The sequence below is a fragment of the Jaculus jaculus genome, chromosome 21, assembly GCF_020740685.1.
Source record: "Jaculus jaculus isolate mJacJac1 chromosome 21, mJacJac1.mat.Y.cur, whole genome shotgun sequence".
NCBI lineage: Eukaryota > Metazoa > Chordata > Mammalia > Rodentia > Dipodidae > Jaculus > Jaculus jaculus.
The window spans coordinates 11380578-11516293 of NC_059122.1; the positions used below are offsets into that span (position 1 = coordinate 11380578).

At 52.3% G+C, this 135716-nt stretch overlaps 5 protein-coding genes and 1 long non-coding RNA gene across 19 annotated transcripts in view; 5 read left to right on the plus strand and 1 right to left on the minus strand.

Moving 5' to 3' along the window:
• Nucleotides 1–667, plus strand: part of Pglyrp2 (peptidoglycan recognition protein 2) — a 10954-nt gene extending 10287 nt beyond the window's left edge. The window contains 1 exon segment of the mRNA XM_045139362.1: nt 508–667. Coding sequence (XP_044995297.1) covers nt 508–519 — 12 coding nt within the window. The 3' untranslated portion in view covers nt 520–667.
• Nucleotides 668–6065: 5398 nt separating this feature from the next.
• Nucleotides 6066–19983, plus strand: Rasal3 (RAS protein activator like 3). The gene is made up of 18 exons (XM_045139289.1): nt 6066–6108; nt 6218–6543; nt 8029–8171; nt 8303–8381; nt 8515–8576; nt 9722–9792; nt 12064–12190; nt 12287–12385; nt 12721–13263; nt 13889–14033; nt 14233–14377; nt 15534–15770; nt 15883–16084; nt 16191–16309; nt 18301–18673; nt 18844–19004; nt 19553–19601; nt 19706–19983. Exons 2-18 carry the CDS (start codon nt 6228–6230, stop codon nt 19847–19849), a joined length of 3015 nt encoding a protein of 1004 aa, XP_044995224.1. The 5' UTR covers nt 6066–6108; nt 6218–6227; the 3' UTR covers nt 19850–19983.
• Nucleotides 19984–22669: 2686 nt separating this feature from the next.
• Nucleotides 22670–57213, plus strand: Wiz (WIZ zinc finger). 8 transcript variants are annotated; one of them, XM_045139365.1, is made up of 13 exons: nt 22670–22807; nt 24525–24787; nt 31418–31490; nt 34860–36949; nt 38165–38488; nt 44172–44342; nt 45176–45679; nt 46692–47081; nt 47611–48159; nt 49540–50067; nt 50277–50696; nt 50937–51132; nt 56090–57213. In XM_045139365.1, the coding sequence occupies exons 2-13, from the start codon at nt 24583–24585 to the stop codon at nt 56247–56249; spliced, it is 5610 nt and encodes a 1869-aa protein (XP_044995300.1). In that variant the 5' UTR covers nt 22670–22807; nt 24525–24582; the 3' UTR covers nt 56250–57213. The 8 variants fall into 8 exon arrangements, with proteins under 8 accessions (XP_044995300.1, XP_044995299.1, XP_044995303.1 ...); XM_045139364.1 differs by lacking the exon at nt 22670–22807 and adding an exon at nt 23113–23583; XM_045139368.1 differs by lacking the exons at nt 22670–22807; nt 46692–47081 and adding an exon at nt 23113–23583.
• Nucleotides 37292–43823, minus strand: LOC123456374. 3 transcript variants are annotated; one of them, XR_006634493.1, is made up of 4 exons: nt 43574–43823; nt 42940–43018; nt 37876–37978; nt 37292–37533 (listed from the first exon to the last, which is right to left on the minus strand). It is a non-coding gene; the product is annotated as an uncharacterized LOC123456374 (long non-coding RNA). The 3 variants fall into 3 exon arrangements; XR_006634494.1 differs by lacking the exon at nt 43574–43823 and adding an exon at nt 43182–43288; XR_006634492.1 differs by lacking the exon at nt 43574–43823 and having other exon boundaries at nt 42940–43051.
• Nucleotides 57214–61878: 4665 nt separating the features above from the next.
• On the plus strand, nt 61879–100378 carry Akap8l (A-kinase anchoring protein 8 like). 3 transcript variants are annotated; one of them, XM_045139194.1, is made up of 15 exons: nt 61879–62012; nt 74541–74615; nt 80065–80097; nt 80356–80413; nt 80516–80596; nt 82381–82834; nt 82915–83011; nt 83098–83168; nt 83414–83477; nt 84301–84409; nt 85804–85945; nt 86043–86148; nt 86382–86512; nt 99824–99919; nt 100006–100378. In XM_045139194.1, the coding sequence occupies exons 1-15, from the start codon at nt 62000–62002 to the stop codon at nt 100303–100305; spliced, it is 1830 nt and encodes a 609-aa protein (XP_044995129.1). In that variant the 5' UTR covers nt 61879–61999; the 3' UTR covers nt 100306–100378. The 3 variants fall into 3 exon arrangements, with proteins under 3 accessions (XP_044995129.1, XP_004672806.1, XP_044995130.1); XM_004672749.2 differs by having other exon boundaries at nt 80356–80596; XM_045139195.1 differs by lacking the exons at nt 99824–99919; nt 100006–100378 and adding an exon at nt 84894–85033 and having other exon boundaries at nt 80356–80596.
• A 178-nt stretch (nt 100379–100556) lies between these two features.
• Akap8 (A-kinase anchoring protein 8) lies at nt 100557–118973 on the plus strand. Of its 3 annotated transcripts, none has more exons than XM_045139156.1 (14): nt 100557–100645; nt 102652–102690; nt 104449–104481; nt 105072–105348; nt 105672–106167; nt 106605–106734; nt 106926–106972; nt 107557–107590; nt 110552–110639; nt 114321–114462; nt 114725–114818; nt 115250–115380; nt 117277–117372; nt 118344–118973. In XM_045139156.1, the coding sequence occupies exons 1-14, from the start codon at nt 100627–100629 to the stop codon at nt 118761–118763; spliced, it is 2046 nt and encodes a 681-aa protein (XP_044995091.1). In that variant the 5' UTR covers nt 100557–100626; the 3' UTR covers nt 118764–118973. The 3 variants fall into 3 exon arrangements, with proteins under 3 accessions (XP_044995091.1, XP_044995093.1, XP_044995092.1); XM_045139158.1 differs by lacking the exon at nt 100557–100645 and adding an exon at nt 101202–101386; XM_045139157.1 differs by lacking the exon at nt 100557–100645 and adding an exon at nt 101768–101789.
• Nucleotides 118974–135716: the final 16743 nt, after the last annotated feature.

Genomic DNA, 135716 nt, shown 5'->3' on the forward strand with positions numbered 1-135716 from the left:
GCTTAAGCCATGTTTACCACCCTGGCCTGTAGTCAGCTTCGAAGGGTCTTGTTGTTTGAAATGGAATCTTGGGCTGGAGAGATGGCTTAGCGGTTAAGCGCTTGCCTGTGAAGCCTAAGGACCCCGGTTCAAGGCTCGGTTCCCCAGGACCCACGTTAGCCAGATGCATAAGGGGGCGCACGCGTCTGGAGTTCGTCTGCAGTGGCTGGAAGCCCTGGCGTGCCCATTCTCAATCTCTGTCTCTGTCTCTGTCTCTTTCTCTCTCTCTATCACTCTCAAATAAATTAATAAAAAATGAACAAAAAAATTAAAAAAAAAAAAAAGAAATGGAATCTTACCATGTGGCCTCAGCCAGCCAGCCCAGTGCTGGGGTTGTAGGTGTCGGCTGCCCTCAGGCTGTGCCCGCTCTTCACTCTGGGTCCCTTTCCTGTCCCCTACCCAAGATCCCACAGCGACAAAGACAGATCCAGTCGCCTTCCCTGCCAAGTAATCTCTTATTTCTTCCAGACCGGAAACTGACAACCTCCAGAAGACCTCTACTCCCAGGATCCAGGATCCAGGAGGATACCACCCCTTAGCCCCTGTGAGCACCCACAGACCTCCAATAAAGGGAAGGAGAGTATGTTCAAGAAGGTGCCAGGGGCTGGAGAGATGGCTTAGCGGTTAAGCGCTTGCCTGTGAAGCCTAAGGACCCCGGTTCGAGGCTCGGTTCCCCAGGTCCCACGTTAGCCAGATGCACAAGGGGGTGCACGCGTCTGGAGTTCGTTTGCAGAGGCTGGAAGCCCTGGTGCGCCCATTCCCTCTCTCTCCCTCTATCTGTCTTTCTCTCTGTGTCTGTCGCTCTCAAATAAATAAATAAATAAATAATGAAGAAGGTGCCAGGGCTCTTTTTGCACACAACGTAGCAGTTTGGCTTTTCCCAGAAGCTGACTCGAGATCATAATGGCAACATGTGTGAAAGGGGCGGAGCTCCGTGGTAGAGCACAAGGCCAAAGGAAGGCGGAGGAGAGGATTGAGGGGATGAGAGAAGAATGGAGGGGGAGAGGAGGGAAAGGGGGCAGGGGAGAGGAGAGGAGGGGAGGGGAGGAGAGAAGGGGAGGAAACGAGAGGAGGTGAGGGAATGAGAGGAGGGAAAAGGAGAAGAGGTGACGTGAGAGGAAGAGGGGATGAGAGGAGAGGAGAGGAGAGGAGAGGAGAGGAGAGGAGAGGAGAGGAGAGGAGGGGAGGGGAGGAGAGAAGGGGAGGAAATGAGAGGAGGTGAGGGAATGAGAGGAGGGAAAAGGAGAAGAGGGGACATGAGAGGAAGAGGGGATGAGAGGAGATTAGAGAAGAGGAGAGGAGAGGAGGGGAGGGGAGGGGAGGGGAGAAGGGAAGGAAAGGAGAGGAGAGGAGATTAGAGGAGAGGAGGGGAGAGGAGAGGAGAGGAGAGGAGAGGAGAGGAGAGGAGAGGAGAGGAGGGGAGGGGAGGGGAGGAGAGAAGGGAAGGAAAGGAGAGGAGGGGAGGGAATGAGAGTAGGGGAGGGGAGAAGAGGGGACAGGAGAAGTAGAGGGGAGGAAAAGAGAGGAGGGGAGCAGGGAAGAGGAGAGGAGAGGAGGGGAAGAGAGAAGGGGAGGAAAGGAGAGGAGCGGAGGAGAGAAGAGGGGATGGGAGAGGAAGAGGGGTGGAGAGGAGAGAAGGGGAGGACTGGAATGGAGGGGGAGAGCAGGGGAGAGGGAAGGAGGGAAGGAGAGGAGGGGAGGGGGAACGAAGAGGAAGGGAGGGGAGGGAAAGGGAGAAATGGAGGGGAGGAGGAGAGGGGAGAGGAAGAGGAGAGGAGAGGGCGGAGAGGGGAGGGGAGAGGGAAAGAGAGGGGGGAGGGGAGGGGAGAGGGAAAGGAAGAAAGCAAGCGGGGTGTGGTGGCGGCGGCACTTGGGTGACGGGGGTAGGAGGGTTGAGGATGGGTTTGGTGGGGGGTGGTCAGGTTGGGAGGGCACTACGGGGCCTTTGTGTTCCTCTTCCCAGTGTGGCCACACTGAAAACATTACTTCTTTAATAGAGAGTAGGAGGGCCGGAGAGATGGCTTCGTGGTTAAGGTGCTTGCCTGCAAAACCTAAGGACTCATGTTCGACTCTCCAGATCCCACTTAAGCCAGCCTCACACAGTGATGCAATAATTGGCTAGAGAGATGGCTCAGCAGTTAAGGCACTTGCCTCCAAAGCCTAAAGAGTAGAGTTCGATTCCCAGGACCCACATACTGCCAGTGCATGCATCTGGAGTTCATTTGTAGTGGCTAGAGGCTCCAGTGTGCCCCTTTCTTCTCTCTCTCTCTTTCTTTTTAAATTTTTAATTTTTCAAGGTAGAGTCTTACTGTCGCTCAGGCTGACCTGGAATTCACTATGTAATCTCGGGGTGGCCTTGGACTCATGGTGATCCGTCTACCTCTGCCTCCCAAGTGCTGTGATTAAAGGTGTGCACCACCACATCCAGTTACCCATTCCCTCTCTATCTGTCTCTTGCTCTCTCTATCTCTCTTTCTACCTCTCTCAAATAAATAAAATATTTTTTAAAAACAAATAAAATGATTTAAAAAGTAAATGAGCCAGTCATGTGAGTTCAAGGCCAGCCCGAGACTACATACATAGTGAATTCCAAGTCAGCCTGGGCTAGACTGAGACCCTACCTCAGGAGGGGGAGGGGGAAGAACATGGGCTGGAGAGATGTCTTAGCAGTTAAGACGCATGCCTGTGAAGCCTAAGGACCCCGGTTTGATTCTCCAGGTCCCACGTAAGCCAGATGCACATGGTGGCACATGCATCTGGAGTTCATTTGCAGTGACTAGAGGACCTGGTATGCCCGTTCTCTCTGTGTGTGTCTCTTTTTCTCTCTCTCTGTCTGAAATAAATAAATAAATGAAAGAAAGAAGAACAAACATCTGGGGAGATGGCTCAGTGGCGGAAGGTGCTTGCCTACAAAGGACAGGTCCTTTGGAGCCTGGCTGCTCGGTGACTACTCAGGGCCACGTGCTGAGTAAACAGCCCTGTCCTCGTCACTCTGAGGGCTCTGTTGGACAGGGTTTCACTGTGCAGCCCAGGCTGGCATCAAGCTCGTGATGATCTTCCTGACTGAAGCCACCTGTATGCCAGGATGACGGCGTGCATCACGTTACCCCTCCTGTGGGCGCTTGGGTTCCTTGCCTTTGCATCACTGTTCCTTCCCCAGGGACCCATCCTCTGCCTCGGAGAAGCCCTCCCTGATTTTTCCAGCGCAACGCGTGGCACATCTGCTCTGCCCATTATGTTTCTTCCCCCGTGCCTACTTCCTCTCAAGTTCCCCTCACTAATTCGCTGAAGTTCAATAGCTTTCCCTGAAAACCAGAGGGGAACTGAAGAGTTCATAACCATTCCTAAGACCAGCAGGCAATACAGAAACCTCAGAGGTTGGGCTGGAGAGATGGCGTAGCGGTTAAGCGCTTGCCTGTGAAGCCTAAGGACCCTGGTTCGAGGCTCGGTTCCCCAGGTCCCACGTTAGCCAGATGCACAAGGGGGTGCACGCATCTGGAGTTCGTTTGCAGAGGCTGGAAGCCCTGGTGCGCCCATTCTCTCTCTCTCCCTCTACCTGTCTTTCTCTCTGTGTCTGTCGCTCTCAAATAAATAAATAAAATTAAAAAAAAAAAAAAAAGAAACCTCAGAGGCATGCGGCCTTGACAGGCCAGCCTACTCTGATTGATAAACTCCCCTTAGCTCAGGAAACCATGGGGAAACAGAAACCGTCGGCTGGGTTATCATCCTCCCCGGACAAGTTTGCTAAAAAAGCTTATTCTGAGTAAAGACACAAATAACTACAGTTCCTTATCTTCCTCCTCGCACCTGTCCAGTCTGTTTTTCTTAGGATCCTCCTTGTAAGCTCACAGCCCAGCCCGGCCCGGTGCTCCGGCCTTCGTCCCGCGGGAGGGCTGCTGCCCCTCGCTGTTTCCATAAACTGTAGAGGTCAAGTCTGGTATTCTCTTTTGCTTTTAACTCACACTTTCCTTCCACTCATACTGTCCCACATTTGCATTCAGGACTTGAGTGTAAACGCCAGAGGGACAGGAATCAGGTGTAATTAGTTACCAGTGACTTTCAACAGCACCCAGTACATAGTAGGCACTTGGGAAATATCTGCAGAATAAACAAAGGCCCCCACTATGAGCTTTTTAAAACTAACATCATCTCGTACATATAGGAAAACTTGAGCCGGGCATGGTGGCGCACGCCTTTAATCCCAGCACTCGGCAGGCAGAGGTAGGAGGATCACCCTGAGTTCGAGGCCATCTTGAGACTACATACTAAATTCTAGGTCAGTCTGGGCTAGAGCGAAACCTTACCTCAAAAAATTAAAAAAAGAAAAAAAAAAAAGAAAGAAAGAAAAGAAAACCAGGAGGCTAGAGGGATGCCTTAGCAGTTAAAGCGCTTACCTACAAAGCCTAAGGAGCCAGGTTCAACTCCCCAGGACCCACATAAGTCAGTTACAGAAGGTGGTGCATGCGTCTGGAGTTCATTTGCAATAGCTGGAGGCCCTAGTGTGCCCATTCTCTATGTGTTTGTCTCTCTCTGTGTCTCAAATAAATAAAACACTGAAAGAGTGAAATTGTAAAAAGTAAAAAAGGGGTTGGGGGATTATAGCTAAGTAGTGGGCAAGACCATAGGGCCTTGGGTTCCATGCCCAATACTGTTACAAAATAAAATCTCGGGCTGACAAGATGGCTTGGTGGTTGAGGGCACTTGCTTCCAAAGCCTGAGAGCCCACGCTCAATTACCCAGTACTTGCAGAAAGTGGCATGTGCATCTGGAGTTCATTTGCAGTGGCAGGAGGCCCTGGTGCACCCATTCTCATTCTCTCTTCCTCTCTCTGTCTCTTGTTTGGTTTGGTTTCTTTTTTAAGCTTTTATTTTTTGTTTTTTCAAGGTAGGGTCTCACTCTAGCTCAGGCCGACCTGGAATTCACTATGCAATCTCAGGGTGGCCTCAAGCTCACAGCGATTCTCCTCCCTCTGCCTCCCTAGTGCTGAGATTAAAGGTGTGCACCACCATGCGCAAGGCTTCTCTCATTTTTTTTTGAGCAGGCTCTCTCTTGCTTATAGCCCAGGTTGACCTGGAATTCACTATGTAGTCTCAGACTGGCCTTGAAGTCACAGCAATCCTCCTACCTTGGTCTCCCAAATGCTGGGTTGAAAGACTTGCACCATCACACCCAGGAAGCAGGGGAGGAGAGACTGTGCCCCCCAGGGCCTCTAGCTGCTGCAAACTCCAGACACATGCACCACTTTGTGCATCTAGCTTTACGTGGGCACTGGGGAATCGAACTCTGGTCGTTAGGCTTTTCAGGCAAACGCCTTAACCACTGAGCCATCTCACTAGCCTCCCCCCCCAAAAAATAAGTATTTTCAGAAAACAAAACGGAGTCTCCTTTATGAATGATTATTGCCATGGATTAGGGCGGTGGCTCAGTGGATAAACCACCTACTAAGCAAGCATGAGTTCCTAAGTTCGGGTCCCCGGAGGAGCTCCTGTAAAAGCCAGAAGCTGCTGTGGGTCCTTTAGTCCCAGCACAGTGATGGTGAGATGGGAGAATTTTCTGGAAGCTCAAGAGACCTTACTGCAAACCAGGTGGAAAGCTGGAACCAACAGGTGAAAGTTATCCTCTCACCTCCATCCGTGCGCCTTGAGGCGCGCACACACCAACACTCAGGCGCGCGCACACACACACACAGTAAGTTGCACGCCAAACAGTTTTTTCCAACTCAGGGCAATCCTACGCTCTGGCCGGCAGGGGACAAAACTTTCAGGTATGCTGTGTCCTTGCCAGCGTTCATTCAGCAGGTCCCCATGTCCCAGAGAAAAGCAAATGGGGCTCAAACAGAGGGATACGTGCGGCCTCCGGATCCTTCTCGCCACAAGTGGGCACTGCCACCTCCCTCACCCCCACCACCACCCCACAACCACTGCATCCTGCCCCCATCACGCCTTCCCGGCCTGTCCGCGGGGTGGGGTGGGGTGGGACAGACAGGGTCACGTGGAACTGTGTTCCGTGGGAGGAAGAGAGGCACAGAGCAGGCGGCGGCTGAGTCTGGGGCTGGCCAGGAAACCAAAGGTATGTGTGTGCCCTCCGCTCCCTCCGCAGTGGGTTCCCTAAAGCCAGGGCTGAGAAGGATGGTGGGTGGAGGAAGATGCTCGTGTAACCCTCTCCGTGCCCTCAGCAGAGCCTCTGCCATGGAGCCATCGTTGCCAAGGGAGGCCTCCCATGCCCAGCCGGTGGCGACCTCTCCGCTGAAAGCATACCAGTGGCACTCTGGACGCGGGGAGAAGGGGCCTGGGGGCTTCCGCTGGGGCCGCTTTGCAAGCTGGGGGAGGGCCCTGAGCCACCAGGAGCCCATGGTGAGCAGCCAGCCAGCCCCTCCTCCTCCTCGCTCGCTGTTCCGAAGGGTGCTCTCGGCACCCCCCAAAGAATCCAGGCCCAGCGGCCTCCGGCTGTCCAAGACCCTGTGGTCGAGACAAAAGACGGAACCTCTGGAGCCCAAGGCCCCAGGTATGAGCTCCCCCCCACCACCACCCTGACGCTTGGGTCCTGCTGGGTGGCCGGATGCTTGGGGTTCTGTCTGCCATCTGAACATCAGCCTTCTAGACACAGGAAGCTGTGGGGAGTGTGAAAAACCTAGCAGGAAGTGACTGGGGGGCCCCCAGCAAACCTCTTCCCTCTTTCAACCTAAACAAGGAGTGAGGAAGGGTTGCAGGGGCCCACATTGCTCCGGGCCTCAGCCAGAGGAAGGGGTACAGAGTACACCCCACCCACAGTTAGTCCATGCAAGTGGCAGATGGCTCTGGGACCTGACGGACACGCCTTGTACCCAAGGGCGAAGCTCATCCTCTTCTGCCCGGGATCCATCTCAGCTCCCACATAGCCTGCGTGTGGCTTTCTTTGCTTTCTTGAGCCTGAACGGTTCACATCTGTACCTTAAAGAGGGTGTTCATTCATTCACTGGGGCACACAGCTGTGAGCAGAACAGGTGATATATTCCTAGCACCCATGGAGCTCACAGCATAGCGGGGGGAGAGTTGCAGACAGAAGGATAAAAACACATCCTTGGGCTGGAGAGATGGTTTAGCGGTTAAGGCGCTTGCCTGCGAAGCCTAAGGATCCCCAGTTCAAGGCTCGATTCCCCAGGACCCACGTTAGCCAGATGCACAAGGGGGCGCATGCATCTGAAGTTCGTTCGCAGAGGCTGGAGGCCCTGGCGCGCCCATTCTCTCCTCTCTCTCTCTCTCTCTCTCTCTCTCTCTCTCTGCCTGTTTCTCTCTCTCTCTCTCTCTCTGTCACTCTCAAAAAAAAAAAAAAAAAAAAAAAAAAAACTCAGAGTGGTCAGAATTTGCCCGAGGATGTACAGCCTGACACATGGTTGATGTTGGCTGTACCTTTGGTGTATGAAGTGGTGGATGGGCTGGAGAGACAGCTTAGGAGTTAAGGTCCTTAAAGACAGATGTTCAACTCTCCAGATCCCACATAAGCCAGACACAAAGGTTGCACATCCCCACTAGGTGGCACAAGCATCTGGAGCTCAACTGCAATGGCTGAGACCCTAGTGCCCCAATTCTCTCTCTCTCTTAAAAAAAAAAAAAAAAGCTGGGCATGGTGGCGTATGCCTTTAATCCCAGCACTCGGGAGGCAGAGGTAAGAGGATCGCAGTGAGTTCAAGGTCACCCTGAGACTACATAGTGAATTCCAGGTCAGCCCGGGCTAGAGTGAGACCCTACCTTGAAAAAAAATAATAAATTAAAAAAAAAAATAGAGGTAAAAGATGGGTGTGGTGGTGCACTCCTTTAATCCCAGCACTTGGAAGGCAGAGATAGGAGGATGTCCGTGAGTTCGAAGCCACCCTGAAACTACATAGTGAATGTCAGGTCAGCATAAGGTAGAGTGAGACCCTACCTTGAAAAAAAAAAAAAAAAACAAAGTGGCTGGGTGGAAAACCAAGGACTCAAAGATAGATGCCTCGGTCCTCTTTCCTTTTCCCAGAGCTGAAGCAGGAGCTAGAACCAGAGCCAGGGTCGCCTGCCCCACAGATCCCCGAGGCGCCCACCCCCGACGCGCCTGTCTGGGACATAGGCAGCTTTGCCCTGCTTGATGGAAGGCTGGTGCTGCTCGGGAGTGAGGAGGAGGTAAGATGGGGGGCAAGGAGAGGGGGTAGGACTCCGTGCAGATGACGGGAATGCGCTTGCCCCCTCCCCACGCCACGCCCTGCCTGCCTGCCTCCCTCCCCTTTCTGATTGTCACGCCTGTGGGAGCACAGGGTCCCCGCAGGTCCCGAGTGGGGAGCACCAGTTCCGAGGGCAGCATGCAAACAGCCATAGGGAACGTGAAGGGCCCCGGTAAGTTGAAGAGGTGGGGGAGGCTTTGTAGTTTGGGAGACACCCGTATTATATACCTAGAAGGGTACAGAATACATGATGACTTCAATTCTCAGCCGCCTCGCTCTGACTACCTCCCCCCCCTCCCCCCCAGATGGGAACCGTGGAAGAACTGAGCCAGAAGCTGCTAGCTCCAGCCAGGTCCACAATGTTCGGGTAAGGCAGGCAGTGGGGGAAGGGGTCTCACACCTAAGAGACAAGTTCTCTACCACTGAGATATATCCTCCAGCCGTTAATTTTTACCCTATTTTTTCCTTGTTTTGTGGGTTGTTTTTTTTTTTTTTTTTTTTGTTTTGTTATATTGCCTCCCGTACTTCACTAAAATAATTTTAGGACATGGGTGCACACCGGGCGTGGTGGTGCACACCTTTAATCCCAGCACTCGGGAGGCAGAGGTAGGAGGATCACCGTGAGTTCAAGGCCACCCTGAAATGACAGAGTTAATTCCAGGTCAGCCTGGATCAGAGTGAGACCCTACCTCGAAAAACCAAAAAATAAAATAAAATAAAATAAAAATACAAAATTTTTTTTTTTAAAAAAAAGTATTTTTAGGCTGGGGAGATAATGAGAACGTTTTCTTCTCCACTTTTTATTTTCTTATTTTCGAATGCTGTTTGGGTGTTTTTATTTCGAGACAGGATCTTTCTGTGGCTCAGATTAGCCACCTTGTAGACCAGGCTGGCCACCAACTCCCACCAATCTCCCTGCGTCAGCCTCCCAAATGTAGGGGTTACGGGAGCGAGCCACCGTGCGCAGCTCATGGGAAGCGCAGGGTTGGTTGGGTTCCTTAGAAATGAATACTGCGGGCTGGAGAGATGGCTTAGCGGTTAAGCGCTTGCCTGTGAAGCCTAAGGACCCTGGTTCGAGGCTCGGTTCCCCAGGTCCCACGTTAGCCAGATGCACAAGGGGCCACACGCGTCTGGAGTTTGTTTGCGGATGCTGGAACCCATTCTCTCTCTCTCCCTCTATCTGTCTTTCTCTGTGTCTGTCACTCTCAAATAAATAAATAAATAAATAAAATTTAGAAAAAAAAAAAAAAAAGAAATGAATACTGCTGGGCAGGGGAACAGTGCCACTGGCAGAGCCTGTGCCCGGCAGAGCCTGTGCCCATCTTGAGGCCCTGCGTTCAGCCCCGAGCACTGCAAACGATGAAAATGAATGGCGAGCTACTGGGTTAAAGTTACTGCCAAGTGTGACCTGTCCTGGGGTCCACTAAGGACTGCAGACCCTCCAGATACCCTGGAGGGAAGGAGCTGAGGAGAAAACACAGGTTTGTACCTGGCTGATGTCCTTTCCACCAGGGCTTGCTCAAGAGACTGAAGGAGAAGAAAAAGGCCAAGCTGGAGATGGGAGCTCACACCCCTCGGGATGGGTAAGAGTTTCTGGGGCACTGAAGGGGCTTGCCACTCTCCTCGCTCTTGCTGCCTTATTGTCTTTACCTTATTCCACCCCCCCCCCATGATCAGCTCTGCATCAGGTGACATCTGGGCCACAATGCCCCAGCACACACAGAAAGGTAGGAGTGAGTTCTAATACAACACAAGGCAAACCAGGCATGGTGGCACATGTCTTTAATCCCAGCTGAGGTAGGAGAATCGCCCGGAATTCAAGGCCAGCCTGGGGTTACAGAGTGAGCTTCAGGTCAGCCTAGGCTTGAGTGAGAAACTCCCTTGGGCGGGGGGTGAGGCTAAGGCTGGGCATGGTGGCTCACTCCTTTAATCCAATCTTTTGGGAGGTGGAGGTAGGAAGATCATTGTGAGTTCGAGGACAACCTGAGACTACATATTTCTGGTCAGCCTGAGCTGGAATGAGACCCTACCTCGGGGGAAAAAAAAAATATATATATATATGTATATATATAATAAATTTAGAAAGGGCTGGAGAGATGGCTTAGCAGTTAAGGCGCATGCCTATGAAGCCTAAGGACCCAGGTTCAATCCTCCAGGTCCCACGTGAGCCAGATGTACATGGTGGCACATGCATCTAGAGTTCGTTTGCAGTGGTTAGAGGCCTTGCCATGCCCATTCTCACTCTCTCTCTCTGTCTCTAATAAATAAATAAAAATAAATCTTTTTTAAAAAGGAAAGTAAAAAAATATATATAGGCTGGAGAGATATCTAAGTGGTTAAAGGCACTTGCTTGCAAAGCCTACTGGCCTGAAGTTCAGTTCCCCAGTACCCACATTAAACCAGATGCAGGGGCTGGAGAGATGGCTTAGCTTCTAAGCGCTTGCCTGTGTAGCCTAAGGACCCCGGTTTGGGGCTTGATTCCCCAGGACCCACACAAGCCAGATGCACAAGGTAGCACATACATCTGGAGTTTGTTTGCAGTGCCTGGAGGCCCTGGTGCACCCATTCTCTCCCTCTCTCCCTCCCTCCCTCTCTCTCTCTCTCTCTCTCTGTCACTCTCATATAAATACAAAGAAACAAAAAATTAAAAATAAACAGAGGCACAAAATGGCTCATGTGTCTAGAGTTCATTTTCAGTGGCCAGAGGCCCTGGCATGATATACTCTGTGTGTGTGTGTGTGTATATACATATATATATGTGTGTGTGTGTGTGTATATATATATATATATGTGTGTATTATATATATTATATATATGTATGTGATATATATATATAACATATAAAAATGTATGTGTGTATGTATGTATGTATCAACATAGAAGCTAAGTGGACACCCTGAATCTGGGAGGGTCAGGGAAGGGACCCTTAAACTGAGGGGTCCAATGGATGGACGGATAGAAATTTGCCAAGAGAGGCTGGGGAAAGTGTTCCAGGCAGAGGGAACCGCAGGTGCAAAGGCAGAACGGGACATTAGCTAGGGGGAATGGAGATCAGAAAGGAAGCCATTATGTGGGGGAGATGAAGTCAAACGTGACAAGGAGGAGAAAGAGCTCGTGCGGGCCAGTATTGAGGAATTGTGCTTATCTTAAAGGTGATGGGAGAGATGGCTTAGCAGTTAAGGCATTTGCCTGCAAAGCCAAAGGACCCAGGTTCAATTCCCCAGGACTCACAGTAAGCCAGATATGCATGCATGTAGAGTTTTTTTCTTACAGTGGCTGAAGGCCCTGGCACACCCATTCTTTATCTATATCTATATCTATATCTATATCTATATATCTATATCTATATCTATCTATCTATCTATCTATCTATCATCTGTCCATCATCCATCTATCTATCTCCCTCTTTCTATCTCTCAAATAAATAAAATGTAATTTTTAAAAGATTAAAAATCAGGTATTTTTAAAAGGGGCAGGAGAAATGGCTTAGTGGTTAAGGCTCTTGCCTAGAAAGCCAAAGGACCCAGGTTCCATTACCCAGGAACCACATCAGGGACATGCACAAGGGGGCGCGCATACGTCTGGAGTTCGTTCGCAGTAGCTGGAGGCCCTGGCACGCCCATTCTTCTTTCTCTCTCTCCCCCTGCCTATTTCTCTCTATCTCAACTGAGTAAGAATTTTTTTAAAAGATTAAAAATCAATAATAATAATAAGGCGATAAGACACTGTAGGAAGGATGTTTAGAGATAGGCCTGGGCAAGATCTAGTTCAGGTTTGTCTCTAGTCTTCCCTTGCCCTTCAGGCCGTGGGTGAGGAAGGAGGAATGACCAGTTGCTCCCCCACCCGCTCCACAGGTCCCCCAGTGCTCTGGGCTCCAGGGAATCGCTGGCCACGTTCTCCGGGTTGGATTTGGGCGCTGAGCGGGATGTGCGCATCTGGCCGTTGCATTCGAGCCTCCTCGGGGAGCCCTACTGCTTCCAGGTAAATGCAGGCAAACCCCCACCCTGCATCCCATCCCCGAGCCTTCGGCTCCGCCCTGAGCTTCATCTAGATCTTTGGGATTCCGCGCACCGACAGGTAACTTGGGCAGGCGGGAGCCACTGCTTCTCGTGTCGCTCCGGCGCGGAGAGAGACCGCTGGATCGAGGACCTTCGCCGCCAGTTCCAGCCGTGCCAGGTCACTGAGAGGCGGGACGTGGGTACCCGGAAAGCCCGCCCACAGCCCATGCCACACCCCTTCTCCCAAACTCACCGCCCCGCCCACACATTTGCAAAACCTCACCTCCCTGCTGGGCAGTCCCCAAACTTGGCATCCGAAGCCCATCTTGGAACTCCGACGTGTGTCTAGAAGATCCTACACAGGAAGCCTTCTGCTTGCCACCTCTAGATGTTGGCAGCTCCCCGCTCCCAGGGACCCAGCGATGTCCCCAAGCCCCCGCCCCCCCGCAAGCCTGAGCGCGCGGTTCGCCCCGCGCATCTCCAAACCGGCTTCCCCTCCCGTACCGCCTCCAGGACAGCGTGGAGCGGGAGGAGACGTGGCTGAGCGTGTGGGTGCACGAAGCGAAGGGGCTGCCCAGGACCGCGAGCACTGCGCCCGGCGTGCGCACCGAGCTGTGGCTGGACGGCGCGCTCTTGGCGCGCACTGCGGCGCGGTCAGGCCCCGGGCAGCTCTTCTGGGCCGAGCGCTTCCACTTTGAGGCTCTACCGGCAGCCCGACGCCTATCGTTACGGCTTCGTGGAGCTGACCCCGAGGGTCCGGTGGTGGGTCGGGTGACGCTGGCCCTGGAGGAGGTGAGCGTCCCCCGGGCGCCTCCCGCGGGCTTGGAGCGTTGGTTCCCGCTGCTCGGGGCGCAGGCCCGGGGCGCGCTGCGGGCGCGGATCAGGGCACGGCGTCTGCGCGTGCTGCCGTCCGAGCGCTACAAGGAGCTGGCCGAGTTCCTGACCTTCCACTACACTCGCCTCTGCGGGGCCCTGGAGCCCGCGCTGCCCGCGATGGCCAAGGAGGAGCTAGCCACAGCCATGGTGCGGGTACTGAGGGCCACTGGCCGGGCGCAGGTGAGGAGCCGATGCAGCGCCCTAAGGGGAGCGGGGAGGAGACACCAGTCCCGGAGGGGGACGCCTGGAGTGGGGCACGGACTCCAGAAGGGTCCGTCAGATGGAAGACTGGGCATGAGCTGAACCTCTGCACGCCGCGAGGCTCGCTTCTGAGTGACGGGTGGTTTGTGGCTTCACTTAAAAGCCCAGGCGTGGTGGCGCACGCCTTTAATCCCAGCACTCGGGAGGCAGAGGTAGGAGGATCACCGTGAGTTCGAGGCCAGCCTGAGACTACAGAGTGAATTCCAAGTCAACCTGGGCTAGAGGGAGACCCTACCTCGAAAAACAAACAAAAAAAAAAAAAAAAAAGGAGGAGGAAAGAAAAGGAGAAAGAAAGAAAGAGAGAGAGAAAAAAGAAAAACTGTACCTAGGCGTGGTGGCGCACACCTTTATTCCCAGCACTCAGGAGGCAGAGGTAGGAGGATCGCCGTGAGTTCGAGGCCACCCTGAGACTACATAGTGACTTCCAGGTCAGCCTGAGCTAGAGTGAGACCCTACCTCGGAAAACCGTTCTCAGGGCAGCCGCACCTGGATATCACAAAGATTCCCCGCGGTTATTATGCACAGTGTCACGTCTGCCCTCCAGGCGTTGGTGACAGACCTGGCTACAGCGGAGCTGGCGCGCTGTGGAGGTCGTGAAGCTCTGCTGTTCCGAGAAAACACCCTGGCCACCAAGGCCATTGACGAATACATGAAACTGGTGGCGCAGGATTACCTCCAGGAGACCTTGGGTGAGCTGCGGTTGGGACTGCGTTAAGAGGCCTGCTGGGTGGGTTGCCCTGGGTGACCTGCGCACTGGTAGTGAGTGGTGCCTTGGGCATGCCAAGATTCTAGGCGGGAGTGGAGAATTGGAACAGGTGCATCCACGGGAAACTGGAAATGGTGCCGGAGGTGGGTTTTGGATTTCACGGCCTTGGGGGCGGGGCGTAGGGCAGGTTGTGCGGCGCGTCTGTGCCTCCGCCGACAGCTGTGAAGTGGACCCCAGCAAGTGCCCAGCCACAGAGCTGCCGGAACACCAGGCCAGACTTCGAAACAGCTGCAAGGAAGTCTTTGAAGCCATCGTCCGCTCCTATGAGTAAGAGTGTGGGGCCTCTGAGCCCAGCCCCGTTTCTCAGCCTCTCTGCTGCCCTGGCTCCTCAGTTAGGGTGCCCAGCTAGAGTCAGGACATTCAATTACATTCAGCACAGTATTTGGTGCACACTTACACTTTAAAATTTTATATATATATTATATATATATATATATATATATATAATATATATATGTATGTATATGTATATGTATATTGAGGGTTTTTTTTTCAGGTTCTAGCGGGGGAGCGGTCCTCCTTTATTCAGAAAAGGTCCTCTTTGACCCCGAGTGCAGCTTTGGGAGGGGTGCATGGGGAGCGGTGTAGCAATGGGATGACAGATGTCACATCCAGATCACCCTCACATCTTATTTATTTACTTGAGAGAGAGAGGGAGGGAGAGAACGGGTGCGCCAGGGCCTCCAGCCACTGCAAAGGAACTCCAGATGCATGTGCCCCCTTGTGCATCTGGCTTACGTGGATCCTGGGGAATCGAACCTCGGTCCTTTGGTGTTGCAGGCAAGCGCCTTAACCGCTAATCCACCTATCCAGCCGTCACGCTTATACTTTTAAAGGTATTCACTGTAGACAGGTGTGTTGGCGCACACCTTTCATCCCAGCACTCGGGAGGCAGAGGTAAGAGGATTGCTGTGAGTTTGAGGCCACCCTGAGACCTTGAATTTGGGGCATGGGATCATTTAAGATCAGGGGACATAGCACGTGAATCAGAGGTCATAGAATCAAGATTCTATGCTGACTTGAGTCAAGTGGTATGGAACTCTGATATATGAAAATAGGAATCCTGTGTAGTTAGAAGCTAAGGAACTAAGTCCTAAACTACTCTGGGGTCAGATGGCAAAGGGGATAAGGTTGCCAGATAGAGCAAATAAAACTTTAGGACATCCAGCTAAAGTTTTCTTTGACATAAATTCCAAATACCTTTTTGTTCTGTTTTGTTTTGTTTTGTTTTGTTTTGAGGTAGGGTCTCACTGTAGCCCAGGCTAACCTAGAATTTACTATGTAGTCTCAGGCTGGCCTCGATCTCATGGCAATCCTCCTACCTCTGCCTCCCGAGTGCTGGGATGAAAGGCGTGCGCCTCCACGCCCAGCCACCCATGATCTTTATAGCATCATCCACTGACCAATGCCTCTTCTGCCCTAGCTGGTTCCCAGCAGAGCTGGGCGCTGTGTTTTCAGGCTGGCGAGAAGTATGCAAGGCACGTGGCTCTGAGGCCCTGGGCCCTCGGCTGGTGTGTGCCTCCCTCTTTCTGCGATTTTTATGCCCTGCCATCCTGGCACCCAGCCTCTTTGGCCTGGCACCGGATCACCCGGCCCCTGGACCAGCCCGTACCCTGACTCTGATTGCCAAGGTCATCCAGAACCTTGCCAATCGTGCCCCGTAAGTGCTTGGAGGCTGGTGCGTGTGCGTGCGTGTGTGTGTGTGTGTAGGGTACAAAGCTAAAGGGTTGGCAGGTGACTTTCCTGACTCAGCCATCCTGGTACCAACTCAGGTTCGGTGAGAAGGAAGCCTATATGGGCTTCATGAATGCTTTCCTGGAGGAGCATGGGCCGGCCATGCAAGGCTTCCTGGACCAAGTGGCGGTGGTGGACACGGCTGCTTTGCCCAGTAGTTACCAAGGCAGCGGAGACCTGGCGCTCCAGTTGGCAGTTCTGCACGCTCAGCTCTGCACGATTTTTGCAGAACTTGACCAGGTGTGGTCTGAGTCCAAAGCCCCGGAGGCAAGAAGGTTGTGGAGTCTCTGCCCCCAGGGAACTCACCGGGCTTCCTCCTCCCCCCACCCCCCGAATGCATTGACAGACCACCCGAGATGGCTTAGAACCGCTACCCACCATCTTACAAGCCATTGAGGAGGGCCGGCCTGCCCCCGTGTGTGTGCCAATGCATCTTCCCCGGACTCCTATCCAAGTCCACTCCAGGTAGCCTCGAGTCTGCTCTGGGTTCTGGTGGGTGGGCTCAGACTGAGGGTGAAAGGGGTCCAAATCAGGGAGTGATGCGCGGTGCGGTCAAATGCAGACGGTCACAGAATCAGACTGAGTGCAAGGTAAGGGTCAAGTCATATCTGGGGTCAGAGAAGGTAGCTTTGGGGGAAGAGATGGTCAGTCAGAGGTTGTGAATGGGTCAAATCAATGATCAGGCTGGGGCCAGATGTTAGAATGTGGTCACCAAAGGATGGGGGGGGCGCTGGAGAGATGGCTTAGTGGTTAAGGCACTTGCCTGAAAAGCCAAAGGACCCAGGATCGAGTTCCCCAGGAGCCAGATGCACAAGGTGGTAAGTGCATCTGGAGTTGGCTTGCAGCGGCTGGAGGCCCTGGCAATTCTCTCTCTCTCTCTTTCTGTATCTCTCTCTCTTTCTCCCTCAAATAAATTTTTAAAAATAAAGTAAAAACTCCCTTTTTTTTTTTTTTTAAGGTCAGGGCAGAGGTTAGGCTTAGGTCAGAGAGGGATCAGACATTATAGACAGCAGCATATTTGCAGTCAAAAGTTAGGGGCCGGGCTGGAAAGATGGCTTAGCGGTTAAGCGCTTGCCTGTGAAGCCTAAGGAACCCGGTTGGAGGCTCGATTCCCCAGGACCCACGTTAGCCAGATGCACAAGGGGGCGCACGCGTCTGGAGTTCGTTTGCTGTGGCTGGAAGCCCTGGCACGCCCATTCTCTCTCTCTCTCTTTCTCTCTCTGCCTATATCTCTCAAATGAATAAATTAAAATAAACAAAAAAAAAAACAAAAAAAAAAGTTAGGGGCCATGTTCTGTCAAGGAGTAAGGAAAACAGAGTCAGCTTAAGGTTACAGGTTGGAGAGAATATGAGGTCACCTTGGGAAGGAAGAGAGTAGCCAGGCATAGCACACGCCTTTACGCCCCAGCTCTCGTGAGGCAGAGGTGAGAGGATCACTGTGAGTTCGAGGCCATCTTGGGCCTACAGACAGACATCCAGGTCAACCTGGGCTAGAGTGAGACCCTACCTCGAAAAAAAAAAACAAAACGAAAGGCTGGAGAGATGGCTCTCAGCAGTTAGAGCACTTGCCCGCATAAAGCCCAACGACCTGGGTTGGATCCCCCAGGACCCACGTGAGCCAGATACAAGAAGTGGTACATGCATCTGGAGTTCGTTTGCAGTGGCAAGAGGCCCTGATGCCCCATTATTATTCATTCATTCATTCTCTCTCTCTCTGCAAATAAAATTTTTAAAAATCAAAAAGAAAAAAAAAAAAAAAAGAAGGTATCTTTGTGAGCAGAGGTCAATCCCAAAGTAAGATTGGAATCAATTATGGAGAGTCAGGTCAGAGGTCAGGGTCAACGCTTTAGAAGGGGAAAGGTATTGAGGTCCTGTCCAGGTCTTAGAGAGTGTGTCCACCCTCCCAGTTCACAAGTGTGTGCCAATACACACACACACACACAAAATGTGGTGGTGGTAATGGACAAGGTCAAATTGATGTAAAAAGTGGGGTTATTCCTTTTTTTTTTTTTTCCTTTTGTTTGGTTTTTCAAGGTAGGGTCTCCCTCTAGCTCAGGCTGACCTAGAATTCACTATGTAGTCTCAGGGTGGCCTTGAACTCATGGCGATCCTCCTACCTCTGCCTCCCAAGTGCTGGGATTAAAGGCATGTGCCACATGCCCAGCTCTTTTGTTTGCTTTGAACTTAAATTTTTTTAAATTTTATTTATTTGAGAGTGAGAGAGAAGGTGTGTGCCGGGGGCCTCTAGCCACTGCAAAAGAGCTGCAGACGAATGCACCACCTTGTGCACCTGGCTAATGTGGGTTCTGGAGAAATCAAACCGAGGTCCTTTGGCTTTGCAGGCAAATGTCTGAATCACTAAGCCATGGGGTGATTTTTGACCAGAGGTTGGGATGGGGTCATCTTAAGGATACTGTCAAGTGCTGAGCTTCTATATCCCCTCATTCCCCCTCCAGCTTTTCCGCAGGGGAGAGGCCCGGTTTCCTGGCTCCCCGAGACCTCCCAAAGCACACCCCTCTCATCTCCAAGAGCCAGTCTCTGCGCAGTTTTCAGGGTGCTGGGAGCTGGGCCCGGAGGCGGCCGGATGAGCAGAAGCGCCCCCGGCCCCTTCGGCCAGTGCAGCGCACACAGAGCGTCCCTGTCCGCCGCTGTCCATCGGTGGGGGGCCGGCAGCGACCCAAGGGCTCCCAGCGTCCTGCGCCACGTGGCCGGGCCTTGATCGGGGATTCGGCCTCCCTGCCTCGGAGGCCATCAGTGCCCTGGCAACGCCAGCTGGACCTGCCCAGGGACCGAGAGCAGATGCTGGACACACGTCGACCGATGGGCAAGGTTATGCAGCGTCGCTTCGCGCCCGGAGGAGAGCGACCTTAGGAGTAGCCTTCCCCTCCCCGAGCGATGTTTCCCAACTTGGTAGAACTTGCAGATGAGGCAAAGCCCCTGGGACCGGGGTTCGGGTCTTTTGGGAGAGAGGAAAGATGACAGCTGCCGTCTCCCTACAGCTGTCAGAGCTACAGTGTGAGGTGGCCGCCCTGCGCAAGGAGCAGAGAGCGTTGTCCCGCCTGGTGGAGTCGCTGAATACCCACGTGCAGGCACTTGGAGGGCAGCCCGGGCAGCTCCGGAGGAGCCCGCAGCACGACCCGGACTCCAGGCTGGGAGCTGGGTGAGTCCCGATCCTCTCCATTAGCTCCCGCCCTTAGATGGGGTCGCACCAATAAAGTTTGTGCTTTGCATTCAAGTCGGCCCAAATCTCCGCCTTGGATGGCAGCCCCCTCCCCCCCCCCCCAAAAAAACGGCCTACTTCAAAGATCCAGGTTCTGCTCCAGCAGCTCCACTACAGACCCTGGACCTAGGCCCCATTTCTCAGCTAGCCCCTTAAAAAAAATTATTTCTTTATGAGAGAGAGAGAAAGAGGGAGGCAGAGAGAGAGAATGGGCGCGCCATGGACTCGAGCCACTGCAAACTGACTCCAGATGCATGTGCGCCCTCATGCATCTGGCTTTCGTGTGTCCTGGGTAATTGAACCAGAGTCCTTAGGTTTTGCAGGCAAATGCCTTAACCGCTAAGCCATTACCCCAGCCCAGCTTGCCCCCCTCTTAATCAGGCTGGGCCGCCATCTGGGCACATCCTCCAGCCCGTTCTAGTGAAGTTGTGCCTGCACCTTTTCCCCCTTACCCCCTCGCCCCTCCTTCTGCCCCTGACTTCCCACAGGACCTCAGAGTTGGATCCAAGCGCTGAAGACCATAGGCTGAAAAATCTGGTGAGATTACCGCTGGACAGGTCTGGTTGCCGGAGGGGGCAAGGGTTGGGGAGCAGCCCTCCGAGGGCTGCAAACCCATCTCCATGATTCCCCCCACCCCCCAGGAGAACCGCCTGAGCGAGCTGGAGCGCGCTCAGGGCCAGCTGAGGGAGGCCATCCAGAGCCTGCAGCTTCTCACAAGGACACCAGGATCTGGGAGTCAGCCCCTAGCTCTCAAAGCGCCCTTGGCCAACGGAGACACCACCTGAGCTGCCCATCTCATCCCATGGGATCTGGAAAGCCAGGAGAGCCATCCTGTGGGGTTCCTGACCCTGCTTCAGGCCCGCATGGTCTTCTGTGTGGGGTGGGGTGGAGGTACCCACCACTTCTGCGCTGTGACATTGTTTGGCAGAACCTCGATTTAAGTAAAATGGTGGTTCCTCCGCCCCGCTGTATCGCCAATCGAAAGCACACGGAGCGCACGCACGGGTCCCCATTCAGCTCACCCAAGTTCTTCCCTGACTTGAGGTCTTACGGAGAGGGAAATGTTGCCAGATTCTCAGCAGCTTAGGCCGTTTCTCGCAGGGCCTCTATTCTGTCGTCCGTTCAATGGACCGAAACTTACCCTACGCTATAGGAAAGGTGTTCAGTATGGGGACCCGTCGCTCCTCTAGGCAGCGCCCGCTTCTCAGTGAAGCGTAGATCTGCCACCTCACGTCCTACCAACTCCCCGGGCCCCGGATGACAGAATCTTTCTGGACCTCCAAGTTACAACACAAACCAGCTTCCCTTGTGATGGGGAAGGCATGGGATCATAGGCAGGTGAGAAGACAGTTGAGCTCTGCAGCTGAATGGCTGGATAAATGAGCAGACATTTGATTCATGGGTAAGGGGTAGGGTGCATGGAATGATAGGTAGACTAGACTAGATTGGCTTATTTTATTTAATATTTATTTTTATTATTATTATTTTATTATTTTATTTATTTTTCTTTTTTCTCAATTTTTATTAACATTTTCCATGATTTTAAAAAAGATCCCATGGTAATACCCTCCCCCCACACTTTCCCCTTTGAAATTCCATTCTCCATCATATACCCCCCCCCCCGCCATCTCAATCAGTCTCTTTTTTTATTTTGATGTCATGATCTTTTCCTCCTCTTATGTAGGTAGTGTCAGGCACTGTGAGGTCATGGATACCCAGGGTATTTTGTGTCTGGAGGAGCACGTTATAAGGAGTCCTACCCTTCCTTTGGCTCTTACATTCTTTCCGCCACCTCTTTCACATTAGACCTTGAGCCTTGGAAGGTGTGATCGAGATGTTAGTCAGTACTCCAGTCACTCACTTCTTTCCAGCACTATGATACCTTCGGAGTCATCCCAAGGTCACTGCCATCTGAAAAGAGAAGATTCTCTACCCAAAGTGAGAGTAACGTTAATATAAGGGTATAAATATTGAGAGAAGTGCTTGCTGGGCTCATGACTACCCCTGTTTTAAGTTTTCAGTATCAGGGATGTGTTCCTCCCCCACCCATGGAGCAGGCCTCCAGTCCAATTGGAGGGCAGTTGGTTTCCACCATGACAGATGTGACACTATTGCACCCTTTGTCTCGTTTGTCCTGGCTGGCCAATTATAAGGCTTGCAGTGTCCACTTTTGAGTATCTTCACTGGTGATATCTCTTTCTCCCATTGAACTACATGTAGAATGGTGTCTTCCAGCTTTCTGTCAGCTGGTCTATTTATTTATTTTTTTAGGTAGGATCTCGCTCTAGCCCCAGCCTGACCTGGAATTCACTGTGTAGTCTCGGGCTGGTCTCGAACTCCCAACAATCCTCCTCTCTCTAGGTTGACATCAGATGCATGTTTGACCTGGTAGATGTTGCTAACAGGTTGTTAACTAACCACAATGGATAGGTGTACCTAGCGAAGGCCTGACTCATGGGAGAGAATATTTGAACGGATTGAGTGATCGAACAGAACAGCTGTGATTATCTCTCTTGCTGAGGGCTTCTGGGACTCTGAGCTGAGCCATGGGAAAACAATAGACAGACATGGCCCCTTGTCTTCACCCGGAGAAGACAAGCATTCAGTGAATGCCCGGGACAGCTGTGTGGATGGTAGGGCGGAAGGACGCGCATAGAGATTATGGAGTCCTTGCTTGGCCATATGGATGCTTGCAAGGAGGAGCAACGGGCAGTAGATAAGAGTAGGGAGCCTGGGGAGATGAATCAGTGGTTCAAGGCGCTTGCTCGCAAAGCCTGCCAGCCCGGAGTTCAGTTCCTCCAGCACCCATGTAAAGCCAGATGCACAAAGTGGGGCGTGCATCTGGAGTTCCTTTGCAGTGGCAAGAAGACAAAAGCAGATGTGATTATAAGTGGATGCTTGAAGAGGTGAATGGATAGGCGATGTGTTGACGGGATGGGTAGTTAGGTGGTTGACCTATTGAACATGAGAATGGGTGGGTGGCGAGGCAAATGGGCGATGAAGGGGAAAAAGTACCAAGCTTGTGATGTGTGCGTGTGTGAGGGTCCTAGTGTGAAAGGAACGGACGCTGAGTTTTGGCAACGCGAAGTCACTCAGCAGGGGCTTGGAGATGCTGAAGTTCAGGACCAGCGAGCTGACGTTTGGAAGATAAGCTGATAGGGACAAGGGATTGAAAGCTCAGGGTGACCTCTGATGACCCATGGAGCGACTTGCTCGGCCATGGGAAGAGCCGCTGAGGTGATGGGAGCTACTGGGGGGGGTGGGGCAGGGGTGTGGTGGTGGGTGCTGCGTGGGGGGAGGGGAAGAAACAAAGAGTGTTGTCATGGTAACAGCCCCTCCCTAGATGCTCGCCTGGCGCGCGGGCCCTTTAAGGGTGACCTACTTGGCCACTCCCAACATGGCGGCGTGCCCGCTGGACCACCCATCCCCGCGGGGGGATGCTGCTCTAGACCTCCCCATCATGGCGGCGCGGCGGGGCTGTCGCGCTGAGGTCACGGCGGCGCGCCGGGGGGGCGGGGCGGCGGCAGGGGGGGAGCGATTTAAAGGGACAATGTCCCCGGAGCGGTGGTGGAGGAGGAGGAGGAGGCGGCGGCGGCGGCTGCTGCGGAGGCCGAGGCACCGGCACCGGCACCGGCAGAGGCAGTAACGGCAGCTACGGTCACACCGAGGAGGGGAGCCCCGAGGATCTTCCCCCAACGCACAGCCCACACCCCGGCATCCAGTCGGCGGTGCACGCCTCCTCGGTGAGATGCCGGGCCCGGCCTGGGAAGCCCACGGGCGGGGCGGAGCCGGAGCTGGGAGGAGGAGGAGGAGGAGGAGGAGGCCTGAGCTCGGGCCCGGCCGGGCAGGATGAACGAACAACCCCCTCTCCGCCGGGGCGGTGGGGGCGGGGCGGGGCCTGGACCGAGGGGCGGGGCCTGGGCGGTGGGCGGGGCCGCGCAGGTGGGGGAGGGGCCGGGGTCTCGGGGCAGGTGTCTCTCTCCCCCCCGACTTTGGATTGTCCCACGGGGTCTCCCGCCCCGTAGTGCACGGGCAGAGGACGCATCCCCAGGACCCTGGTCTTCCCCCCCCACCCCTCCGCCAAGGGTGCGCCCGCGCACTGCTATCTCCGTCCTCTGTGACCCCCCCCCCTGCCCGGGGAGGAGGGTGGGATATCTGGATGGGAACCCACTCCCCAATCCCAAGCTGCCAAAGTGCTCCGAAGTTGAGGTCCTGTCTGTCCCTCCCTCCCCACCCGCGGGCAGTGCCCACCCTCAGTGGGCAATCGGAGGTGCTTCTTCCAGGCCCCCGGGCAGAGACCCTCCTCCCCCATCACACCGAGATTGGCAGGCCGTGGACGGGGGTGGGGGGGGTGCCCTGGGAACATCCAGACCCCCCTCTCCCACACGCTCCCCAGGACAGAGCTTGCAGCCAGGCCTGGAGCCCCGGCCCCGCCCCGGTTGCCTGGGCCCAGCCTCCCCACCATCTCCCTGGGGAGGGCGCCTCATTCCTGTCCTTCACTTTCTGCGCTACCTTGAAGGTATTTATAGGTGGAAAGGACAGTTCTCCCCCCACCCCCACCCTTCCCTAGGGTCCTCCTTTCTGGACCAGGCGCCCCATCTGTCCCTCTTGCTGTCGGACCAGAGCAATCAGTATTGGTGGAGGGTGGTAGGTTAGAGGAATCCAGGCTCGGTATGCATGAGGGATAATGCTGGGGAGAAACGAACGGGTTAATGTTGGGGTCACTTGAGGCTATGGGGAGGTTAAGGGGTTAATTCTGAAGCACCCAAAGGTCCAGGTTTAGCGGGCAGGGTGGGAAGGGAAGGGAAAAAGTGATGTGGGAAACCTGAGGGGTATTGATGGGGAGGGGGAGACTTGAGATAGTAACTATATGGACTCAGAATGTGGAAATGGCTGGGGTTCTGGAAACTGGAGGCATAACTCTAGGCTCTGCCGGTGCCGAGAAGCCAGGGAGGAACTGGAGGGGACACTGCGGGACTGAAGGAGGGGATCTAGGAGAAGTGGATGGATTGACTAGGGAAGACAATGAGGCAACTGAATGTGTATGTTTAAAAGTGATAAACTACCAGGCGTGGTGGCGTACGCCTTTAATCCCAGCACTCGGGAAGCTGAGGTGGGAGGATCGCCGTGAATTCGAGGTCAGCCTGAGACTACGTAGTGAATTTCAGGTCAGCCTGGGCTAGAGCGAGACCCTACCTCGGAAAACAAACAAATAAAAGTGGGTAAACTGAGGCACTAAGGGTCTGTATAAAGAGATGAGTTATCCACGGGGTGAGGGTAGGTGTATTTGGGTTATAATAGATGTGGGTAGAGTCTCAGCCCCACTTATCCAGATCACTTGGTCTTCGAGGAAAACTGAGGCAGTGGGCTGCAAGGTTGAGGCCTGGGTTTGAGGAAGGGGAAACTGAGGCAGAATTCCTCTTTTACTTGTCCTAAGCACCTCCCTTTCTCTGTTCCCAGCTCCACAATGCCCCACTGAGCTTGAGCAGCACTTAGTGGAGACAAGGAGACAGCACCCATGGATGGGCCTCTGGTAGGTGGCCTGGCCACCCCGGATCATCCTCGAGGCCCAGAGAGACTGCCTGGCCCGGCCCCTAGGGAGGAGGATGAGAATGGGGCTGAGGCTGCTGAGGGGGAAGGTGACATCTTCCGGACTACCCGTTACCTGCCTGTCACCAAGGAAGGCCCCCGAGACATTCTGGATGGCAGAAGTGGCATTTCTGGTAAGAGGGCTCTGCGGCCCTAAGGAAGCATCTCACCCAGTCCCCGAGGCTCAGAGAGCCAGGTCACTGAGCCTGGCAGGAGCTGAGTTTGGGAGACTGAGTCTGCTTGAAGCCGAAAGCCCTTCTCTTGATGCTCTGCTTAGGTTTCCATGTCTCTCCCATTGTGAAAACAAGATGCTTTGGGAGTTTGTGGCTAGATGAAGGTCCCAGAGGGTGGCCAGGAGCTAGGACTCAAAACTGTGGGTGGTCTGGCTCCTTTCTATAAGCTAGACACCTGCTGGCTTCAGATGCCCGTATTAGCAACTGAGCTCCCCACCCCAAGCCCACCTGTTCCTCCATCCATCTATCTCACCTCCTTCTTGCTGTCTTGGTGAGCCTTGCTTCTAAGCATGGGACAAAACAGCTTGTGCCCTCTAGTGGTGAGAGAGAGAGAGACAGACAGACTGTGGCATGAGGAGTGCCTGCCCCCCCCTTTCTGCCACAATTTACCCTGCACAAGGGCATCTCACACTGGTCCCACCTTGCAGTTTGTTACTCACTCGTTAAATACTGAGCAGCAAGCGCCCGCCTTTAATCCCAGCACTCGGGAGGCAGAGGTAGGAGGATTGCTGTGAGTTCAAGGCCACCCTGAGACTACAGAGTGAATTCCAGGTCAGCCTGGGATACAGTGAGACCCTACCTCGTGGGGGGGGGGGGGGGGCGGGGCGGGGGGAACTGAGCAGCTACGATGTGCGAGGCTCAGTTCTAAGTGCTGGGAAAATAGCTGTAAGTGGAGGAGAGAATTCACTACCCAACAGGGGCTGGCATTCTAGCAGGGATGAACAATAATGCGGAGTACCTCAAGGGCAGGGGGGGTATCGGACGGAGTACCAGCTTGGGTAAAAGCCTCCCTGGGGGAGGTGGTGTTTGAGTAAAACACAACATGAACGGTGGGAAGGGTGCCCCGGGTGCCAGTGGGAAAGCTCTGTGGTGGGGCGGGGCCTGGCATGTGCAAGGACCAGGCAGGAACCTAGTGTAGCTGCCGAATGGTGAGATGCCACATCACACCTTTTCCCTCATCTCCTTCATCAGTCCCCAAAGGCTTTGACTTCCAAGAACTCCCAAGCACCTTGCCTGGGCTTCCTCCATGCCACAAGCTTTGCGTGATCAGTTTGTGTGGTTCTTAGGAAAGCCTTGTGTGGGGGGTACATTTGGTTATTACCATCCCGTGTTAGCTTTGGGCAGATCATGACCCTGCGGGTTGAAATATGTTGCCTGAGGTTACAGAGTCAGGCAGTAGTATGGCTTGACAGCCCGCATCTTTTTTTTTTTTTTTCTTATTTGTTCTCTTTTCTGCTGGGCAGTGCTAGGGACTGAAATCTGCAGAGGCTCAGCCACTGAGCTTCATCCTCAGCTGGTTTAATTTTTCAAACTTTATTATTTATTTATTTGAGAGAGAGAGAGAGAATGGACGCGCCAGGCCCTTCAGCCACTGCCAGCAAACTCCAGACGCATGCACCACCTTGTGCACCTGGCTTATGTGGGTACTAGGGAATCGAACATGGGTCCTTTGGCTTTGCAGACAAGTGCCTTAACCACTAAGCCATCCCTCCAACACTTTCATTTTTTTTTTTAAACTTTTCTTCTTATTTTGTTATCTTGCATTGCTTGCTTTTTAAAAAATATTTATTTATTGAGAGAGAGAATGAAAATGGGCGCACCAGGGCCTCCAGCCACTGCCAACGAACTCCAGATGCATATGCCACCTTGTGCACATGGCTTACGTGGGTTCTGGGGAGTCAAACCTGGGTCCTTAGGCTTCGCAGGCAAGTGCCTTAAGTGCTGAGCCATCTCTCCAGCCCACATTGCTGGGTATTGAACCCAGACCTTGCACATGCTAGGCAAGTGCTCTACTATTGAGCCATATCCCCAGCTCCCTCCATCCTTAGCCCCCTTCCCGGATTTTTGGGGTTCCTTGACCTGCCCCCACCCATAAGCACATCTCATGATGCGGAGATTTATGGACACACCTTCACAGAGAGTACACAGCATCCCTGCTATCATGGGCCTCATTAACTGGGGCAGGGGATATAAACATGCAACAAGAAGTAGGATATGCCTGGCGTGGTGGCGCACGCCTTTAATCCCAGCACTCGGGAGGCAGAGGTAGGAGGATCGCCGTGAGTTGGAGGCCACCCTGAGACTGCATGGTGAATTCCAGGTCAGCCTGGGCTAGAGTGAGACCCTACCTCAAAAAACCAGAGAAAGAAAGAAAGAAAGAAAGGGAGAGAGAGAGAGAGAGAGAGAGGAAGAAGAAGAAGAAGAAGGAAGGAAGGAAGGAAGGAAGGAAGGCAGGAAGGAAGAAAGGAAGGAAGGGAAGAAAGAGAAGTAGTGAGCCCAACCAAGAGGGCAGGAGGTGCCCAGCCAGGTAGCTGAATCGATGCAATAGCTAGCTGGTAGCTGACGGCTGGCACCTGCAGGTATGAGGCAACAAGGAGGGAAGTGACACTCCTGAGGGCAGAGGGTGAGCTCGGTGCCCAGAAAACCTTAGCACTCTCCTTCTCACAGCCTAGGGAGTAACTGGCTCCTATCCCAGCTCAAACGCTTGTGGGAATCCGACAGATACTTTATAGGTTCCTGTGGAGTGGGCATTTCCTCTCAGTGTGGCAAACAGCCCAGAGAAGGGACAGGTAGGCAGGTAGATGTGTCTTCGTCCTTGCTGAGAATCACCTGTTGTATAGCCAGGGGAGAGGAGGAAGATGTGGCCACCGGGTGGGTGGGTGTGGCGGGGAGACCAAGCCCACCCTTTATAGTTTCCCTGAGCAAATGGAGGCATGGGGTGTGGGTGGCAGCGTAGTGGCCTGGAGGTGAAAGGCCTAGGCTTTGACACTGGTGCCCTCTCAGCCTGCTCCCCATTTGCAGACTAGGCACTTTCCCTGGGAGTCTCGTGATAGCTATTCATAAGAACAGCTTCCATTCTGCCCCCCCTTCACCCCCATATAGTCCTTGGAGCCCCCAAGGATTCTCCGGGTGCGGCTGCAAGTAAGCTTCTCTGCCTGGAAAACAAAAACAAAAACAAAAACAAAAAACATGCCCCCAGCCCTGGTTTGACATGCCTCTAGTGTGGGCCTCGACCCCAAGGGAAGCCACGTCTTGGGGATGGGGGCCAGGGTGGGTTTAGATGTTCTGTACAGCAAATGAAAAATCTGGTACGTTCCTGGCCTTTTGAGGACAGAGACCCAGGAACAAATAAGTGAATCATTTATGCCCTTGTTGGGTGAGGCTGGGGAGGAACGTCAAAACACAGGGCAGACAAGTCCAAGGCTCTGAATCTGGTGTCTGCCTTCCACCTGGGACATCACCACGCCACCCCCAACCCTCCGTCCAAGGCTCTGAGTCCAGTGTCCATCTTCCACCTGAGACATTGCCACGCCACCCCAGCCCCCACCTGGAGCATCACCGTGCTACTCCACCGCCCCCCGCCACACCTGGGACACCGCCACGCCACCCCCAACCCCCAGTCTGAGGCTCTCAGTCCAGTGTCTGCCTTCCATCTGGGATTTCACCACGCTACCCCCAGCCCCCAGAATTCCCACCTTCACGTCTCCCTCCCATCGACGGTTCTTCAATGGAAGTTTCACTCACTGGTACCCATCACTGGCCCTTCAAACCTGGGTCAGTGGCTTCTCCTGTCGTACCGAGGAACAGAGGAGGAAACGGAGACTTTACAGCGGGACATGCCGACTCTTCAAGTCACGCTCCTGGACCTTGAACTTGGATCTGCCTGACTTCAAAGTCGAAATTCTTGGTTCCTCTGCCAAGCTTCCTGGCTTGGAGTTTGAAGTTGCTCATGGATACCTTTTCCTCTCATTCGCAAGCTGCTGCGGGAACCCCAGAGGGCAGGAGCCAGTGACGCCCCTGACATGACCACCGCCTGTAGGTTGCATCCCAGGCACCTCGTGTGACCCACAGGGATTTCTGGAGTCTTTGGGCAATGCCCCCGCCTCAAAGGTGTTTCAGATGCAGGGCCTGCGTGGTTGTCGTCCTTCCTCCGAAGTCACTACCACTAAAAACAGGAAGCTCACTGGAGCTCCTCAGACAGAGAGGCCAGTGTGACCTCCCGCTGGCTCGCAGAATTCTTAGACAACAGCCGTCGCACAGTTATCAAACCTGGGACACTCAGACCTCAGAAGCACCCAGGACCCTCAGACCCACACATCCATGCCATGCAGGGGCTGGTTACCCATGAATCGAATCTCCCAGCTCTCCTGAGAAGCTCACATCTGTGACTCAGAGAAGAGACCCTGTTTCCTGGGGTCTTGTTTTCCCAGCCTTCAATCCTACCCATATCCCATGATAACTCCAGCCTTTGCACCAAAGCACAGTTTGGTTCTTGGTCTGTCTAGCCCAATGATTCTCCAATAGAACAATTGAGCCCCCCACCCCCACCCTAAGGGATCTTTAGGAGTGTGGAGACACTTTTTCCATGGGATAAAGAGAGAATGGCATCATGGGCGGAGACCAGAGGTGCTGTTTGACACCTTCCCATACACAGGATGGCCTCACCTCACAGAGTGATCCTGCCCAAATACCAAAATTCAAAAAAAGAAAAAGAGAAAAAGAAAGAAAACTTGGTGCCGGGTGTGGTAGCACACACCTTTAATCCCAGCACTCGGGAGGCAGAGGTAGGAGAATTGCCGTGAGTTCGAGGCCACCCTGAGAACCCATAGTGAATTCCAGGTCAGCCTGGGCTAAAGTGAGACCCTACCTCGAAAAACCAAAAAAACAAAAACAAAAAACCTTTGCTGGAGACTATGCAAAATTCTGTACCCACCCACAACCCCCCCCCAAACACATACTCTCAGTGGTCATGCCATTATTACAGCCCCTTTTTTCAGACTGAGCAGACAGACCCCAGGCAGTGGCTACACCTTCCTGACCACCCACTCCCATTCCGTTCTTGGATCCGCAGTGGTCAGCTCTCAGTTCCTAGGGCAGGCTGGAGAAAGACCCAGCCGCAGCACTCACTCTCTTTCTGGGACAGTCCTCAAATTGAGGTCAATCCAGCAATTGCATCTGTCAGGCTTTGGCCAGGAAACAAGTTCTCCCAGTGTGTTAACCTTGGCCCAGGCAATTGGCTTGCGCCCCGCTTGGCACGCTCGCCCCGTGTCAGGCCAGCGCAGCCAGCAGAGAGGCTCAGGCCAGGATTCCTGTGGTCGCTCCAGGCATCGGCTCTACAGGCAGATAATGGAGAGTTGGCTCTGTCTGTGTTGCGGGTGGAGGGAATTCCTGGGAGGGGATTCCGTTCTAGAATATAGGGCCTGGAGAGGGACCCGGACGACATAGTTCAGGGCGGCGGGGTTCCGCGCTCATCATGTGGCGTGTGTTTGGTGGTCACCTGTGTGCCACACACTGGAATGCTGCCGCGAATGCCCCAGCTCGGGGGGTGGGGGTTAGATGCTGATAAGAGACCCAGACAGACATCCACAGAAGAAACTCAGCACTTTCTAAGAAAGCACTGAAACAGGTCCTGGGAGCAGGGAGTGATACGGGCTGGTGGGGTAGTCTCAGAACTCAGGAGTGGTGAGGGATACGGGCTGGTGGGGTAGTCTCAGATCTCAGGAGGCAGAGGTGGGTTTTTGTGAGTTCCTAGGCCAGCCCGGGGCTACGTAGTGAGACCCTGTCTCAATGCACGCCTTTAGTCCCAGCACTCAGGATGCAGAGGTAGGAGAATTGCTACGAGTTTGAGGCCACCCTGAGACTACGTAGTGAATTCCAGGTTAGCCTGGGCTAGAGCAAGACCCGACCTCAAAAAAAATTTTTTTTTTTTTTTTAATTAAAAAAGTGTAAAACCACTAAGGCTGCCAGGTGTGGTGGCACACGCCACTAGTCCCGGCCCTTTGGAAGTAAAGGCAGGAAGATCAGAGGTTCAAGGTCACCCTCAGCTACCTATCAGATTTGAAGGCAGCCTGAGCTACATGAGACCCTGTTACTCCCCCCCCCCCCGAAAAAAAAAAAACAAAGCAAAAGTAAACAAACAAGAAACTAAAACAAGATGAAGTCATTGGGACTCATTGAGTAGGCAGCCAGGTAATGAGCCAGCCCCTTAGCCGGGCGTGGTGGCGCACGCCTTTAATCCCAGCACTCGGGAGGCAGAGGTAGGAGGATCTCTAAGAGTTCGAGGCCACCCTGGGACTCCACAGTGAATTCCAGGTCAGCCTGAGCTAGAGTGAGACCCTACATTGAAGAAAAAAAGAAAGAAAAAAAAAGAGCCAGCCCCTTCAGTATATCACTTTTGTGACAGTTGGTGGCAGTCTGGCTTTTCTGTAGCTAGAATGAGAAGCCACGTCCGTTTTTCCCAGTGGATGATTAAAAACAAAAACAAAAACAAAAACACACCCACCCTGGCTGCTGGATGGAGGGATGAGGAAGGCAGCAAGCCCGTGAGGTGCCCCTCAAGAGACCTAAGGACCCTCCTTCAGAGAACCCATTTAAGGTACAGGAATGCAGAGGCCAAGGGCCTTTGAGGAAGAGGGGATGGGAGCCCACAGGGCTCTTCTGAGGTGTCCCACAAGGCTCCTGGGAGCTGGGGTATGGAGGACCCCGGTCAGGGGGACCCCAGCCCCTCAGGGTCTCCCCTCTCTGTTGCAGACGGGCAGCCCCATCCTGGCCTCAGCGAAGCCCTCCCCCGTGCTTCCTCCACCACCCATCGGATCAGCAGCTGGTGAGTGCCGCGCTGGCCTGGACGTCAGGGAGGGCAGGGGGCAAGCAGGAGTGCCCAGGCCCCAGGCCAGCCTCGCAGAGAGTAAGAAGGGACAGGAGGGAATCAGAAGACCAGGCCAGGAGGAGGTGGTTCCCGGTAGGCAAGCCCTTGGGTGTGTGCTGGGAGAGAACACAGACAGTCAACTCTCGTTATCCTTGCCAGGAGCAGGGCCAAAGGGGCACGGGCCTGCAGGCTGCTCCTCTGGGGGCCAGGCTTTCTGCCAGGCGACCCTTAGAACAACGATAGGCCTCTCTGAGCCTCAGTTTCCTCATCTTCAAAATGGAAACTTAACCTGTCATAAGATGCATATGTCATAAAGTTGCCTTGGAGACCCAAAGAGTACTGGGATCCATCAGGAGTCAACCTCACTGCTGGTGCCACTGTTCTGAGAGGGAAGGAGGGGGGCAGAGAGAGAGAGAGAGAGAGAGAGAGAGAGAGAGAGAGAGAGAGATATGCCGGTGACTGAACTCAGAGTCTTACAGATGCTAGGCAAGCATTCCACCACTGAAATACATCCCAAGCCCGGCTACTCTTTTAGCTTGGTGGATGCTAACATACCATAGTTACCTGGTTTATTTATTTATTTTTTCAAGGTAGGGTCTGTCTCTCTTATTCAGGCTGACCTGGAAGTCACTATGTAGACTCTGGGTGGTCTCGACATAGTTACCTGGTTTATTTATTTATTTATTTTTTCAAGGTAGGGTCTCACTCTTATTCAGGCTGACCTGGAACTCACTATGTAGTCTCTGGGTGGTCTCGAACTCACAGCCATCCTGCTACCTCTGCCTCCCAACTACTGGGGTTAAACGTGTGCGCCACCACACCCAGCTACCATAGCCATCTTATTCTTAACCTTAGTATTGTCAGGATCAGTAATAGCTCTGGGAACAAATAATAAGTGCTATGTCCTGGGTTATCAGCATGTGTTTATCCCACCAACTCCTTGACACAGCTTTGAGAGGATGGTTATATTGACATTGTATTTGCCAGTGAGGTTTAAGCAGGTGACACTCTGGCCATTTGTTTCCTTAACTTCTCCATGGGTGGGGTCCCTCTCCCCTCCCAAAGGCAGGATCTTAAATATGAAAGGAGCTGGGTGTGTGGAGGCACACATCTGTCATCACGCACTTTAGGAGGTAGAGGCCAGAAGTCCAGGGCCATCTGAAGCTACATAGAGAAACGGAGGTCAGTTTGGGAGAGCTGAGACCCTGTCTCAAAAAAAAAAGAAAAAAAAGAGGAGATAATAGGCATGATGCCATACATCTGTAATCCCAGGAAATAGGGAGGATCTTGAGTTCAAGACCAGCCTAGACTATATAATAAGACCCTGTCTCAAAATAATGAACTAACACATGAGAAGGCCAGTCCTGGTGGCATAGGCCGGTGATCAACAACTATTCTGGAGGCTGAGGCAGAAGGATTTCAAGTTCAAGGTCTGCTTGGCATACAGAGTGAGTTCAAAGCCAGCCTGAGATACTTACGGAGAACCTGTAATTAACAAAATAAAAGTTGGGGGGGGGTGGGCAGGCAAACTGGTGCATTCCTTTAATCCCAGCACTTGAGAGGCAGAGGTAGGAGAGTCGCTGTGAGTTCAAGACCACCCTGAGACTACATAGTGCATTCCAGATCAGCCTGGGCTAGAGCGAGACCCTACCTCAAAAAAAAAAAAAAAAAAAAAGCAGGTCTGGAGATGTAGCTCAGTTGTAGAGTACCCATCTAGTATGCTCAAAATGCTCAAAGCCCTGGGTTTAAATCCCAGCACCACATAACCTGGGAATAGAGGTTTATGTCTATAGTCCCAGTACTTGGGAGATAGAGACAGGAGGATGAGAAGCTCAAGATCATCTTTGGCTACATATCAAACTCAAGGCCAGCCTGGGCTACAGGAGACCCTATCTCAAAAAAAAAAAAAAAAAAAAAGCCGCTGGGCATGGTGGCACACACCTTTAATCCTGGCACTCGGGAGGCAGAGGTAGGAGGATCACTGCAAGTTCGAAGCCACCCTGAGACTACATAGTGAATTCCAGGTCAGCCTGGGCTACAGTGAAACCCTACCTCAAAAAAAAAAAAAAAAACAAAGGAAATCAAAAACAAACAAACAAAAGCCTGGGGCTGTAGCTCTGGGTTTGATCCTCAGCACTGAGGGGGGGATAAATAAGAGGATTGGTCAGGAATACTACAAAGTTGTAAGTCATAGATTTACTACGCATCAGGTGAAGTGAAATGTTTTCTGAGCCCTGAGCCAGGCCCACCTTTACCTTACATGTAGCGGGTGACAGTCTTGAAAGGCTGTGGTTTCAAGAATTGAAATAGGGCTGGAGGGATGGCCTAGTAGTTAAGGCGCTTGCCTGAAAAGCCAAAGGACCTAGGTTAGATTCCCCCAGGACCCATGTAAGCCAAATACACAGGGTGGCAAATGCGTCTGGAATTCATTAAAAAAAAAAAAAAAGCCGTGCTTGGTGGTGCACATCTTTAATCCTAGCACTCACTCGGGAGGCAGAGGTAGGAGGATCGCCATGAGTTCAAGGCCACCCTGAGACTACAGAGTGAATTTCAGGTCAGCCTGAGCTAGAGTGAGACCCTACATCAGAAAACCAAAAAACCAAAAAAAAAAAAAAGGAACTTAAACAAACACCTGCCATGCTTGGTAGTTTTCACTGGTGGCAGCTGTCAAAAAGCATCTCACATCGTAATCAGGGCGACAAGATTCCTGACTCTCGGAAATCATTTCCATTTTTAGGGTTGGAAAACTGAGGTCCAGAGAAATTGCCTCATCTACCTTGAACCCGGCTCCACCCATCTCCTCCTACCCAGGAAGGCCAGGGTCACTGGAGCCACCAGTCACTCTGACTCTGTCCTTTCAGGAGGAGCACGGAGGCTTGTCCTTTGAGCTGCTGTGCTGGGAAGATAACTTTCACCAGATTTTAGGGAGAGGTAGAGCTGAATTAACGAAACCACCCCAGTTTGGCAAGGAAGAAGTGGCCTGCAACACAGGCCAAAGTCTGGGCTCCTCCCTGGAGAAAGGCAGGCCTTGTGTGAGATTCCACCCCCACCCCCCACCTGTAGTCCATGAGCTAAGCTTTGTGGATAAGTGCACCCAGGGAACTGAGCCTGGCTCTTGACCGGAAGCTCTGCCACACACACACAAAAAAAAAAGCCACTTGGACTCCTCTCCCCATTCCCACCGTCCCTGCCTCCCCTAAGGACACCCTCAGGCCGGATCTTCCAGGCCTGCCCCAGATGGCCTAAGATGATTCCCCACCATTATCTATCCTAGGGAGGGAAACTGAGGCCCTCAGCTAACCTGTCCCCATTGGTACTTCCTTGCAGCTGCTGGGATGGAGACAGCCTGGACTTCCGGTCAGGCTCCCCACCACCCCATTTCCTGGGCCCCTTCCCTGGGCACCTTGATGTCCGGGGGCCCTGGGAGCACCCCCTGGTCCAGGAGGCCAGGGAGGGCATCCCATCTGACCAGAGATTTGACACTGTGAGAACCATGAAACCCCATGCTGAGCTTGAGGGCTCTAGAAAGTTCCTGCACCACCAGGGTGAGCTGGAGCTCTTGGACAGATACCCCCTGGGCCACCACAGATTTGATTGGTTCCAAGATACAGATGAGCAGGGATCCCCAAGAGACGCAGGGCTCCACCTGGACCTGCATCCCCAGCCACGACCCCTAGCCTCCTTCAGGAGGGTCATTGTGCCAGTGGATGACGCTCCCAAGTCGCTGGACATGGAGATCGTGGGGACCAGGGAGCACCTGGAGGGGCTGGTGCGCCCCTCCGAGTGGGTCCTCCACACGTCGGCCTCGGAAGTGGCCACACAGACCTGGACGGTGAACTCGGAGGCCTCCGTGGAACGGCTGCAGCCGTTGCTGCCCCCGGTCCAGACGGGGCCATACCTGTGTGAGCTGCTGCAGGAGGTGGCCGACGGCCTAGCCGGCCGGGGGGACGACAGCGAGGAGGAGGAGGAGGACGAGGAGCCAGCCGTGTTCCCCTGCATCGAGTGCAGCATCTACTTTAAGCACAAAGAGCACCTTCTGGAGCACATGAGCCAGCACCGGCGGGCCCCGGGCCAGGAACCTCCTGCCCACTTGGCGCCCCTGGCCTGCGGGGAATGCGGCTGGGCCTTCGCGGAGCCCGCGGCCCTGGAGCAGCACCGGCAGCTGCACCAGGCCTCCAGGGAGAAGATCATTGGGGAGATCCAGAAGCTGAAGCGGTTTCCGGGCGACGAGGGTGGCAGTGCCCGGCTGCGGTGCCCTGAATGCGCCTTCGGCACCAATTCCTCCAGAGCCTTCGTGCGGCACGCGAAGCTGCACGTGCCGGAGCCGCTGTCCGGGCAGCCAGCCGCGGGGCCGTTCAGGGGTGGCATCAGGGCCTGCAGCCCAGTCCCTGGGGCTGGCACCCTCTCCTGCTCCCCCTACGGAGCCTCCCCGGGCCTCAGCGCCGCCGCCCGGGGCTTTTCGGCAGCGTCCAGCGAGGGTCTGCTCGGGGGGCACGTGAGGGTTGTGCATGCCCATCCCCACTGGGAGGAGGATGGCCAAGCCTTTGAGGAAGACTCTGCCAGCCAACCGGGCACTAGCCAGGAGGCAAGCGACCACTTCGCTGCCACGGTCACCACGGACTGCTTTGGTGAAGCTCAGCCGTTCCTGGCCCCGGTGTGGCGGGAAAACCCCGATGGATACGACCCTGCCTTGGCCTTTGGCCCAGACGACGGGCATCTGGGCATGAGGGATCTGGCCTTTCCCTCCCCGCTGCCGCCTGCTTGCTACTCGGTGCAGCTCAGCAGCAGCAGCAGCAGGAGCGCTGGCCGCCTCCGGGCATCGGAGGGGCAGAGGCACTACTGGAGCGAAGAGGAAGAGGAAGACGTGGCTCTGACTTCCCAAGTAGACTTTGCCCCAGAACATGGGGTCTGCGCACCCTCAGACACCCCTGCCCTCATCCCTCGGCCGGCTTTAGAGCTGAAGCGGACTTTCCAAGACGCCTTGAAGGCCACTGACGCTTCGCGGGCCCAGCGGCAGCAGCTCGGAGGGATGGTGCCCATTGTTCTGATGCCAAAGCTCAGGCCGCAGGTCACGGCTGCGGCAAGCGGGTCGCCCCCGAGGCTGCGGCCTGAGGGGGAGCTAGGGCCAGGGGTCTCTCACCCCCTGGACTTCCTGCTCCTAGACACGCCCCTGCATGGCCCACTGGGCCTAGACAGACTCCTGGACGGGGACGGGGACCCAGCCGTGGCTCTGAAGCAGGAGGAACGGAAGTGTCCCTACTGCCCGGATCGCTTCCACAATGGTATCGGGCTGGCCAACCACGTGCGGGGCCACCTGAACCGCGTGGGGGTCAGCTACAACGTCCGGCACTTCATCTCCGCAGAGGAGGTGAAGGCCATTGAGCGCAGGTTTTCCTTCCAGAAGAAGAAGAAAAAAGGTAGGGCAGCCTCACTTCGGAACCCACCTCCCTCCCTCCTGGGTCTGCGAGCCACACAAGCCTGAGTTCTAAACCTGCCCGTCCTCATCCTAGATCCTACCGTAGCATCTTGCAGGGTGAAATCGGGGCCTCCCCTCCTCAGAGACCTGGGAGCCATAGCCAGAGAATGGGTGGATATGTGGGAACACCCCCAGAGTCCTGGCCATGACATAGCTGGAGGAAGGAGTTTGGGCCTTGTAACTCTTTCCCCAGGCAGAGAATTCCACTTAATTTCTGCAGGCAACAAAAATGTTTACTAACCCAGGTCCCCTCTTTTCCGGACACTAAGAGACCCCCCCCCTCCCCCCGCAGTGAGTGAAACAGAAATTGATGCTCTCGTGGAAATCATGGCCCAAGCCATGGGACCCTTGGTGGACTTCAGAATATGGGTTTGCCTGCAGATCCCCACTTCAGAATATGGGTTTGCCTGCAGATCCCCAGACAATTAGGTTCCCATTGCAGAGGTCGGTCTCCAGTGGGAGCATGCGGGAGAGTTCCGAGCTGGTAGTCACAGCAGTCCTCTTGGTGAGGTGCTGGGATGGTGTCTGAGAGAGAGAGAGAGAGAGAGAGGGAGGGAGAGAGGGAGAGAGGGAAGGGAGAGAATACACATCTACACACCAAATACATGCACGTGCACCGTACCTACAGTACAGTGGGGGAACGAGGCGGATGGCTGGGAAATCAGACAGTTATGACTTCAAGCGATCAGGGTGGGAAATGCAAGAGAAGAAAACCCCCAGCTCCACCCGAGGGGTTTTATAGAAGCTCCCAGAGGTGGGCGTTACATCCTCTACCTGTCCCATTTCCTCACACGACCCATATTTGACTAAACAGCCCAGGGGCAGCTGGGAGCAGAAGGAGAAACGAAAAGGGTATCTAATGCTCACCTAGATGACAGATCCTCTGGAGAAGCCTTTTCTGAGGGGGATGTCCAGTGCCGCCCAATGTCCAGTGGGAACCTGGCAGGTCAGGCTTCCTGGAGCGTCTGGTCTGTGGGAGATACTCTGCTGAGGGTGTGGTTCAGGGAGGATATCAGCAGAATGGAAGGAAGGCACCCCAGGGTAAAATCTGTTAGCACAAGGAGTCCCCCAGGAACCAGGTGAGACTGGGGCTGGAAAGTGACCACGCCCCGTCCCTCACCCCGTCCCAGGAAGCCTGTGTCCTCTCTCTCTGCAGTGGCCAACTTTGACCCAGGCACCTTTAGCCTGATGCGATGTGACTTCTGTGGGGCTGGCTTCGACACCCGGGCCGGCCTCTCCAGCCACGCCCGTGCCCACCTGCGCGACTTTGGCATCACCAATTGGGAGCTCACTGTCTCGCCCATCAACATCCTGCAGGAGTTGCTGGCCACCTCGGCTGCTGAGCTGCCCCCCAGCCCCTTGGGCCACGAGCCCGGTGGCCCTGCCGGCGGCTTCCTGACCTCCCGCCGACCACGCTTACCTCTCACCATGCCCTTCCCACCCACCTGGGCTGAGGACCCTGGGCCGGTCTACGGAGATGGTAAGGGGAGGGGGCAGGCCAAGTTGGAGCCCTGACGCTTCACAGAGGTTCAGAGGGATGGAAGGGTGAGGTGGGGTTGGCCACTTTGCACTCCTGGTAGTGTTTATGACTCTGTGCACAGAGGCACAGACCCGTGATTCCAGAACTTGGGAAGCTGAGGCAGGAAGATTGTGAGTTCAGATTAGACTGGACTACATAGCAAGTTCTAGGCCAGCCTGAGCTAAACTACACAGTAAAAGTTTTTTAAAAAAATATTAATGATTCTTTTCATCAGCATACTGCAGTTAGGGAATATTTCTGTGTTTTATTCAAGGGCTGGCCCTTTCTGGACCCAGTCTCTTATTGAATTATTAAATTTTTTTTTTGAGGTAAGGTTTCACTCTAGCCCAGGCTGACCTGGAATTCACTGTGTAGTCCTAGGGTGGCCTCGAACTCACAGCGTTCCTCCTACCTCTGCCTCCCAAGTGCTGGGATTAAAGGCGTATGCCACCACGCCTGGCTTCTTACTGAATTCTTATCAGGAGCCAGACATGCTGTGCACTTGACAGTCACAGCAATTGAGATCCTTACAACAACCCTCTCAAGGCAGGTGTTTTTTTTTTTATCATCCTCATTTCACAGAAGGAACTGAGGCTCAGAGAGCTGAATTCACCTGCCCATGGCCACACAGCTGGAAAGAGCTGGGTTTGGAGACTGGGGCAGTTAGGCTGCAGGTCCTTTGTTTTATTTTTTAAAAATACTTTTTATTTATTTATTTGACAGAGAAAGAGGGAAAAGGAGAGACAGAATGGGTATGCCAGGGCCTCCAGCCACTGCAGATGACTCTAGATGTGTGCGTCCCCTTGTGCATCTGGCTCACGTGGGTCCTGGGGAATCAAACCTGGGACCTTTGGCTTTGCAGGCAAACGCCTTAACCGCTGAGCCATCCTTCCAGCCCTGTTTTGGTTTATTTTGATTGATGTGAAGCAGAGAGAGGTGTGGGGAGGAATGAGACTATGAACGGGTGAGCCAGGGCCTGTTGTCATGGCAAACAAACTCCATGTGGATTGCCACTTCGTGCGTTTGGCTTGATGTGGATAGTGGGGAACTGAACCCTGGGCCAGCAGGCTTTGCAAGCGGGCGCCTTTAACAGCTAATCCCAGATCGTTTGTTCTCGACGTCTCTTCTTCGTTGCACACTGCTGCACAATCCAACTCTGTGAGATGATAGAAAATTATCCACCTGTGTTATCCTGGAGGGCCACAACTAGTTACGTGTGGCTGGTAAGCACTTGAACTGTGGCCGGTAGTGGTGATCCACTGGACAGAACAGATCTAGAATCCCGATTCTACTTCCCTAACAAGTGGCAGCTTCAAGCAGCCACAGTGACAAACCCCGCCCATATTCAAGCAGTTGGTATGGAGTACGGTTTCAACCTGTATTATCTCAGCCATGCCTAAAACCAAGTCAGTAGGGCCAAGGATTGTTTTGTTTTGATGTGCTAAGCATGAGACCCCTGGTCCACTGCATGCCAAGCAAGCGTTCTTGCCGCCCCAACTTCTAGGATCGTTTCACACCCATTTCACAGATAGGAAACTGTGCATCGTATGCTTCACCTCAGATGCACAGAGGCAGAGATGGACTTCTGAGCTTCCCGTTCGGTGATGTCTTTGGAGGAGATGGCACTCTGGAAATCCAGAATCAATATTTGGTGCTGAATCTCAGGGCTGGCCCCCACAGAATTAGTGGGAAAGCAGAGGTCCCAGTTTTGCAAAAGCTTGTCTTTGTGGGAGCTTCTGAAATACACAGAAGTTGGCTGCGAGGAGCAGTTGGGCTTTGAAGAATGAAATGTGTCTGATCAGGGAGAAGTGACCTTGGCGTAGGGATTCCTTCTCGAGTTGCTGCACCTCCAGTTTCCAGCCTTCTGTCTGGATCTGTATTCCGGCCGTGGCGGGGTCCATCCCATCTGAAAACCCACTGAAAGTTCTAGAGTTTTTAGGAGGGTGGTGTCAAAGCTCCGTTCCTCCTTGGACAAGGTGTGGGGGGGGGGTCAACATTTCAGGGAGAGGCACTGTAAAAGTGTAACATGGGGTTTCCTGCCTTTGCTATAAGGTTACCCACCATTCACCTCTCTCACCCGATTGGTTCAGAGGGTCTCAGGCGGCTGGGAAGTAAGGCCAGCTCTTAAATTGGCTAGTCTGCACGAGGCATCCTGTGAGCTCCAACCCTGCTCCTTTTCTTCTGTGCCATCCCAGAAGGGGGCCTGGGTGTCAGGCTCACACTCCTGTGGCACGTGCCCTAGGCAGCCCAAGGATGAGACCCAGTCCCCGGCAGCCAGGGTTTTTCCATCAAAAGAGTCAGGTGTCAGCTCCCCAGAAGGAGCTGGCCCCAACCCTGCGTGTCAGGAGTCAGTCCATGGATGGGAAGAGGTTCAACTCTGCCCTGGCTTTGTCCGGAAGAAGAGGGACAGCTATGACTTGCTCTGGGAACATGTTGTGCGTGGAGGGCCGGGAGGGGGGTAGTAACTGGGAAGATTCTAGAAGTTCTGCCTTAAGTAAGGGTGTCCGGAGTTAGGGCCAGGTTGGGGAACTAACCTTGCGGGGCAGTTCATTCGGAAGTTTCCTACCCCCTTCCCGGCTTGAGCAAGATGGGGAGGGTGCCGTGTTGGGGGCGGGGCAACAGTCAGTTTCTGGCCCCACCCAGCTGTCAACAGCGGTTTGGAAGTTAGGGAGTGGACAGCGCCCAGGTGCTTGAATGCTCGGAACCTAGGTGTGAAGGAGCGAGATCCCCAGACTGCAGGACGGCATCTCAGACACCAGGACAGCAAGGGCCTTTGTGGCTGATGACCAGGCGTCTTCCAGGATTGTCTCAAGTTTGTGTTGAGCGAAGATGCCCATGATGGGGACCAAGTTTATGGACCAGGAGAGGGAGATTTCCAGGAAAGAGAATGGAGCCAGGTCTTGAGGCAGGTTCTGGTTTAGCGGGAAGTTCTAATCTGCAGCTCAATATTTTATTCATTTATTGGGGGGGGGGGAGGGGAGAGGAGGGAGGGAGAAATAGAGAATGGGAGCCTCCAGCCGCTGCAAACAAACTCCAGACGCGTGCGCCCCCTTGTGCATCTGGCTTTCTTGGGTCCTGGGGAGTTTTACCCTGGTCCTCAGGCTTCACAGGCAAGCGCCTTAATGGCTGGGCCATCTCCATTGGAGTTGTAATCTCAATGCTAATATGCAGGTGGCCATGGGGATGTCAGGATCCCCGGCTAGGGCCAGAGGTGGAGGCTGCTGGACGTGTGGCATAACTGCATGGGTTAGCCCCAGTTTGTGGACAGCTCCAACCACCACGGGTCCTTAAGTGGTCCCTCAAGAGAAACATTTTTCGATTTCTTTTTTCCTTCCCTTCCCTTCTTTTTTAAGGTAGGGTCTCACTCTAGCCCAGGCTGTCCTGGAATTCACTCTGTAGTCTCAGGCTGGCCTCGAACTCACGGCGATCCTCCTCTACCTATGCCTCCCGAGTGCTGGGATTAAAGGTGTTGCGGGCCACCACCGCCGGCTCTTAGACAGACATTTTCGATTTCTTTTTGCCTTTTTATCTTGTTTTCCGAGGTAGGGTCTCGCTCCAGCCCAGGCTGACCTGCAGTTCCCCCCGGTAGTCTCAGGCTGGCCTCGAACTCACGGCGATCCTCAGCCTCCCGACTGCTGGGGAAATAAAAGGCTTGTGCGCCGGCCACAACGCCCCGTGGGAGGCGGGGAGGGGAGGTCTCGAGAGCAGCTTTTTTTTTTTTTTTAATTAGCCCCCCCCCCCCCGCGGAACTTCCCCGCTCGTGGCGCTCGGCGCTCGGCAGGCCGCCCTGGGCGCGCCCCGCAGGGCGGGGCGGGGCGGAGCGCGCGCTCGGCGCCCGCGGCGCTCGGCGCTCGTCTGCTCTCGCCTGGGGACGGCCGCCCCGCGTGCGCCGGAGCCAAGATGGCCGCCTCCACCGCCCAGTGCCGAGTGACAAAAGCCGAGAGCAAGGCGGCGGCGGCGGCGGCGGCGGCGACGACGGCGACGACGACGACGACGACGACGGCGGCGGCGGCGGCGGCGGGGCCGCGCGCGGGGGCCGCCCGCGAGCGCGCACCCACGGGGGCGCCCCCGTCCGCACCCCCGAGCCCGGGTCCCGTGACCCTCCCCGTACCGCCGCCGCCGCTGCCCCCTCCCCCTCCCCCGCCGCCGCCGCCGCCGCCGCCGCCGCCGCCTCCGCCGCGGGACGGGCCCAAAGCCGAGCCGGAGCCCGCGCCGGGTAAGAGCCGCCCGGCCCGGCCCGGCAGGGGGGGGGAGGAGTGCCGGGAGGGGAGCCGCCGCCGTCCGGTCGCCGGGACGCCCCCATCCTCCGTCCCCGCCCGGCGGGCGGGACCGCGGGCTTCCCCGGCTCCCGGGAACGCCGCCCCCCCACCCACACCGTCCATGCACCCCCCATCCACCCGCCCGCCTCTTACCTCAGTCCCGGGACTCCAAACCCCCGGGGGTGACGGATGTCTTCCTGGACTGTCGTCGGCAGCGTCCGTTGTCAGGTTCCTGTCCTCGGTGTCGTGGGGGGGGGGGGGAGGAAAAAAAAAAACCCCACATAAAAGCACTTTTTTTTTTTTCCTTCCTCCTCCCCGACCCTGTCCGAGACTTTGACAGACGCGCGCGCCCACCCCCCCCCCACGCACCCCCGACCCCGACCGATCGGCCCCACTTTTGGAGACTTGGACGCAAAGTGGTCCCGGCCGTCCCGCGCACCGGGGCGGCGGGTGGGGGGGGCAGGAGGCCGCCTCCCGGGGCGCACACGGTTCTGTGTTTGCCTCCAGGAGAGAGAGTGTGTGTGCGGAGGGGGAAAATCTTGCAAGCAACCCGCCCCCCACGTTCCCACCCCACCCCTCCTCTGACACATGGTTTCTTTATCCTCTTGCCGTGTTCTGATCTCGGCCTCGGCTGGCTCAACAGGCCTCCCCAGGCCCCTTTCCTGTAAAAATTGCACTACAGAAATCCACTCGCGATTCTTTCCTTCTTCCCCACAACCTCCTCCCCCCCCCCCGGCCCCCTTACCGCGCGTCTCATGCAGGGGAAGCTTCATAAGAAACTTTTTACCTAAAAGTTCTGTCATTCTCACTCTTCCTGTCCCCATCAAGTCACACTGTTGGTCCAGTGTGCAGGTACTGCTTTAGTGATGGGCACCCCTCCTTCCTCATTGTCTCTGGAGCTCCCAGATCTCTCGTCCCGGGCGGATCTCTTGTCCCCGGAAGATCGCCCGTCCCGTGCGGATCTCTTGCCCTCTTAGATCTCTCCTCCGCATGTCCTTCGCTCCCTTCCTCCACAGCGTCTTGTGTGCCCTCCGGACGCTGGTTTCGGCTTGTTTGCTCCTCCTGGCAGTCCCTACCCTCCAGCCTCTTATTAGTTCAGCGCGGAGAAGAAGATTCCCCCAGGAGGGGGTCTCCACCCAGACTTGTGTACCTCTGATTGGCCAGAAACCTCCGCTTTCTCTCTTATGTCTTTGGGCAGACTCAGTGGCCCTCCATGGCGCTGGTGCTGGGGTTTTTGGGTGCACCTCAGTTCTCCTGGAATGAATGACTTCCCAGAGTGAGAGCAGATGCCAGGCATCAGGAAGAAACGCCATCCTGTCAGTCCTTCTGGGGAAGGACAGCCTGACCCTCTTGACTGGGCTGAGCCTGTCTCCTCCACCCCACAGGGCTGGGTTCTGAGGAAAACACAATGGTGGCCATGGACTTGGGGTCTTCCTCACTCCCTAAGAAGAGCCAGCCTGTTTCTGGGGCCCTGGAGCAGGTGGCCAGCCGACTGAGCAGCAAGGTGGCCGCCGAGGTTCCTCACGGCAGTAAACAGGAGCTGCCAGACCTCAAGGGTGAGTGGCCCAGGTGACAAGGCAGGATTGGCAGCCAGGATGGTCATATGGACAGGGAATGAATGTGGGGTCTCTCCAGTACCGGAAGGCGTCAAGGAGACACCCAGCTGTCTTAGAGCGTCGGAAGCCCTGGCCAGGCGGGGCCCTCAGCTGCAACTTCACTGGATGCACGAGGGGCATCCAGAGAAGCGGTGGGCATGATGGTCAAGAGCTCAAAACTCAAACCCTGGTCATTTGCCAACTCTGACCAACCCAGCCATCTGTAGACTACGTGGTGGTTGAGAGTCATGACAGGCATTGGGCAGAATGGACCTGGCCTTGCAGTTGGGTAGGGAGGCAGAGAAGCAGATGGACAGAGGTCTAGGCCCTGTTTGGAGATGGGCAGGGTCACGCAGGGACCTCAGACCCTGCGTTTGGGGTGTGAGTAGGCTAGGTCTCAGCTCTGTGCAGCATGTGCCTAGCAGGTCAGTGCTTGCTTGGACTCGTTAGGGTGCTAGGGTGTGCTTGTGTGTCAGACGCATGAAAGGCATTTTGGATGGCTGGACCACAGAAAGGTGCTGGCTCCTGCTGTGTGTCCTTGGGCACAATTGTTTCCCTCTCTGAGCCTCAGTGTTTTTTGTTTTTTTTTTTTGTTGTTGTTGTTTGTTTTGTTTTTGTTTTTGTTTTTGTTTTTACTTGGAAACCAGACAGGTTAGTCTCTGCCAAATCAGAATTGTTGTCAGGATCAAACGGGACTGACAAGAGCAAAGCACTTACACTGAGCCTGGGTGAGGGAGAGGGAGCTGTGCTGGGAGGCCCACAGCCTGCTTTCCTGGCCTTCGTCTCGCCTCCAGCCCAAAGCCTGACCACCTGCGAAGTCTGCGGTGCCTGCTTTGAGACGCGCAAGGGCCTGTCCAGCCACGCTCGCTCCCACCTGCGGCAGCTGGGGGTGGCAGAGTCTGAGAGCAGCGGCGCACCCATCGACCTGCTCTACGAGCTGGTGAAGCAGAAGGGCCTGCCCGACGCCCCCCTCGGCCTGCCCCCGGGCCTGGCCAAGAAGTCGAACTCGCCGAAGGAACTGATGACCGGAGCGGCCAGACCTGGCCTGCTCACCCTGGCCAGACCCCTGGACGCCCCCGCCGCCAACAGAGCCATCAAGTCGCCTCCTGGCTTCTCGGCCAAGGGCCTTGCTCACGCGTGCAGCGCCTCACTCCTCAAGAAGTCGCCGCTGGCTCTGGCTGGATCCTCTGCCCCCGAGAATCCTGAGGACAAGAGCCCCCAGCTGTCCCTGAGCCCCCGGCCAGCCTCCCCAAAGGCACAGTGGTCCCAGTCGGAAGATGAGGGCCCCCTGAACCTCAGTGAGTGTGGGCACAGGGAGCCAGGGAGGCCTGGGGCTGGGCGGGGCCACAAAATGACCTGGTCCTCAGTTGGGAGCTCTCAGTGTAGGGGCAGTGGGGACTTCGGCTCCCAGTCCTGGGTCATCCAAATCACTGTTGGTCACTCACTGTCTCCCCTGTTGGGCCATCCTGCATATGACCGTCTTTCTCCCGCGTCTTGCTCACCATCCCCGAGGTCTGGCTACAGAGCTAAGCTGCCACGGTCCTCCTCAGCACTCAGTGGAGCTCGGGTCCTGCTCTGGGCTGAGGGTGGGGCGGTGAGCGCACCCAGAGGGCTCCTGTAGACCTTGCTTCTCCCGCATCTTAAGTCCTGCAGGTAGACAGGTGGTCTGTCTGAGCAGGAGATTCCTGTACTGGTCCCTTCATGTTTCCTTGCCATCCTGAGCAAAGGCCTGTCTTCGCATTCCTCCCCACCCCTCCTCTCTCCTAGGCCCTCCACCTGGTACAGTTTAGAAAGAAACTCCAAGAGCAGTGAGCATGTTTCCTAAGGTGCCCCTCAGGCTTTCCCAGACGTCTGCACGCATTAGACCTGGGGGTGACCCTACATTCTGGCCCCCTGCCCAGTGGAATGTCTCAGCACACTGTGTTACCTGAAGCTATGTCCACTGAACCTGCTGTGTTTTTAGGGCCAGGCTTTCACAGCTGTGCCCTGGGCTACATGATGTTTGGCAGTCTGACAGAGCCCCTGCCCTAAATGGCCACCTTCCCTAGCAGAAGTCCCGGGGGAGAGGGCCTGGGAGCACCAGAACCTGCCACAGACCTGCATCCTTAAGTTCTTCACTCTTCGCTTGATGCCGGTGGGCTGGGTAGAGAACAGGTCGTCCTGCGGCCTGAGCCCTCCGAATCTGTCTGCGGCCTGAGACTTGGACTCCAAACTGCCTGGGCAGCTGAGAATAATACCAGACCCTCCTGCCTGCACCCCCGGGCCGGCCAGGGGGGCGGCCGTGAACGCCCCTGTGTTTTGTCTCCGCAGCTTTAGATAGTGACGGGGGCAGAGAGCTGGACTGCCAGCTGTGCGGTGCCTGGTTTGAGACCCGAAAGGGCCTGTCCAGCCACGCTCGTGCCCACCTGCGCCACCTGGGCGTCAGCGACCCGGATGCCAAGGGATCCCCCATAGACGTGCTCCACGGGCTCATCAGGAGGGACGGCGTCCAGATCCGCCTCCCACCCGGGCACGGAGTCCTGGCCCAGCTGGGGCGGCCTCCTTCCGCCTCTACGGCCCTCTCCTTGCTCCCCCCCCCAACGCCGGCCAAGAAGGCCAAGCTGAAGGCCGCCAGTATGGCCAGCCCCTGGGGGAAGCAGGACCTCTCGGCCGCCGGCATTTTCTGGGCCTCTGATGTGGAGCCGTCTCCTCTCAACCTCTGTAGGTTCTCGCTTCAGCTGCCCCTCCTCCCTGTGGGCCCTGGAGCCCCTCCCTGGGGGGTCCTGCCTCCCTACTCCCTCCCTCTTGGGGCAGGGAGTAGACAGAGGCCCTTGGCAGTGGGTCGGCTCCACCCAGAGATCTTGTTGGCAGCGGGCTGCTGGGCCCTCTCTCTCGGCCTTGGTCTCCGTCATCCTCCCTGAGAGTGAGGGCCTAGGGAGGGTCCTGCCTTTTGATATGGAAGGTGCCCATATAGTGCCCGAGATCTTGATGTCACGTGGTGTGTAGGCTGCCACTTCCTGCCCTGTCCTTGTCGGGACCCTCACGGAGTCCCGGTTTCTCTGGAGCTCCCCTTGCTCCTTCCCATTCTCTGGCCCCCTGGCCCATTCCTCAGCTCCCTCACTTACACCTGCCCTGCACTACCACCCTGACCTGTGGGCATGCTGCTGCCCATGCCCAGCTGGCCAGGACACTCCTGCAGGTGACCATCCTTACCTTGCCCAGTTTTAACTTCCCCTTTCTCCTGCTGCAGCCTCTGGGCCAGAGCCAGCACGAGACATCCGCTGCGAGTTCTGCGGGGAGTTCTTCGAGAACCGCAAGGGCCTGTCCAGCCACGCGCGCTCCCACCTGCGGCAGATGGGTGTGACTGAGTGGTATGTGAACGGCTCGCCCATCGACACGCTGCGGGAGATCCTGAAGAGACGGACCCAGGCCAGGCCAGGAGGACACCTTCATGCTCCAGGGCCCGGCCCCAGAGCCCTGGCGAAGGTGGTGGGCAGCGCAGGTCCTGGCAGCTCACTAGAAGCTCGCGGCCCCTCAGACATTCACATCTCACCGCTTGCCAAGAAGTTGCCGCCGCCGCCAGGCAGCCTCCTGGGCCACTCGCCGACCACCTCTCCTCCCACGGCCCGGAAGATGTTCCCAGGCCTTGGCACATCCTCCCTGCCCAAGAAGCTGAAGCCTGAACACATGCGGGTGGAGATCAAGCGGGAGATGCTTCCAGGGGCCCTTCATGGGGAACTGCACCCATCCGAGGGTCCCTGGGGGGCACCACGGGAAGAATTGACACCCTTGAACCTGTGTAAGTGGGACTCTGTAGCAGAGCAGGGAGTGACTGGCAAGGCTCCTCCCTACCTCCTGTGTCTGGATCCCAGGGTGAAATGGAAGGGAGGACATGGCATACTGGTGCAGAGGACACAGCTGGCGGTGCCCTCCTGCTGGAGCGACTTCTGTAGCTGAGCCGCCACGCACAGGGAGGCAGAACTGGGGCATTCAGCAGTAGCTAGCAAAAAGATGTCATCATGGCCAGCTGATTGCTAGTGGCTGCTAAGCAGATTCCTAGTGAAAACCGTACAGAGATAGCAATACTGTGATCTATTATTTATTTGAGAGAGAGGCAGATAGGTGATGGCCAAGCCAGCACCTGCAGTCACTGCAGATGAGCTCCAGATGCATGCACCACCTTGCGCATCTGGCTTGCCTGGGTCCTGGGGTGTCAAACCTGGGCCCTTTGGCTTTTCCAGGCCAGCGCTTGAACTGCTAAATCATCTCTCCAGTCCTCAGCAGTGATATCTAGCCAAGCGTGGTAGCGCATGCCTTTAATCTTAGCACTCGGGAGGCAGAGGTAGGAGGATCACCATGAGTTCAAGGCCACCCTGAGACTACATAGTAAATTCCAGGTCAGCCTGGACTAGAGTGAGAAGACCCTACCTTGAAAAACCAATAAATAAATAAGTAAATAAATAAAAAATAAAATAGCGATGCCTGCCACAGGCCTGAGTAGAGGGACTGGCATTGGCTGTTTGAACTACATCTTTTTGACATTTCTGCTAATTGAGTGCTTGGCATTTGGAGGCAAGTTTGATTCAGGATTTGCGTTCAACCTCAATGTAGTAGTAAGTGACCGTGGGCCAGTTTCTTTATTTGGAAGATGGAGATGACCATAGCCCACATCTTTCTGCCTCATGTCAGGAAGTTCTCTGAGGTAGCAGAAGTTGCCATGTCGCCGTCACTTGCTTCCCCGTCACTGTGCATTCCGCTTGGGTTGATTGCCTGCCGTCTACCCAGCAGATAAGGGTGGCCCAGCTCTGCCGTAGAGCTCACACGCGTATTCTGTGCCATGTACTCCAAACCCTTCTCATTTTAGACCCTCCTAGTAACATTGGAATGTGAGGACTTTCATCTCCATCTTGCAGAAAGGAGACAGGTTCAGAGGGGAAGTGGCTTGCCCAGCATCATTCAAACACCTTGTGAAGCCAACTAGAATTTGAGGTGACCTAGCAAGCAGGTGTGCATAGGGCTCCTCGAGGTCCAGATGAGGGGCAGGCTGCTGGAGTCTGGCAGAAGAGGGGGTGTGGCTGGGGCACCCAGGCAGCTGGCACTGAAAGCGGGCCTCAAGCTTGAAGGCTTCCTGCCTATGGCCGTTGTGTCCTTCTCCCCCCTCAACCCTGAACCCCTGCAGCGTCCCGGGCAGAGCCAGCACGAGACATCCGCTGCGAGTTCTGCGGGGAGTTCTTCGAGAACCGCAAGGGCCTGTCCAGCCACGCGCGCTCCCACCTGCGGCAGATGGGTGTGACTGAGTGGTCCGTGAACGGCTCGCCCATCGACACGCTACGGGAGATCCTCAAGAAGAAGTCCAAGCTGTGCCTCATCAAGAAGGAGCCCCCAGCCGGAGACTTGGCTCCTGCCCTGGCTGAGGACGGGCCTCCCGCAGCAGCCCCTGGGGCCGTGCATTCCCCACTGCTGCTGTCGCCCCTCGCTGGCCGGCCAGGTAAACCCGGAGCTGGGCAAGCCCAGGTTCCCCGTGAGCTCAGCCTGACACCGGTCACCGGAACCAAACCCGCAACCACCAGCTACCTGGGCCCAGTGGCAGCCAAGCGGCCTCTGCAAGAGGACCGCCTCTTCCCAGCAGAGGTCAAGGCCAAGACCTACATCCAGACTGAACTGCCCTTCAAGGCAAAGACCCTCCATGAGAAGACCTCCCACTCCTGTAAGCAGTGGGTGGCAGGGTCCCAGGAGGGCATCTGTCAGGACCCACAAGGCCAGGCAGTGCCACAGACACCCACACTGACCCCAAGCCGGGCCCCCAAGGCAAGGTCTCTGCGGGAGGTGGTCCTGGTTCCTGGTCTTGCTCAGGCTGTCTGGGTAGATTCCTGCACCTTCGGGCCCATGGCTCACCAGCGCCCTTTCTGTCTGCAGCGACTGAGGCCTGCTGTGAGCTCTGTGGCCTGTACTTTGAGAATCGCAAAGCCTTGGCCAGCCACGCGCGCGCGCACTTGCGGCAGTTTGGTGTGACAGAGTGGTGTGTCAACGGCTCTCCCATTGAGACACTGAGCGAGTGGATCAAGCACCGGCCCCAGAAGGTGGGCGCGTACCGCAGCTACATCCAGGGCGGCCGTCCCTTCACCAAGAAGTTCCGCAGTGCTGGCCACGGCCGTGACAACGACAGGCGGCAGCCCCTGGGGCTGGCACCTGGGGGCCTGTCTTTGGTCGCCCGAAGTGCTGGGGGGGACCCGGGGCCTGAGGCCGGCCGGGCAGCTGACGGTGGTGAGCGGCCTCTGGCAGCCAGCCCCCCTGGGACCGTGAAGTCTGAGGAACACCAGCGGCAGAATATCAACAGTGAGTGCCAGTTGAGGAGGGTCCAGAGCGGCATTCACCTGCCAAGACTCACCAGCCCTACTTCCCAGTACTCACCCCCACTCATGGTCCGTCACCTCACTTGTCCATGCGTGGTTGCCCATCTCCAGCTGTCCTTGCTCATGAGTACTTACAGCTTCTGCTGCTAATTTAAGGAAGACAGTGGTGTCCCAGGAACCCTGGCACCCTGGTTAATCTCCCATCCCTCTTTCCACTTTATAGAATTTGAGCGCCGACAAGCTCGCCCCCAAGATGTCCCTTCAGGTCGGGGTGGGGAAGAGACCAATGACCTGCAGCAGAAGCTAGAAGATGTGCGGCATCCTCCACCCCGGGTCCGGCCAGTGCCCTCCCTGGTCCCTCGGCCACCACAGACGTCACTTGTGAAGTTTGTTGGCAACATCTACACTCTGAAGTGCAGGTATGGTCACCCTGAGAGGGGAGAACACAGTGCCGTCCACTCACACTAAGGGAGGCAACACTCGGTGCGGTCCACTCACACTAAGGGAGGTAACACTCGGTGCCGTCCACTCACACTAAGGGAGGCAACACTCGGTGCGGTCCACTCACACTAAGGGAGGCAACACTCGGTGCGGTCCACTCACACTAAGGGAGGCAACACTCGGTGCGGTCCACTCACACTAAGGGAGGCAACACTCGGTGCGGTCCACTCACACTAAGGGAGGCAACACTCGGTGCGGTCCACTCACACTATGGGAGGCAACACTCGGTGCGGTCCACTCACACTAAGGGAGGTAACACTCGGTGCGGTCCACTCACACTAAGGGAGGCAACACTCGGTGCGGTCCACTCACACTAAGGGAGGTAACACTCGGTGCGGTCCACTCACACTAAGGGAGGCAACACTCGGTGCCGTCCACTCACACTAAGGGAGGCAACACTCAGTGCCGTCCACTCACACTAAGGGAGGCAACACTCGGTGCGGTCCACTCACACTAAGGGAGGTAACACTCGGTGCGGTCCACTCACACTAAGGGAGGCAACACTCGGTGCCGGTCCACTCACACTAAGGGAGGCAACACTCGGTGCGGTCCACTCACACTAAGGGAGGCAACACTCGGTGCGGTCCACTCACACTAAGGGAGGCAACACTCGGTGCGGTCCACTCACACGAAGGGAGGCAACACTCGGTGCGGTCCACTCACACGAAGGGAGGTAACACTCGGTGCGCTCCACTCACACTATGGGAGGCAACACTCGGTGCCGTCCACTCACACTAAGGGAGGCAACACTCGGTGCGGTCCACTCACACTAAGGGAGGCAACACTCGGTGCGGTCCACTCACACTAAGGGAGGCAACACTCGGTGCGGTCCACTCACACTAAGGGAGGCAACACTCGGTGCCGTCCACTCACACTAAGGGAGGCAACACTCGGTGCGGTCCACTCACACTAAGGGAGGCAACACTCGGTGCGGTCCACTCACACTAAGGGAGGCAACACTCGGTGCGGTCCACTCACACTAAGGGAGGCAACACTCGGTGCGGTCCACTCACACTAAGGGAGGCAACACTCGGTGCGGTCCACTCACACTAAGGGAGGCAACACTCGGTGCGGTCCACTCACACTAAGGGAGGCAACACTCGGTGCGGTCCACTCACACTAAGGGAGGCAACACTCGGTGCGGTCCACTCACACTAAGGGAGGTAACACTCGGTGCCGTCCACTCACACTAAGGGAGGCAACACTCGGTGCGGTCCACTCACACTAAGGGAGGCAACACTCGGTGCGGTCCACTCACACTAAGGGAGGCAACACTCGGTGCGGTCCACTCACACTAAGGGAGGCAACACTCGGTGCGGTCCACTCACACTAAGGGAGGCAACACTCGGTGCGGTCCACTCACACTAAGGGAGGCAACACTCGGTGCCGTCCACTCACACTAAGGGAGGCAACACTCGGTGCCGTCCACTCACACTAAGGGAGGCAACACTCGGTGCGGTCCACTCACACTAAGGGAGGCAACACTCGGTGCGGTCCACTCACACTAAGGGAGGCAACACTCGGTGCGGTCCACTCACACTAAGGGAGGCAACACTCGGTGCGGTCCACTCACACTAAGGGAGGCAACACTCGGTGCGGTCCACTCACACTAAGGGAGGCAACACTCGGTGCGGTCCACTCACACTAAGGGAGGCAACACTCGGTGCGGTCCACTCACACTAAGGGAGGCAACACTCGGTGCGGTCCACTCACACTAAGGGAGGCAACACTCGGTGCGGTCCACTCACACTAAGGGAGGCAACACTCGGTGCGGTCCACTCACACTAAGGGAGGCAACACTCGGTGCGGTCCACTCACACTAAGGGAGGTAACACTCGGTGCGGTCCACTCACACTAAGGGAGGTAACACTCGGTGCCGGTCCACTCACACTAAGGGAGGCAACACTCGGTGCGGTCCACTCACACTAAGGGAGGCAACACTCGGTGCGGTCCACTCACACTAAGGGAGGCAACACTCGGTGCGGTCCACTCACACTAAGGGAGGCAACACTCGGTGCGGTCCACTCACACTAAGGGAGGCAACACTCGGTGCGGTCCACTCACACTAAGGGAGGCAACACTCGGTGCGGTCCACTCACACTAAGGGAGGCAACACTCGGTGCGGTCCACTCACACTAAGGGAGGTAACACTCGGTGCGGTCCACTCACACTAAGGGAGGTAACACTCGGTGCCGTCCACTCACACTAAGGGAGGCAACACTCGGTGCGGTCCACTCACACTAAGGGAGGCAACACTCGGTGCGGTCCACTCACACTAAGGGAGGCAACACTCGGTGCGGTCCACTCACACTATGGGAGGCAACACTCGGTGCGGTCCACTCACACTAAGGGAGGCAACACTCGGTGCGGTCCACTCACACTAAGGGAGGCAACACTCGGTGCCGTCCACTCACACTAAGGGAGGCAACACTCGGTGCGGTCCACTCACACTAAGGGAGGTAACACTCGGTGCGGTCCACTCACACTAAGGGAGGCAACACTCGGTGCCGTCCACTCACACTAAGGGAGGCAACACTCGGTGCGGTCCACTCACACTAAGGGAGGCAACACTCGGTGCGGTCCACTCACACTAAGGGAGGCAACACTCGGTGCGGTCCACTCACACTAAGGGAGGCAACACTCGGTGCGGTCCACTCACACTAAGGGAGGCAACACTCGGTGCGGTCCACTCACACTAAGGGAGGCAACACTCGGTGCGGTCCACTCACACTAAGGGAGGCAACACTCGGTGCGGTCCACTCACACTAAGGGAGGTAACACTCGGTGCCGGTCCACTCACACTAAGGGAGGCAACACTCGGTGCGGTCCACTCACACTAAGGGAGGCAACACTCGGTGCCGTCCACTCACACTAAGGGAGGTAACACTCGGTGCGGTCCACTCACACTAAGGGAGGCAACACTCGGTGCCGTCCACTCACACTAAGGGAGGTAACACTCGGTGCGGTCCACTCACACTAAGGGAGGTAACACTCGGTGCGGTCCACTCACACTAAGGGAGGCAACACTCGGTGCCGTCCACTCACACTAAGGGAGGTAACACTCGGTGCGGTCCACTCACACTAAGGGAGGCAACACTCGGTGCGGTCCACTCACACTAAGGGAGGTAACACTCGGTGCGGTCCACTCACACTAAGGGAGGCAACACTCGGTGCGGTCCACTCACACTAAGGGAGGTAACACTCGGTGCGGTCCACTCACACTAAGGGAGGTAACACTCGGTGCGGTCCACTCACACTAAGGGAGGCAACACTCGGTGCGGTCCACTCACACTAAGGGAGGCAACACTCGGTGCGGTCCACTCACACTAAGGGAGGCAACACTCGGTGCGGTCCACTCACACTAAGGGAGGTAACACTCGGTGCGGTCCACTCACACTAAGGGAGGCAACACTCGGTGCGGTCCACTCACACTAAGGGAGGTAACACTCGGTGCGGTCCACTCACACTACGGGAGAGACACTCGGTGCGGTCCATTCACACTATGGGAGAGACACTCAGTGCGGTCCACTCGCACTATTGGAGGGAACAATTAGCTCGCCTTTGGCCACCAGGAGCCTGATAGCAGCCGACTGTGTGTGTTGCAAAGATGTGCCTTGTTGCCATCCTATAACCTGGCTGGTTCCGGCAAAGGGCTCTTCACACACAGTGATTACTCAGCATCAGGCTGACGCGCTGAGCTCTGTGGCCAGCTAGATCTGGTTTCAGTCCTCGTTCTGAGAGTTGCTTATGTATGGCTTCAGGTAGGATTTTCCCTTTTGTCAGTCTCAGTTTCCCCACCCTGCTGACAGGATCAGTTAGAGCCCTCCCTGAGGCAGCTGTGTAAGGACCGCGGTTAGCAGTAGGAAAGCGATGAGGACCCTCCTTGGCATGGTGAGGACTCAGCCAGTCTTTCCTGTGGATGAAAAAGCAAGGCCTCAGTTCCTGACCAGAGTGTTGAGTGTGTGAGGTACCAGGAAATGGGCTGCTGACTCACCTCCGAAGGTAGTACAGGCCAGGTCAGATGTGGCCCACACCTGTGTCCTAGCACTTAGGAGGCCGAGGCAGAAGGCTTACAATGACTTTGAGGCCACTGTACTACATCGGTTCCAAGGCTGAAGGGCTACAGAGTGAGTCCCTGCCTCAGAAGACCCAAAGGGGGAAAAACGTGTTCACCAGGCATGATGGCACACACCTGTAATTCCAGCACTTGGGAGGCAGAGGTAGGCGGATTGCTGTAAGTTCCAGGCCACCCTGAAACTACAGAGTGAATTCCAGGTCAGCCTGAGCTGCAGCGACACCCTACCTCGAACCCCCCTTCCAAAAACACAGCTGTAGTCAACCCCACATACCTAGAGCCACAGCACTCAAGCTCTTGACCTTTTCAGTGACGCCGGGCTTGGTGCTACTTTCAGGGCAAAGGGAAGGAAAGTTGTTGGGACATAGATCGCTGCTCTGTGCTTGCTGCCATGTCAAATTGTACATGTTGCCGGACATGGTGGCACACACCTTTAATCCCAGCAGCATAGGAAGATCACCATGAGTTCAAGACCACCCTGAGACTACAGTTTGAATTCCATGGCATCCTGTGTCTGAGTGAGATCCTACCTCAAAAAAACACAAAAGATAAAAGAATGGTACATGTCAGGCTGAGATAATTGGGGGTCCTGAGTAGGCAGCACCAGAAATTTCTTTTCCAGGGGATTCTGCCATTACCCCATGATAGCTAGAGGTGGATGGGGAGACATCTGGCTTTGGGGTGCCTCCTCCCTGGATCCCTAAAACGTGCCATGTTTATGCTCAGTAATGGCGGGTGTGCCCAACCACATGCCTCTGCCTCCTCAGGGCATTGACTGCTCCCTCTGTTCTCTGACACAGGTTCTGTGAAGTGGAGTTCCAGGGCCCCCTTTCCATCCAGGAGGAATGGGTGCGGCATTTACAGCGGCACATCCTGGAGATGAATTTCTCTAAAGTGGACCCTCCGCCTGAGGAGCCCCAGACTCCGCAGGCACAGACAGCAGTTGCAGAGGCGCCCTGACACGAAAGCATTCCAGATGCCTCTTGTGCCACCACGGTCTCCTCCTGTTTCTGCTCTGTGGCCTCTCCCACTCTTTCCTCTCTTGTTTTTCTGTTTCCAAAGGAGCAAGCCAAAACCTCCAACCGGCGCCCCTTAGGAGCCGGGCACACTACAACTTGGGCCTTGGGAGCCAGCTAGCCACCCTTCCCCAGCCCAAGGACTCTGGCCACAGGGTGTCTTCCTTCAGTATATACCCACCTGGTTGGCCCAGTAGGGGCAGGAGCCAGGTCCCTGGTGGTGGCCAGTGTGGCTGCAGGAGGGGGACAGTTCCCCCTGTGTCTAGCTACCAGGCAGGGCTTGTATCTGCCACCCGTGGCCATTAACAAAGACCCCAAAGACCCTGTTCCAGTTCCCTCTTGCCCTTGACTATCTTCTCACATGCACATGCGCGCACCTCATGAGACCTGGGATCTGCCCTGGCCCCCCAGTTCCCAAGTCCCAACACCACGTCACGCCACGGTGCTTGCTCAGGGGAAGTCATGCTCCCTCTGCAGACCTGCTAGGGCCTGGGAGCCCCGCTGAGCCTAAATGCCACGGAAGTGCTTGTTGGCTGCCCACCCTGCAAAGGGGTCTTGGTAGCTTGGACGAGCTCAGAGCTGACAGCTGCCTCCTGCCATGTCATGGCCTCCGAGAGCCTTGAGGGGCTCCAGGGCTGGGAGGGTAGAGCGAGAGGTGGGACTCTCCTCCCCACCTCTGCCACCCTCCCTCTTCTCACTGTTGCTTTCTATGTATAGCTCCCTAGATCTTTGACTTTTTTAAAAACGCATTTTGTGTAGAGAATAAGGAACGTGGATCTTATTTTGCAATCCTGGGCCAGCTAGAGACCGGGAGCTGATTGGCCTTTTAACTGTTCTCAGTGACCACCATTTGGTTATTGATGTACCTAGAACTATGTAAATTAGATTAAATTTCTCTTCTGGAAACATCTTGGGGCAGGTGGCCAGTGTGTGTCTGTCGAGTGGCAAGGCTGACATTGGCTGGGACTGGGGTCAGAGTGGCCACCACTGACGCCCTTCAGAGGCCCTAGGTTTCTGGGTCTCAGATGCAGCTGAGCCTGTGCCCAGCTTCCAGCTCCTGGCCCTTGGCTCATACCATGGCTCATGATGCCTGGCCTTGGCCACCTGGGAAAGCAGTGCCCCTCTGAGCAGTCACTCTGGGAAGGGAGCCAAGATGGAGAAGCACTGAGGCTAGGGACAGAGAGTTTAGTAACAGTAATAACAAGCTTGGGTGATATTTCCCCACCAAAAGTGGGAACTGTCCCGAGGGTGAAGGTGACCCATGGGGTGTGTATGTGTGAAGAAGCACAGGCTGCTGGAAAATGTGAGGGAAGAGTAGGCGTGTAGTGAATGGGGACCCGCCTACCTTGAAAGTGGTGACTTAGAAAAGTGTTTATTTTCAAGGAGAGAGGGGCAGAGAGAATGGGTGCACCAGGGCCTCTTGCTGCTGCAAATGAACATGTCCCACCTTGTGCATCTGGCTTTACATGGGTACTGGGGACTCAAACCCAGGGTGTCAGGCTTTGCAGGCAAACGCCTTAACCACTGAGCCATCTTTCCAGCCCTGCTTATTTTTTACTGCAGTGCTGGGATCTTATCTGGGGCCTTGTTCATGCTAGGCAAGCTCTTGGCCATCAAGCTACATCTCTAGCCCAAGAGAGAGACCACTCTGCACCCAACATAACAGAACTGGAAAAAGCAGATCCACTGGAGTTTTTCCACGATGCTTTTTACTTTGTGAATGCTTATTGAACACTTATGTGTTTTTTAACAGACTGTCGGCTGCTCCTGCTTGCTTATTACATGTGGTTTTTCAGTTCACTATTTTCACTATCCGGCCAAGTGCCGGAGAATGGGAATGATCTCGTGAGATATGGCCAGCAGGAGCCTCTTACCCTCTTCCCCAATCCTGTTTTACCTCTGACCCCCTTACTGTGCTTCTTGCCTGGCCAGGAGAACTTTCTTGGCTGGCCCGCAGCAATAACAGGCCTGCAGGGGTGGTCCTGACCTGGCCAGAGTGCTCCTCTCACCTGGGGACACTGTGAGTGCATAGAGTCAACACAGGAAACGGGGGGAGCATTCTTTGAGCCAAAAGGCGACCCAAAAGTGCTTTTTCCTTATTTTTTTTTTGAAAAACAAAATCTATGGCTGGAGAGATGGCTTAGCAGTTAAGGTGCTTGCCTGCAAAGCCAAAAGGATCCAGGTTCGATTCCCTAGGACCCACGTAAAGTCAGCTACACAAGGTGGCACTTGTGTCTTGGAGTTCGTTTTGCAGTGGCTAGAGGCCCTAGTGGGCCCATTCTCTCTCTCTACCTCTTTCTCTGAAATAAATACATATAACAAAAAAAAAAAAATCATTCTTAAAATATGAAAGAAAGTGGATGTGGTGGCTCATGCTTTTAATCTCAGCACGTGGGAGGCTGAGGTAGGAGGACTGCCCAGTGTTTGAGACCAGCCTGTGCCAGTGTGAGACCTGGCCTCAAGAACAGAACAGAATGTAAAGGTTACCTAGGGTAGGTTTCACATAATACAAGAAGTCGTAACATGGGAAGGCACTCACCACTGCACGCACGTTAATGGCTGCGCATCCTTGCAGCACTTAGCTGCAGTTCTTCCAAAGAGATCTTCCTACAGGCCACATGCACGGCCCCTCTTACCATGTTCAGGTAAAAGCAGTCGAATAGCTTGACCGTGAGCCTGTGATGTTAGGTGAGAACCTTCATGTCGGTAAAATGATGGCCGTGGCGAGTGCCAGGAAGGAAGATGTCAGATCCGAGAGGTGTCTCAGTGTGGAAGCCGGGCAGGCTCGGAGCCAGGCTGCAAGGAAGCAGAGCTTCCCTTCATAGGCTGGGCGCATGCACTTACAGCGCGCCCCCGGCTCCATGGGGCAGCAAGCTCTGCACCAGCCTGTTTCACAGGGAGTATCATCAGACTTGTAGTGGAGAACTCCAGTTATGTGAAAGTAGGGAGGTCTGGAGAGACAGCCGTTAAGGTGCTTTCCCACAAGGCCAAAGAACTCCCCAGGACCCACGTAAGCCAGATACACAAGGTGGCACATGCCTCTGGAATTAATTTGCAGTGGCTCTGACAGGCAATTCTCTCTTAAACAACAATATTAAAAATAGGGAATGTTAAGTGAACCCTCAGTCACACCAATGTATGACCTAATATTGTGTAAGCCCCTCTACTTTCTCCTCTCCCCATCTAAATTATTGGCCATTCTGTCATATCTGTATTTCTTTGAAAAGTATAGACATTTCAGAATGCCACTGTTACTCCTAAAGACACTTGTCATAAAGCTGGGCAAGCCCACCCTAAGACTACATAGTTCCATGTCAGCCTGGGCTAGAATGAGACCCTACCTCAAAAAACAAAGACACTGTCATAAAGCAAAAGCACACCTTAAATCTTCAAAAATACAAAAGTTTCAAGTATCACAAATGGACAGCTTAGTGAGGCTTCTCAAACATTTTATGGGCCATGTACAGTGTATGGCCTGGAAGTTTTGAGATACCCCTGATGGTTCCACACAACAGAGTGCTTATAGTTGCTGGCACTGGGCTGCACTGTTTTTTTTTTTTTTTTTTTTTTTTGATGTTGAGCATTGAGCTCTAGTCATCTTGGAACATTTGTAATAAATACAATTTATTACATTAAATTATTTTTAGTTTATTTATTTGAGAGCAACAGAAAGAGAGAGAGAGGGTGTGCCAGGGCCTCTCGCCACTGCAAACTCCAGCCATGTGCGCCCCCTTGTGCATCTGGCTTACATGGGTCCTGGGGAATTGATCATAGGTCCTTAGGCTTCACAGGCAAGCGCTTAACCACTAAGCCATCTCTCCAGCCCAATTTATTACATTTTTTCCTTTATTTATTATTTATTTGTTTTCTCGAGGTAGGGTCTCACTCTAGCTCAGGCTGACCTGGAATTCACTGTGTAGTCTCAAGTGGCCTCAAACTCATAGCAATCCTCCTACCTCTGCCTCCCAAGTGCTGGGATTAAAGGCGTGCGCCACCACACCTGGCTATTTTTTATTTATTTGAGAGAGAGAGAGAGAGGCGAGAGGCATAACAAAAGAGATTGGCATGCCGGACTCCAGCCATTGCAAATGAACTCCAGATGCATGTGCCACCTTGTGTATCTGGCTTACATGGGTCCTGGGGAATCCAACCGAGGTCCTTTGGCTTTGCAGGCAAGTGCCTTAACCACCAAGCCATCTCTTCAGGACCCCCAATTTATTACACTTTAAAAAGCCTTTAATCCCAGCACTTGGGAGGCAGAGGTAGGAGGATCGCTATGAGTTTGAGGCCACCCTGAGACTACACAGTGAATTCCTCGAAACCACCCCCCAAAAAAATTAACTTGAGGAAGACACAGAAAGAATGAGTATGAGGGCATCAAGGGCCTTCTGCCCCTGCAAATGAATTCCAGATGCATGCACCACTTCATGCATCGGGCTTTACATGGGTACCCAGGTCATCAGGCTTAGCAAGCAAGCACTTTTAACCACTGAGCCCTCTCTCCAGGCCCTTGGTCGGGTGTTCGGTTTTTTTTTGGTTGTCTCCCCTGAGGGAGGGTGTCACTCTAGCCCAGGCTGACTTTTTGTTTTCTTTTGAAATACTTTATTTATCTGAGAGGAAGAGGTAGAGAGAGAATGGACACACCAGGCTTGTAGCCATTGCAAATGAACTCCAGATGCATGTGCCATCTTGTGCATCTGGCTTTACGTAGGTACTAGGGAATCAAACTCTGGTCCTTAGGTTTTGCAGGCAAATGCTGTAACTGCTTAATTATCTCTCCAGAACCCTGTTTTTTTCTTTTCCCAACATAGGGTCTCACTCTAGCCTAGGCTGCCCTGGAATTCTCTGTAGTCACAGGCTGGCCTCGAATTCACAGCCATCTTCCTATATCTGCTTCCCAAGTGCTAGGACTAAAGGCGTGGGGCTGGTTTTGAACTCCTACTTCACGTGCTGGGACCAAAGGCATGAGCCACCATGCCTAGCTTCGGACTTTTTTTTTTTTTTTTTTACGTTTTTCGAGGTAGGGTCTCACTCTATCTTAGGCTGACCTGGAATTCATCTGGTAGTACGGGAATGGCCTCGAACTCGCGGCGCTCCTCCTACCTCTGCCTCCCGGTTGCTGGGATTAAATGCCAGGCCCATTTTAGTTTTATCATCCTCGTAATGGTGCTGAAGGCCCAAGAAATAAGAGAAACAATTTAGATTTTCTTAGAACTTGAAGCGCCAGAGCAGAGATTCTTGAGGTTCCCAGCGCCCGGTGTCTCGGCTCCCTCTGGCGAGTCCTTCGGAGTTGGCACTCCACCCGCCACCATACCGAGCTTGGGCCTCCGGCCTTCCGTAGCGCACCCTTCCCACTGCCACAGAACTCCCCATCCGTCCGTCTACTCTTTTCCGCCAATCAACGGAGGTCTCTGAGGCAGGAGGCGGGCACTAGCGGGGAGAGGCGGGGCCAGTAACCAGCCACTGACACAAAGAGATGCCTAGCTAGACAGCGAGACCGACCAATAGGCGCGAAGTCCGTGGCTCACAGCGACCAATGAGGTTGGAGAGGCGGGCCCTGGTTCGGTGTGGAGGCGGTGTGCGTGTGGGGGGCGAGTACCCTGGGGATTGTTGCCGCTGTCTGTGCGTCAGAAACGCCGAGCAGCTGGTGGCGTCCTCGGCTCCGTCGCCGCCGCCGCCGCCGCCGCCGCCGCCATGAGCTACACAGGTGAGAGGCCGGGCCCGGGTGGGTGTCGCGCTCGGGATGGAGGACGGGCCCGTCGGAGCTCGCGCACGCCTCCCCCGCCATCGCTGTCACTTGCCCTGGTGTGTACGGTCACAAAATGGCGCCGCGGGCCCGCAGCCTGGTCGGGGTCGCGTCCTCTCGGCGTCCCTGCCCTCCCCTCCCCCCGTCCTGACAACAGCCGGGGGGTCGTCCCCTGAGGTTCCGGCTCCCGGCCGCCGCTGCACGCCGCGCCTTCCGCCTCTGTCTCCCCTCCGCGATGCCGGCCTTTCTCTTCCCCGCTGTCCGCGGTGCTCTCCACGGTGGCGTGATGTCGCGCACCGTCCACCGCCGCCGCCGCCGCCGCCGCCTCCTGATCTCACCCCGGAGCTGGGAGAGGAGGAGGAGGATGTCAGGAGACGTTTGAAGGTGTGCTGGCTGCGTGTAGCGAGCCTCGGGCTCCTAGGGACGGAGCTCGAAGCTGGGCTCCTTTCCACATTGATTCAGTCATCATCCGTTTGTGTGTGTGTGTCTCTGTGTGTATATAAAATATATTTGAGGCAGGGTCTGTATGTATGTCTATATATTTGAGGCAGGGTCTATATATATATGTCTACTTATCTGTCTATATATTTGAAGCAGGGTCTATATATGTATATATATCTATGTATATCTCTAATCTATATATCTCTATATATCTAAATCACATACATGTTCTATATATCTCTATTGTACACACACACACACACACACATATGTGAGGCAGGGTCTCACTGTAGCCCACGCTGACCTGGAACTCACTTCTGTAGTCTCAGGGTGGCCTCGAACTCACAGTGATCCTCTCACCTCAGCCTCCCAAGTGTTGGGATTAAAAGCGTGCGCCATTGCGCCCAACATCTGTCAAATTGAAGGCATTGGGAAATGCTGCCAAGTATTCCTTAAGCAGCTTATGGGCAGGGGCAGTGGAAGTAAAATGAGTGCCCGTTGTTCGCCAAGACTGCGAGTATCCTGAAGGTGTCTGAGCCGTTCATGGTTAAAAGGAGGTCTTGCATGGAGAGGCGAGGTTAAAGCGTAGGCCTGTGTGGAGTGGGAGAGAGAAAGATTGCACGCCTGGGCGGCTGCTACTGGAAAGGCCTTGGAGCTCGAGCTGCCTTCCTTGTTAGAACTGCCAGGGAGGTTCGTTCCTTGGCACTTGAGTAATGAGAGGGGAGAAGGGGTGGCATCTGCTGAGGTGATTGTAGATCATGCCTGAGTGGGTTTGCCTTAGCTGTGACCAATAAGACATCTCAGCCTGTGCCATAGATAGTGCCGCCCCCTTTTGCAGGAGGCATTTCAGGCTGGAACATATGCGGTTGCTGGGTAATCCGCATTCTGCTCAGAACATTTGAGAATGGAACCTGAGCCCTAGGCCTCTTTATGAGCCAGTCCTCCCAAGCCTCCAGGTCAGGAGCTTGGCAACAACCTTAGTTTTTCTAACAACCATCCCCTAGTCTGGTGCTTCTCAACCAGGGGGCAATTCTGCCTGCCTCCCACCCCCTACCCCAGGAGACGATTGTCAGTGTCTGGAGGCATGTTGTCTCCTCCTGGAGTTGGGGGGGGGGGTCGCTGCTGACATCTAGTGGATAAAGGTTAATGCTGCTGCTCCCTCAGCATCCCACAAGGCCCCCAAATTTTGAAGTTAGACAGCTTTGTTCTGTAGCATCCTTGGTTCAAGAGGAAAGACGGGTAGGACTGTGGCTAATATCTCTATAATTACAACGTAATTCTCATCATGAAGTCTCATCAAGAACTGAATATAGGGCTGGAGAGATGGCTTAGCGGTTAAGCGCTTGCCTGTGAAGCCTAAGGACCCTGGTTCCAGGCTCGGTTCCCCAGGTCCCATGTTAGCCAGATGCACAAGGGGGCGCACGCATCTGGAGTTCGTTTGCAGAGGCTGGAAGCCCTGGCACACCCATTCTCTCTTTCCCTCTATCTGTCTTTCTCTCTGTGTCTGTCGCTCTCAAATAAATAAATAATTAAAAAAAAAAACAATATAGGGTGCTGGGAAGATGGGTTAGCAGTTGAAGGCATTTGCTTGCAAAACCTGTTCAGGCTAGGTTCAATTCCTCAGTACCTATGTAAAACCCAGATGCGCAAAATGGTCTATGGTCTGTGTGTCTACAGTTCGTTTGCAATGGCAAAAGGCCCTAACATACCCATTCTTTCACACTCTCTAAAAAAAAAATATATATATATATATATATATATATATATATATATATATATATATATATACATATATAGGGTTTCAGTCTAGTCCAGGCTGACCTGGGATTCACTGTAATTTCAGGGTGGCCTCAAACTCATGACGATCCTCCTACCTCTGCCTCCTGAGTGCTGGGGTAAGATGTGTGCCACCACACCCTTAAAAAAAATTGAATGTAGGTATTTAGGGACAGGACTGTTGAAGAACACAAAGATGACTGGTTGCTATGGCATAGTTTAATAATGGAACTTTTTCTTTTAAAAAAAAAAGATTTTTATTTATTTATTTGAGATGGGGGGGGAGAATGGGCATGCCAGGGCTCTAGCCACTGCAGATGAACTCCAGATGCATGTGCCACCATGTGCATCTGGCTCACGTGGGACCTGGAGAATTGAACCTGGTTCCTTTGCAGGCATGTGCCTTAACCACTAAGCCATCTCTCCAGCCCTAATAATGGAGCTTTTAAAAAATTTTTTATTTGAGCCAGGTGTAGTGGCGCATGCCTTTAATCCCAGTACTGGGAGGCAGAGGTAGGAGGATTGCCACAAGTTCTAGGCCACCCTGAGGCTACATAGTGAATTTCAGGTCAGCCTGAGCTAGAGTGAAACCCTACCTCGAAAAACCAAAAGAAAAAATAAATTTATATATATATATATATATATATATATATATATATATATATATATATATATTTATATATTTATTTATTTATTTATTTTAGTTTTTTTATTTTTTTTGAGAGTAACAGACAGAGAGAAAGAGGCAGAGAGAGAAAGAGAGAGAGAGAGAGAATGGGTACACCAGGGCCTCCAGCCACTGCAAATGAACTCCAGACACATGCACCCCCTTGTGCATCTGGTTTATGTGGGTACTGAGGAATTGAATGTGGGTCCTTAGGCTTTGTAGGCAAGTGTCTTAATCGCTAAGCCAACTGTCCAGCCCTGTTTTTTTTTTTATTTTTATTCAAGTTAGGGTTTCACTCTAGCCCAGGCTGACCTGGAATTCACTATGTAGTTTCAGGGTGGCCTCGAACTCACAGTGATCTTCCTACCTCTGTCTCCCAAGTGCTAGGACTAAAGGTGTGCACCACCACACCCAGCGAGATTTTTTTTTATTAATGGAGGGTTTCACTGTCCTCCAGGCTGGCCTGGAGCTCACTGTAGCCCAAGCTGTCCTCAAAATTAACAGTGACCCTCCTAGACTCAGCCTCCCAAGTGCTGGGATTATAGACAGGAGCCACCATGCCTGGCTTCCCATTGTGTTTTTGTAGGCAAGGAAATGAAGATCACTAGCGGCAAGCTCAGTTTCAATCCAGGTCTTGTAGGCTGTAATTCTTGGTTTGTTGGTCACTGAAGTAGCCAAGCTAATGAGGTCAGGGTTAATTTTCCCTTGATCACATTCACCTAAAAAAGCACAGTAACTTTATAAATGTTAGTTTTTGGCTTTTAAGATGCTGGGCCTGGTGATGCACTCCTATAAACCAGCACTCAGGACGCAGGAGGAGGAAGAATTCGAGTTCAGGACCATCCTGGGCTATACAGACTAACTCTCAAGAAAAGAAAATGAGCCGGGCGTGGTGGCGCACGCCTTTAATCCCAGCACTCGGGAGGCAGAGGGAGTAGGATCGCCGTGAGTTCGAGGCCACCCTGAGACTCCATAGTGAATTCCAGGTCAGCCTGGGCTAGAGTGAGACCCTACCTCGAAAAATCAAAAAAAAGAAAAAAAGAAAAAAGAAAATGAAAGTCTACTTGTGGTGGCATAGGCTTTTAATCTCAGTATTTGGGAGGATGACATGGGATTGTCATGAGTTCCCAGCCAGCCTGGGCTAGGGTGAGACCCTTCCTCAAGAAAAAAAAAAAAAAAAATCATTAGCTGGGCGTAGTGGTGTGTGCCTTTAATCCCAGCAGAGGTAGAGGTAGGAGGATCACCAAGACTTCGAGGCCACTCTGAGACTACATAGTGAATTCCACGTCAGCCTGGGCTAGAGTGAGACTCTACCTCAAAACAAAACAAAAACAAACAAAAAGTAATTCACTAAATTTCAATGGCATTTTAAGTTATTTTTGTCTTTTGAGATAGAGCCTCTATATTCCTGGCTGGCCTTGAACTTGTGGCAATCCTCCTGCATCCGCTTTCTCAGTGCTGAACTAAGTTAATTTCATGTAACTCTTTGAGGTTTGAAGGTTTGAAGCAAATACTATTAAGCATAAATGGTAATAAAAGTAATTTATCTTTTTGTTAGTTTATCTAGCTTGCTTTAAAAAAATTATTTATTTGAGACAGAGAGAGGCAGACAGAGAGAACGGGCACACCAGGGCCTCCAGTCACTACCGACGAACTCCAGACGCATGCACCCCTTGCGCATCTGCCTTACGTGGGTATACTGGGGAATCAAACCTGGGTCCTTAGGCTTCACAGGCAAGTACCTTAACCACTGAGCCATCTCTCTTGCCCTCATTCAGCTTTTGTACCCAGTTTTAGTTTTGCTTGGGAAAGGAGGCTTCCTCTTTAACACTGAGGGGAGAGGAGAATGGTAGAAAAAGAACAGAACAGCTAGAATCGGTACTTCAAACAAGAGACTGAAATGTCTTTTAACAGAATCGTTATCTCCTGCAGTTTCATTGGGCTAGGTAGGAATGTGCAAGTGTTTTCACTGGGTGGTTGTAGCTTGGATTACATTTTGGATATCAGTTGAGACTGTAATCATCTGAAAGATTGCCTGTTACGGGAGTTGAGGACTCCAGGGTGATTCAAACTCATCTTTGGCAGACTGCTTCTGACTTTATTTTCTTGCCATATGGATTTCCCTGTAGGGCTGCTGGAGGAACCCAGACAACACGACGGCTGGTTTTCTCCAGGCTGAATGACCCAAACCAAGAGCACGGTGAAAGTGTCTGAAGTCACACACGGCCATGTCCCCATGTGCTGCTGGCTCGTGCAGCTGCCTCTGTTTCCATGGGGGGGGGGGGAGGCCCCCCAGGTCATCTTGGAGGCTGGTTGCCAGCACACTCTTGGCTTAGGTGGGCTCAGCTTGGTGATCACCTCACCTAGTTCTTGTGGGCCTCCCAGTACTTGTTACTCTTCTTCAACGGAAAAGAATAAAACCAGAATGTTTCTGCATTTCTTAAAAAGACTTCAAGAGATGTTATTAGGTTAAGAGAAGGAAAGAGAAAACTGCAGAGAGCTCCTGCTGTGTGGAAGGCAGGAATAGGGTCCCCTAACCCCCAGCCAGGCTGAGACGTGGCTGAACTAGAAGTTCAGGAGAGGGGAAAAGCCAAAAAGAAGACACTTTTGCATTTTTTTTTGAGCAAGAAAGGCGACAGATGTGCCATTATGCTGCAGAGTCAAAGGTCCTTGGTGTGGTCCCCTAGCTTTAGAGAACCAGCCATGACTTTTTGTTTAACCAAGAGCTGACCTAGAAGGAAAGTTGAACCATAAACATCCCCCCCTTTTTTTTTGTTTTCTTTTCGAGGTAGGGTCTCACTCTAGCCCAGGCTGACCTGGAATTCACTGAGTAGTCTCAGGGTGGCCTTGAATTCATGATGATCCTCCTACCTCTGCCTCCTGAGTGCTGGGATTAAAGGTGTGCGCCATCACACCCAGCAGCCATGAACATTCTTTATGAGGCAGCCAAGAATTTGTTAATAATAGGCAAAAGAAGAGCCTGCCTCCACGATATTAATGTGGTTAGGATATGATAGAACAGACATTGTCATTGACATTGAAGGCTTGGTAGATGTTGGATTCTCCCTTAGAAACCATGTTCAGTCTTTACTGTCTGAGCCTAGAGTGGCCTGGTCACCAGCCTCTGAGATAGACTGCAGTGATTCTTGCCTCCCTCTCCCCTATTTCTATTGCTGGCAGTGGAGCCCAGGATCTCCTATATGCTAGGCAAGTACTGTAACCACTGAGCATAGACCCTCCCCTGTTTGTAGTACTGAAACTGACTCTAGGGGCCCTGTGCATGCCAGGCAAGTTATATCCTAGTTTCTTGCATTTTTTGAGATAGAGTGTCATTAAGATGCCCAGGCTTAGCTAGGTGTGGTGGCACACACCTTTAACCGCAGCACCCAGGAGGCAGAGGTAGGATTGCTGTGAGTTCGAGGTCACTCTGAGACTACACAGAATTCCATGTCAGCCTGGTCTACAGCACACTCTACATTGAAAATAAATAAGTCAGTAAATAAAATTGGGGCTTTATTCCCCTCCTGCCTTCTCATGAGCAGAAACTTTCCCTATTTCCTTTTACATTTGGGGATTTCCATTTCTGTGAACTCTGCTTATGCCTCCATTCTAGGGCATGAGTTCTGTCTTCCTATTCTTAAATTCTGTTATCTAATAAAACTTGTAAACTTAAAAAAAAAAATCACGGAGGCGCAGTGATGAATGCCTTAATCCCACCACTCAGGAGGCAGAGATAGGAGGATCACTGTGAGTTCAAGGCCACCTTGAGACTACATAGTGAATTCCAGGACAGCCTGGGCTAGAGCGAGACCCTACCTTAAAAAACAGAGAGAGAGAGTGGGAGGGAGGGAGGGAGGGAGGGAGGGAGGGAGGGAGGGAGAGAAATATGATCAGCTGCACTTCAGTCATCCTTATACATTTTCAGGTTTTTTTTTTTTTTTAAATCATGGGTTTAGCCAAAAGAAAATTGAAAATATTTGGGGGCTGGGGCAATAACTCAGTGAATAAAATGCTTGCAACTAAAGCCTGAGTTTCTGAGTTTCATCCCCAGACCTGATATTAAAAAGCCAAAAGCACCAGGATTGACTGACACCTAAAAGTTGTCCTATGATCACATGTGTTCCATGGTTTGTGTGCACACACATGTACACACACACACACACAGCAGCATTTTGGAAAAAATTGTGTAGTTACTTAAACATACAGACCTTTTTTTCCCTTGCCATTATTTCCTAAATAATCCAGTATATCTATTCATAATTCACATTATGTTAAGTCTTAAATAATCTAAAGATGACTTGAAGTATGCAGTAGAGTGTGCATAGCTTCTGTGCAGATACATGCCATTTTATATGAAGGACTTCAGCATCTGTGGATTTCATTATTCCTGAGTAGAAGGTGGTATTCTGAAACAGATTTCTAGCAGATACAGTGTGTGGGGCCGGGGAGATGGCTCAGTGGCTAAAAGTGCTTGCTTGCAAAGTCTACCTGCCCAGCTCCTTGTAGACTGATGGACCTTTATTTACAGCAACAAGAGACTCTGTCCCCTCCCCCAGTAATCCAGGAATGTGTGTGTGTGTGTGTGTGTGCGCACACACATGCGTGCACATGAATAATTTTTTTAAATATTTATTTATTTATTTGAGAGTGACAGACACAGAGAGAAAGACAGATAGAGGGAGAGAGAGAATGGGCGCGCCAGGGCTTCCAGCCTCTGCAAACGAACTCCAGACGCGTGCGTCCCCTTGTGCATCTGGCTAACGTGGGACCTGGGGAACCGAGCCTCGAACCGGGGTCCTTAGGCTTCAGAGGCAAGCGCTTAACCGCTAAGCCATCTCTCCAGCCCGAATAATTTTTTTAAATCACACATTATGTGCCAGGCTTTGTTGTTCCTTGAGAATCTAGAGAAGTGCTTTAGGACTAAGCCTCATCCCTAATTCTGAGAACACTTGGTTTTTAGACCGTCTTGGACATTAGGATATGCAAGGTGAGACAGTGGTTAAGAAGACACTTTTCCTGCCAAGCCTAACAACCTGGGTTTGATTTCCCAGTATCTACATAAAGCCAGATGTACAAAGTAGTGCATGCGTCTGGAGTTAATTTACAGTAGCTAGAGGCCCTATTGCATCCATTCTCTCTTTTCTATCTCTGCTTGCAAATAAATAAAAGTAAAAAAATTAAAATTAAAAAAAAAAAGCACTCAGAGGCAGAGGTAGGAGTATTGACATGAGTTTGAGGCCACCCTGAGACTACATAGTGAATTCCAGGTCATCCTGGGCTAGAGTGAGATCCTACCTTGGAAAAAAAAAAAAAGAGGTGTGGGTGTGACAGGGTCTCTTACTGCAAACTCCAGATGCATGCACCACTTTGTGCATCTGGCTTTATGTGGCTATTATGGAATCAAACTCAGGTCCTAAGGCTTTACAAATAAGCATCTCTAACCACTGAACCATCTTTCCCATCCCTATTTTTGTGGGTTTTTTTTTGTTTGTTTGTTTTGAGGCAGGGTTTCACTATCACCCAGGCTGACTCTCTGGAACTCACTCTGTAGACCCAGGCTGTCCTTGAACTCAGCAATCCACCTACCTCAGCCTCTCAAGTGATGGGAGTAGAGGTTTGTGCCACCATACCAAGCTTAAAATTGCAAATTTATACTTTTTTTCTGTTTGCTTTTTTTGAGCCTGGCCCAGGCTGACCTGGAACTCCCTGCGTACCACTGGCTAGCCTTGAAAAATGGTGATCCTTCTGCCTCAACATCTCAGTGCTGGGATTGAAGGCATGTACCACCACGCCCGGCTTAATAATACTTATTATTATTATTTTTGGTTTGTTCCTGTTGTTTTTGTTGCTGTGGTCTCATTCTGCAACCTAGGCTGGCCTGAAGCTCACTGTGTAGCTCAGGCTGGCTTCAAACTCGTGACAGTCAGTCTCCCCTCACATTGTGAATGCTGAGATTACAGGGCTAAACTCATTCCTGAAACACCCCCAGAAGTCGTTACAGTAAGTGAATGCCTGCCCAGATGGCCAGTGCTTGATGTGTACTTTCTTTTTTTTTTTAATTTATTTTTATTTTTATTTATTTATTTGAGAGCGACAAAGAGAGAAAGAGGCAGAGAGAAAGAGAGGAGAGTGGGCGCACCAGGGCCTCCAGCCACTGTAAATGAACTCCAGAAGCCTGTGCCCCCTTGTACATCTAGCTAACGTGGGTGCTGGGGAATCAAGCCTTGAACTGGGGTCCTTAGGCTTCACAGGAAAGGGCTTAACCGCTAAGCCATCTCTCCAGCCCTTGATGTGTACTTTCTTTGTCAGTACTCAGTTGGTGTCAGCACACATTTACAGGTCATGAGTTGGCTTTAATAAGAAGTGGCGAATGTTTCCTTCATAGTATCATTTCAGTACCAAATGTCAATAATTTAAAATGTCTAAAGCACCCGGATTCAGTGTCAAGATTAATCTGTAAGTGCGTGGGGTACATGAGTGTGTGTGTGTGGGTGCATGTGTGTATGAAAGACAGTGGTTTTTTGATATGTGTGGGGTGTGTGTGTGTGTGTGTGTGTGTGTGTGTGGTGTTTGCATCTGCACATGCATATGCACTCTGTCGTGAGCACAGAGACCAGAGGACACATGGTGGCCTTTGCCTGTTGCTCCTTCGGGTATTTCATTGATCTGCAGTCTGAGTGCTCAGTGGGGTTTCCCCTGGCCCCGGCTCTTCTCTGCTCCCCACAGCTCCTGTGCTTATAGGCGTGCGTGGCCCACATCCAGCAGGCAACGTGGGAAGTCCAGCCCAGCCACGCTTTGGCTTCCATGCTGGCAGCAAGAATCTTACCCACTGCACCATCTGTCGAGAGAGCCCAGAGCACTGTTTTGGTTTTTAAAACTTACATATTTGTGTGTGTGTGTGTGGGGGGTGCCCATGCACTCTAGACATGCTGTGTACTGTGTGTGTGTGTGTGTGTGTGCACATGCACTCTAGACATGCTGTGTACTGTGTGTGTGTGTGTGTGTGTGCACATGCGCTCTAGACATGCTGTGTACTGTGTGTGTGTGTGTGTGTGTGTGTGTGCACATGCACTCTAGACATGCTGTGTACTGTGTGTGTGTGTGTATGTGCACATGCACTCTAGACATGCTGTGTACTGTGTGTGTGTGTGTATGTGCACATGCACTCTAGGCAGCTGGTGCTCTCCTGTAATCCCTGCATCACTCTGAGCAAGGGGGCTGGTAAATTTAAGTCTTGTTTATTTTTTTTTTCTTTACTTTTTGTTTATTTTATTTATTTTTTCAAGGTAGGGTCTTACTCTAGCCCAGGCTGGCCTGGAATTTGCTATGTAGTCTTAGGGTGGTCTTGAACTCACAGTGATCCTCCTGCCTCTGTGTTTGTTTTTTTTTTTTTTTTTTTTTTTGGCAGAGAAATTTGAGACTCCTAAGAAAACAAAAATAAAAAAAATTCTTGGATTTGGAAGGATTTAAGATTTTTTTAATTAGGGAATGCTAACCCTTTCTGTGATATAAGACTTATTTTTTCCACAGGAACATGCCAAACATAAGTGATTACATTTAAGAAATAATGAGTTGGGCATGGCTTATGCACTTGGGAAGCTGAGGTAGACGATTGCTGTTGAATTTGTTCCAATTTTAGGATATTTGCTGCCAAAGCGAGCATGATTGCCATGAGTTTGAAGACAGCCTAGAGCTACAAAGTTCCAGGTCATTCTGGACTAGAACATGGCCCTGTCTTGAAAATATGAAAAGGAAAAGAAAAGAAAAAAAGAGACGTAGGGTTGTAACTCTGAGATAGAATGCTTGCCCAGTGTGATTGAAGCTGTGAGTTCTGTCCCTGGCTGTACACACACACCAGGTTGATACGTACGTAAAAAATATTATTTATTTACAAGCGGGGAGAGAGAGAGAATGGGCATGCCAGGGCCTCTTGACTCTAAATGAACTCCAGAAACACGTGCCACTTTTTTTTGTTTGTTTCTCACTCTAGCCCAGGCTGACCTGAATTTGGTGACCTTAAACTCATGGTGATCCTTCTACCTCTGCCTTCTATGTGCTGAGATTAAAGGTATACAGCACCATGCCTGGCTTTATATATTTGTTAGAGAGAGAGAATGGGCATGCCAGGGCCTCTGGCCACTATAAACAAACTACAGGCACACGTGGCACCATATACATCTGGCTTATGTGGGTGCTGGGGAATTGAACCTGGTATGTGCCACCATGTCTGGAAGGGTCTCGTGTAGCCTAAGTTGGCCTTGCACTTCTGATGATCAAGCTGCAGCTTCTGAAGTGCAGAGGTTGTGCGTATGCACCACCATCAGCAGTAGTACACACTTTTTTCCCCTAACATGGCAAAACTGAAATATATGCCAGGTGTGGGGGCTCACACTTGGAATCCCAGCACACTCTTAGCAGAGTTGGGAGGGAGGATTACTGGGAACTCAAAGTCAACCTGGGCTGGGCGTGGTGGCGCACACCTTTAATCCCAGCACTCAGGAGGCAGAGACAGGAGGACCACTGAGTTCAAGGCCACCCTGAGACTACAGAGTGAATTCCAGGTCAGCCGGGGCTAGAGTGAGACTACCTCAAGAAACCAAAACAAACAAAGAAGGTCTACCTGAGTTGTAGAGTGAGACCCTGTCTCACACAAACCATTGTGCACACTGGGGCTGGGGAAACAGTTCAGCAGACGGCAGGGCTTGCCACACACTGCAAGGCCCTGAGTTCAATCCTCAGGACCCTGTGAGAAGCTGGGCACGGCCGCATCTCCTGTAACTCCAGGCTGGAGCGGGCGAACGCCTGGAGAATTGTTGGGGCTAACTGAAAAATGGAACTTTAGGTTCACTGACAGACTCCATCTTAAGGGACTATGGCAAAAGAGGGATGGGAGAGATTACCTGATGTTTGTCTCTGGCCTCTGTGAGTGTGCTCACCTACACACGTTCGTGCCCCAAATGCACTACACATACTGACTACCCTCCCCAGTGAGGAAATAAATCTATTCTCTTCTGTTAGGTGTGAAGGGGAGAAGGCATTGCTTGCATTAGCATTTCAAAACCAAAACCCATCTTTGTTTGAATAGGAAGTACTTTATCTTTTACAGCGAACTGACAAAATGTTTTATGTAACTGAATGATAATGGGGTTGTTTATTCATCAAAATGGCATAAATGTTTAAAAGTTTTTATTTATTTAACAGAGGAACAGGGGGAGAGGGAGGAAGAGGGAGGGAAAGAGAGAGAGAGAGAAAGAGAGAATGGGCACACCAGGGCCTCCAGCCACTGCAAACACTCCAGACGTGTGCACCTCCTTGTGCATCTGGCTAATGTGGGTCCTGGAGAATCGAACCTGGGTCCTTTGGCTTTGCAGGCAAATGCCTTAACCGCGAAGCCACCCCTCCAGCCCCTGTTTAAAAGTAGTCTTTGTAGCTTTTCTGGCCAGTCTCTCCATTGGTTAATATGCCCATAAGTCTGCTAAATTATGCAGTCTTCAGGTTTTGAGAGTTCTGCAGCCGAGGGGAGGATCTGCTGGTTAGTGTATGTGGAAAGGTGGTCCTTTTCCTGCGGCTTGTTTGAAATTAACCACCTTGTGCATGCGTTTTAGGCTTTGTCCAGGGATCTGAAACCACTCTGCAGTCGACATACTCTGACACCAGTGCCCAACCCACGTGTGATTATGGTAAGTGGGGGTCCCCGTGGGAACCGGGGTGCTTTGCCTTTTACCAGCAGAGTAGTTCCATGTCTCGTCGCTTTTGTTTTTGTTGTCACATTGTCTTACCTTTTTTTTTTAATTTCTTTATTGGTGAGACAGAGAGGGGGAGAGAGAGAAAATGGGCGCACCAGGGCCTCCAGCCAGCGCAAATGAGCTCCACATGCATGCATCACCTTGTGCATCTGGCTAACATGGGTCTTGGGGAATCAAACCGGGTTCCTTTGGCTAGCAGGCAAGCACCTTAACCACTAAGCCATCTCTCCAGCCCTTGTCTTACTTTTAATATTTCAGACTTTATAGTGGTATTGTGGGCCATTTGAATAAGCTAGTACTTCTCTGGGGCAATCTGGTAATGATATCTATGTAACTAGCAAACTAGACTACAAACGGTGAAATCCTTTGCTCCTTTAACATTTTATGGAAGCCCCTATGGCCTCTGACCAGAGATCTAAACAAGAAAATCTCCACTGATGGTCTGGATTGGTCCAGGAGAAACCAAGCTGTGAATTCAACCTCAGGGTGTTGGACTGTGCCTACCATGAGCTAGTGTGTGGATCTAACTGGAATTTAGAGTTTACAGAGTTAGGCCACTGAAATCAGGAGGCTGCACAAACACATCACTGAATGAACTCAGCTGATAGCTTAGTTGTGGGCAGCCACTGTTTGTTGTCAAATGCGCAGGTAGCCTGTCAGGTGCTGCTGTTACTCTGTGTGGTGTCAGCCTGGAGCTGCTGGTGGAGCTGTTCTGTCCTCAGTTGTGCCCCAAGGATGTCTGCTGGAAAGGAGCCCTTTTTGCATGAGCAAAGACAATATTTTGCCAGGATGTCTTTAATCCCACCACTTGGGAGGCAGAGGTAGGAGGATCACCATGGGGTCGAGCCTGCCCTGAGACTACGTAGTGAAATCCAGGTCAGCCTGGGCTAGAGTGAGACCCTACCTCGAACCCATCCCCCCCATAAAAAAGATAATCTCTTGGTTTCTGAGGAATGGAATGTGTTTTACTGTCAAGATCTGGGTAAGAGTGAACATGCTCAGCTGACTTTCCCTCAGGAGCCAACGAACAAATGCACTGAAATTAAGGTCCACGCATTAGCAACTTGTCCTGGGGAAAGAGGGAGGGAGCAGACTTAAATGCTTTTACAATGCTTAAGGAGGTATCAGGTTTTCCATAAATGAGCTTGTGTGGCTTCCCTCGACTCCCTTTTTAATCAGATGTAGTGGTCCCAATGGCACTTCACTCCTCCACCCTTGTTCTGTTCTTTAATGGGCATGGAACCCGGGCACTTGAACATGCTTAGCAGGTGCTCTGTTACTGAGCCCCATACCTACCCCTGGCACATCTTTTTTGTTTGTTTTGCTTTACTTTTGAGACAGGGCCTCACTCTAGCCCAGGCTGGCCTTGAACTCACGGTGATGCCTGAGTGCTGAGGGTAAAGGTGTGCAGTGCCACACCAGGCACAAGGTTGTTTTTAAAGATGTTTTTCTAATTTACTTAATAATTTTGTTTGTTTGAGACAGAAAGAGGCAGGCACAGACAGAATGTGAGTGTGCCAGGGCCTCCTGCCATTGTAAATGAACACCAGACACTTGGGTCACTTTTTGTAGCCTGCTTTCTTCTTTTTTTTTTTTTTTTTTTTGGTTTTTTTTTGAGGTGGGGTCTCACTCTAGCCCAGGCTGACCTGGAATTCACTATGTAGTCTCAGGGTGGCCTTGAACTCACAGTGATCCTCCTACCTCTGCCTCCCAAGTGCTGGGATTAAAGGCATGCGCCACCACGCCCGGCTTTGTAGCCTGCTTTCGTAGGTGACTTGGGAATTGAACCCAGGGCTAAGAGCCTTTACAAGAAAGCACTTTTTTGTTTTGTTTTGTTTTTGTTTGTTAGATAGGATTTCACTCTAGTCAGGCTGACCTGGAATTTTCTAGTCTCAGCCTGGCCTCAAACTCTCAGTGAACCTCCTACCTCTGCCTCCCCAGTGCTGTGATTAAAGATGTGTGCCACCACCCCTGGCGAGAAAGCACTTTTAACTGCTGAAAGCCGTCTTCCCAGCCCTCTCACTTTCTTTTGTCCCTCTTCCACTGAAACCCTCTTCCAGGGCTGGAGAGATGGCTTAGCGGTTAAGCGCTCGCCTGTGAAGCCTAAGGACCCTGGTTCAAGGCTCGGTTCCCCAGGTCCCACGTTAGCCAGATGCACAAGGGGGCGCACGCATCTGGAGTTCGTTTGCAGAGGCTGGAAGCCCTGGCGCGCCCATTCTCTCTCTCTCCCTCTATCTGTCTTTCTCTCTGTGTTTGTCGCTCTCAAATAAATAAATAAAATATGAACAAAAAAATATGAAAAAAAAAAGAAAGAAAGAAACCCTGTTCCTTGTCAACCAGTCCCTCTTCTACCTCTGCCTGGGATTAAAGGCATGCGCTGAGCTTTAGACGAGGTTTTCAGTATCATAAGTTTCTTCCCACAAGTGGGTCTCACATGGAAGCAGAAGCAGTGGTAACCTCCACGTAGTCTTCGATCACTGGAACCTAGGACCTAACCAGAAACAGCTGGTTGGAAGAAAGCCTTCATTGCACACTTACAGTCTCATTGTGGTGGAGAAAGCAGGGCCGGGCAGGCAGTTGGTTGTCCCCACAGAAGGAAAGAAGTCATCTGAGCGCCCTGTCACTGGCAAGCGGGCTCGACTATAAAATCCCATGGCCCACCCCCAGTGCCTCCCCACCTCCAGCAGGGTTCCACCTCCCAAGGCTCCAGCAGCTGGGGCCTACATAAGAGGCAGTGAGGGCACTTCTGCAGTCAGACTGCCGTGCTCCATTCAGGCTGGGATTGCACTGTGGGCACATCTTGCCTGACTGGCTAATTTTGTGTAGCTCCCGAGTGCACTGCTGCTTCACCTTGTTGATGAAATTTCTTTCTTTCTTTCTTTTTCGGTTTTTTACTTATTTTTTTCTTCTTGTTTATTTTTTCGAATTTTGGCTTTTTTCTGCTTCTTCTTATTTTTGTTGTTGTTGTTGGCCTCAAACCCATGACAGTCCTCCTGCCTCTGCTTCCTGAGTGCTGGGATTAAAGGTGTCCACCACACTGGCCAGATCTTCTCCCCCAGCAGCCTGCGTAGCACTTCCCTGCACTGTGACAGCTGGCCAGCAAGAAGGAGGCTTCCAGATCAATTTCAACTGGATTTCTCACTGTCATGCAACCCAAGAATACTGTGTCTTCAGCAGTAGGCTCTTGCCACCTACTTCAGGGCGCCAGCCAAGAACCTTGGCAATAGCCTTTATTATTTTGGTGTTCTCAGGGGCTTCCATGACCAACAGCTCACTGGGAAGTAACCCACCCCTGGCGCTAGGATTTTCCTGTAATAGACTGTGGCTTCTGGGCACAGCATTATCCACCCCTTCAGGGTACTTCTACTAGAATTCTTTTTAAATTGTGTGTGTGTGTAAATTCCTCTAAAAGTTTTTTTTTTTGTTTTTTTTTTTTCAAGGTAGGGTCTCACTCTGGCTCAGGCTGACCTGGAATTCACTATGTAGTCTCAGGGTGACCTTGAACTCTTCGGCGATCCTCCTACCTCTGCCTCCCGAGTGCTGGGATTAATGAAAGTTTTTAAAACATATTTTTAAAATATTTAAGAGTAAGAAGCTGGGCGTGGTAGTGCACGCCTTTAATCCCAGCGCTTGGGAGGCAGAGGTAGGAGGATCGCTGTAAGTTTGAGGCCATCCTGAGATACAAAGTGAATTCCAGGTCAGCCTGGGCTAGTCTCCCTCAAAAAACAACAACAACAAAAAGAGTGAGAAAAAGAAAGAGAGGAAGGTACAGAGAGAGAATGGGCATGCTAGGGCCTCCCGCTGTTGCAGACAAACTCCAGAGGCATGCACCACCTTGTGCATCTGGCTTTACATGGGGTACTGGAGAATCAGTCGAGTCCAGGTCATTAGGCTTTGCAGGCAAGAGCCTTAACCACTGAGTTTCTCTCCAGCCCTTAATAAGCTTTACTATGCTGATTGGTTTTTCTGATAGATATTGTGTAAATGCATTAGTTTTTTTTCAATTTTTTTTGTTCATTTTATTTATTTATTTGAGAGTGACAGAGAGAGAAAGAGGCAGAGAGAGAGAGAGAGAATGGGCGCACCAGGGCCTCCAGGCACTACAAACGAACTCCAGACGCGTACGCCCCCTTGTGCATCTGGCTAATGTGGGTCCTGGGGAATCGAGCCTCGAACCGCGGTCCTTAGGCTTCATAGGCAAGCACTTAACCACTAAGCCATCTCTCCAGCCCAGTGTATTAGTTTTTTAAGTTTAACCTAGAGACGTTTTACTTTTTCCTTCTGATTGAAATTGTAAGAACAGTGTAACAGTTAAATTTCATTTTGATAGGTCAAGTAAGATCTTGCCATTTTAATATTTAATCTTAGCTTACCTATTTTATGTAGTTGAATAATTTATGGATGGGCAAATTGTGTGTCCTGCTTTACTTTCGCTAAAACTTGCTGCAGTCTCCTGCCTTTGCTTCCAGAGTGCTAGGACTGCAGGTGGGCACTCTCACATCCAGCTGTTCCTTCTTTTAAGAAGGGTGTCTTGGGCTGGAGATGGCTCACTGGGTAGAGGTTTTAGAAAGGGTATCCTTGAGCCAGGCATGATGGCGCACGCCTTTAATCCCAGCACTCGGGAGGCAGAGGTAGGAGGATCGTCATGAGTTTGAGGCCACCCTGAGACTACACAGTGAATTCCAGGTCAGCCTGAGCTAGAGTGAGACCCTACCTCGGAAAACAAAACCAAAAAAAGGGGGGTTGTCCTTGGACTGGAGATGGCTCACTGGGTGGAGGTTTTGCTTGCAAGCGTGAGGACCTGAGTGTGGTCCCCACGACCTGCGTAAAAATGCCAGGCATGGCAGGGCATGCTTGCATCTCAGTGCTGAAGAGACAGAGAAAGGGCATTCCTTTTTTTTTTTTTTTTAAATTTTTGTTTATTTATTTATTTGAGAGTGACAGAGGAAGAGGCAGAGAGAGAGACCAAATGCCATTTTCGAGTCCTCCCCCTCTCCTCCCACGTCCTGGCAGTCCACATTAAAGTCTGGGTCAAAGGCAGTCTGCTGTAGCCCATGCGGGCCTTGACCTGTGATCTTCCTGAGTAGATGAAACTTCAGGCCTATGCCAACAGGTCTGGCTCTGAAGATTGGATTCCTAACCGCAGGTGGTAGCCCTGTCACGGCAGACCACCCGCCTGTCCTTGAAATACAGTCAGGTTTGCAGGGCAGTGGGCAGTGAGCGAGCTGGTAGATTGTGTGGCACTGCCCAGTGTGTGGTAGGTAACTTGGGAGGTTCAGTGTGGTGTAGCTAGTCAGGTACTGTCTTTACTTGCGAATTGACTGTACAAAGTTCACGTGTATCAGAAGCCGTTGTGATATAATTGCCCTTCTACTTGTTTTAGGCTATGGAACTTGGAACTCTGGGACAAACAGAGGCAAGTATCATTCCCATGGCTGCTTTGCTTTCCTTGGGGTTGAACCCGTATGTTTCTTAGCCAGGGCTGCTTTGGGTGTCCCTGGGGCTGAGTGCTCCATCATAGGAGGTTATAAAATGGGAGGGGCCTACTCAGCCTCAAATGGCTAGAGTCCCTCAGCTTGTCTGTGTGACAGAAAGCACCCTTTTCTGTTTGTCTCTGTCAACCTCTCCCTTCTGCCTGCCCCCCACCCCTGTCCCTGTGACCCCCTCACTGCAGGCTACGAGAACTATGGCTATGGCTATGGCTACGGCCAGGATAGCGCCCCCAGCTACGGGTATGGTATGGCCGCTTCCAACTCTTGGGAACTGCCTAGCTCTGACACAAATGCAAATCCTAGTGCCTCGGGTAGCACCAGTGCAGATTCCGTTTTATCCAGAATTAACCAGCGCTTAGATATGATGCCACACCTGGAGACAGACATGATTCAAGGAGGTGTGTACGGCTCAGGTGGAGAAAGGTGAGTGGGGAACGTGCTAGTGGCTGAGACTCTTCACCGGCGACTCTTCCCCGTCGCATGCCTGCTTGAGTGCTCCTCCCATGTCTGCCTTCCCTCCCGGCCCTCCTCTTCCCAGTGGGGCTTTTTACTCTTCCCTTTTCTGACCTGCTGTCCAGTCACCTCCTCCCCTGTGGCCAAGGCTCTTCCTGGCTTGCAAGGCAAGTGCAAGCTCCGTTGCCCCGGCTTCTAGCTGTACAGTGGCTCCTCAGGAGCCATGTCGGCAGCCTCTCTCTCGGGACAGCTGTTGGTGTTCGATGGAAATTTTGCATCCTGCACAGTCAGGGCAGAGCAGATTGGATTTGGTGGAGAGGGTGGGACAAGCCACTGGGGCAAGTACAGGTTCTTCCTGGCCGCTTGATGGAGCTGTGTAAATGTGTACCTGTTGGAAAGCACCTTAGTGCTTTTGCAAATGGGCCGCTGGGGTGCAAGCAGGTCATTCCTTCCCTGAAGGCTCTAGGGAGTAAATGGTGGGCCTAAGCCTTTCACCCAGACCTTTCCTCTGCTGAACACCTATCTGAGTGTGTTACCGCTGGCTGAACTGCTGTTGGTCCAGGTCTTAGTGAGGAGGCACGTGTAGTTCTAGCAAGAGATAACAGATCTGGGTGACAGTTCCAGTTGACACATGAGGCTGGTCACTGGTAGGGCCAAATGAGGCTGCAGGGTTTCTGGGAAGGAATGAGGGGACTTTGTTTGCATGGGCTCCTACCGATGCAAGGAAGCTTCTTGCCATAGCCTGGGTCCCACAGCCCAGGATCCAGGGAGCAGGGAGTAGGGCCAGGGAAGAAAGCGTCAGCTGTCACCTGTGTTCCAACTGCTGATAGTTCCCAGTGAGGCCTGGGGAGGGGAGTGCTGAGAACACTTGTTACTACAAGGAATGTGAGGAGCAGCCCTGAGGGGTATGGGCGCAGCCATGGGTAAGCTAACGGTTTCAGAGACGGGGCTTCAGTTCCAGCCATGGGTAAGCTAACGGTGTCAGAGAGGGGGCCTCAGTTCCAGCCATGGGTAAGCTAACGGTGTCAGAGAGGGGGCCTCAGTTCCAGCCATGGATAAACTATGTCAGAGAGGGGTCCACATTTCCAGGTGCTATGTAGGTTTTTTGTCAATGCTGGCGTTGAACCCAGGGCCTTAAGCCGGAAGGCAGCTGCTGTACCACTGTGCTGTCTCCCCAGCCTTTTTCCCCAATTCCTCAGTAAGCACATGATGTCTTCTGAGAAATACTCCCCAGTATTTTGAGTCACTAGTTCCAGGTGGTAAAAGGTTCTGCAAGGCATGGGGTGCCCCAGCCCCAAAGGTTGAGACTAGCACAGCGATCTCACTCATGTTGCCTACCTCATTGTGCCGTGCTTGGCTCTGCTCCTTGGACCAGCTTTGGGCATTGGGGTTAACGCAGACTGTACATACTTCCCGAAGGGCTCAGGGCCAGCCTTGGCCCTCATGGAGGCGGGCTGCGCAAGAACCTCCCTCCCAGCTGGCTCCCGGCTGTGTTCGGGTTTGGGGCCGTGGTCCTCATGTGAGAGCATCAGCTGAGAAGTCCTTGCTGCTTCTCAGTCTGCTCACTGCCGTTTCTGAGCGGCAAGCCTGTCTGATAGGGCACAGCAGCTTCCAGAACTCAGCTTCCTGTCCCAGGACTGGGAAGGGGCGGGGGATAAGGGCAAGGTGTGGCAGGGCAGAAGCCGTTGGCTGGGTCACCTGGAGGTGAGGGACGTGGAGAGGATCTGCTTGACCCTTCTCGTGTGTCTCCGCAGATATGACTCCTATGAGGCCTGTGACTCAAGGGCCGTCCTGAGTGAGCGCGACCTCTACCGGTCGGGCTATGACTACGGCGAGCTTGACCCTGAGATGGAAATGGCCTATGAGGGCCAGTATGATGCCTATCGTGACCAGTTCCGCATGCGCGGCAGCGACACCTTTGGTCCAAGGGCTCAGGGCTGGGCCCGGGATGCCCGCAGTGGCCGGCCAATGGCCTCGGGCTATGGGCGCATGTGGGAAGACCCCATGGGGGCCCGGGGCCAGTGCATGCCTGGTGCCTCCCGGCTGCCCTCCCTCTTCTCCCAGAACATCATCCCCGAGTATGGCATGTTCCAGGGCATGCGTGGCGGGGGTGCCTTCCCGGGTGGCTCCCGCTTTGGCTTTGGATTTGGCAATGGCATGAAGCAGATGAGACGGACCTGGAAGACCTGGACCACGGCCGACTTCCGGGTGAGTACCGCGCTCTGCCCTCCTGGCTCGTGTGGGAGTGGAGCCATCCCCTCTCACCTGGCTTCCTCTTCCTGCTCCAGACCAAAAAGAAGAAGAGAAAGCAGGGTGGCAGTCCTGACGAGCCAGACAGCAAAGCCACCCGAACAGACTGCTCGGACAACAGTGATTCAGACAATGGTGAGCCGTCCGGCTGGGAGCCTGTCTGCTGCCTCCGCCTTGTGCACCTGTGGGCTCTGCCTGAGGTCACCTCTTCTCCCCCACAGATGAGGGCACCGAGGGTGAAGCTGCAGAGGGCAACGACGGTGCCGAGGCTCTGGAGAAAGGCTCTCGAGCAGTAAGCCCTGGCCCCAGGCGCTTTCTCCCGAGGTGGTGGTGGTGGGGGGGGGGTCCCAACACCAATCTGGGCTGAAGCACTTGTGTGCCGTCTGGTGGCGAGTGCAGACTATTAGCAGAAAGAGATTTCTTTAAGGGGAAAGGGCGTGCAGCCCTGTGTGGGAAGATGTGAGGCTCCTGGGCCTGTTTTGTAGAGCTCTTCTAAATAACTACACGCTTTTTGAAGGTGAATTTTAAAATTGTTAGGAAGGAGAAGACGAGGAGGGGAAGGAGGATGGGAGAGAAGAAGGCAAGGAAGATTCAGAGAAGGGTGAGTCTTCCATGGGAGCTGGGTGCTGGGGCTCTTCCAGGTGCTCAGACGCAGGGTGGGGACCCAGACAAGGGCAGGCTGTGGCACAGCAGCTGGCGGAGGACCGCCTTTGTGGGACAGGGACTGTGCAGGCCGGGGCACTTCTTCCCCTGTGCCCTTTCCCACCTTGCCCTCATCCGTCCCAGGCGGAGGCTGTGGATAGCGGTGGCCCCTGTCCTAGTACCTTGGCTTTGCCTTCAGTGGGGGCAGCAAGCAGAAACGTGGGGAATCCCAGGCACACCCTGCCCTCGGTCCCTCAGTAGTGCGCAGTTCCGAGTGCCCAGCGGCCGGTGTCCAGCTGGGCCCCTGCTGCACTTTTACGGCTCTGGTTTGCGTGTCCTCTCCCCTAGCGCCTCTCCAGCCCCTGTTGGGAGTCCGTGTCCCCCCACCTGAGGGATGAGCGCCAGCAGGTACCTGACAGTAAATCCAGCCTCGGCCCACTGTTGCCGCGGTGCCCGGTGGGGGGTGGGCAGGGCCATGTGAGTGCTTCCCTGCATCCTGCCACGGCCCTCTGAACACAGCCAGTGTTCCCAAGACAGTCTGTCTTTGCCTTCCAGTCTCTCTGCATCCACTCTACAGAGAGTGGAGGGTCAGTGCGTGTCCCCTCTTTCGAGATCTAGGCCAAACCCACTTCCTGTGTAGCCCGGCTCACGCCAGAGGCTCTGTGTGGACAGCTGCTCTCTCAGATGGACCTGTGCAATGGACAGCGGGTGATTCAGCCAGAGGCCATGGGCCTACCTCTCTGACAGAATCACATTGGTAACTGTTCCCTCTGTTACCACAGGGGCCCTGACCACCCAGGACGAGAGCAGCCAGGCCAAGCGAAAGTTGCAAGCAAGCAAGAAGAGCCAAGACAAGCAGAAAAAGCGCCAGCGAGACCGCATGGTGGAAAGGTAACCAGCTCCCTCCATCCCTTAGCCTCTGCCTCTGGGGCTACTCCAGGAGAGCAGGGAGTCGCCACCTGCTCAGCCGTGCATGGACCCTGCTTCCTGCCAGGCCAGCTCCCAAGACCTAACTCGTTCCCTGCCCCCGTGTCCACCTGGCATCCGCTGGCATCTGTAGCCTGAGACCCAGTACTGATCGGCACCATTGCCCAGAAGCTCCGGTGCTAACTCACTCAGCGCACGAGCCCTGAGGTACACAGGGGCCTGATGCCCCTGAGGGAGGGGGCCAGCTCATCAGAGACTCAAGGTCCAAGGCGCCTGTGCCACCCCAGCTAGCTGCCAAGAGGCAGCCGCCGTGCCCAGGAGAGATAGCAGCACCTGTGGGCTATGGCAGCCGCGGGCCTGCCGTCTGCCCTACCCGCCGGCCCTGTCAGGCCGGGCCTGTGTGTGGCTGAGCCCTTCACGCCCCTTGGTCGGGTCTGTCTGCCCTCAGGGCTCCCGCACTGGTGCTTGCATCCTCCTCCACCTCAGACTCTTGCTCTTGCTGGACCTTCCTCCGCCTCGCCGGCGCCTGGCCCCTGGGCTCTCCAGACAAAGCTGACCCCGTGGCCCAGATAAGGACGTCCGGCAGAGGTAGGGACCCGCCCCGAGGCCTCGGTGGCGGCTGGCCTCCTCTGCCCCTTGCCGCAGTGGCCGGCTCCAGCCCAGGCCCCAGACCCCAGGCTTCTGCTGTGGACACCAGGCCCAGACAGAGCACCTCGCCCGGTGACTCCAGGCTGCCCTCTGGCAGGCCAGGCGGGCGCCCTTCTTCCAGCTCAGACTGGTCTCTTCTCGGAAGAGGAAGATGAGGCAGCAGGATCCCAGGCCTGCTTGCTTCCCACCCCTCCCGACACCACCCCCACGCATTCTGGCAGAGGACAGGCTGGCTGGGCCTTTGAGTCCGCAGACCCCAGAAGGAAGATGCAGCACCTTTTCTGGCCCTGCCTCAGAACTGCGTACTCCATTCTGCACCTCAGGGCCGCCTGGCTCAGGCCAGGGCATCCTTCCTTCGGGTCCCCAGCTGGGCCGAGTGCACAGTCTCCTGCCTAACCTTGGTAGAAAGGCCCTCCGGCGACCTTCCAGCGACTCCTTGCCTGTTGCGGCAGCTGCCTCAGGCTCCAGCCTCTTGCCTGAGGGAAGGACGAGTTCTTACCCTGTCCCCTACGTTGCTGTAACTGCAGCCTGCAGACTTTGTCCCTTTCTGATCCCAACCCTACTGGTCCCAGCCAGCCCCTCTGCTGGGGTTGTACTTCAGAGGTCTGTGAGCAAGGCTTGTCTCAAGGCCTGACGCTGGGTTGGGTGAGGCGACAGCACTGTCCCTGGAGTCCCCTGCAGCCTCAGCTGCCTGTTTCTCTCTGTGGCAGGATCCAGTTTGTGTGTTCTCTGTGCAAATACCGGACCTTCTATGAGGACGAGATGGGCAGCCACCTTGACAGCAAGTTCCACAAGGAGCACTTCAAGTATGTGGGCACCAAGCTCCCCAAACAGACCGCCGACTTCCTGCAGGTGAGCCCCGGTGTGGCACAGCTGCTGGTGCGTGATTTCCGGAGCCCCCAGGACCAAGCGACAGCTGGTGACAGACCTGCTGTTCTGTCTCTGGCAGGAGTATGTCACCAACAAGACCAAGAAGACAGAGGAGCTCCGAAAAACTGTCGAGGACCTTGATGGTCTGATCCAGCAGATCTACAGAGACCAAGATCTGACCCAGGGTGAGTAGGTTTCACCCCACCAGCAATGCTGCAGCCAGCCAGGGCCTCGGCCTGCCTGTCCCTGCTGCTCAGCGCAAGGACGCGGTGCTGTCTCTTCCCCCAGTCTCAGGCTCATGTGCGAGTGGCAGAGAGCGTAGAGAAGCTGCTCTGATGTTTTCTAAAGTTCTGCCTGGCCCTTTTGGCACCTAGAACCATGGCCGCTCCCTCTTTACTCCCTCTTTCCGTCCCTACAGAAATTGCCATGGAGCATTTTGTGAAGAAGGTGGAGGCGGCCCACTGTGCAGCCTGTGACCTCTTCATCCCCATGCAGTTTGGAATCATCCAGAAGCATCTCAAGACTATGGATCACAACCGGAACCGCAGGGTGAGTGGTGGCCCCTGGTGTCATTTCCTGCCGGGTAGAACCGACATAGCTACACAGAGAAGGCCAGAAGCCAGAGATGCTTGAAAACAGGTGACACTGAGCTGGGCTTTAAGGAGCAGAAGCCAACTGCTAAAAGAGTTTCAGAAAACAGGGACCAAAGTCAGGCGCCGTGGCTCACGCCTCTAATCCCAGCACTTGGGAGGCAGAGGTTGGAGTATCACCATGAGTTCCTGGACAGCCTGGGATAGAGTGACATCACACCCTGCCTTGGAAAAAAAAAACAACAACCAACAGTGCAGGTGTTGCTGTAGGAGAGGTTGGAGGCTTGCTTCTGGAGTGGGGAAGGCTTTCAAGTGGGCAGCTAAAATAGAATTAGAGCTACATGGTGAAGGACAGACTCGGGCATCTGTCGTGAAGGTTGTTGGGGCTGGTGTGAGGCCCTGTGGAGGAGAAGAATACCTGGACCTTGCAGCTGGAGAGAAGGAGAGTTGCTGGGATGCAAGAACAGGAGATGATTGGCCTGTGAGAGTCACCAGGAGCCTCACTCGAGACGCAGTCTGCTGCTGTGCTTGAGGGCAGGAAGGTCCGTATCCGATACAGAAAGAGCGGCACATTTGGCAAGATGAGTGTGCTCATCTTGTTTTGCAACATGCTTGTGGTGCCTTTCGTAGGGGATCACATTGCACAGAGTGATTGTGAGAGATTGGCTGACGTGGATGGTGGTGGTAGAGGAGAGCTCAGGGGCCCAGGACCAGGTCTGCGCTGAAGGGAACGGCCACCTCCACCCACAGGAGGTGTACGGCATTTCTTTAGAAGAGCACCAGAGAGATGCGGTGGGGCACCAGGGCCTCCAGCCCCTGCACGTGAACTGCATCTGCCTTTACGTGGACTCTGGGGAGGCGAACTTCGGTTGTTAGGTTTTGCAGGCAGAGGTCTTAGCCACCAAGCCATCTCTCCAGCCCTGTAGAGCAGTTTTGAGTGCATAGATAGCACCCTGAGTAAGCATAGGAACTAGTACCTCGAGATCTTTCCTCCTGCCCATCACAACTTGTGTTTAGTCTTTCTGAGTGCATTGGTTTTCAGCAGGGTGAGGCGAGGGGTGTGACTTGTGTGGGAAAAGCCATTGAGAGGTTTTTGGAAAGACAGGAAGGCTGTTGGCTTTGGCAACTGAAATGCTCTAGAGATTTTGTCCAGAACATATTCTTGGTTCTATATAGTCCTAGGGGTAGTATAGCTAGGTCATGTGGTAGCTAGCTTTATTTGTAGACTGTTTTTGGAAAACCTCCATATGAATGTCCAAAGTGGGTGTACAAGTTTACACTCCCACCAATGGTATTCAAGAGCGCTCTCTCTTTCCCACACCCTCGCTAGCATTTGTTTTCTTGATGTTAGCTGTTCTGACTGGGGTAAGATGGCATGTCAAAATAGTTTTTCTTTTTTTAACTTTAATTCAATTTAATTTATTTTTATTTGTGTGTGTGAGAGAGAATTGGTGCACCAGGGCCTCTAGCCACTGCAGTCAAACTCCAGACGCATGTTCCATTTTCTGCACAGGTGTGACCTTGTGTGCCTGCGTCACCGTGTGCATCTGGCTTACATCAATTCTGGAGAGCTGATCCTGAGTCCTTAGGCTTTGTAGGCAATCACCTTAACTGCTAAGCCATCTCCCCAGCCCTCAAAATAGTTTTATTTGTATTTCCCTTATGGCTGGACATGTTGAATACTTCAAATACTATTGGCTATATTCTTTTGAGTTTTATTCAGTTCATTAGCCCATTTATTAATTAGAATATTTGTTTTCTTGGTGTTGAATTTTTGCAGTTCTTTATGTATTCTAAGTAATAGCCCTCATCGGATGTACAACTGGAGATTTCTGCAGTCTGTATGTAGCTCTTCACTCCGTGGTGGTTTCTTGTGCTTGTGCAGAAGCTTATGTGCTTGTCTTTCTGTCTGTGTCTTGTTTGGTGTCTTTTTGCTCTTTTTTTTAAATTTATTAAAAAAAAATTTTGGAGCCGGGCGTGGTGGCGCACGCCTTTAATCCCAGCACTCGGGAGGCAGAGGTAGGAGGATCGCCGTGAGTTCGAGGCCACCCTGAGACCACATAGTGAATTCCAGATCAGCCTGAGCCAGAGTGAGACCCTACCTCAAAAAACAAAAAACAAAAAAAAATTTGTGTGTATATATATATATATATTGTTTTTTTTTTTTTTTCGAGGTAGGGTCTCACTCTGGTCCAGGCTGACCTGGAATTAACTCTGTCATCTCAGGGTGGCCTCGAACTCACGGCAGTCCTCCTACCTCTGCCTCCCGAGTGCTGGGATTAAAGGCGTGCGCCACCACGCCCGGCTGTTTATATATTTTTTTTATTTGAAAGCGGCGGACAGAGAGAGAGAAAGAGGCAGATAGAGAGAGAGACAGAATGGGTACACCAGGGCCTCTAGCCACTGCAAACAAACTCCAGACGTTTGTGCCCCCTTGTGCATCTGGCTGGGGGGGGGCGGGAAGTCCTGGAGAATCAAGCCCTTAGGCTTCACAGGCAAGCGCTTAACCGCTAAGCCATCTCTCCAGCCCTCTTTTCTTTTGTCTTTGAGGCAGGGTCTCACTGTGGCCCAGGCTGACTTGGAGCTCACCCTGTAGCCCCAGGCTGGTGTCAAACTCATCATGAGCCTCCTGCCTGTGCTTCCCACGTGCCCAACTCCAAAAGCTTTTTAAATTCATGCGATCCCATTTGATAATTCTTGGGGTTATTTTCTATTCTATCGGAGCCCTTTTCAAAAAGTTCTTGCCTGTGCCTTTATTTTAAAATGTTTTCCTTGTATTTTTGTCTAGCATTTTGAATGATTCTGGTCTTATATTAAGGCCTTTGATCCATTTTGAAATTATTTTTGTGCAAAATGAGAGAGATGGATCAATTTTCATTCTCTATACATAGATATCCAGTTTCCCCAGAACCATTTGTTGAAGAGGTGTTATGTTTTCCAATTTTTTTTTGGGGGGGGGGTTTTGAGGTAGGGTCTTGCTCTAGACCAGGCTGACAGGCAGACCTGGGAGTTACTGTGGAGTCTCAGGGTGGCCTCGAACTCATGGCCATCCACCTATCGCTGCCTCCCAAGTGCTGGGATTAAAGGCGTGTGGCACCACACCCAGCTTTCCAATGTATATTTTTAATACCTATTTTAAAATATTTTTGTAATTTTTATTTTTTCGTTTTTCAAGGTAGGGTCTCACTCTAGCCTAGGTAAATATTTATTTATTTGAGAGAGAGAATATGAATACTGGCACATCAGGGCTTCAATCTTCTGAAAATGAACACATATGCCATCACGTGCATCTAGCTTATATGGGTCCTGGGGAGTCGAATCTGCATCCTTTGGCTTTGTAGGCAAGTGCCTTAACTTCTAAGCTATTCCTCCAGCCCAGTACCTACTTTTGAAGATTATATGGCTGCATGTATCTGTGTGGGTTTATTTCTGGGTCCTTTATCTTATTCCACTGGCCTGCCTGTTTGTTTTTGTGCCAGTATTATGCTGTCTTTGTTACTGTGACTTTCTAGTCAAATGAGATGCTTTCTAGTCAGGAATCGTGATACTGCCAGCATTGTCCCCCCCCCCCCCCCAGGATTGCATTGAGTCTTGTAGATTGCTTTTGGTAGTGTAGCCATTTTCAATCTTTTGCATATCCACGAGCATGGGAAGTCTCTTCTAGTGCCTTCTGTAATTTCTCTTGAATTTTCATTGAATATATAGATTCAATAGAGCTTATATAACAGGATCCTACCTTCAGCCCAGGCTGGCTTCTAAAACATGCATAATGCAATTGGGTGTGGTGGTGCACGCCTTCATTCCCAGCACTCAAAAGGCTAGGGAAGGAGGATCGCTGTGAGTTTGAGGCCACCCTGAGACTACTTAGTGAATTCCAGGTCAGCCTGGGCTAGAGTGTGACCCTACCTTGAAAATGCACATGCACACACACATAAGAATAAACCAAATCAAGGAAGTAAAGACACCTACAATCCCACAACAATGGAGTAGGTTTGCTCTGCTTGACATGCATATAGTACTAGCTCTGATTCTTAAGTTCAAATCTAATGTTCAGCCTTTCTAGTGAATTTTAATAACAACATATTTCGTATGGATACGTCACGTGTTGGTTCCCTGTTTTCCCTTGCCCCTGCCCCATTCCACTGGGACCCTCCTCAGTGGGGTTGTAGGTATTCCCCATGAGGTTGTGGGTTATATGCATTATGGGAGCAGCAGTCAGGTTTTCCTATTAAAAATTTTTGTTTGTTTCTTTTGTACTTTTTAGCTCCCATACTTGTGTTGTAGTTTATTGTAACTACTGTATCTTTGTTGAAATTGTCTATTTGATGTGGTAGTAACTTAGTACCTTTTAACTTATTTAAGCATTTAACTTGTTAATTTTACTTACTTATTTATTTTTGCTTGTTTGTTTGTTTTTTTGGGGTAAAGTTTCACTCTAGCTCAGACTGACCTGGAATTGAATATGTAGTCTCAGGCTGGCCTTGAACTGACAGTGATTCTCCTATCTCTGCCTCCTGAGTTCTGGGATTAAAGGCATGCGCCACCATGCCCAGCTTAATTTTATTTTTAAAATTATTTTTATTTATTTGAGAAAGAGAATGGTACAGATAAACAGTGAATGGGTGCACCAGGGCCTCTATCCACTGCAGACGAACTCCAGACACATGTGCCACCTTGAGCATATGGATTACGTGGGTACTGGGGAATCAAACCTGGGTCCTTAGGCTTTGCAGGTAAGAGCCTTAACCACTAAGCCATCTCGCCAGCCCTACTTTTCTTTTTAAATATTTTTATCTATTTAGTTAGTTATATGAGGTAGAGAAAGAAGCTCACCCCCAGACACACCTCCTTCAGCAAAACTCTGCCTCTCAAATTGCCACTAGCTGGGACCAAGCATTCAAGACACTTGATTTTTTGTTGTTGTTGTTTTCAAGGTAGGGTTTTACTCTAGCTCAGGATGACCTGGAATTCACTCTGTAGTCTCAGGGTGGCCTCGAACTCATGGTGATCCTCCTACCTCTGCCTCCCAAGTGCTGGGATTAATGGCATGTGCCATCACGCCCAGCAAAGACACTTGATTTTATGGAGGACATCTGATTCAAACCACTGCATTCTGCTCCTGGCCCCCATAGCTCATGGTCAATTTCGGATATAAATGCAATCAGTCCAACTTTAAAGCCCCCATAGTTTTTATCAATCCCAACACTGTTCAAACATCCTCAGAGGCCAAGGTCTTTTAGCTGTGCGCCTGTAAAACCAAAAATCCATAATGGCACAGAGTAAACATTCACACTGCAGACGATGACATAGCAAGAAAAACCTGAACCATTGCAAGATCTAAAGAGGGACTCCTGCGGCACTGGTCCTTCTGGGACACACAGTGATGGCTCTACGGCTCCAATTCCATCCCTCCTGTTGGGCTGTTCAGAGTCTGGGCAGAATTCCGTCCCAAGCCACCGCATAGCTTCGGCCTGTCTAAAGTGCTGGGGCCTCCTGCAGCCTGTGGTTCACCCTCAGAGCACCACTGGGGCTCCAGACACTTGCCTCACATCACCCCGTGGCCACCCTGAGAGAACCGCATTGCAAGCCCTTTCTTTCCTGTATTTGTTAAACTTCCAAAAACAGTACCAGGTGGGCTTTGCCAAATTCTTTTTTGTTTTTGTTTTTTGAGGTAGGGTCTCACTCTGGTCCAGGCTGACCTGGAATTAACTCTGTAGTCTCAGGGTGGCCTTGAACTCACAGCAATCCTCCTACCTCTGCCTACCGAGTGCTGGGATTAAAGGCGTGCGCCACCACGCCCGGCTGCCAAATTCTTAATCCAGGGAGAATAAGCCAACTTGAAGAGCATGAGGATGCCTGATTCCTTCAGGCTCCCCGCTGTAGTTTTTCATCATGAACTCTGCTCTGTAAACAGTTTGTGTGATGGTCCCATTCCTTTTGTACTATCCTTTTTTTTCTTACGTATTTTCATTTAAGAGAGAAAGGCACGCACACAAAATACATAGGCATGCCAGGCCTCCTGCTGCTAAAATGAACTCCAGGTGCATGTACCACTCTCCATCTGGTTTTACATGGGTATTGGAGAGTCAAACTTCATCAGGCTTTGTAAGCAGGCACTTTGACCCATGAGCCAGCTTTCAAGCCCCTCCTTTCTATTTATTTATTTGTTTTTATTAACAACTTCCATGATTGTAAACAATATCCCATGGTAATGCCTTCCCCCCACTTTCCCCTTTGAAATTCCACTCTCCATCATATCCCTTCCTCTCTCAATCAGTCGCTCTTTTATTTTGATGTCATGATCTTCTCCTCCTCTTATGATGGTCTTGTGTAGGTAGTGTCAGGCACTGTGAGGTCATAGACATCCAGGCCATTTTGTGTCTGGAGGAGCACGTTGTAAGGAGTCATACCTTTCTTTTGGCTCTTACATTCTTTCCACCACCTCTTCCGCAATAGACCCTGAGCCTTGGAAGGTGGGATAGAGATATTTCAGTGCTGAGCACTCCTGTCACTTCAAAGAAGCACTTTTCAATGCTGTGCTTTTGGCAAGAGATGGGGACGTGATCTGGCTGCACTTTCTTTCTGCCCTTGGCTTGTCTCTTTGCATAGGACTTGATGTGGACAGGCCAGGCTGTGTGGGCCATTATCCTCAGTGTGTGCACGGGACCAGGGCAGAAAGCTGCCAGCTGTGCCCGCCCAAAACAGAGCTTCTACAGTGGGCTCTGGGGCAGGATGAGAAGTGCAACTGTTATTTTTCTGACTGCGTCTTGGTGTCATTTCCTTATTCAGTGTTTTCATTATCTGCTGTTTACCCTTGAGCATATGTCCAGTGACTATAAATGGTAGGGGTTTTGATTTTCATAGTTTTCATCAGTTTCACTAGGGAATGTATGCGCAGAGCTCTTCACATTGCCATGCTAAAAGTCTTTTTTGATTTTTAAAATTTAAATTAATATCTTATTTTCATTTATTTATTAGAGAGACAGTGGGTACACCAGCGCCTCCCACCACTGCAAATCAACTCCAGATGCATGCACCACCTTACGCAGCTGGCTTACGTGGGACCTGGGGGATTGAACCTAGGTCCTTTGGCTTTGCAGGTAGTCACCTTAACTGCTAAGCCATCCCTCCAGGCCTAGAAGTCTCCAGTTAATTGTCAGGCTGGGTGTCTATTTTTTGCTTTTGAGACAGGGTTTCACTATGTTGCCCAGGCAGGCCTCAACCTTGTGGCAAGCCTCTTGCCTCTGCCTGCAGAGTGCTGAGATTACAGACACGCACCCACCTATGAGCATCTTTTGACCTTAATTCCTGAAATCATGTCATGCCAGGATGAAACTTTATTATTAAAGTCATAATAACAGGTGTCCAGTTGTGTTGGCAAACATCTTTAATGCCAGCAGTTGGGAGATAGAGGTAGGAGAATTGATGTGCATTCAAGGATAGCCTGAGACTACATAGTGAATTCCAGGTCAGCCTGGGCTAGAGTGAGACCCTACCTCAAAAAAAAAAAAAAAAAAAAAAAAAAGCCAGGTGTGGTGGTGCCTTTAATCCCAGCACTCAGGAGGCAGAGGTAGGAGGATTGCTGTGAGTTCGAGACTACAGAGTGAATTCCAGGTCAGCCTGGGTTTCTCTCTAGAATGCAAGGATAAATAAATAAATCTAGCAACTTTTTTTTTAGTGTACAGAAATTTTATTAGCTTGTGGACAGAATTTAAGAGAAGGAAGGCAGGCAAAGCTCCTGTACAGCAGGAGGGGTTTCTCGGACATTTTGATGCCATCGTTTTTTCCCTCTTACTAGGTAGGTCTTATCAGCTACTGTGAGGTCATGCATGTCGAGGGCACTTTTGTGTCTAAACCAGAACTGTCCTCCCCACCTTCTTTTAGCTCTTACAATTGTCCCTCCACCTCTTCTGCAGGGGTGTTTCCATCTAGATCTGGTAGGGCCTCCCGTGCCAACAACTTCCTAGAAAGTATCTCACCCTGACCCTCGCAAAGATAGAGGTTTCATATGTCTTATTGAGCAATCTTAAATTTTGATTAACTTTCTTCCCATCCCTCCTTTCTTCCCCCCCTTTCCTTAGACTTTCCTACCCTAGCGTCTGTCCTCTACTTAAATATCTACTCCGTCCTCCTTTCTCTTCCTCCCTTTTAAGTCCTGTGTCACTTCCTGGCCTCCACTGCTGACTTACTCCTACTCACATACATCTGAAGCTAGGATACATATACAAGAGAAAGCATGTAGCTTTTACTTTCAAGCCTGGGTTACCTCATTTAGAATAATCTTTTCCAGATCCGTCCATTTTCCTGTAAATTTAAGAATTTCATTTTTTATATTAATTTTTCATCCCAGCTCCTGTTACCCTGGAGACCCTCCTCAGTGGAGTTACGGTATTCACTGTAGGATCGTGAGGGCCTCAGTCAGTCCTTGCTGGGTAGCGGGGTCCCGTGCCCTCAGGATTTTTCCTACCTACTCTGTAGCCTTTACAGTCTTTCCACTCCTTCTTCCACAGAATTCCTTGAGCCACCGCAGTTGGCAGTCTGATTTAGTCTTGAGTTCTCTGTAGCCTGTGGGTTTGTTTGGATACCTTTTGACTGTTCACCATGTTTGTCACAGTCAATGTGGAGCCGATGGTCAGGCCTAGTGGTGAGAGCGCTGTTCCTGTCGTCACCTCCCTGCGATTTCTCCCGGGCTGTGGCAGATGGGGTAGAGGTGGAAAGTCTCATGATGGGCAGTTGGCTCACTTCTTGCCTTATTGATAGATCTTAGTTCTCTGTTTTCTCTGCCATCTGTAAACTAAAGCAGGTTCTCCAAACAAGACCGAACAGCTTGAGAGAAAGGGGGGTATGCAGATTTGGGGGTTATGGGCCCACTCTTCTTTTGCAGAGAGCTGGGGGCGGGGGCTCTCTAGAGTCTGTGAGTTTCCTGATGATGGGATTCTGACTTGGCTTCCAGTACCAGATGTGGATTTTCTCCCACTGAGTGGGCTTCATGTTCAGAGGGCAGTTGTTCATCCACAGAGGTGTTATCACTGTTGCACAAGTGTGTACTTCTTGACCAGCTGGCTGTTTTCATAGTCTGCAGGGTCTTCTGCTTATTCATGCCGTCGGTGACCACTTTCCTCCAGCGGTTCCCATAGGCTTTCCAGGTCTGTGAGGACCAGCCAGGTGGGAGCTAGTTTCCCTTTTGGTTCCAGCATGACATCCTGATGTCCTGTACCACAGCCAGTGGTGACTCTGCAGTCCGTTTGCTTTCTAAAATATTTATGTCTATATGTGGGGATGGGAGGCATGCCAGGGCCTCTAGCCACTGCAGACAAACTCCAAATGTATGCGCCACCATGTGCATCTAGCATATGTGAGTTGTAGGGAATTCAACCTGGGTCCTTAGGCTTCACAGGCATGCACCTTAACTGCTAAGCCATCTCTCCAGCCCTAATGAAGTGTTTTGGCAATAGCCCACATTGTTTGGGGGACTTCATGCCAACATAATTTCATTTTTCTTTACAGCTGAATAAAAACTCCGTTCTGTACATCTACCACATCTTTATTATCCAGTCTTCTAGGCTGGTACCATTTCCTAGGTATTGTGAATAGAGCAGCAATGAACATGGATGAGCGAGTGTCTCTTACTGCGATAATAGACTCTTAAATGTCTGTTATTCAGTAGAGTCCTTAGGGACCATGACAAGGAGTGGTATAGCGGGTCTCAAGGTAAATCTATCTTTAGCCGTCTCAGGAGCCTCCACACCAATTTCCACAGTGGCTGTACCAGATACACTCCCACCAACAAAGGGGAAGGGTTCCTCTTTCCCCACACTCATCAGCATTTATCATCATTTTTTGTTCTTGTTGGTTTTTAATTAATTAATTATTTATTTATTTAAATTAATTTATTTTTTATTAACAACTTCTGTGATTGTAAACAATATCCCATGGTAATGCCCTCCCTCCCCCCACTTTCCCCTTTGAAACTCCACTCTCCTTCATATCCCCTCCCCCTCTCAATCAGTCTCTCTTTTATTTGATGTCATCACCTTTTCCTCCTATTATGATGGCCTTGTGTAGGTAGTGTCAGGCACTGTGAAGTCATGGATATTCAGGCCATTTTGTGTCTGGGGGAGCACGTTGTAAGGAGTCCTACCTTTCCTTTGACTCTTACATTCTTTCTGCCACCTCTTCCACAATGGGCCCTGAGCCTTGGAAGGTGTGATCGAGATGTTTCAGTGCTGAGCACTCCTGTCACTTCTTCCCAGCAACATGGTGCCTTCTGAGTCATCCCAAGGTCACTACCGTCTGAAAAGAGAAGGTTCTTTACCAAAAATGAGAATAGCATTAATGTATAGGTATGAACATTAAGGGAAGTGCTTGCTGGACAGTTTGATGAGCACTGTATATACATTTAGCCAGACAGCAGCAGATGTTACACCCCTAGGGCTCATGACTACCCCTGTATGAGTGGAACAGAGACAGGAGGATTGTTGGGGCTTGCTGGTCAGCAGGCAAAAAACTGCGGACTGTGGCAGCCACCATAATGCCAGTGCCTAGGAGGTGTAGGCAGGGAACTTCTGAGCAAGATGGTTCTAGTAAGATGCCCTGCCAAGAACAGAACAAAAAAGATACCCTGCTTTAGTAATGTAAAGAGAAAAACAGCTGAGGAAGGCACATGACTTCAACCTTTGGCCCCCACACATATGCACAACATGTTCATGTGCCAATAATAGGTATAGACCTCTATTTCAAGTGGGTAGGGAAATGATGTATTTTATAAAGTTCTACAAAAGAAAGTTGGATCCCTGCCTCATACTATGTACTAAATTCTAAGAAATTTACATGCAAAATGTAAAAGAATGATAAAGAGATCAGAAAAAAAAAAACCAGCTTAGGTCATTTGTTCACCTTAAGTGGAAAAGGAAGCCTCCCCAAGCAGGCCAGGTAACCTAGAGGCCAGGAGGAGTTGGCCTTCTAGAAGTACTGGGAAAGTGTCTCAAGAGCATTTCTGAGTACTCAGGGTGGGCTGGAGAGATGGCTCAGTGGTTAGAGGCACTTGCTTATATAGCCTGACAGTCTGGAATCGATTCTCCAACACCCACATCAAGCTAGACGCCCAGAGTGTCTTATGGTTTGTTTCCAGTGGCAGGGTTCCAGGAGTGCCATACTTTTTCTGTCTCTCAAATAAATAATACATACATATTTTAAAAACACTCAGGGTTGCTGATGGCCAAGGCAATGGCAACGTAGATAACATTTTCTCTTTTTGTAAATATTTTTATTTATTTATTTATTTGCATTAGGGTCTCTCTCTAGCCCAAGGTGACCTGGAATTCAGTCTAGTCTCAGGCTGGCCTCAAGCTCATGGTGGTCCTCCTACCTTGGCCTCCGCAGTGCTGGGATTAAGGGCATGTGCCACCACACCTGGCTTTTGCAGAGTTCTTAAACTTAGGGGAGGGAATTGCTGAGGCAAATTTATACTTTTGTTATATTCCATCAAACTGTAAGCAGTGCTGGGGAGAGCTCCGTGGCTAAAAGTGCTTGCTGGCAAAGCCTGCGGACCTGGGTCCAGTTCTGCAGTACCCACTTAAAGCTCAGGTTCTTTGCAGTGGCAACACGTTCTGGCAGTCCCGTGCTCAGATAGTTTGTAAGCAACTGACCCAATAAAGTAAAACTGCCTCTTTTAACATTGCCATTTCTGTGTTCAGGTTCTATCTCCTGCGGGTTAAAAGGATGTATATCATATACCATTTTGAGTGTATTCCTGTTTTATTTTGGTTTTAGCTTTTTGGAGGCAGGGTCTCACATTGTAGTCCAGGCTGGCCTCAAACTTCCACCCATCCTCCTTCCTCTGCCTCCTAAATGCTAGGATCACTGTGTGTGTCCACCATACCTCACCTTTCATACTCTTTATTGATCCTAAAAAAAAATCTTGTTTTTTTTTTTTTTTTTTTTTAGGGCAATTTGCTACTTGTTATGGGTTACACTTTTAACAATGAGTAGTGGGTTTCATTTGCTCACCTGTTTTGCTTATGTGGTTCTGTAGACTTAGCCTAGGGAATGCTAACCAAGTCCTCTATCACTGAACATGTCTTTTCTTTTGTTTATTAAGGTAAGGTCTTACTGTCGCCCAGGCTGACCTGGAACTTACTCTTTAGTCTCAGGGTGGCCTTGAACTCACGACAGTCCTCCTCTACCTACCGCCTCCTGAGTGCTGGGGTTGAAGGCAAGGCCGCCACGCCCTGCTCGGTACCAGTCATCTTGTTTAGAGCCGGTCACCTAGTCGGGCCTTGAGCTCATGACTGTCCTGCTCTACTTCTGCCTCCAGAGTGCCGGGTTTGAAGGCGTGGCCGCCACGTCCTGCTCGACATCAGTCATCTTGTTTAGAGCCGGTCACCTAGTCGGGCCTTGGAGTTGCAACCCTGCCTTAGCTTAGTTTCCATCCCCCCCCCCCGCCCCCCTCCCCGTAGGGTCTCACTTGAGCCCAAACTGTCCCAGAACTCATGGAGAGATCCTCCAACCTCAGCCTCCCAAGTGAGCGTACCACCCACCCGGCTCTTGTCTTAGCTTTTCTTTCTTTATTCCTATATTTTTGTTTCTCAAGGCAGGGTCATACTGACCATGCTGACCTGGAACTCACCGTGATCTTACGCTGGGATTAAAGGCGTGTGCCACCACAATCCAGCTTGCCTTAGCTTTTCTTTCTTTCTTTTTTTTTTTAATTTTTTGTTCATTTTTATTTCTTTATTTGAGCCCGACAGACAGAGAAGGAGAGGCAGAGAGAGGGAATGGGCGCGCCAGGGCTTCCAGCCACTGCAAAGGAACTCCAGACGTGTGCGCCCCCTTGTGCATCTGGCTAACGTGAGCCCTGAGGAATCGAGCCTCGAACCGGGGTCCTCAGGCTTCACAGGCAAGCGCTTACCCACTAAGCCATCTCTTCAGCCTTGCCTTAGCTTTTTTAATAGCTACATTACAGACCTGTGCCACCAGACCCAAGAATTTAAGTTGTTACACGATTTGTTGCATGTATATGTATGTAGCTGTAAAAAATAGATCTGTGCAGATAGACCTGTCTAATAAACCACACACAGTAAAATACGATGTGATAAGATCAAGTCAGGGTTCCAAGCTTGCAGAATGACTCGAGATTGTGTCGGGGTATATTTACAGAATCTAGGTCTGGCCAGCCTCGGGTACGGGCAGTAGCAAGGGTGGGGTCAGGGCTTGTCAGGTCCCCAGAGCAGCTACCAGCCTTGCCTGCCCTGCCCTGCCCTGTCCGTAGCTCATGATGGAGCAGTCCAAGAAGTCGTCGCTCATGGTGGCCCGCAGCATCCTCAACAACAAGCTCATCAGCAAGAAGCTAGAGCGCTATCTTAAGGTGAGGCGAAGGCGCATGCGCCTCCCAGTGCGGTCCCCAGTCCCGGCGGGCGCGGGCTCTCGCCCAAGGTCCGCTCCTTCTTGCAGGGCGAGAACCCCTTCACTGACAGCCCCGAGGAGGAGAAGGAACAGGACGAGGTGGAGGGTGGCACCCCTGACGAAGGGGCACCGAGCGAAGCGCCGGAGGGAGCCGAGGGCGTGCAGGCACAGCCCCCGGTGCCGCCGGAGCCAGCCCCGGGCAGCGCGTCCCCGCCGCCACCACCGCCCCCCGAGGAGGAGGAGGAGGGCGCGCTTCCCCTGCTGGGCGGGGCGCTGCAGTGCAAAATCCGCGGCATCCCGGGCCTGGACGTGGAGGACGACGAGGAGGGCGGTGGGGGTGCCCCGTAACCCGTACCCGGGCCTGCATGACTCGCGTGGCCGAGGGTGGAGGTGGAGTCGAATAAAATTCCTTCTCACCCTATGTCGTCTGTGGCGTTCGCGCGGCGGCAGCGAGTGCGCATGTGTGCGGGGGGGGGGGGGGAGCCGGGGGCGCGCATGCGGCTCCCGGCATGCTCTGGTCGCAACCCGGAAGGCTGGGGCGGAGCCTCCCCGGCGGCGGCCAATGAGAGCGTGCGGAGGGAGTGACGCTCTGGCGAGGGACGCGCGTTGAACGCACGCGCCGTGAGAGCGGCTTGGGAGAGCGCTCGCTGCCTGGGACGCGGAGGCGCCATGGAGCAGAGCTACGGAGGTCAGTGGCGGGCGCTCCGGGGCGGCAAGCCGTCCGCGCGAGGGGTTCGCGGGCCTGGGCCTGGGGCGGGCGTCCGTTCCGCCCGGCGGAGTTGGTCGGAGGCGCGCGCGCCGCTTATTGGGCCTCGTCGCCGTCGCTCCCGGGGGCGCTGCGTGCGGATTGGCCGGCGGGAGCCCGGAGCGGAAGAGGCTCGGCGGGCGGACGGCGCCGCAGGCTCGTGGAGGGCGGGGGCCGGGGCGCCTCGGCCTCCTGCATCGCCCGGCCTGGCGGAGACCGCGCGGCGCGGGCCTCGGCCTGGGTCCCCCGGCGCCCGCCCGCTCCCCTGCCCCCGCTCCCTCCCTCTTCTGTCTGCCGGGGGCCCGCAAGATGGCGGCTGCAGGGCGGGGCCGGCGGGCGCGGTGCGGGCTTCCCCGCGAGAGGGGCGCCCAGCCGGGGCCTGGCGGCGGGCGGGGGCCCGGGGTCGCGTGCTGAAAAGCCGAGCGGGGCCTGAGCGGGCGCGGGCCGTGTCTCCGCAGACTTGGCCTTGCTCCCTGCGGCAGGGCGCACGGTGGAGCTCCCCGCTCTCCGCGCCCTTCCGAGGCTCTTGTTTGAAAGCCGCTTCTGCCGGCCGGGTGGGGGCTTGCAGTTGAACCCAAGCTAGGCCTGGGTCGAGAGCGCGGTCGGCTTGCAGCCTCTGGGGAAGGCGGGCGCTTGGAGAGGTGGCACCCTCCAAGTGGGATGGCCCGCAAGCCTGAGTGCGAGGTGTGTGCCTGTAAGGTTTGGCCTGGCTCTCTCCGCACCTCTCAGGAGTCTGGCTACATCTACCCTTATTTGCTTTAACTTCTGTCATAATCTTGTGTCCCGGTGTCCCCCATTTTCGACTTGCCAGAAACATTTCAGACTCGGCACCTGTCTTGTCGAAGAACACTTTTGAGACAAAGTAAATGGATCCCAGAGAAGCTTGGTTACAAATCTGATCGTGCACCTCGCATGCACGCAGACTTTTTTCCCAAAAAGTTAGTCCCTTGTGATGATAATCCTTATGGCTGCTTTTTTTGCCTTTTCGAGGTAGGGTCTCTAGCCCAAGCTGACCCGGAATTCTCTATGTAATCTCAACCTGGCCTTGAACTCTCAGTGGTCCTCCTACCCCTACCTGGGATGAAAGGTGTGGACCGCCACGCCCATTGGCTGTTTCTTCTCTATTTTTTATTTTTGTTTATTTTTATTTATTTATTTGAGAGCGCCGGGGGGGGGGGGCAGAGAGAGAATGAGAATGAGCGCACCAGGGCCTCCGGCCCCTGCAAACGAACTCCAGACGCGTGCGCCCCCTTGTGCATCTGGCTAACGTGGATCCTGGGGAATCAAGCCTCGAACCGGGGTTCTTAGGCTTCACAGGCCAGTGCTTAACCACCAAGCCATCTCTCCAGCCCTTTTTTTTTTTTTTAAGTTATTTATTTGCAAGCTCAGAGAGATAGAAGACAGACAGAACAAACTCTAGTCCGCCCTGTGTATCTGGCTTATGTGGGTACTGGGGAATCAAATTCAGGTGGTTAGGCTTCGCAGATAAGCACCTTAGCCGCTGAGCCATCTCTCCAGCCGAGACTTCTTGTTTAGCGAAGTGGGAAGGGGAAGACATACCTTATAGAGGTGTGCAGAAGGCAAAGGCACCTTGTGAGCCTTAGGTCCCTCTGCTCTGTGACATTTAGGGACAGCAGTGTCTGCCCAGTGCCTGACATGTCTGCATGCAATAGGAACTATTTTAGTGGTGGGTGAGGGTTCACAAGTTCATTCCCGTTTGTGGAGAAGGAGCCCACTTGTCTGCTATGGAGGGCTGAACATGGAGGGCGCTTGATCCTTTTTCTCTGCATCCTGTCCTGTGCCATCGAAGCTCAGTTCCTTTCCCATATTTTGTGTGTGTGTGTGTGTGTGGTGGTTGCTCGGCTGGCAGAGTCCTGTGAAGGGAGACCCTCAGTAACCCCCATGCTGTTGTGTGTTGAATACGATTTTAATACAGGGTCTTTTGACAGGCTATGGGCCATGGAGTGCTGGACCTGCCAACACCCAGGGTAAGTGCTTGGGCCCTGCTTGGTGGGTGAGGAGGCATGGACTAACCTCATGGTGGAGGCAACAGCATGGCAGTTTTCAGTGGAGCAGTTCCTTCTTTTGTTTGTTTATTTTTTTTTAAGGCAGAGTGGTTTGCTGATTACTGCCTGCAACCCTCCTTCCCACCCCTCCCCACCCCCGCCTGCCCGTCCGCCTGTCCCTGTTTTTCTTTTAAAATTGGGCAGGTTGCTCAGTAGTAGATTGTGTGCTTGACATGGAAGTGGCTTGTGACATTGCATTAGTATTTCATGTTAAAATCGGAGCCAGGTGTGGTGGCTCACACTTTTACTTTCAGATCACATACAATCTTGGGGGCTGAGGTAGGGTCTTAATGAGCTCCAGGTTAGCCTGGGCTACAGTGAGACCCTGCTATAAGAGTACCAAAAAAAGGGTCAGGGAATGTTTTTCGATGTGTTTTTCTTTTATTTGAAAGTATAAAGCCTGGGCTAGAGAGGTGGCTTAGGGGTTAAAGCTCTTGCCTGTGAAGCCTAAGGACTCAGGCTCAATTCCGCCAGTACCCATGTAATTCAGATGCACAAGGTGGCACATTGGTAATTCATTTGCAGTGGCTGGAGGCCCTGGCATCCCATATTCATTTATATTGTTTCTCTCTTTCTGTCCCTACCTAAAAAAAAAAAAAAAAAAGCCAATGACCTAAGTTCAATTCCCTGGTACCCACATAAAGCCAGAGGTACAGTGGCACATGCATCTGGAGGTCCTGGAGCGCTCCATTCTCTTTTTCTCTCTCTGCTTGAAAATAAGTAAAAATATTAAATTTAAAAAAAAAAACAACTGAAAAAAAAAAAAAAGGAGAGCTGGTTTACTGGTTAAGGTGCATGCCTGCGAAGCCAAAGGACCCAGGTTCAGTTCCGCAGTACCAACGTCAGGCCACATGCACAAGGGTGTGCTTGGGTCTGGAGTTTGTTTACAGTGGCTAGAAGCCCTGGCATGCCTATTACTGTCTCTTTCTTAAATAAGTATTTTTAGCTGCGCGTGGTGGCACTCTTCAATACCAGCACTTGAGAGGCAGAGGTAGGAGAGTTGCTGTGAGTTTGAGGCCAGCCTGAGACTGCTTAGTGAAGTCCAGGTCAGCCTGAGCTAGAGCAAGACCCTACCTCGAAAAGACATAAATAAATATATTCAAAACATACGGCCATTCCTAGCTTGAGAGCTGCTGTTGCAGAGGACAAAGGCTTTCTCTGTGTTCCAGACCTGGCACACGTCCCATTAAGAGCACCGTTACAAGCAAGGCCACTTTTCTGTGCATCACCCTTTGCCTCTCCCAGGAAGAGGCCTCCAGGACACCTGTGGCACATCACATGCCCTCATTAAGTTAGGACGTGACTTTCCACTGATGTTCTGCTGCTACGGTTGGCAGCACCTGGGTGCTGGCCCCTGTGACCCTGTGTACACGCTTCCTTTCCCTGGCTCGTAGGGAAGAGGTTGGCCTTGCCTGGGAGAAACCTTGGGTCTGCTTAGTGCCCATTCTGTACCCGAGCATGCTGAGGAGCACAGCCTCGCTGGTGGCATGAGGTGATCTCTTGCCAGGTCACATGCTTAGTGGGGCGGGCCACCAGCAGTGTTTGGTTCCACGGCCCTTCCATTGACGGGCAGCGGGTGCTTGTGCAGGTGTGGCTGCTGGGGACTAGCCTCATAAGCTCTCCCTTGGGGTTGAGCACTGTTCTGCTAGGAATAACGCTTGTGCTTTTGTATCCTCTAAGGTACCTACGGAAGCAGTATGGCCAGCTGGCAAGGTACGTCCTGAGTATCTTCAGGTTGGCAAGTAAGCCTCTTAGCAGCCACCTAGAGGGCCTGGGATCCCCTCCGTTGGGGGCTGCTGTTCCCAGCGAAGGCACTGGGGCACAACAAGGGGGTTTATTGGCAAGAGCTTGTGCTTATATTACAGAGCAGCAGCTCTTAAGTGGCTTTGTCAACACCGTAAACTGCCCTTCCCGAGCTCTTAGCAGGCTCTGGCTTTGGATAGGGGACAAGTCCTGGTGTCTATAACCGAAAACCTGGTGCAGGCCAGTGTGGTGGCGCACGCCTCTAATCCCGGCACTCAGGGGGCAGAGGTAGGAGGTTCGCCGTGATTTTGAGGCCACCCCGAGATGACATAGGGAATTCCAGGTCAGCCGCGCTAGAGTGAGACCCCACTTTGAAAAAAACAAAGTAAATAAGCACATGTTTAAGAAAGCGGAAAACCCTGCTGCAAGCTAAGACGACCTCTTGCCAGGTCTCGCACTCAGTGGGGAGTGCTGCCAGCAGTGTTTGGTTTCCTGGCCCTTCCATTGACGGGGACTCCCCAGGGCTGAAGTGTGACATGGCTCCTCTCTTCCCCTGGCAGGTTATGACAGCTACAACTACTACAGTGCTCAGAGCGCCGCTGTGTCTGCGGGAGCGTCATACAGCTACGGCCCAGCCTCGTGGGAGGCCAAGGCCAGCGACGGTGGCCTGGCAGTCGGGGGCTCTGCTGTGCACATGGCCTCTTTTGGCCCAGAGCCTTGTGTTGACAATTCTGACTCCCTTATTGCGAAGATCAACCAGCGTTTGGACATGTTGTCCAAGGAAGGAGGCAGGGGCGGGAGCGGCGGCAGTGGGGAAGGCATGCAGGATCGGGAGAGGTGATTACAGCCTTGAGCTCTTCCCAGGGGACCCCTGCCTGCGTGGCCTCATTCAGATGACAGTGGCAGACATGAGACTTCACTGAAGGCTTCCTCCGTGGAGGGTGGAAGGCCTGGTCATAAGTGTGACGTCACATCCCTTATTTCTTCGACTAGGGCAGAGCTCCGTGCTCCTCACTAGCAGTGTTTGCGCGGGGCTCCGGTCTGCCTCTGGCCAGCCAGGTGGTGTGCGTGTAATGTCGTAGCAGGAGGGCGCGGGCGGGCTGCTGGTGGGCGGGCTTCGGTGGCTGCTGCTCTCCTCACGGGCTGTGCTTCTCTTGCAGCGCCTTCCGCGTCCAGCCGTACGAGTCTTACGACTCCAGGCCTTGTGTGCCTGAGCCCAACCCTTACCGCCCTGGCTATAGCTATGACTATGACTTCGAGCTGGGGGCCAGTCGCAGTAGTAGCTTTGGAGGCCACTATAACGACTGCCGGGACCCCGTCCGTGAGCGGGGCTCCCTTGATGGCTTCGTGAGGGGCCGTGGCCAGAGCCAAGGCCAGGGCCGCTTCCAAGACCGGAGTGCCTCCAGCACCTTCATACGCAGTGACCCGTTCCTGCCACCCTCTGCTGCTTCTGAGCCCCTCACCACTTCCTGGAACGAGCTGAACTACATGGGTGGGCGTGGTCTAGGAGGGCCCTCTGTCGGCAGACCCCCTGCTCCTGTGTTTTCTCAGTCCATGGCCCCTGACTACGGCATGGTGGGCATGCCAGGGGTGGGCGGATATGGTAACACCGTGCCCTATGGATGTGGTCGGCCCCAGGCTCGGATGCGGGATTGGGTAAGCATTCACCATCTTGTGGGTCTCACCTTTGCTAACAGCTTTGTTAAGGCAAAGTTTATATACCACAAGGTCCACTCACTTTTCAGTGTACAATTCCAGTTTCAGTGAGTTTAATGCTATCCAGTTTTAGAATATTCCCATCGACTCAAAGAAGCCTGCCCATTAGCACTCATTCACCATCCTTTCCCCCAGCCCCCGACACTCATCTGCTTCCTGTGGGTTGCCTGCTCTAGACATTTCCTGTCAGTGAATCACACACACACTATGCAGGTTTTTGTGACAGGTTGCTTAAAGCTTAATGTTTTATTTGAATTTCAACTCTGATACCACTTTTTGAAAAGAAGTCCTTTGTTCTCTAAACTTGCACCCCTTCATCTGTGTGGGACGTCTTAATGGTCCAGATTAATGACACAAGAATGTGCTTGTATTCCTAGCCCAGGAGAAGAGGGTTTGAGCGCTTTGGAGCAGACAGCATGGGCAGGAAGCGGAAGCAGTTTACCATGTACGAGGAGCCAGATGCCAAATTGGCCCGGGCTGAGAGTGAAGGAGATTTGTCTGAAAACGGTATGCCCCGGAGCTCCTGGGCCAGGTTTGGGTGAAGATGAGTAGATGAGAAGATGCGCAGAGCTTGAAGGTGGTAGCTTCCACTAATGCCCCTTAGCCCTACCTTTGCTTGCTTAGTGGGCTTGGGCGCACGAGAACGCAGTGGGCTCCCTGCCTAGAGCCTGAACATTCCTATTTTCTATGTCTGGCAGATGATGGAGCTGCTGACTTGCGGTCAGGAGATGAAGAGTTCAGGGGTGTAAGTCCACCTTTTCCCTCGAGGGTCCTGTTTTTACTATTCTGCCTCTGGCTTTATCCCAACTGATAACCTGGTCTTTAGCACCTTTTTTCAGTCAGTACGAGAATTAGCATCCCGTGGACTGAAACGAGTATTTGTGAGAGCACATGTGTGCACCAGGGACTCCAGCCACTGCACCGAGCTCTAAAACACCTGTGCCCCTGTGTGCACCTGGCTTCCGTGGGTCCTGGGGACTCGAACCTGACTCCACAGGTTTCACAGGCCAGCACCTTAACTGCTAAGCCACCTTCTGCCTGATGGAGTTCCTTTTTTTAGTTTTTTCAATTTTTATTTATTTACTTGAGAGAGAGAGAGAGAGAATGGGCACACCTTGTGCATCTGGCTTGCATGGGTTCTGGGGAATCAAACCTGGGTCCTTTGGCTTTGCCGGCAAGGGCCTTCACCACTCAGGCATCTCTCCGGCCCCAGTCTTACCACGCCAAGGTCTAGGGTGAGGCCTTCGAGCCAGGTAGTAACAGGCTCTGGGCTGGCTGTGGAGAGTTGTGGAGCTACCATGTCACTGCTGCTTGTGTTCCCTTTTCTAGGAGGATGACTTCTGTGACTCCGGGAAGCATAGAGGTAGGCGCTACCCAGTGTCTGTTGCCGCCTTCCTTGTCTGTCCCATGGTCACTGTCCAGCTCGGTCTGAGCCAGGCTGGGCTTTGGAGCGAGACAGGCCTGCGTGGAGGCCCCTGTGACTTGTGGAGGAGGGCTGCAGCTGTAGGCCCAGGCTGTGGCCTCACCCTGCTTTGCTGCAAAGTGTCAGGGGTGGGATTTGTTTAAAAGAAGTTCATCTGCCTCACTAGATGCAGTGCGTAGGGGTCCAAGAAGCTCGCCTCTGAGCATCTGTGACAGTCACCGATGAAGAGACCTTCAGAGATCTGAAGAGATAAAGAGCCCCCTCATCAGTGCAAGTCCCTGTATAATTTGTTGTCAGTTGCCAGCTGTGTTCCTGGCCTGTCTCCTGCCAGCTGCAGTGCCTGAGTGAGGGACAGAGGTCAGATGGCTGCTGTGCTCAGAATGAGGAGGGGGCGGGGGTTGGCTTGTACACCCAGGCCCAGGTCTGCAGGCAGTCATTGCTCAGCACATCTGGTCAGTACGGTATGAGAGCAGCAGATCCAGGAGCCCAAAGTGAGTAGAAAGTAGAATGGCAGCCTGTCCACAGTGAGTAGAAAGAGTAGAACAGCAGCCTGTCCACAGTGAGTAGAAAGAATAGAACAGCAGCCTGTCCACAGTGAGTAGAAAGAATAGAACAGCAGCCTGTCCACAGTGAGTAGAAAGAGTAGAACAGCAGCCTGTCCACAGTGAGTAGAAAGTAGAATGGCAGTCTGTCCACAGTGAGTAGAAAAAGTAGAACAGCAGCCTGTCCACAGTGAGTAGAAAGAATAGAACAGCAGCCTGTCCACAGTGAGTAGAAAGTAGAACAGCAGCCTGTCCACAGTGAGTAGAAAGTAGAACAGCAGCCTGTCCACAGTGAGTAGAAAGTAGAACAGCAGCCTGTCCACAGTGAGTAGAAAGTAGAATGGCAGCCTGTCCACAGTGAGTAGAAAGTAGAACAGCAGCCTGTCCACAGTGAGTAGAAAGTAGAACAGCAGCCTGTCCACAGTGAGTAGAAAGTAGAATGGCAGCCTGTCCACAGTGAGTAGAAAGTAGAACAGTAGCCTGTCCACAGTGAGTAGAAAGTAGAATGGCAGCCTGTCCACAGTGAGTAGAAAAAGTAGAACAGCAGCCTGTCCACAGTGAGTAGAAAGAATAGAACAGCAGCCTGTCCACAGTGAGTAGAAAGAATAGAACAGCAGCCTGTCCACAGTGAGTAGAAAGTAGAATGGCAGTCTATCCACAGTGAGTAGAAAAAGTAGAACAGCAGCCTGTCCACAGTGAGTAGAAAGAATAGAACAGCAGCCTGTCCACAGTGAGTAGAAAGTAGAATGGCAGTCTGTCCACAGTGAGTAGAAAAAGTAGAACAGCAGCCTGTCCACAGTGAGTAGAAAGAGTAGAACAGCAGCCTGTCCACAGTGAGTAGAAAGTAGAATGGCAGTCTGTCCACAGTGAGTAGAAAGTAGAATGGCAGTCTATCCACAGTGAGTAGAAAAAGTAGAACAGCAGCCTGTCCACAGTGAGTAGAAAGAATAGAACAGCAGCCTGTCCACAGTGAGTAGAAAGTAGAATGGCAGTCTGTCCACAGTGAGTAGAAAGAGTAGAACAGCAGCCTGTCCACAGTGAGTAGAAAGAGTAGAACAGCAGCCTGTCCACAGTGAGTAGAAAGTAGAACAGCAGCCTGTCCACAGTGAGTAGAAAAAGTAGAACAGCAGCCTGTCCACAGTGAGTAGAAAAAGTAGAACAGCAGCCTGTCCACAGTGAGTAGAAAGAATAGAACAGCAGCCTGTCCACAGTGAGTAGAAAGTAGAATGGCAGTGTGTCCCTGGAGGAGCATGGAGAAGGGGCCTGAGCTGCAGGGGCCTTAAGCTCACCTAGAAGCTACTTGTCTTTCCCCCTTTCCTAGCTGGCTACCCCCAGGATCATGGGCTCGTCTGGTCCCAGTAACACGAAAGCCTTTGGCTGGCCTCCTCCCCTTAGATCGTAAGCATAGCCAGGCCACCAGAAGTCCCTCACCTCACACGCTGTCCACAGCATGGGACCACACCCAGCACTCAGCAGCTCACGCAGCCGGGTAAATGCTAAAGCAAAGGTGCCGTGTTTGTTACGCACAGGTCCTGCTACCCAACCAGGATGACTTTGCTATTAAACAGCACTCATAGTTTCAGGCAGTGACCTCTTGCCAAAAGTCCCACACGTCCTTTTGAGAGGCTTCTGAGCAGCGCACGCCGGTCGCCATCTTCGTGGGACAGTCTCAGGACTGGCATCAGGGGTAGGGGTTACAGTTCAGATGCTTATCAAACCTTTTTCAGCATCCAGAGCCTGGGGATCCAGCCTGACCGCATGCTGGGATGCTGGCTGCGTGGCTCTCCATGGAGCTCTTGCGCCAGCCCCAGGGGATGGACGGGAGGGCCAATTGGTCTCTTCCCATTTTTGTTTCTAGGATTCTTCCCACACAGCCCTGGGAAAGCTCTAGGTTGGAAGGTCTAACTTCCACTCGGTGTGGAAGATAGAGATTGGGCCAGCAAGGACTGTCAGACCTGCTGAGGCCCTAGTTCAGACGAGGCCAACTGGACGGTCATCACAGCCCACCTAGAGGTGGGACGGAGGGCGGTAGCGCAGCTGCTCTGTGTGTGGGGAGATGTACTTCTCCTTAACCAGGACGGGGAGACCCAGTGACAGGCACCAGCCTGGACGAGCAGGCTGGAGGACAGAGTAGGCGGCCACGGGAGGAGTGGCGTGACTCCTCTGGGTTCTCGTCAAAGGCCCTGGCCTGTCAGGAGCCTTCAGTAGTTAGCTTCTCAGTGCCTTGGGGTATCCTGGCTCTGCCATACCCGGAGGTAGAAGCTGGGCAGTGTGGCTGCCAGGCTGCAGCATCCAGCTTGCTCCAGGAGCTGAGCTCCTGCAGGCTCGCCAGCATCTGAAAGCCACTTCTCTGTCATAGGAGACAAGGAGGACGAGGACGAGGACGTGAAAAAGAGAAGGGAGAAGCAACGGAGGAGAGACAGGATGCGTGACCGAGCAGCTGACAGGTGAGCCAGTGAGGCCGAGAGCAGTGCAGAGGGTGTGGAACCCGTATCCGGGCTCAAGAGGCGAGGGGCCCGAGACTGCCCTACGTTCAAGTGCCCACGTGAGACAGCTGAGTGGAGCAGAGACCCAGGAATCCTAGGAGTGGCATGAGCTCTCTTGGCTCCAGAATCAGACTCCAGCTCAAAATGAGGCCAGGTAGACAAGCGATGGGGCCAGACATGAAACACTGTCATCTGGCCACTGTGGGCACATTTATGGGGTGCTCCAGGGACACGTGCCTGTGCCCACCCTAGCAGAAGTTAACATAAATACAACATCTGCTAAAGGCAGTTGAGCCTGGACCTGCCTGTCCTCTGTACCTCTGTACCGCACAGGAGCGGGTAAGACCTGCGAAGTGAGTTGGCAGCATTTGGAAGTCGTTGGAAGTTCGGTTCCTGTTTGTGCTTGAGGAATCCACCTGTCCAACCTTTCTCCTCAGCTGGTGTGTGGTCATGCTGGTGTGTGGTCATGCTGGTGTGTGGCCATGCTGGTGTGTGGTCATGCTGGTGTGTGGCCATGCTGGTGTGTGGTCATGCTGGTGTGTGGCCATGCTGGTGTGTGGTCATGCTGGTGTGTGGCCATGCTGGTGTGTGGTCATGCTGGTGTGTGGCCATGCTGGTGTGTGGCCATGCTGGTGCGTGGCCATGCTGGTGTGTGGCCATGCTGGTGTGTGGTCATGCTGGTGTGTGGCCATGCTGGTGGTTATGGCCATGCTGGTGTGTGGTCATGCTGGTGTGTGGTCATGCTGGTGTGTGGTCATGCTGGTGGTTATGGCCATGCTGGTGTGTGGTCATGCTGGTGTGTGGTCATGCTGGTGGTTATGGCCATGCTGGTGTGTGGTCATGCTGGTGTGTGGTCATGCTGGTGTGTGGTCATGCTGGTGTGTGGCCATGCTGGTGTGTGGTCATGCTGGTGTGTGGTCATGGTGGTGGTATGGCCATGCTGGTGTGTGGCCATGCTGGTGGTTATGGCCATGCTGGTGTGTGGTCATGCTGGTGTGTGGTCATGCTGGTGTGTGGTCATGCTGGTGTGTGGCCATGCTGGTGTGTGGTCATGCTGGTGTGTGGCCATGCTGGTGTGTGGCCATGCTGGTGGTGTGGTCATGCTGGTGTGTGGCCATGCTGGTGGTATGGCCATGCTGGTGGTATGGCCATGCTGGTGTGTGGCCATGCTGGTGGTATGGCCATGCTGGTGTGTGGCCATGCTGGTGTGTGGTCATGCTGGTGTGTGGCCATGCTGGTGTGTGGTCATGCTGGTGTGTGGTCATGCTGGTGTGTGGTCATGCTGGTGTGTGGCCATGCTGGTGTGTGGCCATGCTGGTGGTTATGGCCATGCTGATGGTATGGCCATGCTGGTGTGTGGCCATGCTGGTGGTATGGCCATGCTGGTGTGTGGCCATGCTGGTGGTGTGGTCATGCTGGTGTGTGACCATGCTGGTGTGTGACCATGCTGGTGGGTTTATGTGCCCTGGGCCCTTCCCATAGGCCTGGCACTCAGCGTGCCAGAAAGTAACCCTCATTCTGCAAAGCCAGCAGGAAGGTTCCTTGGTGCTGGTCCAAGTCTAGAAATTCCAGATTTTGTCTTACAGTGGAATAAGAATATAAAATATGCCAGGTCCAGAGGGCATTGCTGTTACCGCACCATGGGCCAGCTTCTGGCTTAGTGGTTGAAGATGAGAATAGCCAAGGTCCATGAGTGTCTGCTTGCTGAGGCTTTGGCCACACGTGGTTCTGTGTGTGTATAATGAAGTGACTTAAGAGGGAGTCCTTTATCTTAAGGCCAAAGGGGGGACCGTGGTTTTCCAAATGCAGAGAGGTGTTAGGAAAAGTCATGACTAGGCTAAGAAGCCAACAACCAGAATACTGGGCCACTTCTTTCCACATGCTCATCAGAATCCTTCATTTTCAAAATGATGGGAGGGTTTTTGTGTTTCCATGCTTCATGGAAACTGAGATGAAATTTGTTTTCATGGTGCTGGGGGTGGAGCTTAGTGCTGGGTAAGTGCTTTACTACTGAAAGAAATCTCTAGTCTCTGTGCTGGACCAAAGATCTCAGAGGAAGTTGGATTGTCTAGGGCGGTGGAGGTGTGTTTAAAATGTGAGTGCTCTGTATCTCTTCATCAGCATCTTTTTAAAAAGCACTCATTTATTTGAGGGGGAGAGGAGGAGAGAATGAGAAAGAGAACAGGTGCGCCACAATGCCCTTCATCTTCATGTAAACTCCAGATGCATGTGCCACTTTGTACACCTGGCTCTACATCGGTACTGAGGAATCAAACCTGGACTACCAGGCTTCCCAAGCAAGTGACTTTCAACTGCTGAGCCATCTTGTCAGCCCTTTCATTAGTTTAATAGCCCTGCACATGAGACTGCGGTTCTCTGAAAGGAGCATCTGCAAAAGCAAATTCTTGGGGTGCCTGCAGGAGCAAAGCCTGCTCCAGGTGTCGGCCACCACTCCCACATTCTTGCCCCACAAGGGCTGCAACGCCCTGGGCAGGAGCTCCCAGCCTGGTGTCCTGGGACCTGCTCTCTGCCTGTACCGTTCAGTCTGCTTGTGTCGGGTAGTTTTCAAAGTACATGATAGCAGAACCTGATTTTTTTATCCTTGGAAGTGGGGGCTGGAGAGTGCTTTCCGAGCAAGGGGTGGGACCAATCCCCATCTTCTCCTTTGCCCCCCCAAGCAAATGCCAGGTCCTCTTTCAGTGGAGTCTCTGGGAGACTGACCTTGTTGTATGGGTGGTGGTTTTGTCTCCTGGAGGTAGGCTGTCACTCTAGCCCCTGCTGACCTGGAACTCACGCTAGTTAAAGGCTGGCCTCAGACTCACAGCCCTCTTCCTACCTTTGCCTCCTGAGTACAGGGATTAAAGGCGTGCACGCCCACGCCCAGATTGTATGAGTTTTTGGTTATATGCGGTCTTCAGCAATTTTTCCCTCAAAAGGTTGCTGTAAGTCATTGCACTGGCTACTGAGAGAAAAACATCTGGGAAGCTTTGGTGTTAAGTCCTAGAGCCTTAGAACAACGAACAGCCTGTGGGTCTCCACGCTGGGTGTCCTGGCCCGGAGGCGTGGGTGTAATGCTGGTCTGTTGTGCCAACAAGGCTGTGCTCCATTCTTCAGGGGGGACCTTGGTATAAGTGCTGTACTTCCTCCCCACAAGAGGAGTCTGTCTCCAAGCTGAGCCTTGTGGTTCCGACCTATGTTCTCAGAGATAGGAGGATGGCCCTGAGGGTAAGGCCAGTTTTGGTTATAGAATTAGACTGTCTTAAAAAAAAAATCCCAACACTCAGGAGGCAGAGGTAGGAGGATCTCTGTGAGTTCAAGGCCACCCTGAAACTCCATGGTGAATTCCAGGTCTGTCTGGGCTAGAACCCTTCCCTTAAAAAAACCAAAAAAGAAAAAATCAAGCCGGGGTGGTGGTGCACACCTTTATATAATTCCAGTACTTGGGAAGCAGAGGTAGAATTGTCATGAGTTTGAGGCCACCCTGAGACTACATAGTGAATTCTGGGTCAGCCTGAGCTAGAGTGAGATCCTACATCAAAAAAAAAAAAAAGGGAAAAAAAAATCAGACTTCCTTTGCATGTGAGCTCTGCCTGGAGGTGAGCTGATGAGACCTGCATCACAACTTTGCGTTTCCTTCCTAAGGATTCAGTTTGCCTGTTCTGTGTGCAAGTTTCGTAGCTTTGATGACGAAGAAATCCAGAAACATCTGCAAAGCAAATTTCACAAAGAGACGCTACGGTTTATAAGCACCAAGCTGCCTGACAAGACAGTGGAATTTCTCCAGGTAAAGACAGTAGGCTTCCCCTGCTGTGCTCACGCATGGCCCTGCAGGTGTCAGGATTCCCTGTAGAGGAGGAAAGGGAAGCAAGAGGCCTAATTATGGTACAGTTTCCTCTTCGCAGTTCAGGCAGTTGTCTAGATCGCCAGGTCATGGAGCAGTAGCAGAACCATCACAGGCTCTGCCCACAGAGCTGTTCCAGTGACGTCGGCTCGCTCTCCGTACAGTTGTCCTCGTTTCATTTTGTGGTGTTTCCTAATCCTTGTAGGAGTACATCGTAAACAGGAATAAGAAGATTGAGAAGCGGCGTCAAGAACTGGTGGAGAAAGAGAGCCCCAAACCAAAGCCAGACCCATTCAAAGGTGAATTGTGATTTTAGGGCGTGGGTTATTCTGGGTGCACCTAAGACACAAGACTCAGCCCTTAGCTCTGCAGGGCTGGAGGGTAGCTGTGGTGGCCTGTCAGCACCACAAGAAGCACTGAGAGCTACCCGGGGCTGCTGAGCGGGGGAAGTCCAGTCCTCTGGGAGGAGCACCTAGCAGTGGAAAGCTTAGTGGAGGTCACGCCGCTCTCGGGACACCTGTCGGCGGTGATCAACAACTGCCTTCTGCCCTCTGGAATCAAGGGGCCAGGAGGAAGCGGGAAAGCTGACAAAGGGGTCACTTGTTCTGCGGCCACAGCCCAACAGGAGGACGGGCTGTACGTGGTCACATTCTTCCCTAACTGAATCCTTAGAAAGTGTGGCCTTTGGGGCGGGAAGAAGGAGCGAACACTTGATTGGGTTTCTTGGCAGGGATTGGCCAGGAGCACTTCTTCAAAAAAATTGAAGCAGCACACTGCCTGGCCTGCGACATGCTGATCCCCGCGCAGCCCCCGCTCCTGCAGCGGCACCTGCACTCTGCGGACCACAACCACAACCGCAGGGTGAGTTGACGGCTCACGCGGGCGGCTTCCTTTGGTGGGCATTCCCGGTTTGTACGCCTTAGCGCGAACGCTGACACGCGTGCGGCTCTTGCGTGGAGCCTATCCGCCGTCCCTTGGTGGTAAGCTGCTCCCTAGCTTCTATGAATTCTGAACATTTACCTTAATTCCCACCCACTTGAAGCCTGGTTTTAGTTTATGGGAGATAACTAATTCAAAGCACCACATTCCATCCCTGACTCCCATACACTGGACCGTCCATTGTGTAAAATGCCGTGCATTCAGTCCACATTTAAAAGTCCCAACACTGTTCAAACATCCCCACAGTCCAAGCTCTCTTAACTATAAGTCGTAAAACCAAAACACATAAGAGAACAGAGGAGACGTTCATGCTGCAAAAGACGGCACAGGAAGGAAAGATCCTGCAGCCAGCTCTGTGACACCTGTCACCAGTCACAGAGCTTCTGGAGCAAGAGGCTTTCTTAAGGCCAGGAGTTTGAGGTCAGCCTGGGTAACATAGTAGAGCTGTCTATTTTTCTTAAAAAGTAAGGAAATCTGTTGCTTCGAATTTGCTTATTTTTTACTTGGGGGGGTGTTGAAGGAAGGTTGCACTAGCCAGGCAGGCTTGGAGCTCGTGGCAGTGCTTGTGCCTCAGCCTAAGTGATGGGATTAAAGGTAACCTGGCTCTAGATGTCACTGACACAGTGACTGGTTTGAGAACATCCCATGCAGATCGCACAGGACTGCTCCGCTGCTGAGAGGATGCTTCTGTAAGGTGTAGGCTGAGGGCGGTTCAGACATCTCCACGGCCGGGGAGGGCTGAGCTGTGTCTGGCTTTCTTTGCTGATGGGGCTTAAGCTTGCACATCTGACCCTGGGGTCGGCACGTAGCAAGGGATGCTTATTTTACTTACTTACTTGTAGAAAGATACCATTGGTTCTCCATGTATGTGTCCACATGCATGGGTTGAACTAAGTAGGGAATGAAACCATTTTGGGGGGAATTTCACCAAGTGTAGACTTTTTTTCTCAATATTCACTCAGCCATATATCATAGCAGCTGTTTGCATAGGTTTAAATTATTAGGTTTAAGAGAGAGAGTATGTGGGTAGGTTCTGTACACACAATGCCATCTTAAAAAAAAACAATTTATTTGTAAGGAGGGGAGGGGTCCAGAGAGAGGTGCACCAGGGCCTATAGCCACTGCAAACACACTTCAGATGCATGCACCATGTTGTGCATCTATAACTGTGCCATTTTAGATAAAGGGCTTAGAGTGTCTTTGGGCGTGTTATCTAGAAGGCCTTGGATCCAGTCTGCTGCAGATAAAAAGGATGAGTGGGTTCATCCCTGAGTATGAGTTTGATCAGTGGCTCAGCTGCCAGTGGTACACTCTTGTAGCCACAGATGATAACCGGAAGGTGTGGGTTCCCTGTGATCTGCTTGCCTCCCCCGGTTAACTGAAGAACTCAACAGCTGTCCACTGCTCTCCGCCTCTTGTAAAGATCAGCAGGAGAGCAGTCTACAAGCAGGGACTGGATGCAAGCCCCAGAGCAGTCACAGCAGTGGGCCCAAGACCGCCTGTGAAGTCCACACAACCCAAATCTAAAAGGCTTGCCCACTCCCTGAAGTCCAAGATTTGTAAACGCTCTTTCTGAAGCTGAGTGTGGTTCATGGATGTCAGTGGATCTTTGCTTTTTTCTGCAGTTGATCAAAGCTCTTGGACGTAGTTCACTTTGTTCCAAAGGCGCCTTAGTACCTTCTTGCACACTTGCAGCTTGGCCTGTTGAGATTCTTTTCATGAAGCAGGGTGGTGGTTGCATGTTAGGACAGCGTGGCACTGCCTGACTGCTCTGTTCTCTTCACCATTTTAAAAGACCACCTTTGGTTACCTTTGCAGTTAGCTGCAGAACAGTTCAAGAAAACAAGTCTCCATGTGGCTAAGAGTGTTTTGAACAACAGGCATATTGTGAAGATGCTGGAAAAATACCTCAAGGTTTGTGCAAGATGTGGTTTGTTTTGTTGTCTGGGCATGTGGTACTGCTTAGTAGATTGGGGTGCATGGTACTGACCCCTGCCCCCACAAGAACCCTGAGCTATAGAGGAACGTGACAGCGAGCCAGCAGCTGTGGGTGATGTCTCACCCCACTGATCCCCAGTCTGATTGGTTGCTTAGGTGGGTGTCCCTTCACCACTCCATGGGCGTCCCTCCTGAAGCTGCGTGCTCAGAGGACAACCTTCCCTAGGTGCTGCAGGCCAGGGTGCAGTTGCGCTCCCTGCTAGTGCCTCTCAGCTCCCATGCAGTGGACACACGCAAGCGGGGCTGTTGGCTGCGCGTCTAAAACAAAAACTGGGACTGGTTCACAGGATGCAGGCACTTGATTTCAAAGCCTGCTGGCGCAGGCATACTTCTCCAGTGCCAACCATAAAGCTGGACAATGTAGCCCCTGCTCTGGAGTCCGTTTGTAACTAAGAGGCCCTGGCACATCCATGCACACGTTCTCTCCTCCTGTCCCGCTTTCAAATAGTTTTCGTTTTACTTGCAAAATAGGGGCCGAGGGTAGAGTTCAGTGGTGGGCACAGTTAGATGTGTGATACAGGATTCCATTCCTAGCACCCTGCCCCCCTCCCAAAATAAATAAATAAATAAAAGTGCTTGTGTTTTGGCCAAGCTTTTCTAAGCTTGTAAGCTGCAAAAACCTGAAGGGAACTCTGTTGGTATAGTTCGCTGGCTTTTTAATAAGACTTTAAAAGATAGGGGGCACTAGGACCTTCTGCCTCTGCAGACAAACGCCAGATGCATCTGGCTTTACACGGGTACTTGAGAATTTAACCCAGGAGCAGGCTTTGCGGGGCTGCCTTTCACGCCTGAGCCATCTCCAACCTCAAGCCGGCTCGTTTTGCAGGCTTTGTTATTTGTTGCCCCTTCACGCGCTGGTCTCTGAGACTGGTGTTTCTTCCGTCCAGGGTGAGGACCCTTTCACCAGTGAAGCTGTCGATCCTGAAACTGAAGGAGATGGCAATTTAGGAGGTGAGGACAGAGAAGCGACACCAGAGGAGGTAGCAGCGGAAGTCCTGGCAGAGGTGATCACTGCCGCAGTGAGGGCTGTGGATGGGGACGGAGAGCTGGCTGACAGGGAGGGTCCCACGGACACAGTGGCGGCCAGTAGCGATGCCAGCACAGAACAGCCTCTCGGAGAGCCGGCCTGCGGAACAGCGTCTGAGAATGGAAACACCGAAAACAAGGCTGCAGGTGAGGCAGCAGCGGAGGTAGAAAATACTGTAACTGTTGCTCCTGTCCCAAGTGTCACCGGAGCAGAAGTGGGACACACGGATACAGAGCCCAGAGATGACCCAGCAGAGCGACCGATCCTCTCCCCCGTTTGAAGGGCTGTGTTCTCCTGTCTCGGCAGCGCTGAGGTGTGTGAGCTCGGCCTGATGAGAGACTGCCGGCCGTCCCAGCACAGACCGCGTGGCCCGTGTTGCACACCGGGGAAGCTTGCCTCTGCTTGCAGGCTGCAAAAAATACATGTCCCCAAGCAATCTTGAAGGCTGTCTTTACACTGCAGTTGGGAAAATAAAATGTGGGCAATTAGATTTTCAATGTACTTTGCTTGTTAAATACTGCCACTGGTTACTTTTTTGGTGGGGGAGGGATGCTTAGAAACATTCAGTGAAAGAAACAAAATCACTGTAAGGATTTTTTTTTTAATGTAGGCATTGATTTTGGCCAAGGGTTGAGTCTTGTTATGTACCCTAGGCTGCTCTCTCACTCCATCCTCCTGTCTGTCCAGCGCTAGGTTCACAGGTGTGTACTACCAGCCTGTTGAGCTTCCCTTCTGCAGTAGTTGTTACAGCAGTGACATCTACCAGTTACAGCTCAGGTGACGCCTAGAGCTGCTCTGGGGGAAGCACAGCGCCTGCCCTCAAGCCTGAGGAAGCCGGCTACAAACGTTTCCCAGGCTCAGTACCTGGCAGTCAGTTTACCTCCATTGTGTCCCTTCCCCTGCATTAAAGGCTGTTGGGCTAAACACTATTCCTTCAGAGGTTTTGTAGCTGAGAAAGGGGGAGATCAGATAATTGTCCAGTCGATTTATACCACTACGTCTGTTTCCCTGTAAGCCTTTCAGCTGTACAGATCATGCATCTAGGAAATGCTGCCCATGGGGATGCTTTAGGCCGTAAAATGTTTGAGTGTCTATATGCCAGGTGCTGCAGCTTTTTTTGTTTGTTTTTTGAGGTAGGGTTTCACTCTAGCCCAGGCTGATCTAGATTCACTCTAGTCTCATGGTAGCCTTAAACCCACTGCAATTCTCCTATCTCAGCCTCCCGAGTGCTGGAATTAAAGGCATCCTAAAGTCAGCGTGAGAGGAGAGAACCAGGCGGTGGAGAGCACCGCTCAGTGAGGCACAGCGGAGTCTCCATGAGAGGAGAGAGCCGGGTGGTGGAGAGCGCCACTCAAGGAACCACAGTGTAGTGAGCGTGAGAGGAGTGAAACGGGAGGTGGAGAGCGCCGCTCAGGGAGCCACAGTGAAGTCTCCGTGAGAGGAGAGAGCCGGGCGGTGGAGAGCGCAATCAGAGAGCCACAGTGAAGTCTCCATGAGAGGAGACAACTGGGCAGGGGAGAGCATTGCTCAGGGAGCCACAGTGGAGTCAGCGTGAGAGGAGAGAACCTGGCGGTGGCGAGAACCGATCAGTGAACCAGGGTGGAGTCTCCCTGAGAGGAGAAAAGCGGGCGGTGGAGAGCGCAATCAGTGAGCCACAGTGAAGTCTCCGTGAGAGGAGAGAACCAGGCGGTGGAGAGCGCCGCTCAGTGAGCCACAGTGGAGTCAGCGTGAGAGGAGAGAACCAGGCGGTGGAGAGCGCCGCTCAGTGAGCCACGGTGGAGTCTCCGTGAGAGGAGAGAACCGGGCGGTGGAGAGCGCCGCTCAGTGAGCCACAGTGGAATATCCGTGAGAGGAGAGAGCCGGGCGGTGGAGAGCGCCGCTCAGCGAGCCACAGTGAAGTCTCTGTGAGAGGAGAGAGCCGGGCGATGGAGGGGCTGTGGAGAGCACCACTCAGCGAGCCACAGTGGAGTCAGCGTGAGAGGAGAGAACCGGGCGGTGGAGAGCGCCGCTCAGTGAGAAACAGTGAAGTCTCCGTGAGAGGAGAGAACTGGGCGGTGGAGAGCGCCGCTCAGTGAGCCACAGTGAAGCTCAGTGAGTCACAGTGAAGTCAGCGTGAGAGGAGAGAACCGGGCGGTGAAGAGCACCGCTCAGTGAGCCACAGTGGAGTCTCCGTGAGAGGTGAGAGCCTGGCGGTGGAGAGCGCCGCTCAGTGAGCCACAGTGAAGTCACCATGAGAGGAGAGAGCCGGGCGGTGGAGAGCGCCGCTCAGTGAGCCACAGTGAAGTCAGCTTGAGAGGAGAGAGCCTGGCGGTGGAGAGCGCCGCTCAGTGAGCCACAGTGAAGTCACCATGAGAGGAGAGTGCCGGGCGGTGGAGAGCACCACTCAGTGAGCCACATAAGGTCTCTGTGAGAGGAGAGAACCGTGCTGTGGAGAGCGCCGCTCAGCGAGCCACAGTGAAGTCTCCGTGAGAGGAGAGAACCGGGCGGTGGAGAGCGCCGCTCAGTGAGCCACAGTGAAGTCAGCTTGAGAGGAGAGAGCCTGGCGGTGGAGAGCGCCGCTCAGGGAGCCACAGTGAAGTCTCTGTGAGAGGTGAGAGCCTGTCGGTGGAGAAGGCTGCTCAGAGAGCCACAGTGAAGTCACCGTGAGAGGAGAGAACCGGGCGGTGGAGAGCGCCGCTCAGTGAGCCACAGTGAAGTCACCGTGAGAGGAGAGAACCGGGCGGTGGAGAGCGCCACTCAGTGAGCCACAGTGGAGTCACCGTGAGAGGAGAGAATCGGGCGGTGGAGAGCGCCGCTCAGTGAGCCACAGTGAAGCCACCATGAGAGGAGAGAGCCGGGCGGTGGAGAGCGCCGCTCAGTGAGCCACAGTGGAGTCACCGTGAGAGGAGAGAGCCTGGCGGTGGAGAGCGCCGCTCAGGGAGCCACAGTGGAGTCTCCGTGAGTGGAGAGAACAGGGCAGTGGAGAGCGCCGCTCAGTGAGCCACAGTGGAGTCAGCGTGAGAGGAGATAACCGGGCGGTGGAGAGCGCCGCTCAGGGAGTCACAGTGGAGTTTCCATGAGAGGAGACAGCCGGGCGGTGGAGAGCACTGCTCAGTGATCCACAGTGAAGTCCCCGTGAGAGGAGAGAGCCCGGCGGTGGAGAGCGCCGCTCAGTGAGCCACAGTGGAGTCACCATGAGAGGAGAGAGCCGGGCGGTGGAGAGCGCCGCTCAGCGAGCCACAGTGAAATCTCCGTGAGAGGAGACAGCCGGGCGATGGAGGGGCTGTGGAGAGCGCCACTCAGCGAGCCACAGTGGAATCAGCGTGAGAGGAGAGAACCGGGCGGTGGAGAGCGCCGCTCAGTGAGCCATAGTGAAGTCAGCTTGAGAGGAGAGAGCCGGGCGGTGGAGAGCGCCGCTCAGGGAGCCACAGTGGAGTCTCCGTGAGAGGAGAGAGCCGGGCGGTGGAGAGCGCTGCTCAGTTAGTCAAGGTGAAGTCACCGTGAGAGGAGAGAGCTGGGCGGTGGAGAGCGTTGCTCAGTTAGCCAAGGTGAAGTCACCATCAGGGAGTCACAGTGGAGTTTCCATGAGAGGAGACAGCCGGGCGGTGGAGAGCACTGCTCAGTGATCCACAGTGAAGTCCCCGTGAGAGGAGAGAGCCCGGCGGTGGAGAGCACTGCTCAGTGATCCACAGTGGAGTCACCGTGAGAGGAGAGAGCCCGGCGGTGGAGAGCACTGCTCAGTGATCCACAGTGGAGTCACCGTGAGAGGAGAGAGCCGGGCGGTGGACAGCTCCGCTCAGTGAGCCACAGTGAAGTGTCTGTGAGAGGAGAGAGCTGGGCGGTGGAGAGCTCCGCTCAGCGAGCCACAGTGAAGTCTCCGTGAGAGGAGACAGCCAGGCGATGGAGGGGCTGTGGAGAGCGCCACTCAGCGAGCCACAGTGGAGTCTCCGTGAGAGGAGAGAACCGGGCGGTGGAGAGCGCCGCTCAGCGAGCCACAGTGAAGCCACCATGAGAGGAGAGAACCGGGCGGTGGAGAGCGCCGCTCAGGGAGCCACAGTGATGTCACCATGAGAGGAGAGAGCCGGGTGGTGGAGAGCGCCGCTCAGGGAGCCACAATGAAGTCTCCGTGAGAGGAGAGAGCCCGGCGGTGGAGAACGCCGCTCAGTGAGCCACAGTGAAGTGTCCATGAGAGGAGAGAGCCTGGTGGTGGAGAGCGCCGCTCAATGAGACACAGTGAAGTCACCGTGAGAAGAGACAGCTGGGCCGTGGAGAGCGCCGCTCAGGGAGCCACAGTGGAGTCAGCGTGAGAGGAGAGAGCCGGGCGGTGGAGAGCGCCGTTGAGTGAGCAGCAATAAGTGCTTCTGAAGCATCTCTGTGCACCACTACCACACGCACACTTGGGGCCTAAACAGGTTGACTGCGCCCTTGGAAGACTATTTCCCTGGAGATGGAACCAGGGCCTCCTGGCAAGGACTCTGCCACTGAGCACTACATTCCCTTGCCTGGAGCTTTCAGGTCCGATCTTAATGTAACCTTTAGAATCGCCCTGCCTTTGTCTCTGCTGTATCGGGATTGTGTGTGTGCACCTGCACACCCCTTTTAGCCCTCTTCTCAGGGCAAGAAAATGTTGGCAGTGTTGACTGAGGACTGTCATTATATCCATCCAGATTTCTTTTAAAAAACAGTGTGCCAGGCATGGCGCGCACACGTTTAATCCCAGCACTCAGGAGGTAGAGGTAGGTAGATCACTGGAAGTTTGAGGCCATATAGTGATTTCCAAGTCAGCCTGGGCTAAAGTGAGACATAATCGTAATACACATTTTGCGTATTTGCAAGGAAGGAAGAGAGGGCACACCAGGACCTCCAGTAGCTACAAAGGAACCCTAGAAACCTTGTAACTTAGCTCTCCAACCCCCTGCCTGGAGGTATCACTGGGGGGTGGATGCTGGTGTCCAGACTTACGGTGCGTTTGGGGGCAGTTCTGGTTTCCACCCCAAAGGTGTAAGAAAGCAGCCTGAGCTTGAGGGGGATCCTTGCTGCCAGCTAATGATGGCTTCTCTCTCAGGCTGGGGGCTTGCTACCTGTGAATGCAGACCCTGAGGAGTGTGAGGACCAACACGGCAAGTTGTCCTCCACCCAGTAAACAACGCTCACACTGGACCCAGCAAGGTGACTGAGGGAATACAAACTGCTCACAAAAGCTGCCAGCCGAGGTCCAACAGCCCCACCACCCACATAAAGATAGGCCCTTGTCACAGCCGCGAGACCCCGGCACTCCCACAGACACGAGCATGCAAATAAAACCTTAAAATATTGGCAAGCAGGAGGGGTGGGGGTGTAGATCAGGAGTATAGTGCTGTTCTATTTATTTCATTTTCTGGTAAATCGAGGTAGGGTCTCACTCTAGCCCAGGCTGACCTAGAATTCATTAGTAATCCCAGGGTGGCCTCGAATTTATGGTCTTCCTACCACTGCCTCCCGAGTGCTGGGATTAAAGGTGCGCACCACCATGCCCAGCTGTGCTTGCCTAGTGCTAGAGACACACACACACACACACACACAAACACACACACACACAAACACACACCAAGAAGACAGAATGATCATCGTGCATTCATCCAAAGCTAGAGGCTCCATGGCAGAGCATGTGCTTAGTATTTGCAAAGTCTATCCTCAGTACTGCACAAAACACACAAAAACACCCCAAAGATTTAAGACACAAAGACTGAATTCATGTAAGTATGGCCTTAAGTCTGTTACGGTCTGTATCAGTACTGGCTGATGTTAGTAATGGCTGAGTCCCGGGCTGAATAAAAAGGCGAGCCATGGCTGGAGAGATGGCTTAGAGGTTAAGTGCTTGCCTGTGAAGCCTAAGAACCCTGATTCGAGACTCAATTGCCCAGGACCCACGTTAGCCAGATGCACAAGGGGGTGCACGTGTCTGGAGTTCGTCTGCAGTGGCTGGCGGCCCTGGTGCGCCCATACTCTCTTTCTCTCAAATAAAGAAAAAGGAATAAAATATTTTTGAAAAAGTCGAGCCAAGCAAAGCACCAACACTCTCAGCTTCCTGACTGCAAATGTGATGTGACCACCCACCTCATGTTCTGGCTGCCCTGCTCCCCAATTGACTGTGAGCCAAAGTAAACTAAATACATATTTTGCCCAAGACTAACTTGCATGGCTCTTTCTAGAATTTTATTTCTCTATTGGTTTTTGTTGTTGTTTTGGTTTTTTCCAAGGTAGGGTCTCACTCTAACTCAGGCTAACATGATGAATCTAATATGTAGTCTCAGGGTGGCCTCAAACTCTTGGCGATCCTCCTGCCTCTGCATCCTGGGATTAAAGGCATGCACCACCACTCCCAGATTTCTCTACTGGTTTTTTGAAGTAGGGTCTCACTCTAACCCAGACTGACCTGGATGGAATTTACTATGTAGTCTCCACTTGCCATACTCCCATTTGCTGTTGGTATCTCCTTCCTATTGACAGGAACATGTGCCCAGCTATGAGCTCCCACTATGCTTTCCCTGCCTGCCATGAGACTTCCTCTTGACACTGCAAACCAGAGATAAACTTCTTCCTTCCACAGGCTGGTTGGGTGTTTTATCCCAGCAAAGAGACTCAGGCTGACCTTGAACTAACAGTGGTCCTTCTACCTCAGCCTCCTGAGTGCTGGGATGAAAGGCATGCGGCACCATGCCCAGCAACTTCTTTAAAATACATTTTATTTACTACCTTAATTGCAAGGAGAGATGGGGGAGAGGCACAGAAGGGACACACCAGGGCCTCTAGCCAGGGCAAATGCATGTGCCACTTTGTGTATCGGGTACTGGGGAATCAAACGTTGCAGGCAAGTGCCTTAACCGCTAAGCCACTTCTCCAGCCCTGAAGACTTCTTTACCTTCTAAGATGTTGTTTGATCTGAGAGGAAAAAAAGAGAAATTAACAAATCAAATGACAGTAAGTGTTGGTGAGGATGTGGACAAAAAGAGACCCTTACTCACTTGCTTGTGGGAGTGCACACTTGTACAACCACTATGGAAATCAACATGGAGAAAAAATAGAGCTACCAACTGACCCAGTTATTTCTCTACTGGGCATTTACCTCACACTCCAGGCTTCATTGCACAGGTATCTGCTCAACCATGTTTATAGCTGCTCAATTCGTAATAACTAAGAAGTGGAATCAAGCCAGGCACCCAATCATTGGACAGACGGATAAATGAAGACGTGGCACATCTGCACAATGCAGTTCCACTCAGAAGTAATAAAGAATGATACGATGAACCGTGTAGGAAAATGCAAGGACTTGGGCCAGATCATACTCAGCGAACTCACACACAAGGAATAACCATGTGTGGTTCCACGCCTGGGACAGCTTGAGTTGCTGGCATACCTGACATGCACAGACATCAGGGATTGGAGGGGCATGGGAAGTTTGGGGGAAATAAAACTAAACTCAAAATGGATTGGTACCATAGAAATCTTTCTCCTTGATAGCAGACTAAAGGATATAACAGTCAACAGGAGAGGGCATCATCTTGTAAAAAGGGCCCTGGAGAGGGAGGGTTGAAGCCTGCAATACTACAACACTTGTCTCTGGCTTGTGACCCCCAGTACCAGAAATTGATCGTTACCCACAATGATCTGTTGGAGAGCCCTATGAGGTCCCAGGAACAAGACAGGCTTCTGTCAAGCACTTGATTACCCTCCCTGGGTAAAAGGTAAGACCCTCACTGCTGGAGACACTACAGCTGCCAACACAGAGACCCCGCTGGAATCCGGAAGGAAGCCAGTCCCCAGACAAGCCTCATTTAGTGTGAAAAACACTAGATGAGCTCCTGGAGCAAAGTGGCCAAAAATGTGAGCAAGCAGGGGTCACAGCTACTCAAATCAGTCTGGCAAGTGGCACAGAACTCTGATGGCAGTTTTGGGGGGTAACCAATGGCTTTCTGATTGGCTAAGAGATCTGCTCAGTGGGAAGGAACTCAGAACTGGAACTGGGAACCAGGCATGAATCCTACACACCAAGATTATGGTCTCCAATGACAAGCTCCCACTAGTTTTTGGCCAAAAGAGGGGCTGCATCCATCGAAATCTAATCATGCTTATCCCATTAAACCTGTACTGACTGACTTCATTCTCTATTGCAGAATGTACTTTATTTTATTTTTTTGTCTTTGTTTGAGACAGAGAGAATGGGCACACCAGGGCCTCCAGCCACTGCAAACGAACTCCAAATGTAACGCCACCCTCTGGATCTGGCTTATATGGATACTGGGGAATCGAGCCTCAAATTGGGGTCCTTAGGCTTCACAGGCAAGCCCTTAACTGCTAAGCCATATCTCCAACCCTAGAATCTCTTCTGTCTCAGAAGGCAGTGAGACCCGTGCAGATAAACCACCAACGCTTGCAAGTCAGCCAGGTCCCATGTGAAGCCTCCACTGTGGCGAGATAAGTAAGTCTGCTGCCTCCATGGCGGGCCAGTCTGCACAGGGTGATGGGCACAAACACCGAGGACGCTCAACGCACAGCAGAGCAGAAATCTGTAAGGTCCTTCGAGGCCAGCACTGAGGTAGGCTTGAAACCCACTCACCACCACAGCTCAGGGAATTCTGTGCAAGAGAGGGTGGAAAGATTGCAAGGCACAGGTCAGGAAGTCATACCCAGAGGGAAGCCCCTCCCCCGTGAATGAAGTCTCTCAATGCACAACCCTGTGGGGAGTACCAGTAATCCCATGGGGGTGGCCCTCAGCGGACTGGGGCAGAAAAAAAGGGAAATTATGGGACCAACACATGATATGTTCATATATATATATATATATATATATATATATATATATATATATATACACATATATATAAATTTTTTTTTCTTTTTGGTTTTTTGAGGTAGGGTCTCACTCTAGCCCAGGCTAACCTGCAATTCACTATGTAGTCTCAGGGTGGCCTTGAACTGATGGTGATCCCTCTACCTCCGCCTCCCTAGTGCTGGGATTAAAGGCGTGCGTCACCACGCCCAGCTTAAAGTATATTCTTAAAAAGGCTGAGAATGGGAATGCCAGGGCTTCTAGCCACAGTAGAGAGCTCCAGACACACGTGTTATCTTGTACATCTGGCTTAGTAGGTGCTGGGGAATCAAACCGAGGTCCTTGGCTTTGCTGGCAAAAGCCTTAACCACCAAGTCATCTCTCCAGCCCAAAAGTGAAAACTTGTAAGTGCCCTAAACATCGTACCGAACATAACTGAGTGTCCTGTTTTACTTGGCAGCCATAATTGAGGCGTCAGGACAGCACAGAGGCTGAGAGATGGGGCTAGCTAGGCTCAGAGACCCCAGACTCACCCATAGGAGTGGACAATGGTTTCAAAGACTTCTGGGCTGGAGACATGGCTTAGTGGTTAAGCGCTTTCCTGTGAAGCCTAAGGACACCAGTTCGAGGCTCGGTTCCCCAGGTCCCACGCTAGCCAGATGCACAAGGGGGGCGCACGCGTCTGGAGTTCGTTTGCAGAGGCTGGAAGCCCTGGCGCGCCCATTCTCTCTTTCTCCCTCTATCTGTCTTTCTCTCTGTGTCTGTCACTCTCAAATAAATAAATTAAAAAAAAAAAAAAAAGACTTCCTAGCAGCTGTTTCAAACTTTAACCTTTTATTCATTGGTTTGGCAAGGTAGGGTCTCACTCTAGCCCAGGCTGACCTGGAACTCACTATGTAGTCTTAGGGTGGCCTTGAACTCAGTGATCCTCCTACCTCTGCCTCCCCAGTGCTGGGATTAAAGGCGTGTGCCACTACACCTAGCTAAAATATTTATTTATTTATTTATTTTAGTTATAGTCGTATATTCCTTCTTCCCTGGTCCCCATTTCACTGAAAGCCCTCCTCAGTTGGGTTTCTGGTGTTCACTGTGGGGTAATTAAGGCCTCTGTCTCTGGGATAGGGGTATGCCTCAGAATATTTCTTCCCACCCCGTGGCCCTTACAATTTTCCCTGAGTCTTTGTGGATGTGTTAGCACTTTGTTTTAGCGCAGCATTCTCTGTAGCCTCAGTATTTCTGTTAAGTGTTTCTGAGGGTTGGAGAGATGGCTTCATGGTTAAGGCGCTTGCCTGCAAAAGGCTAAGCACCCATGTTCGACTCTCCAGATCCCACTTAAGCCCAACATACAAGGTGATGCATGCACAAGGTCACATGTGCACACAAGGTGCATGTGTTGGGAGTTTGATTTCAATGGCTATAGGCCCTAACATACCACCACTCTCATAAAGGAAGTGTGGGCTGGAGAGATGGTTTAGTGGTTAAGGCGCTTGCCTGTGAAGCTTAAGGACACATGTTCAACTCTCTAGATGCCAGAATGCACAAAGGTGAGGCAAGGCTGCACATGTCCACTAGGTGGCACAAGCATCTGGCATTCAATTGCAGTGGCTGAGGCCCTGGTGCCTCAATTCTCTCTGGGTGTCTCTCTGAAAAAGAAATTTAAAACAAAAGTGTTTCTGTTCAGCACAGTGTTTGTCACTGTGTCCCTGGGGGTGGTTGTCAGGCTGGCACTTGGAGCAGTATCTGTAGGTTCGTCTGGACCCTGTAAATGTGGTGGCACATGTGTGGTGAGCGGTCAGCTGTCTTTTCCTGTAGTGATGATGATCTTGGATCTCCCCAGAATGCTCTGCTATCTGCAAAATAAAACAGATTCTCCAACCACGGGTGATAGCATCTTTGACCAAGTAGAATATGAACAGAAGTTTCAGACATTTTGATGAGTCTATCCACTCAACTGGTCCTGACAACAATAGAGCTCCTCTGTGGAGGCTGTAAACACTATACCTAAGAAAATTTCTTATATTAACATATTTCATATGGATACATCATGAATTGGTACCCTTTTTCCCTCATCTTTGCCCCTATTCCACTGGGGACCCTCAGTGGGGTTGCAGGTATTCCCTATGGGGTTGTGGGAGAAGTAGTCAATTATTCTTTTTTTTTTGGGGGGGGGAGAATACCTGAGGGCCTGATGTCTCAACCTGAGGCTCTTACAATCTTAACGCTTAATTAAGAACATACTTCGTATGGGCACATCATACCTCCTCTCTGCTTCAATTCCTCTGGGGGCCTTTCTCAGTGGGTTGCAAGTGTTCCCCATGAGTTATGGATTAGTGTTGTGGGAGAAGTTATTTTCGGGGAGGGGATACCTCTGGGCATGAGGTCTCAACCTGTGGCTCTCACGATCTTTCTGTCCCCTTTTCTGCAAAATTGCCTAAGCTGTGGTGGGTGAGTTTTCAGTCTCCTTCAGTGACGAACTCTAGGAGCCTCTGGATCTCTGCTTTGGTAGGTGTTGAGTATCCTCAGGGTCTGTCTCCTTCACCGTGGCACTGATTTTGAGGTTCAGCATGGAAGCAGTGCTCTTGCTTGTCTCCCTATTCCTCTGTGGATTCAGCTGGGGCTTGGCTGAAGTGTGAGGGGTCACTTATCTCCTCGGGTCTCACTACCTTCTTGAAACGAGATTTTCCAATGGAGAGTGAAGTCAGCAGAGTATAAAGGGGACAAGCATTATTAACTTAGGGAGAATTTGATGGACGTAACCCCTCTTTTAGCCAAAGATTAGAGAGAGCTTGACACTGGAGAACAAAATCTTTGTCTCCGTAGGATTCTGATATGGTTCCAGATTCCAGATACGGGTTCGTTTACACTCAGCAGCTCTCTTAGCCAATCAGAAAGCTACTGGTTACCCACCAAGGCTGTGTGCCACTGTTGTACTGGCATATGTATCCTGCCAGGGTGTTTGTTTGAGTAGCTCAGACCATTGCTGGCCAGTTTCCCCAGTAGCTCTTGCAGCCCTTCCCAGCACTAGACAAGCTGACTGAGGACTGGCTCTCTTCCCGATTCCAGCCAGCAGGTCGGCAGCACGTGGCGTCTTCAGCAATAGTCTTACCTTTTGCCTCAGGCCAGGAATCAAGTGCTTGTACAGAAACCTGCCTTGACTGGGGGACCTGGTAGGGGTTCTCCGACCAACAGCTCATTGTGGGTAGTGACCGATTTCTGGTAACTGGGAGTTACAGGCCAGAGACAAAAAAAAAAAAAATCCTCTCTAGGGCCCTTCTTTTCAGGTGCTTCCCCCCTCAGTCCTTTTAAGGGTTGCATCTTTTTTTTTTTTTTTTAATTTTTATTTATTTATTTGAGAGCGACAGACACAGAGAGAAAGACAGAGAGAGGGAGAGAGAGAGAGAATGGGCGTGCCAGGGCTTCCAGCCACTGCAAACGAACTCCAGACGCGTGCGCCCCCTTGTGCATCTGGCTAACGTGGGTCCTGGGGAATTGAGCCTCGAACCGGGGTCCTTAGGCTTCACAGGCAAGCGCTTAACCGCTAAGCCATCTCTCCAGCCCAGGGTTGCATCTTTTAGTCTACCTCCAAAGGTAAAGGCTTCTAAGGTAGCAGCTCTTTATTTTTCCTTTCTTCTTTTTCTTTTTCTTTTTCTTTCTTTTTTTTTTTTTTTTTTTGAGGTAGGATCTCACTCTAGCTCAGACTGATCTGTAACTCACTATGTAGTCCCAAGATAGCCTCAAACTCATGGTGACCCTCCTACCTCCGCCCCCCTTGTGTTCGGATTATAGGTGGGGGGTGGGCGTGGTGTCACGGCCCTTTAATTCCAGCACCCTGGAGGCCAAGGTAGGAGGATCTCACTGAGGCCAGCCTGGGACTGCATAGTGAGTTCCAATTCAGTCTGGGCTAGAGCGAGACCCTACCCTGAATAACCAAAATAAGCAAATAAATAGACACTGTTATCTTGCTTAACCAGATTACTTCAAAACATAAGCAATGTACACGAATGAGTTATTTTACATTCTAAGAGTTTGAATTCAAGTATGCATTCTGCATTTGTAGCAAATCTCAATTTGGGGCAGCCATGTTTCACATGCTCAACAGCCACAGGGGGCCAGCAGCCATGTTAGCACAGGACTAAAAAAGTAGTGCTACCAAAGTTAGAGTGGTTGGTCTGTGGAGCTGGGGATGAGAGAGGAGGAGTACTTGAGTTTTTCTCATTTTAGAGAGAGAATGGGCGCTCCAGGGCCTCACGGCAGCTGAACTCCAGGCAATTGTGCCACCTAGTGGGCATGTGAGACCTTGCGCGTACCTCACCTTCATGCGTCTACCTCACATGGGATCTGAAGAGTTGAACAGGGGTCCTTAGGTTTACTTATGTGCACGGAGAGAGAGAGAAGAGAATATGAATATGGGCATGCCAGGGCCTGACTCCAGACACATTTGCTACTTTGGGCATCTGGTCTGGAGAATCGAACCCAGGGCTTCAGGTTTTTCAAGCAACCACCTTAACCACTGAACCATCGCTCCAAACCTTACTTGATTTTCCTCTATATTATTATCATTTTGAGGTACAGCCTCACTCTAGCTCAGGCAGACCTGGAATTCAGTATGGAGTCTCAGGGTGGCCTCGAACTCAACGGCAATCCTCCTACCTCTGCCTCCCGAGTGCTGGGTTTAAAGGCCTGCGTCACCACGCCCAGCTCAGTTTTCCTCGATATTATTTTGTATTGTTCAATGTTTTTTTAAACATTTGTGTGTGTTTATGTACGGGCATGCCTGCATCTCCCACATCTGAACACAAGTCTCTCTAGCTTTATGTGAGTGGATCTGAACCCTGGCTGGCTGACTTCAAGCTTTAACCACTGAACCATCTCCCTAGCTGCCATAAAGTGGCTTTTTTTTTTGATTTTCAAGTTAGGGTCTTACCCTACCTAGCCCAGGCTGAAGTGGAATTCATTATGTAATCTCAGGGTGGCTTGGAGCTCACATTGATCCTCCTACCTCTGCCTCCCGAGTGCTGGGATTAAAGGCGTGCACCACACCCAGTCTAAAATGGCTTTATTAAAAATGAGTAACAGGTCGGACTTGGTGGCACACGCCTTTAATCCCAGCACTTGGGAGGCAGAGGTAGGAGGATCACTGTGAGTTGAGGTCAGTCTGGGCTAGAGTGAGACCTTACCTTGAAGCAAAGGAATGAGTACATTGGAGGGGCATGGTGGGCCAACCCTTTAACCTGAGCACTCGGGCTGAGCTAGGAGGACTGCTTTGAGATCCATGCCAGCCTACAGCTAAGTAGAATGATTCCAGTCAGACCCTTCCTTGAAAACAACAAAAAAGAATAGTAGATATTTAAAATCAGCCATGAGTGGCTAAGGCACTTGCCTGCAAAGCCTAAGGACTAAGGTTTGCTTCTATAGGTCCCACAAAAGCCAGATGCACATGGTGGCGCATGTGTCTGAAGTTTGTCTGCAGTGGCTCCAGGCCCTGACATGCCCATTCTCTGTCTCTGTGTGTGCCTCTCTCTCCCCCTCCCCCTCACTCTCTCCCTCTGTCTCCAATAAATAAATTAAAATCAGCTCTAAGCCTGGCATAATAGTGTACTTCCTTGATCAGGAGACAGAGATAGGAGGATTGCCATGTGTTCAGGGCCAGCCTGAGACTACACAGAGAATTCCAGGTCAGCCTGGGCTACAGTGAGACCCTACATCAAAAAAACAAAATCAGCCATGATTAGTGTTTACTGGACCTGATGTGTTACTTAAGACTTTCAGGTGTCTTCCGAGTTTTAGCACGGCAAACACAGTGGTCCGTGCCTGTAATCCTCAGAAGGCTGAGGCAGGATTATTTTGAGTTCGAAGCCAACCTGGGCCGAGGATGGGATACAGTTTGGCTGTACAGTGCTTGACTGGGATGTGCCAGACCTCAGGCTCCATCCTCAGTACATAAACAGGAAACAGGAAGGAAGAGCTTATTTAAAATGTGACCCAGTGCACTGGGGAAGATTGCACAGTGGTTAAAGACTCCCACTTGCAAAGTCAGCCAGCCCAGGCTCAATTCCCCAGTACCCATGTAAAGCCAGACACAGGAAATGGTGCATGTGCCTGGAGTTTATTTGCAGCAGCACAATATTAATATTCTCTCTCAAATAACAAATATAATATATATGCTTATCTTTTCTCAAATTATAAATATATACACTATGTGTAGATTTAATTTCTTAATGTTACAGACAACAAATGCTTTTAAAATGAATTCAGGGGCTGCAGGGATGGGTTAGCGGTTAAGGCACTTGCCTGCAAAGCCTAAGGACCCAGGTTCGATTCCCCAGTACCAACATAAGCCAGATACACAAGGTGGCACACGTATCTGGAGTTCATGTACAGTGGCTAAAGACCCTGGCATGCCCATTTTCTCTCTCTGCCTCTCTCTCTTAAATAAATAAGCCAACAAATAAGTAAGAGATAAATAAAAAAGAAACTAAATAGAGTGCTCACTTTGGCAGCACATATACTAAAATTGTAACTAAGATTCATGTGGCCCTGTGCAGAGACCATTAAGATAGAAGGGGGCTATAAGGGAGGGAGGAAAGGGGAGGACCTAAGGAGAGGGCATTGTTTGTATCTAAGAAGATGAACAGATTATTCAGAGTGCAATGGCCTAAGTGAGGTCAGGGGAAGGGATCTAGTAAAGGAAGGGCGGGAGGAGTTTAATCAAAATTTAAGATGATATGAATAAGTTACATGAAAACCCATTTTTATTTGATTTTTTAAAAAGTTTTTTTTAATTTTTATTAGCATTTTCCATGATTATAAAAAAAATCCCATGTTAATTCCCTCCCTCTCCCCTCACACTTTCCCCTTTGAAATTCCATTCTCCATCAGATTACCTCCCCATCACAATCATTGTACTTACATCTATACAATATCAACCTATTAAGTACCCTCCTCCCTTCCTTTCTCTTTCCTTTATGTCTCCTTTTAACTTACTGGCCTCTGCTATTAAGTATTTTCATTCTAACACAGAAGCCCAGTCATCTGCAGGTAGTATCCACATATGAGAGAGAATATGTGGTGCTTGGTTTTCTGGGCCTGGAAAACCCATTTTTTTGAATAGCACACACAGAAGCCATAGACTGTTACAAGAAAAATGTCAGTGCCAGGGATGGGGAACCTTCCAGTGAGATGTGGGCTAGGGAGGTGCAATAGTGGCATGTCTGTTATGGGGGAAACCAGCCGCTCTCTAATTGGACTGCAGGCCTGTTTCACGGGAGAGAATACATGCCTGGTACTGAAAACCTAGTGAAAAGCCTATGGTGGGGGGAGGCCATGTGCCCTAGAGGGGTAATGCCTGCTGCTGTCTGGCTAAATGTACATACTGTGCTCACCAAACTGCCTGGTAAGCACTTCTCTTAACGTCCATACCTATATATTAATGCTACTCTCACTTTTGGATAGAGAAGCTTCTCTTTTAAGAGGGCAGTGACCTTGGGATGACTCAAAAGGCACCATGGTGCTGAGAAGAAGTGACAGAGGATTGCTCAGCACTGAACATCTCTATCACATCCTTCAAGGCTCAGGGTCCATTGTGGAAGAGGTGGCAGAAAGAATGTATAAGCCAAAGAAAAGGCAGGACTGCTTACAATGCGCTCTTCGAGACACAAAATGGCCTGGATATCCATGACCTCACAGTGCCTGACACTACCTACACAAGACCCTCATAATAGGAGGAAAAGATGATGACATCAAAATAAATAAGAAAGTATCTGGGGGGGGGGAAGCGTGTGATGGATTTGTGAAGAGGAAAGTGGGGGAGGGAAGGGAATTATCATCATTTATTGTCTATAATCATGGACGTTCTCAATTTTAAAAAGTCAAAATAAAAAGAAATTAAGTGGATAATAAAGGCAGCACTGGAGACATGTAGCTTAAAATGTATACCTTCTAGTTTCCTTCATAACAAATGGGTTATACCAAATCAATCATTCAGTCTGATGTACCTCCCCGTTTTTCCTACATTTCACAAATTGAGTGTGCAAAATTAGCTTAGATACCTGTTTCAATATTTTGCAATACAAAGTTAGGAGGAAGCTTTTTATTTATTTATTTTTACAAGAAAGTTACAATTACCTTCTTTATCTCTTACAATTATTCAACTCATGTTTTATGATAGGATAAAATTTAACCTTTGTTTAGGCCCCAGCAATACCGTATAGTGGCCCTTGTTAATCATGAACAAACACCGTGACAGCGGGGCTGCGGAGATGCACAAAGTGGCACAGGTGTCTAGATTTTACTTGTGATGGCTGGAGGCCCGGGTGTGCCCATTCTTTCTCTCCCCCTCTCTCTGCCTCTTTTTCTCTTTTGCAAATAAATAAAACATTTACAACTTTATTTGAGAGAAAGAAAGAGGCAGGGAGAGAGAAAGAAAGAAAGAAAGAAAGAAAGAAA

Excerpts from the sequence above, each read along its gene's own strand:
- Rasal3 (XM_045139289.1), top strand. The coding sequence starts at position 6,228 with ATGGAGCCATCGTTGCCAAGGGAGGCCTCCCATGCCCAGCCGGTGGCG. Across the intron at positions 12,386-12,720 it reads GCCAGTTCCAGCCGTGCCAG|GACAGCGTGGAGCGGGAGGA; the intron begins GTCACTGAGAGG and ends TACCGCCTCCAG. Across the intron at positions 19,602-19,705 it reads ACCATAGGCTGAAAAATCTG|GAGAACCGCCTGAGCGAGCT; the intron begins GTGAGATTACCG and ends CCCACCCCCCAG.
- Akap8 (XM_045139156.1), top strand. Across the intron at positions 102,691-104,448 it reads TGGACCTGCCAACACCCAGG|GTACCTACGGAAGCAGTATG; the intron begins GTAAGTGCTTGG and ends GTATCCTCTAAG. Across the intron at positions 106,168-106,604 it reads AGGCTCGGATGCGGGATTGG|CCCAGGAGAAGAGGGTTTGA; the intron begins GTAAGCATTCAC and ends TTGTATTCCTAG.
- Akap8l (XM_004672749.2), top strand. Across the intron at positions 80,098-80,355 it reads GAACTCTGGGACAAACAGAG|GCTACGAGAACTATGGCTAT; the intron begins GCAAGTATCATT and ends CCCTCACTGCAG. Across the intron at positions 86,149-86,381 it reads AGACCAAGATCTGACCCAGG|AAATTGCCATGGAGCATTTT; the intron begins GTGAGTAGGTTT and ends CCGTCCCTACAG.
- Wiz (XM_045139365.1), top strand. The coding sequence starts at position 24,583 with ATGGATGGGCCTCTGGTAGGTGGCCTGGCCACCCCGGATCATCCTCGA. Across the intron at positions 44,343-45,175 it reads GGAGCTGCCAGACCTCAAGG|CCCAAAGCCTGACCACCTGC; the intron begins GTGAGTGGCCCA and ends TCTCGCCTCCAG. Across the intron at positions 50,697-50,936 it reads CCAGCGGCAGAATATCAACA|AATTTGAGCGCCGACAAGCT; the intron begins GTGAGTGCCAGT and ends TCCACTTTATAG.